Source organism: Prionailurus bengalensis, chromosome B1, assembly GCF_016509475.1.
Source record: "Prionailurus bengalensis isolate Pbe53 chromosome B1, Fcat_Pben_1.1_paternal_pri, whole genome shotgun sequence".
Taxonomy (NCBI): Eukaryota; Metazoa; Chordata; class Mammalia; order Carnivora; family Felidae; genus Prionailurus; species Prionailurus bengalensis.
Window position 1 is genome coordinate 100546434 of NC_057344.1, and position 144179 is coordinate 100690612.

The window sequence follows — 144179 nt, forward strand, 5'->3', positions numbered from 1 at the left end:
CAGGCACTTGGAAAGAACACAAACCAGAGAAAGACTTGAGCCTAGTCTGCTTTACTCTGACTCTGTATTCCCCACCAGATACATTTCCACCATGACAGTAACAACTGTACTCTTCATGTTGTCATGAAACGGAAAGATCTGAGGTTTAGCAACAGAGACTCGTGTTCATTAAGAGCCCATGTTATGATAGACATCGTTTTAGCTATTTAAACTGTAAGATGCTTTACCTACATTTCATTTAATCCTTAAAACTACCCAATCCATGAGATAGGAGACATGTATCTATATTTTGACAGATGAGGACACAGCCTAAAGTCCCAGTGCTTATAAAGTCAGATGTGGGTTCTTTCCATACTCCGGCTATTGTTGATAGTGCTGCTATAAACATGGGGGTGCATGTGTCCCTTCGAAACAGCACACCTGTATCCTGTGGATAAATGCCTAGTAGTGCATGGATAAAGAAGATGTGGTATATCTATACAATGGAGTATTACTCGGCAATCAGAAAGAATGAAATCTTGCCATTTGCAACTACGCGGATGAACTGGAGGGTATTATGCTAAGTGAAATTAGTCAGTCAGAGAAAAACAAAAATCATATGACTTCACCCATATGAGGACTTCAAGAGATAAAACAGATGAACATAAGGGAAGGGAAACAAAAATAATATAAAAACAGAGAGAGGGACAAAACAGAAGAGACTCATAAATGTGGAGAACAAACTGAGGGTTACTGGAGGGGTTGTGGGAGAGGGGATGGGCTAAATGGATAAGGGGCACTGAGGAATCTACTCCCGAAATCATTGTTTCATTGTATACTAATTCGGATGTAAATTTTAAAAAATAAAAAATAAATAAACAAACAAAACAACAACAAAAAAAATGAAAAATAAAGTCAGATGTGGTATAGGAAGACTACCTGCTGACCCTCAATCTTATGTTTATTTGTTTGTTTGTTTGTGTTTTTGTTTTTTCCCATTCCATTACAATGCTTTTCACATAATAAAGATACCTTGTCCCACCTGTAGTATCATAGAGACTATGAGCTAAAGGGAAAGTTCATTAGGATGCTATGGGGATTAAAACTATTATGCACCTGTCAGTCAGATATTATAGTTTGCTTGATGAAATGGCACACTTTCTTTATGGAACAATATGAACAATCTATTGTTATGCAATCATATAGATATATATGTTATTGAATAAAAAATAAGATTTTTATATTAGCCACATGTAAGTTATTTAACAATTATTAAAAAAATTTAAATGTTTATTTATTTTTGACAGAGAGAGAGAGACAGAGCATGAGTGGGGGGAGGGGAAGAGAGAGAGACACACACACAGAATCTGAAGCAGGCTCCGGGCTCCGAGCTGTCAACACAGAGTCCGACGCAGGGCTCGAACTCATGGAACGCGAGATCATGACCTGAGCCGAAGTCAGATGCTCAACTGACTGAGCCACCCAGGCACCCTAAATAATTATTTTTAAACTTACTACAATTTATTATCTTAAATGAGCCCACAGTTATTGTTTTTATAACTATACTGTACACTAAGTAAGTATATAAAGTGGTTTCCTCCATCACCAGATTCTAAGATGGACGAGAGACAAATCTCTAGATGATTCATCTCTATGTCTCTAAGACTTAGCCCTGAAATCCTGGTGATAAATATTTTGTTATTTTTAAAAAAAATTTAATGTTTATTTACTCTTGAGAGAGATAGAGTGAGTGGGGGAGGGGCAGAGGGAGAGGGAGACAGAATCCTAAGCAGGCTCTAGGATCTGAGCTGTCAGCACAGAACCCGACGCAGGGCTCAAACTCACGAACCGCGAGATCATGACCTGAGCTGAAGTTGGACACTCAACCAACCGAGCCACCCAGGCACCCCTAATATTTTGAGGATACATATATTTATATATCAATTTCTTTTAAATATATTTAAAACAATGTCCACTGAGAACAATATGCGTAGCGAATAGCATCTCACCTTAGGCAATCATCATAACAGTTTTAAGAGTGTAGGTTCTGGTCAGGCTAACTGGGTTTAAATCCCTGCTCTGTGATTTACCCGCTCCATGATCTTAGGCAGGCCTCAGTGTTCCTTACCCTGTGATAGTCGATAACTGAACCAACCTCTTTCTGTGAGGAAAAAATGACTGATGCAAAGCATTCAGTTAAGTGACTTAAGACATAGTAAGTATCAATAAATACATATTATTGAGTGAAAAAAATTAGCTGTAGATTCACTAATGTGCAAAGAAGTGTCTCATAGTGCACTATCATTAAAGATATGGAGAAGAAATATTTTTAGCTTGATCTAAAAGATCATATTTTGCCCTTATTTTCTGAACTCTACTTTTGAAAAAGAAACTATGGCCAGAAGAAAAAAGGGGATTAAAGCATACTTCGGGGAATCATATACTTTCTCATTATTATTCCATTCTCCCTGCTTTCTAATTCAGCCTCTAAGTTGAACTGAAACCCCAAGCCTCCTCCAATCTTTTGATCAACTCAGAGTTTAATCCTTTCCATTTTAGCTGGATTTGCACTAAGAAGAGACTGTTAAATTATAGAAGACAACTCAATCTTTGCTAAGCATTAATGTATTTGATTTTTGCTTTTCTTTTCTTTTTTTTTTTTAATTTCAGGGGATCCTAATGTCAAAATCTCTTTCTGGAATTTATGAGAAGATAAAAAGTAATATCTAAAATAAAAACTGTCTATCAAAAGTGATGTAGAGGTAAGTAAAAGCTTCATGAACAAAAACAAACTACCATGCTTTTGTGTTAGATATAAAATACTATCACTATTTTTTTTATAAGAACCTCACTTTTGACAATGAGGAAATGAAGTACCCAAGAAAACATTTTCCTGATTAGAGCCTTTTATATAAATAAATATATTGCCCCTTTCCTGTCCTTCTTGACCAGTGTTAAACAATGGCCACTTATAAAGGAAATGATGTCAACACCCTACTGATAAAAATCAAACTGCACTGGAGAAAACACAGTGAAACATAACAGAAAAAAAAAAAAACACAGCTTTCTAACTTATGTATGTCCTGGTAACTCCATGAAGAACAGTAAATTATTAAATTTAAAGCATATTTCCATTATGTTTGTACTGCTTTAATATATGTATCTTTCAGCAAAAACAACTACGAAATCCAAAGGAAAAGGTAAAAATAAATTGTCTTTGGCAAACAGAATTTACAGCCATTAATGTATGTAACTCCCTTTTGATTAAATCTTAAAATTTGACTGGCATTCCAATCCCTTTCATAGCTATCCATTCTGGAAAGGGCTATTTCAGCAGGGTTTACAGAATGATCGTGGGGAATCTTGAAGACCATTTATCAGTTTAATGATAATGAATCAATGCTTGGCAGAACATTCAGACTATGGATAAAAGATCGTATAAAATACATGAAGAATGATCCCATACCTGTAGCAAAGTTGCAGGGTTAGAATTTAAGGTGTTGCAAATCAACCTTATTCTCAAGGAAGTGATTTCTCCCATGGACGTTCTAACTCTTCCTGAATAAGCATATACCTGGATGACCTGTTTTGCCAGCTTAAAGAACCATGAAGATCAAATATCTTTTTAGTTTTTTAAATTCATGTCTTGTTTCCTCTCCTAATTAACAGCTTTTGTGCAAACTATGCAGAAGAATAAACTAATAGTAATTCGTTTTATATATTTTGCCATCAGCGTTTTTGAGTTGATTATTAACCAGATACGGTGATTATAGGAATCCCTCCATTGTATCTGAATTTAAATATTTAAAACACTTTATATAAGTGCTATAAAAAAACAGAGCTAATATTGGTATTCATTGTTATCTTGCATGTAAGACAATAAGATCATAAACTGTACCCTGTGCTATGAAGTAGGGAGAAGGATACGGTTTAAAATGGATGGTATCATCGGGGCACCGATGGATAGCTCAGTCGGTTAAGCGTTCAAGTTTGGCTCAGGTCATGATCGCGCGGTCTGTGAGTTTGAGCCCCTAGTCAGGTTCTGTGCTGAGGGTTCAGAGCCTGGAGCCTGCTTCGGATTCTGTGTCTCCCTCTCTCTCTGCCCCTCCCCCACTTGTGCACTCTCTCTCTCTCTCTCTCTCTCTCTCTCTCTCAAAAATAAATTAAACAGATATTAAAAAAAATTTTAAATGGATGGTGTCATCAAATCCCTAGAAGCAACATGGCACTCCAACTCCCAAATGTCCAAAGGAAATGTGAAATGCTTTCCATGCCAGAACTCTCAGTACTTCATTTCCTCTGGTATCAAAGGTCTTATTTTAATTAAAGCCCAGGCAGCGCGGAGGACTCAGTCACCACCACAACTTAAGAAGTCAAGGAAGCAGTAAAGCCAAAAAGATTACCCTCTAGGGAGCTCCAGGTGCTCCTGTCACAAAACCCTCTCTTTCCAGCAGTCTTAGGCTGTACAGCGTCGAAAGTCGCAAGTTCTCAAGGAAAGCAACAGCGTGGAATATCAGTCCTTGAAATGACCTTGGAGATTTCTCAGCTGGCTTAATGCTCTCTACAAAGAGACCAAGGTGCAAAATAATAATGACAGTAATAATAATACACAATAGTGACTTATTCTGTTGTCATTCTAAGTAGATTTAGTCTATTCAACGAACAAATAAGCAGATTAAAGAAAGAAAAAAAGAAAGCCTTAATCCATGTCTCAAAATGAGATTGAATTTAGTATGTTTTCTAGTATACTATCTTGTTTTTAGTCTCTGGAATAATTTGTTAAATCAACATTTAATTGTTTAATTATAACCTCATATTTAAAAAGAGAGACAAAAGAAAGACATCAATATTAAGTGTGTGCTTCAGTTAATGGCTGTTATGTTTCAAATCAGGGAAACAAAATGTGAAGTATATCTCAATATAATAACAGAAAAAATGGAAGGGATGGAGACAAGCTCAAAAGGACCGTAGGACAATTACTCAGGCAAATAAAAAGATTGACTGCATTGCACTATAGTCTTTATTTTCAGAGCATGTTCATTAACTTCATCAAGTTTTGTTATTCACAAGGAATCGGCTATCATGCTACTCTTGTGACAAGCCTACAACCCTGAAATTCTTAGGATGAATTTGCAGCAGATCAATTTCCAGTAGACTTTTTAATTTCTCTCTAGAAACTTCGAAATTAAGGAGTAGGGTATTAAAAATGACTTTTAGGGTTCCCGCCCCCCCCAAACTACTTAGAACCACTCCTTGGATCATTTTATAATTTTATTATTTAAAAGAGTTATTTTTATAATAATCCTGTAGCAACATGAAACACATATAAATGACATAACTTGATACTGACTGCTAAAGGAAGGAAGAAAGAAAGTAATTATAAAGCGATACAGCCAAATAATGGAGTCATACAGTCCCATGATTGGAGATTCTACTTGAATTTGGAGTCTGATAAACCTGTGCTGAATTGCATTCTGGTTACCGGCCAGCCCTAGAATCTTAAACCTCAATCTGCATCTGTGCCTGTGGATGAGAGGCAAAAATTTATATCTCTGTTGTGAGGATTAATGGATATAACAAATGAGATTGCCTGATATAGTGCTGTGTTGGATAAATTGTAGATATTCGAAAGATAATTTTTGTGCAAAAACGCAAATATCCTGTAACTTTACATGTGCAAGCATAGATGGCAAAGACTAAGATGTAGAGAATCACTCTGAGAACTTGTTTTGCAGATAGTATTTGAAGGATTTTAGGAATTTACTGGTAGTTACATGAACTAATGGAAACCGGCACTTCTTCCAAATCAAGCAAACATTCTAACCTTGAAACAAAACACCATGATCAATAGAGACAGACAGGGCAGGGTGGGGGGAGGGAATCCATATAAGAAACTGGTAAGGTTGTCTCTAGGAAGGAGAAATGGTGGACAAAAGTGGGAGAAGACATAATTTTCACTTTTTCCTCTGTTATGGATGGAATGTTTGTATCCCCCCAAAATTCACATGGTAGAATGCTATACCCTATTGTGGGACCTTTGGGAGGTAATTAGGATGAGATGAGGTCACAATAAAACCTTCATGAATGGGGTTAGTGCCCTTTACAAGAGTCATGAGGAAACTTGCTTCTCCCTTCTGCTCTCTGCCATGTGAGGATACAAAGAAAAGTCAGCAGTCTGCAGCCTTGAGAAGGTTCTCACCAGAATTGGACCATGCTGGCACCCTCATCTGAGAGTTCCAAACTCTAGATATGTAAGGAATAAATGTCACTCAGTCTATAGTACTTTGTTATAGAAGCCCGAACTGATGAAGAAACTCCTTTTTATATATTTGTATTTTGGTATTGTGTGTGTACATATTTTTGTTACAATTACTTTGTTATTTTGAAATAAATAGAAATTGAAGAGAAATAGCATTTAAGTACATTGCCACAGTTGCATTCCCAACAATCAGTTCTTCTATATTTGGACAGAAACTTCTAAAAAAAAAAAAAAAAAGAAAAGAAAGAAAAGAAACTTCTCTATAGGGAACCAAATGAAAGTAGAAAAGTTTGTTAAGCATATTTTCATTCTTTTATAGGAGTCAAAACATGCCTCACGTATTCAAGTAAACTAATTTTTTATTTATACATAGAAAACTACCATCACAAGCAGCTATGCAATACTTCAACTAAATAGCAAATATTTTAAAAAGTCTATATGCAAACCCCCTTGCTAGTCATTGGATGGGGAAGCAACGGGAAGAAGTCATAAAAGATTCTATAGATATGGCTGAGATACAGAGAGCTCTCTGTGCTCCAGATTATGATGTAGTGGAGAAGACAGAAACATACTTAAACAACATAAGGCATCATGTGATAGATTTTGTAAGTGCATATGACATTTATACATGCTATATGAAGTAGAAGAAGGAAAGATATTTTGCATGTAGGAATATTTGAGAAGGTGTCTTTGGGGAAGGTGTTATAAGAACAGATACCTGAAGGCTATCTATGGATTGAAAGGCCATTTAGACAATGAGATCAGCTTGAGTCACAAGGCAGTGTCTGGAGAGCTCAGGGTGTGTTAAGGCTGGGTGGGGTGCTGGGGCACCAAGAGAAGGACAGCACGTTTGGAGAAGAGACCTAGTCAAGAAAAAGCCAAACCAGATCAGGATTTGGACATCGTGCTAGGGATTTTGAACTTTTTTCTCTAAAAAAAATTTGAGAATATTTGAAGATCTTCTACCCATGTTTACATGTTCAGAAGATACTTCTATGGGTGTATAAAGGCTGGATTGGCATGAGAAGCCACTTAGGACGGTGAGACAGGGAGGGTACACGAACCTTGGCTCTAACTGCCAGAGTAGAAATATTAAACTGTGGGCTGGCCTGCAAAGACAGCTCCAAAGCAGATATATCCCATGCCTCTTTTCACATATTTTTGAATCTGGAATCTTTGTTAACATCCTGAAAAGAAACACATGTCTGGCATTATTCGTGATTACCTTAAGTGGCGAGGTAATTCAAAAGCAATTGCCTGGCTCCGTTAACCGGAATTATGCCAAGGTCATAGCTATTTTTTTTTATTTTTTTTTTGACTTTTATTTATTTTTAAGAGACAGAGAGAGACAGAGCATGAGCAGAGGAGGGGCAGAGAGAGAAGGAGACACAGAATCTCAAGCAGGCTCCAGGCTCCATGCTGTCAGCACAGAGCCCCATGCAGGGCTTAAACTCACAGACCTCAAGATCATGACCTGAGCCGAAGTCAGACACTTAACCGACGGAGCCACCCAGGCACCCCAGTCATATAACCGCCGGAGCCACCCAGGCACCCCAGTCATAGTTATTTGAGTCAATTAAAAAATAACCAGTTGAGATGCCGCCCTTTTAAGAGTTCAGGCTAGACCATTTTCACTATCCACACTAAGATTTTTTTTTTTTCAACTATGGATGCATTTGCTTTGAAACTGGGTTTTTGTATAACAAAACGTTGTGCAGTAAGCTTCCAGGGATAGTTTCCTAAGATAAGGTTTCATTTAAAGCTTTTGATTCTTTGTATAAATAAGAGATATTTTTCCAACCCAAGAAGCTAAGGGTTACTTCTGAAATTCTTTGGCTAAGTTACACCGGCTAGATAGCTGGCTCACAGTTGAAGAAATGCCTTTGTAGTTTAAGGAAGCTTAAACAGAAGCCTTCATTGCTGATTTGCCGACTGTGTCAAACATCAGAGGAATTTTCCAATGGGCCTTTACGAGTTTAGCATTTGCTTTAATTAGGAAGATACCTGGATGTTTAATGGGAACTTTTCAAGCTATTGGAGCAGAACTAGAGTAAATGACCGTATTTATTTGAAGACATAAAGTTAACAGTGTCACAGGTGCTTCATAAAACAACACATAATTGCAAATGGGAGGCGAGGAAAGTAACAGAAGAGAAATTTACATCAAAGAAAATTATATCCATATATGTAGCTTAGTTTTTCTTACCACTAACGTTCAAAACAATACATGCTTACCAGGAAAGACAAAACAAAACCTATTTTCATAACAGATATCTGTAAGAATATTCATTTTATTTTGCTTGAATGAGTTCCATTATCAGTAGAACTTAAACAGTTTGCAGCAATATGGTTTTTCTGGTTATCAAGAAAATCTTGATATTTGAGTTTTTGTTTAGACAACGGGCTCTTTAGTTAAGAGAGGGAACTTCTATAAACTATTCAAAACTTGAGTATGCTGTTCATTTTTTTAAATAAAAGCTATGATAAAAATCTAAGTTCTCTTTAAGAAGTAAGTTGGTGCTAGAAGCTTCTAGGAATAAATACTTATAAAAAGAAAAGGCTTGAATAGCTTATAAAAAAATTTTAATGTACATTAGCTTTTTATGCCAGTTGGTCATTTTAAAGGACAGAATCTCTTAGAAAAGTAGAGAAATTAGAAGAAACAGGAAATAAACACTTAACCAGGAAGAAAGTCTCTGAGAGGTTTGGGTAAATCTGGGCACTGATGCCTCCTGAAAATATTTATATACTGAGGTGGATATTTCTTTTCTACCTCGGGCCACATGGAGCAAAAAGCTGTAAAAATCTGGAAATACCAGCCAGGTGAGCTAATAGCTAATCAGAAGTCCTAAGGAGGCAACTTAATGTCTTGTCTCTGATCAGCTGTGAGCAGTGCTTAAAAACCTCTCAAGTAAGTTCAGAGTCAACTTTCTGTGAGGGCTATTTTTATCAAGGTTGTTCCAAAACACCAAAGTACTGGGAGTCCATAGTGTGTCTTCCAATGACTTTGCATTTAGGAAAATGCCTTGAATGAGCTAGAATAAGATTTGAATTTGCAATGGCTAGTAAGAATTCAAGTGTATTAAAATTTCTGACTTCTTCAACATTTGTTCTCAGTATTGTCATTTTATGATATATAAGTAATACGAGGAAATGTTTAAATGTTAACATCTGTGTTTTGTTATTTTAAAAAAAGGTACTGGGTAGGTAGGAAAGAAATAGAAGTGATGAAAAATTAAGGCTGTGGCCAGTGGTGCATGAAAACATATTCAGCACCCCTTTTATCTGGTGGCAGCCACCGTGTTATGCCTGTAGAACTTAGACAGAAAGTTGCTTAGCCTAATAAGCTCCAGTTTATGGAGAGAGGGCAGAATAATACGACATTATTCTGGACAAGTGTAAGAAATGGTAGTAGTTCCGTATCTCTGAAGTACAACAATGTCTGAATTCCAACTTTGGTCATTTCAAGTATTTCATCAGGCTGTAACTTAACCTCAGGGGTTTATCTCTTTGCTTTTAAAGGATTATTCATGAAACCAAGGGACTGCAGCCATTCTGGAATAATCCCATTTGCTCAGCACACATCATGTATAATACCACCTCACTCATAAGGGCCATTTTTCTTCCAGGACCTTTTATTGGTATTATATTACCAACCCTCTGAGTTTCCCTGTGAGGCATGTATCAATGGTACCACATTATTTCTGAAATTAAACCACAGAGAAGTTGGAAGTCTGTCCTAAGTTAAAATACACACTATATAATTATTGTGTACTATTTGTGATGAGTATCTGTCTCTTTTTTTCTCACTTAGCAAAACGTACAACCAAAGTGACCAGAGGAAAGGGAAAGTGGGCAATCTAATTCATAGTGTCACTTAATAGATGGCAAAACTGAGTCCTTGCAAATTTCTAAACCACTTTCTTTGATTTAATTTGTCAGGCCACAGAGCAATGTAACAGAATTGCCACACGAAGAAAAACTATCTAAATATGTCCTTCACCTTGGTAGAATCTAGTGAAAATAAAGAGGGAGAAATTTAAACAAATCTTTATTTTTTTAAAAAAAACTGTATTTAACTTGAAATAAACATTTAATCTTCTTATAAAAATAAGGTGAATTATTTTGGTTTCCCGGCCTACAGGGTTGAATCCAGGTTTTGTCAGTTTAGAAGTTTATACAATTGGGGACCCCTTAAAAATTCATAACAAATATATATATAAAACAAGAAAAGAATTGCAATAAATTCCAAATTTTTCTGAGGTTATAAATATAGTAAGCATCAAAATATCAGAAAAAGCATAATAGTTTTATTAATTTATTGTCTTCCTAATTTTTTTGTGTACGCTTTTATATTATAATAATTCTGTACTATTTTCTGTTGAGAGAATAATAGGAAGAGAATTTAGTCTTTGTTTTAGTATTGGTGAACACAACTTTTTCCCCCAATAGTTTAGAAAGTCTCCCTTACCTCTACCCATCATCATCAATAATGTTATACAGGACCATTAACATTATACAGCTGTCAAACACATTAGTCTCTCCTTTATCTGTGGTTTTCTTTCTGTGGCTTCAGTTACCCACGGACAACTGTGGCCTGGAAGCAGATGATCCTCCCTGTACATGTCATCAGAAGGTCAACAGTAGCCTAACACTACATCATAATGCCTATATCATTCACCTCACTTCATCTCATCACGTGGGCATTTTATCATCTCATATCATTCATTCTAAGAAGAAGAAGGGTGAATATAATACATTAAGTATTCTGAGAGAGAGAAAGAAAGACCACATTCACATAACTTGCATTAAAGTATATTGCTTTGTGCCCTATTTTATTATTACTTATTAGCATCAATCTCTTACTATGCCTAAGTTATAAACTAAACTTTAGGATAGGTAGGTATGTACAGGAAAAAAAAATAGTACAGTTGGTCCTTGAATAATGCAGGGATTAGGGGTGCCAAACCCCCACTGAGTTTAACTTTTTTGACTCCCCAAGAGCTTTACTAATAGCCCACTGTTGAACAGAAACCTTACGATAACACAAATAGTCGATAACACATATTCTGCATATGTGTTATATACTATCATTTTATAATGAAGTGAGCTAGAGAAAAAAATGTGAAGAAAATTATAAGGAAGAGAAAATACACTTTCATGATTTTTTTTTTTATAGTATAGTACTGTATAAGTGGGCCTATGCAGTGTAAACTCTTGTTAAGAGCCAACTGTATATGTGGAGCCCACTACTATCCACAGTTTCAGGCATCCACCAGAGCTTGGAACATATCCCCTGCAAATAAGGGGGACTACTAAATAGGAGAACATCTTTATCAAATGTCTTTCACAGAGAACCTTATGATTTTAGGGTATTTTAAGTTTTGTTATGCAATATAATCACATGGTCTTTGAATTGATGACAAAGGACCTCTACTCTGTCTTTTGAGTCAGGATTAAGATTCCTGGAATAGCCATCTCTGCATTCAGACAGTGGGCAATTACTCTACGTGTATAGGAAAGTTATTGTGAGCTACATAAATGTATCCCACTAAACCCAAACTCAAAGTATCCTCAGGATAAGTAACTACCTTTATCCAGATTCCCACACATGTTTGTGGCCACTCCAATATGGCTTGACATTGGGGAAGTGGGGATGGAAAGATAGCAGAATTTTTAAAAAATATTTACTTATTTATTTTGTGAGAGAGAGAATACATCTGCGTGCACACGAGCAGGGGAGAGGCAGAGAGAGAGGGAGAGAGAATCCCAACTGATTCAGCGCAGAGCCTGACTCAGGTTCCATCTCACAAAAAACCATGAGATCATGACCTGCACTGAAGTCAAGAGTAGGATGTTCAACCAACTGAGCCACTATGGCACTCGGAAAGACAGTGGTCTTAATCAACTTCAGTTAAAGTGTCTTATAATGATAAATTTCACAAAAATTATTGTGACCCTGTAAACATTTCTAGGGTCCTTCTGTCAAGGGGCCTGTATAAGTAAGGGGCTAAATCATAGTAAATTTGTCTCTGCTAAATTTAACAAATTAAAGAAACTAAAGATTTATATAAAATTTAGAGTACTAAAATTTATGTAAAATTTAGAAATTAAGGTATCTCTTGATAGGCATCCTTTTTCCATGTCATAAATAATTAACAATTAATGAGCTTGTTTTAGTAACATATGTACCACAACAATATGAAGGATGAATGGCAATCTTAACACTGAGAAAACACTTTTATGATGTTCAGTAGATTCTAATGTAAGACTAGGTCTGCCAAATCGAATTTTCAATAATGTAAAAGATTTAAAAGGTATTACCTACAGTTGAGGTTGTGGAACAAATGGCTGATTAACTAATACAATGCTTAAGTGTTTGACTAGTATAATGAGAAATCTGAGCACTTTTCGGAATATGATGGTATTCCCGTGATGGTAAAAAAAAAAAAATTACAAATAGTTATCAAAAGTCTGAATATCTAAGGGAATATTGTCTGGGGACGTCTGTCAATGGGATGACCTATCCTAAGATGAAATTGATATGTAGGTGAAATCTTTTTGGCTACAATTTATTAAGAAATACTTCCACAAGGTGAAAAATGCAGTTTATAATGATACAGTTGCCTGAAAATCACTACTCCAAAGTAAGATTTTGCTCCTTGTTTTGTGTGACATGAATATAAACATAAAAATAGATCGGATAATTATTTTTACTAAATATTCTTTCCATTTTTCATTAATCTATGTGCTAGATTCTGAAAGTTAATTTTTAGTCATCAGTCTCTAAGTTTTCTTCCTTCCACCCTTACTTCTTTTCTTTTCTTTCTTTCTTTCTTTCTTTCTTTCTTTCTTTCTTTCTTTCTTTCTCTCTCTCTCTCTCTCTCTCTCTCTCTTTCTTTCTTCTTTCTTTCTTTCTTTCTTTCTTTCTTTCTTTCTTTCTTTCTTTCTTTCTTTCTTTCTCCTTCCTTCCTTCCTTCCTTCCTTCCTTCCTTCCTTCCTTCCTTCCTTCTCCCATTGCTAATTAAAAGAATAGTGAACAAGATAGTTAAGTACTTAATTGCTCAGTTTTCTTACTGATAATTTCCTTATTTTGGCTTGTTCTCCTCAAATTCTCTATCGTATCTCTGCACTACCTAACACACCAAGCATCACAGTATGGAGAGAATGCATAGTGCGGGGACCATGCCAACTCTGAATCAAATAGAACAGGCCCTGAATCCACCATAATGTGACCAAAGGCAAGTTATCTCACCTTTTCAGTGTTCCATTTTCTGGTGGGTTCAACTCTACTTACAAGAGGATAAAGGAAGAATGGACACGTCCCACATAGTGCTTTCTATGCAGCAAGCACCAACTAAATGAATGAAAGGATTTATGTGACTTGGTTTTGCCTGTCTATATGATAGAAACAGTCACCCAAGATACACTGATCTCCCCAGCTGTGTCACTGTTTATGATATGACAACAAAGTTTATTCATTGCAACTCTGCGGATATTGTATGAACTTTATTGGACGTTTCTCAGGGCACCTGCATGGTTAACTCGGTTAAGTGTCCAACTTTTGATTTCAGCTCAGGTTATGATCTCATGGTTTTGTGAGTTCGAGCTCCACATCAGCCTCTGCACTGACAGCATGGAGCCTGAGATTCTTCCTCTCTCTCTGCCCCTCCCCTGCTCACACTCTGTCTTTTTAAAAAATAAATAATAAATAAAAAACTAAACAAAATATTTCACCTGCACAAACTCAATGCATCATAGTTTTCAGCAGATTAAAATACTGAACTAGAACTCCCTCTCCACATCCCCTCTTTCTGTCCCTCCATCTCTCTATGTGTATCTTGGAATCTATTTCTATTGCTTTTTCTCCTGTTTCGAGAGAGAAGGAAGGAGGAAAGTTAATGAAGAAAGGAACAGGGACATAAAAGCATTTGGCAATTAAGAAGACGGTTAGAAGGTTTTAATTTATTTTACTTGCCAAACTCTGAACTTATAATAAGGAAAAGAAGTGCTGTTCTCTTGGAGATTATTTCCCCCATTAGTTGCCAGGGGTAACATAATTTCAGAGACAAACAGGAAATTGGTGGGCCATAAGCTTGCTGTCATTGCCTGGGTCTTCTTTCCATGCCACATGTTTACATACATGCTGTGTTCCCCTTGACAAAGGCAGACACAGACACACAGGGACCTCAAGGATTTGCATTGTGTGTGTGAAATGGTTTCATTTAAGAGGTGCTGCTGTCACTTCTCAGACAATGCAGAGGACAGAGAGGGAGTGTCAGTGACTGACTAAAAGCTAGGTTGCACAGGAGGCTTAATTCTTTGGGCTCATATACATATACATATACATATACATATACATATACATATACATACACATATATGTATGAGGAGTAGACATATTCAAGATTAGAATTTGTAATGAAAATTTGGCTTATGTGGCTATAATCTGAGCCAGGAAATAGTGAATTTTAATGTTAGCATCTTTGTTTCTGGCAGGCTTCACAGTGGTGCAGGAGGGTGGACCCAGTCCCAACAGTCAGTATGGAAATAAAGGACTATTTTGTGAGTACTGGCCAGTCCTGTGACTATTTCCTACTATTTATACAGCAAGAGTAGAAGTTCTTATGATATGGGAGGATACAATCTGTGAGATTGCTTAATACTTTCTTCTCATTGGCTTCTCCAACTCAGAAGTAAAGAGCCAATGACAAAAAACCAAACATTTAAATCACTTATATCCCACATTTTCTGCCTCAGAGTTGCCCCTTTGCATATAGCTATTTTAATACTTAGAAGACCCTATATAGGTGATCCTAGGAGAAACACAGTGCCCCTTCTCCTTTATCAATCTAATGCACCCCACACAAATCTATTCTGTGCTGCTGAAGGACCTAATCTTCAGCAGTTGTAAGGTTTGGTGGGGTTGTGGAGCTCAGAGGATTAGCAATTCATTCTTTGCCAAGACTCACCTAAAATACTGCATGTCCAATATTCCCAGAAAGGCTTATCATGTCTGTGTTTAAATTCAGGATAGAGATGAAGATTTACACTCTTTAGTATGAGGAGGGAGAAGTGGGACGAGCAGCTGGCAAAGAAGGACACTCACGACATGTGTGGTCTTACATAAAATTAGAAGCAGCCTTGAAAGAAGTATTTCAGGGACAACAAAAGGAAATTTCCCTGATGCCTGCAGTTGCTCAGTTTGACTAAAGACTTTACCTGGCATGCATGTATTCATTCAACAAACATGTATTGAGCATATATTAAATGCTAGTCATTGCCCCAGGTACTGAAGATATAGCAGTGAGTAAAATGGACAGGATCTCTGTTCTAAAGTAGCACAATTCAAATCTAATGATTGAACAGTAAAGGAATTTGGATTTTTCAGTGATGTATCAGCTCTTTTCCTTAAGGAAGTTTCAGGAGTAGTATAGAAGAGAAATTGAAAAATTAATTTCTAAAATCATCTCTTGGTTTATGAGGGATGTGTACACGTGTGCACTTATGGCAAAGGAGATTTGAAGTCTAGAGATAATCCTCCCTTACTTGTCATTCTTACCCTGACAAAAGCCAAGCACAATAAAAGAGACTGACTTTGGACTTGAGTGAGAATGAATAAAGCAAAACATTGGAGGTGGCAAAACTAAACAGATGTTTAAAGTTTACGGATATTTTTAAAAGGAAATGTAAGACTTATTGAGAAACACAGCCAGAGACCAATTTGCTTACCTACTACCTCTCAAATCAATCTCTCAGCCATTTCCTAATATCAAAAATCAGGAGACTAAATTATGGGCATGCTAAGATGTGGTTAGGAACCAGATGATTTATATTTCAGACTTGTCCTCTTGTGAAAAATGAAAACCTGGCGAAAGCCTTAAAACTATAAATATCACAGATTCAAGATGAGTTAATTTAATCCTGCCTATGTTCTCCCCCTTCACTCTTGTAAATTGCACACATTTATGAAGTAGAGAAAAAATCCTTTTTGTTTCTCAATGGTCGGATAAAATGTTTTTTGTCTAATTACTCAACACTGAAAAATTTTCCCCAAAGAAGTTTCTAATTAAATATTTAGCTAAGGAAGCATTTTTTGGTAAAGATAACTAATGAATTATATAGACCATGTTTTACTTATTGTTTTAGAACATAAACAATGGACTTAAACCACTACAGTTTTTGATTAGAACTAAAGAACATAAACCTTCCTTTTATATTTATTTTCTGTACCATGTATTTTGGCATTTCATCATGGGGTTTGCTATTCGTGAGGGTATGAATTGTTTTTTATTCGTTTGTTTGTTTCAAGATGTTTCCCATGTTTTAACTGTTGAAAAAAAAAGTATCCATTGTAGAGATTTTAAGTTTCCTAAATTGACCTTCACTTCTATTTCCTTTACACTCCCCATAACTCCTGGTATACAGTAAGCACAAAGTCCACACCAGTTGAATGAATAAACGTGGGTCAAATGGAATAACTTTGGTGAAACTCATCTGAAGACAGGATAATCAACTAGTTCTATGGAACTGGAAGTTTCTCCTAAATTAAGACACCCTGGGTCACATTCCTTAATCTCTGACATTTTAGCCAAATATATTTAACTTAATCACATAAATACAGTCATATATATCACATGGCCCTTAAGAAATTCAATCAGTGTTTTGTTAATTCTTTAGAAACATAGAAAATGTGTGGTGTATAAATTTTCCAGTTGATTCCTTTTGGAACTGGAGATTTAGGTGAGTAGGTGTAAAGGGAAATAAAGTATCATTTTAGAACTTGAGACTTTGGCAACTAACAAATAATTTATGAGAACAACAACAACAACAAAAAAAAACCAGAATAGGAGCCATCCTTTTGTGTTCCAAAGAAAATGCCTTGGAGAGGTTATGAATAAAGAACACCCATTGAAGCAGAAAAATTCAAAAGAATGCAAGCTTCAAAATTTCAATAACAATGAACAAGTTTTTATGTTGGCTTGCAACTTCTCTGCAGATGTTACTTTGAAAGTTTGGATTCTGCTGGATCTTCACATAAAGCATGCATCTTTGGTCTAAACATTGAAATTTGGTTAGGGAAAGCCAGCTGGAAACAGCTTCTGGAGATAGATCTTTATGTTTTCCCAAAACGAACATAATTTTTGCGTTTTGGTATAGAAAAGATCTTTTGTAAGCCAACCCACTACAGTAAAATTATGGCATAAATCTGGTTGAGTGTTTTCTAGGGAAGCAATAAAACAAGCAGAATTTAGTTGACATGTTGTTTCTTCTACCTGCACTTGACATTTATTGATTTTAGCTCATATCTCATTGAGTTTACATTTGGATTCAAGTAAATCCAAAGTCATAGATAATTGGTCACTGCATAAAAATGAAATGGTTAGTGTGTGTGTGTGTGTGTGTGTGTGTGTGTGTGTTGTATAAAATCATTTCAATGGAACAAATTGTTATCACAGAATCATTTCTATTTCTTATAAGGTAATTGGATATAATTTAGAAAATGTACTAAAGAACAAAAAAATGACAGGAAACATTTTCAGAAAGGAAAGTGTGTGTGGTCTTATATTCTTATGGGGAGTTCTGCTCAAAGGGCAATTACAGTGAAGGTCTTGGTTACATCCTCTGTTGTTGCTATTATGGAACTTCACATCTAGTACACTAGTATTATGAAAAGAACAAACCAGCAACAACAAAAATAAAAATATACATATATGAGCAAACAAAAACAAAAACAAAACAGACAAGATTTTCATTCAAAATGATGGGCTTGAATGCCAGACTTTTTATTTGCTAACCATAGATTTGTGGGTAAGATATTTCATATCCTTTTTCCCATTCTTATAGAAAAGAGAAAGATGGGGTACTAATAGTTACTCTTTGTGGCATAAAGGGAATTTTTTTAATATCATTAACAAGGAAAACAATTGGTGTACTGTTAATCCTTGAACAATGAGAGGGTTAGGGCTGCTGATTCCCTCCACCCCATCCAGTAAAAAATCCATGTATAACTTTTGACTCTCCAACTTAACTACTAATAGCCTACTATTGACTGGAAGCCTTACTGATAAACATAGAGTCAATTAAAACATATTTTGTATGTTATACGTATTATATGCTGTATTCTTAAAGTAAAGTAAGCTAGAAGAAAGAAATTTAGTAAGAAAACCATAAGAAAGAGGGGCGCCTGGGTGGCGCAGTCGGTTAAGCGTCCGACTCCAGCCAGGTCACGATCTCGCGGTCCTGGAGTTCGAGCCCCGCGTCAGGCTCTGGGCTGATGGCTCAGAGCCTGGAGCCTGTTTCCGATTCTGTGTCTCCCTCTCTCTCTGCCCCTCCCCCGTTCATGCTCTGTCTCTCTCTGTCCCAAAAATAAATAAACGTTGAAAAAAAAATTAAAAAAAAAAGAAAGAGAAAATAACATTTATAGTACTGTACTGATAAAAAAAAATTGCATATGAGTGGACCCATGCAGTTCAAACCCATATGGTTCAAGAATAAGCTGTATACCTATAAAATATTTATTTATTATTTGTTACATGTAGGTAGTAGGATAAGATACAAACCTTACAATTTAAAACATTACAGTCTCATTAATATTTCTAGACCAACATTATCTCTCAAACTCATCTTCATCATCTTATTATGTATTTCCAAAAGAGACACCAACTAAACAGCTCATCCTGTCATTTCAGAAAAATTATTGCTGTCATGTCTTTCTAGTGTCATTTAAATTCTTTTGGGTTAGGTTTAAATATGTTTACATTTGGTGTTCCTTCTCAGTCCAAAAATTCCTCTTCATCTATCTGAAGGATTTAAACTTTTTTTTAATGTTTATTCGTTTTTGAAAGAGAGAGACAGAGCACAAGCAGGGGTGGGGTGGAGAAAGAGGGGGACACAGAATCTGAAGCATGCTCCAGGCTCTCAGCACAGAGCCCGACGCGGGGCTCAAACTCATGAACCACAAGATCATGACCTGAGCCCAAGTTGGATGCTCAACGGACTGAGCCACCACCCAGGTGCCCCATCTATCTGAAGGCTTTTATGGAAAAAAACTATATATAACACTTATGTTTTGTAGATGGAGTTCTCTCATCTTTGTCATCTCACATAATGCCCGTTGTGACCCTGGTAAAGTAGACAACGATGTACTGTTATGGGTTGAATTGTGTCCCCCTCAAAAAAAGATATACTGAAGCCCTAACTTCCTACGTGTTCAAGAAAATGACCTTATTTGGAATGAGGGTTGTTGCAGATATAATCAGTTGAAGTAAGGAATACTGAAGTAGAATGGGCATTGAATCCAGCATGATTGGTGTTCTTGTAAGAAGATGGACATGTGAAGACACAGACACACAGGGAGAATGCCATGTGACGGAGGTGTGTAGCTGCAAGCCAAGGAATGATGAAGATTGCTGGCAAACCACTAGAAGCTAGGAAGAGGCAAGGAAGGATTCCCTTACAGGTTTCAGATGGACAATGGTCTTCTTCACACCTTGATTTCAGACTTCTAGTCTCCAGGACTCTGAGACAATAAATTCCTTTTGGTTTAAGTCACCCAGATGGTGGTACTTTGCTACGGCAGCCCTCAGGGAAAAAACAGAGGAAGGAGTCCATGGCACTAGCTAACATTCACCCAGTGCTAAACGTGTATTATACACCAAGAAGTCTCACAGTCTATGAGTTATTTCCCAGCCTTATTTATATTTTACCGATTAAGGTATTTAGGTTCAGAGAGGTAAATTTGTTGGACCAAATTTATACAACTAGTATGTGGCAGAAATTGTTTTTGATTCATGAACTTGAGAACAGGAATCGTTAGTCAAACTTTCAAGATGAGTAAACTAATAGTCAGAGATTGACATACTCTTCATTTTGTCTTTTTAAGACTAACTGTATTCATTTCCTGTGGTCTTTTTCCTGTGCCTATAACCCAAACATTTTCTTTGCTACCTTTTTTTTTTTCCTGATGTAGACCACACGCCCTTCCTTTATGATACCCAAAACTGTGTCTAAAACTATGATCAATGGAACATTTAGAGAGAGGATGACCCTGCTCTTCATACATATTTTAATCAATTCAGCACTTTATGTGGCCAGTCTTGAATAGCAGATGAGTTTAATGCCTGTTTCTTAGTAATATAAAAAATTCTTACTAAATTCTATACCTGAAGCTAATATTATACTGTATATTAACTAACTGGAAGTTAAGTAAATACTTGAAAAACAATTCTTATAATTATGATAATAACTATCATTTATTAAGCACTGCTAAGCATTAGATAGTATATTAGGTTTCTAAATACATGACTTGATTTAAATGTTTCCAGTGTCCTACAAGATCATTATTGTATTATTTGTAGTGCTAAAGAAGAGTTCCATCAATTTTGTTTTATATTCCCAGGGAATATTTTCCCAGGGAAAAAATTCTAGATGTAAGTGATTTACATAAGACCACTCAATAAATCAATAATTATTATAGCACCAGAACTAGAAGTCAGACCTCTTAACTTCTAATACAGAATTCTTCATACTGGTAGTTTTTAATTGTTGATCACCTAAGGAATTACCCAGAAAGTTTGTTAAAAGTATAGAAGGTTGGAGGGGCACCTGGGTAGCTCAGTCAGTTAAGCATCTGACTCTTGGTTTCAGCTCAGGTCATGATCTCACAGTTTGTGGGTTTGAGCCCCACACAGGGCTCTGTGTGGACAGTGTGGAGCCTGCTTGAGATTCTCTCTCTCCCTCTCTCTCTGCCCTTCCCCTGATCCTGCTTGTTCTTTCTCTCTCTGTCTCAAAATAAATAAACTTTAAAAAGTACAGAACACTAGTATCTTTTAGGATAGAGCTCAAGCTAAATTTTATGTGTTTCCCAATAAATTCTTAAGCATTCTAAATCACTAAAACTGTGGTCTTGGGGAAAATGTGTTAGTCACTTAGCCGAAACCTGAGGAAATAGTCCTGGAGAAGAAACGTTTGAAAGGATGAAAAAGGAAGAAGGGGGGAAAAAGAGAGAGAGGCATTTGATGCTGTACTAACATTGAAGTATGAATTGAAATGCAAAGAATTTTACCTTTTCTAAATGTTAACAATTTTCTAACATTTGTTCACCCACTGATCTCAAATTTCCTTTAAAAAAATTATTTCATGGGGCGCCTGGGTGGCTCAGTTGGTTAACCAACCGACTTCAGCTCAGGTCATGATCTTGCAGTTTGTGAGTTCAAGCCCCGCGTCGGGCTCTGTGCTGACAACTCGGAGCCTGGAGCCTACTTCAGATTCTGTGTCTCTCCCTCCCTCCATCCCTCCCCTGCTCACATTCTGTGTCTCTCTGTCTCTCAATAATAAATAAATGTTAAAAATAAATAAAAATAAAAAAATAAAAAATTTATGTCAAAACACAGAAACATAAAAGCAACAAAGAGGTTAATCTGCGACCCGTACAAAGAGGTTAATCTGCGACCCGTTCATTCTCTAAACAGAGTTGCAACTCAGGCCAGCATGTGCCTGAACACAATGCAGATTGATTGTGGGTAATATGGAAGTTAATTTTGAACACTCTTCCAGCAATGGATTCAAGAGGGTGTGTAAGCTACAGTTCATGTTCCTCCTTGCTCTCTAAACTGTTCCTGTTGTGACAGTCTGTGAGTTTGCCAAACTGGACTGAAGCAGCAGATCCTGTCTCCCACTCAAATTCTGTGCTTCCAATACTCAGTTAGCCTTTAATCCTTCATCCCCATGACATTCCATCACTTTGAGAACTGGGCACACACATAAGATTGATGCTAGAATACAGCTGTTTTAGCAGGGCTTTTTTTTTTTTAACACAATGGGAGGATTTTCATAGATGTTCAGCTCTTAACTCTACTTCCTCCTGAAATCTCCCTGCTAATTCAACTGGGCATTGGTCTATTAATTTAAAGTCGCTTCAATTTTCTAACAAAGAGCACGCTTCAATGATCCTCCTCATCTTACTAACACTTAACAGCTTTCTCTTACTATCCAAGTACATGCTTAATGTAAAATACAAAGTAAGGATTCTAGCTTGGTTTAGTTACTAATTAGGTGATTAGATGGATGTTCTTACTCAAACTCTTTCAAATCAGTATGCCTGAATTTCTATAGCTGAAAAATAAGGTGCTTACAATAAAGGGGTTTTAAAGGTCTCTTCCAGTATTAAATATCCATAACTCAGATTGGGAACTAACAGTTATATTCTGGGATATACACTGGACTCTAAAATCATATGCTTCCATATTGTGTAAAAGTATCAAAAGTATATAGAAAATAAGATAAATTGATGCACAGATAGAAAGATGTGATAAAGCAAGTATAGTAAGATGTCAGTAGTAGGTGATAAATATACAGGTACTCACTGTAAAATTATTTCAATTTTTCTCTACTTGAAAAATGTTGTAATAAGTCATTGTAAAATGGTATCATTAGCATGTATGATATATATACATATGCATGAAATTATATCTTCTAGATACTATGGCTACTCATATTTGGAATTCTCTAAAATAACTATACACACATACTCTCTAAAATATGTCTTCCTTTATTTTGTCCACCACGGCAGACTACAATTTTTATTCCTTCGGCTTTACTCGGTTATCTCCAAAGGATTTGGAGCATTCCATGGTGATTCCAGAGCATGTCAAATTCATTGCAGCTGTAAAACAGCTGGTGCAGCCCGCTCACAGTGGTACTCTGAAATGTAGTCTGAATTTATTAAAAGCTTGTGACTTGACTATAAACTTTATTTTCATGTTTTATGATGTTAGAAATAAATATGGGAGATAGTAATATTATATTGCTTGGTAATTCCTAGCATTAAAAAAAAAATTCAACATCCAGTTTAAGCTTGATTAATTTATATGCTATCTCTTCCTTGATTTACTTTATGACATGTGCAAATCACTGAAGTTGAAGCGAACTGCATCAAACGCTATTTTGTGAATTGTAGTATTTTGTTCTTTGAATGAGAAGACAGACCTAGAGGCATCTCTGCTACTTTTACATAGAATGTGGTACAATTTTATCACATGGAGATTCTGGAAAAGTCTTGTCTTGCCATCTTGAAAACAACACTTTAGATGCAGTGGAAAAATTGCTACCTTGCTTATTTCAAGCCCTCCCAACAGGAACGTCAGTGGCAGGTTGGGGAGGCTAAACTGTGGACATGGTAATATCCACAAAGAGGGGCTATTCTGCACGACAGAGGTAGAAACACCAGGCATGATTACTGGGGACACCAGCACAGGTGGAAGCAGCTCCCTGAAGATACAGTGTGACACGGCCATATCTGGAGCAGGAAAGAACGTCTGGTGCTATGAATCAGCTGAATGATGTATTTCTATTCCAGTAAACATTCCTGGGGACATGTTGAATACCTGGCACTTGTAGGAATGACGTGTCTAGCAATATTAGATGGGGCTAAGAACCAGTGCTATACAGTATATACATATACACACACACATGACCCACACATACCTCTGCCTATGTTTCTAACATTTACCACAAATTCCCTTTTATTTGGAAGCTGATATAATACATGAGTCCCTTGTGGATAAGTCCCCAAGGCCAAAAGCTTTTCCTTCCTCACCTCAATCTTGTGTCTCTCCCACCACTTCCATAAGTTTCTATGTGTCCAATGAATCTACACTTTCACATATCCCTGATACACAATGGGAGGAGGAGGAGTCTCCACAGGAGACTATATTATTCCTTGTTTTGTGGTTGATATCTCTTGCAGTTAGTTCAACCCCTTCACATGTCCTCCAAATTCAGGTGGACAGATATCATGCAAACGTTTTTCCTACTCTTGCAGTTTGATTTCCATTTGCTACTTGCCTAGATGTATGCACTGCAGACATCCTTGAATACCATATTGCTCTGCTGTCCAGCGATGTTCATCTTATTAATGTTTTCTATGCAGTGGGAAAAGGTTACTAGTTGTCTTTGGCTTTACTATGTAAAAATAACTTATTTGGAGTTGTTCATTGTCTGATGTTACAAAACACCTTACATTCTTCCAATTCTATCATCTATAGTTGAAAAGAATCCACTTGCAACAAAATGGTTTCTTACTTTATGGCTTTGTTATTAAACAGAGGCATAGTTACTTTGCACATATATTATATTGCATACTTTATCTGAGTTTGTCCTTGCAATATTTCTGTAAGAAAGGCAGGTGATCATAATAAGTGTTATTGTTTCTACTTTACAGTAGGAGATCAGAGAATCTTGTGACTTTCCAAGATTACCTCAAATCAGTGACTTAGAGGTATTAAGTATTGGGCTCAAAGGATGTGAATAGTTGGTTTTGGCAATATCCTTCCTGTTGTCAGAGAATGTATGTTGAAGGCTTGAGAAGGGAATAACTATCATTTTTGACATTATTATTCATATGGTGAAAGGTGAAAGCCTGGGCTTACAGCAAAATATTTGGGATTGCTTTGAGAATTCTCCTACTGGTTGACCCAAGGCTTTTCATTAGAATTCACCAGAATGTTTATTTCTAGGTTCATAATGAAAACTCAGGAGGAGGTGGGTGGATATTAATGTCTAATAATCAGTTTTAATTCCAAAACAAAGACTGATCTTTCTCTAAAACAGTCTTCTCCCATGTTATCTCTTAGAATATGGCAACCCCATTCTTGTGATTGTTCAGGTCAGGATTCTTAAAGCTATTCTTGATTCTTTATGTTGCACTGCATGCCTAGTCTATCAGCAAACCTTGAAAACGTATTCAGAATCTGACCAAATTACTACTTCCATATCTCATACTTCATCCAAGCCAATAATTATTGGAATGGGCTCCTACCCTTTATCTTTGCCTCACCTTGATCTTCTTTAATCTGTTCCCAACACAATGGCCAAATGGGATTATGTTAAAACAAAGGTCAGATCATATTTTTCCTTTACACCAAAGCACGCAATGACCTCACATCTCACAAGGAAGTCAAAATTCTTATGATGGCTCGCATCCTATGGATCATCTGCCTCCCCCATTTACCTCTCCAAACTCATCTCCTGTTGTTCTCTCACTCGCTCTATCCAGCTACACTTGCCACCTCTCTTCTTCTAATGTGCAAATATATTCCTGTCTTGGAGCTTCTGTACTCACCGTTCCTTCTGCCTGTAACCCTGCTGCTCCAGGTAACTATGTAGGTTGTCTACACTTATTTCATCAGTCAGATCTTTACTCAACTATGACCTTGCTGGAGAGACCTTCCTGGTCATCTTATGTAAGACTGCATAAGATCCATAAGCACAAACTCAGGCCCTACTTTTACACCTTAACTTTTATCATCATCTCACATACAATGTTTTACTTATTTGTATTGTTTATTTTATATCTCATCCAGTAGAACATAAGGTAAATTAGCGCAAAAATTTGGTCTGTATTTTCTACTGTTGTGGACCCAAGGTGTAGAAAAGTTCTTGCAACATAGTTAGGAGTTAATGGCTATTTGTTGCATTAATGCATTTGTTGAATATGAAGTAGATGCTCTCTTTTGGGGAAAAGGGGTCTTTATTTTCTTTAGGCTATCAAAATGGCAACGAGCCAAATATAAAATAGACCAAGTCTAATACTGTAAGAGGTGCTAGGTAAGAAATGGAAAAGACAGGCATAGGAGAAAAATACAAATATGGTAGTTGGTAATCAAGATATAATAACACAGTAAATAATAATGTCTTTTGCTTAATTTGAATTTCACCACTCTCTGATTTGCAGAAAGTACATATAATTTCCTTTTTATAAAAAAGAAAACAAAAGTTCAGAGAATTAATGTGATTTGTCTAGAGTCAAACTACTAGTACATTAGAGAGCTAAAGTTTGAACACATATCTTAAGATTTTGAATCAATGTTCCTTTCACTTTTCACAAACTCGCTATGGAATAACTTACTTTCAAGTCAATGTTATAGTAACAGGAAAATAAAAGCTTATTAAATCAATATTGAAAATATGTTTAATTAGAAGGGTCTAGTAACTATACCAAAATAAAACAAACTCTCAGAAGAGCTAAAATGATTTTTAAACGATTTTACTATTGGCATTATTTTACATAGGGAAAGTGATGGAAAAATATGCAAATATTGCAAAGAAGCCTCATTGGAATTTCATTTAATTTATTTTTTTCACTTTGCTTTCAGGAATGTGTAGACAAGCATTCTAACTCTAACAAAGAAATGCAAAATATTTTAAAGAAACACCCGTGTCAGGAACATGATAGCTGAAAATGAAATAGCTATGGAATTATACCATACAGTAGTCAACCTGAAGAGGTTCAATATACCATTCCAGATATTCTCACTAGGAAGACAATGTTTATTTAAATTTAATATTTGAATAATTTTCATGAAGAAGTAACTTCCTTGAAAGATAGAATAATCAGAGGCTATTTTTACTCTTAAATTGTTCTGAACTTCTTAGTACCTCACGGGAGCAGAACTTCACAACATTTTTTCGCCTTTGCTCTTTTTCCCTGTCTCCCAAATGATTAGTTGGGATTTATCATTATAAATGCTTTGGTAAATCCTGTAGTTCCTTTTAAGGATGAAATGTAGAGCAAATTTGAATGACTGGTGGCAAAATTCTATATTTCTACAACTAGAAACATTAACATGTGGCAGACTATACTTTATTACTTGTCTTTCTTATTTTTTCTTTTCAAATCTTTATTTCAATTCTAGTTGGCTATCATACAATGCAATATTGGTTTTAGGAGTAGAATTCAGTGATTCATCACTTACAACACCCAAGGCTCATCATAACAAGTGCCCTCGTTAATGCCTATCACTCACCTGGCCCATGCCCCACCCACCTCCTTCCATCAGCCTTCAGTTTGTTCTCTATATTTAAGAGTTTCTCATGGTTTTTCTCCTTTTTTTTTTTCCCTCCCATATGTTCATCTGTTTTATTTCTTAAATTCCACATAAAAGTGAAATCATATGGTATCTGTCTTCCTGTAACTGGCTTATTTTGCTTAGCATAATACACTCTAGCTCCATCCATGTTGTTGCAAATGGTATAATTTCATTCTTTTTGATGGCTGAGTAATAGTCCATTGTATGTGTGCATGTGTATGTGTATAAGATTTGTTTTTTTTAATAATTTGTAAAAACATATATTTTTTTTCAACGTTTATTTATTTTTGGGACAGAGAGAGACAGAGCATGAACGGGGGAGGGGCAGAGAGAGAGGGAGATACAGAATCGGAAACAGGCTCCAGGCTCTGAGCCATCAGCCCAGAGCCCGATGCGGGGCTCGAACTCACGGACCGCGAGATCGTGACCTGGCTGAAGTCGGACGCTTAACCGACTGCGCCACCCAGGCGCCCCAGTAAAAACATATTTTTAATGTTGGTCTCATTTTATTTAAGAGTTTATTTTGTATCCTAAAATAGTAAACAGTAGCAAATGAGTTACAGAGCAAAGGAAAGGAACCAGTGTGGACTAAATGCTAACTAGTGACTAGATAGATACTTTATATGCATTATTTTACTTGCAATTCAGAATTATTTCATTAGTATGGGTATTCATAATCTGTATTTTATAGGCAGGGAAGATGAGATTCAAAAACTAAGTTTACACAGTTACTAAGGGAGAGACACAGAGTTTGAATTCCATTCCACCTCCAGAGTAAATGATCTTTCAAATACACCCTTCTGGATCCTCTGGTATCAGGGGAAAATGATCCAGGAAACCGCCCACAAACTTGCAATGCTTGAAATGGCCTAAAACTATCTTGGCAAATGATTTATTTTTTTTAAATATGGTCTTAATTTTTTTTTCCAGTTTCATTGAGATATAATTGACACACAGCACTGTATAATTTTAAGGTGAACGATTCTATGGCAAAGAATTTATTAATTTAAGGATCAGAATATAGTATTTAAGCTAAAACTGTTAACAAGTTCTTTCATATATTGAAATCCAACTCCATCTCTACCGGTCCCCATTTATTATAAGAAGCCACACACAGCAATGACTTGCAATTTATTGCTTTTCAGGTATTTAAAAAGAGCTATTTTCCCCCTGAGTTTTCTCTTCTTTAGGTTAAATACTACAATCCATTTTAGATGATTCCCTAGTAAATAAAGTACCAATCATTTATGATCTGTAACCTGACAGAAATTTAAAACTCAGAGAGGGGTGCCTGGGTGGCTCAGTGGGTTAAGCCTTCGACTTTGGCTCAGGTCATGATCTCGTGGTTCATGTGTTTGAATCCCTGCTTGGGATTCTCTTACTCTCTCTCAAAATAAACAGGTAAACTTAAAAAAAAAAAACAACTCAGAGAAAATTTTGACATTTAATATTTAATGTCCATTCTATTGATGAAATAACTGAGACCCACATTGGCTAAGTAACTTTTAAATAAAAATAGACTATATTTATCTAAGTGTACTACAATGAAGGTAAGTATGCACTCACATGTGCATATATGAAAGAGTAGTTTTGACCTTATTTAAACTCCAGAGAGAAACATACTTTCAAGGATTTTTAAAGGAACAGCCAGCATGCTTATGATTGATTTAAAAAAAAAATGCATAGAGTCTATTGCTTATTTATTTTGATATCCTAAATGGCAAAGTGTCTTACACATAGTGAAGATCAATGAATACTTGCTGCATAAATTCTTTCCTTAATAACCATGACAGACATTTTGAAATAGATTTTTATAACTTAGCATTTGGTTTTCCCACTCTAATAGTATCCTAGCGCTTCTATAAGAAATTTTCAAAACCTGAATGGCTTGAAACAACAAATTTACTCTCTCCTAGTTCTGGAGGCTGGAAGTCAGAAACTAAGGTATTACCAGGGCCAAGCTCCCTCCTAAACCTCTGGAAGAGGATCCTTCCTTATCTTCCAAATTCTGGTAGCCCCAGGCATTCCTTAGCTTGCAGCTATCTGCAGCTGATTGAAATCTCCGGCCCTGTAGTCATGTTATGTTCTCCCCTCTTATAGCTTCTGTAATTCTTATAAGTCATACAAGATTAAGGGCCCACTCCACTCAAGTGCACCTACATCTACATCAACCCTATTTCTATTTCCAGATAAGGTCACCTTCTGGGTACTAACTAGGGTTTGTGACTTTAATATATTTTGAGAGGGACACAATTCAACCCATAATACTCACAAACATTAAAATCCTTACAATAATAAAAGTAAGTCCCTAACATATCCTTGTATAAGTTTTTAAGATGATTACACTTCATTTGTGCCAGAGTCTAAGTGTTCCTTGGTCCAACATGTAAGTGTTATCTACAAGCATTTATTACACAATCTTGGCTTATTCATTTAGTGACAAGAGGCCTGCAGGAAAAAGCTGGCAGAATCTAGTAGAAGGATCATGCTTCCATTTAGTCAAAAGTTAAACTGAGAACTAATTTAAAATTTAGGATATGTGAGGAGGTAGTCTCAAGCTATTTTTCTAAGCCTTTTCTAGATTTAATAGATCATTCTACCTAATTGGTTATGTAGAAAATTCAAACTCCATGGAGGGCTGTGTATCTGAAGTCCACTGTACCTTTGATGGATAGACTTCAGAATATTCTGTGCACTTCTTAAAACTGTATGAAGCGTGTTTGTGTGTGTGTGTCTGTGTGTGTGCATAAATGTATTTTCCTCGGACAGAATTCCTAGCTTTCCTCAGAGTGAAGTGATTCATCATCCTTCCAAATAGGAGAACCACTGACTAGATTAGCTAAATCAAGATGGTTCAAGGAAAAATAATGAATGTTGGCAAGGACATCTCTCCATGACTTGCTCCTCAATATTCTGCCTTTAACTTTTTCTCTTAGAGGTGCCTATATTCTTTAAAACTTTTAATTTCAGTGCAAAACTAGAGCCTATTGTTTTTTTTTCATCTTAAGCTTTGTAAATTTTCAACCAGTTTTCCTGTTTTACATCATGTTTGTCCCATTACTCATTTCCTCATAGCCATAAGCTCTGCTTTGCAAAAAATGGTTAGATTTCTGATAACCAAATCTATAATAAAATTTAACGATTGACACTGAGCCAGTATTATGTGTCATTCATCAAATATTTGGCTGACCTTATTATATTCTATTTAGATACTATACTAGGAATTAGAGATATAAAAGATAAAAATAATTTTTTTTTAAAGAGTGGGCTTTTCATTCCAAAGAGGTCACAATTTATACAACAGTTTTAAAATTTGAACATACATATGAATCACATGGGGATCATGATTAAAATGGAGATTCCGAATTGGTGGAGAGGAAGAATTCTGAGACCCTATATTTCAAATAAGTTATCAGATGATGCTTATGCTGTTGGTCTGCAGATGATATCTCATGTAAGAAGTGTTCTGTGCAGTCTTTCTCAACCAGATCTGGAGGAGAAGTCTGTCCTAATGCCTTAATCATCCATTTATGTCCTAATGACCTAATTATACATTATGTATTCACTTCAATGTCTCTAGAATGTGCTAGTTATGCACCTTCCTTGAGAGAACTGAGAAAAATAGTCTTTAAATCACTTTTTGTCTTCTGTGTTCAAGTAGAAGCTTGTATTACTTAGGAATGAATTCAGATTTAAGCAACCAAAAGTCTATTCAGGGACTTAGACAAATAAGGGTTACTTATTTCAGACAGCCAGAAGTCAGGGCTTAGTAGTTCAGTGCTCCAAGGAACTTTCACTTTTTTTTTCCTTCAGTTATTCTCAGCATGTACAGGTAGGTGCTTACAGATGTTGTCTCTAAGTTGTGACAGCTGCCTCAGCAAGCTTGCATCTGCTTTCCAGGTGGAAGCAGGAAGAAATATGGGTAAGGAAAAGCCAAACGATAGCTCAGTTTATAAATGTCCCTTTTTAAAAGTTTCTTGGCAGGTAAGCACAGTGACTTCAAAATAATCTTTTTTTTTTAACTTAAAAAATTTTTTTTTAATATTTATTTATTTTTTGAAGAGAGAGAGAGAGAGAGAATGGGGGAGGGGAAGAGAAAGAGGGAGACACAGAATCTGAAGCAGGCTCCAGGCTCTGAGCTGTCAGCACAGAGCCCAACTCGAGGCTCAAACTTGGGAACTGTGAGATCATGACCTAAGCCTAAGTCAGAGGTTTAACCGGCTGAGCCACCCAGGCGCCCCTCAAACTCATCTTTTTGTGTAGAACTGGTTCACACAGTCATTCCTAACTGGAAGTGAGTATGGGAACAGGACTATTTGAACTCTAGCTTTGGAGCTTCCATAGTAACAGAATGTAAGAAAGAGGTTTCAAATGGCTTTGGAACAGTCAGGCCATAGTTCCTGCCACACTCATGGAACTGAAATATCATAAGTAAAAACACAATTATCCGTGCTCAAATTTAAAGCAATAGTGTGAGCAAAATTCTTCTAAAATATCCAAGTTGTCTAGAACTTCAAAGATACTGTATCGGACGCTGCCTGTTCTGATTACACTTAGATTTGGTTATTCCTGTACCATCTACCCAATGCAAGTAGAAGTGCATTTCTCCCTTTGGCTTTTCCTAAGTCTTTTCCTCAGTTTTACAAATTCCTTTGTAATAGAAATAATACCTTAATGCACACAAGAACATGTATGTTTCACTTTTTATCTGTAAAATACTAAACTTTTCCACAAAAACACGAAGTTGTGAACAGTCTTAGTATCCTATGTTATTCATAGGCAAACAAACCATTTGAAACAGATTATTTAAATATAGCTTCCTTTTTGATGTTAAAATCAAGTTCTAGTATTTACAGTCAGTTGTCTGTCTGACTTAAAAAGAAACAACGAAACTCCATGCAATGAAGAGTAGGGAATTAATAACAAAATATCATCGACTGTGTCTTAGGCACTTTATATATTTTAATACCATTAGCCCTCTCAGCCACCAACTGAGGTCTTCACATGGTCCATTTTCCTAACGAGGAAACTAAAGTTCAAAGCAGTAACTGCTGAACATCACATCATCCAGCTAAAAAATGTCAGAGCTGGATTTGAAGCCAAGTGTGTTTAAACTTTCCACTTCCTCTCTGTCTTAGAAGGCATGTGTGGAACGTACGATCTTACTCTGCTTATCAATTACCTTAATGACATTCATAATGGATGTGTATGTAAAAACAGTAAAGATTCATTATTTGCCTCTATTCTCTTTTTTACTTAGAACTGAATTTAATAATTAAATATGCATCAAGTGATACTTGCTGGAAAGAAGAAATGCCTATCTTTTATTTCAATGCTGTGATATTAGTAATAAAAATTAAAGGGAGAAGAAAGAAAAGAGCAGAGGCATTGGGGAAGTGTAGAAAGAAATGTAAAGAAGAAAATTTAAATCATAAATTAATTGCCACCTCTCTGACATAATAAATAAATTGGCATTTTACTTACAAAGTAACCAAGATAGTAAAACTTAGTAAAAGTGAGCCATCGGCATTTCCCACATTTTAGATAGTAAATGAAAGAAAATATTTAAACTCATGTTTAAAAATATATTTATGGCTGGGGCGCCTGGGTGGCCCAGTCGGTTGAGCGTCCGACTTCGGCTCAGGTCACGAGCTCGCGGTCCGTGAGTTCGAGCCCCGCGTCGGGCTCTGTGCTGACCGCTCAGAGCCTGGAGCCTGTTTCAGATTCTGTGTCTCCCTCTCTCTCTGACCTTCCCCCGTTCATGCTCTGTCTCTCTCTGTCTCAAGAATAAATAAACGTTAAAAAAAATTAAAAAAATATATATATATTTATGGCTTCAGATATCATATCTGGAAGAAATACCAGTTTTGATTATGCAGATTTAAATTTTCTATATTTTTAGAATTTCTCTATAATATGAATTGCTCTAAAAATTAAGAAAACAATTTTAACTAGGTAATTTTTTTCATTCCTAACACAAGGAATTATCAAGAATTGACTATGCTATAGCCCCTGGGCCAGGCACTAAGCATGTACTAAGTAAGGTACACAGATCCTGGTCCTGTCCTAAGAACCTACTCTAGTGGGATGACAGGTGAGAAAACGGCAATTCACACACAGTGTGACAAATACATGGGATTCTAGGGGAGCAAACAGAAAAAACATAGTTGTTTGAATCACTTTCAGCCTAATAGATTAGTAACTCCTCATTTTGTAAAAGTCCATTCCAAATGAATAAAATGTAAGGTTCAAATCTATATGAAGGTAAAACCCGGGCTTCCTGAAAACTTTCCACTCTGAAATCAATCATGTTGGAGGAATACAGATACCAAGGCTAGCTCTAGATGAATTAAAAGATGTTGCATTAAAAAAAAAAAAAGAGAGAGAGAGAGAGAGAGAGAGAAGAATGAGGTGGCTTCTGTAATTAAGAGAAAGGATAATCGTTTCATGGTTTCAAAGCTTCTCAATGTTAGAAGAGACAGCCTATGTAGTTACACAGAAATTGCATATAATATACAGAGAAAAAGATATAGAGATATAGAGATCTCTGTCTCTCTCTCTATGCACACATATAAACAGTTAAATGCTGAGCAGGAAGTATGGCGTTCAGAGCCAAAGAAGTGAGGAGTGTCCTGGCTACCTCTGGGAGTTGGCAGGAAGCACAGAGGCTGCGGATAGGAATTAGAAGTATTTGATAGCTCAGAGGAAAACATAGCACGGAGGGGGAAATAGTGTAAACAGAAAGGTCACGAAATAAAGGCAGGGCACTGGGTTCCCTGGTGGATGCAGACAGGAACAGAGGCTGTAATCCAATAACCAACAGGGTACAAAGCGCCTCCATCGCAGAAGTGGCGACCTTGGCAGGAAGCACAGATCATACCATTATGTCCTCATTTTTCTCCTCTGTTGGGAGCAGATTTTATGACTCTACTTCAGACAGAAGACACTGTAGAAAGAAAAATTATGGGGCACGGAGTTTTAGAAAAAGAAGAAAGATTGCCTTGAGTCTGTTTCACCTAATAGCCTTTTCCTGCAGATCAGGTTTTGAGGTTAATGATGTTTATTCTGTTTGGGGGGGACTGGAATCTAGTATGTGAATTTTGATATCAATATCTAAAGAACTAGATTGACAGTTTTTTTTTTTTCATTCAAAACTTATCCGAGTTAGACATACCCTGAAGCTAATATGAACAGCTGAAACTTTAGTTTGCCTCACTATGGCCCTTACAAGACCCTGTACCTGATTTGGCATTTGTAGTTTTGATTCCTTTGCAAATTGCATAAAGAATATGAATGATAATTTTTTAATAAAGATGGCAGATGACTACTTGGGTCACTGCAGCATTACTGACAGATTTTGTAGGTGGAACACTTTCTTGCCAGCTCTACGGAGGCCAAATTTCTACATTCAATGTGAAGAGGGCATATGACATATCAACTAAATGTCTAGAAAACTGAAAAGGATATTTTAATGCATTTCATAAGGAAAACTGGTCAATCAATCTTGAAATGCTGCAAACTGAAATTCAACACAGTTTCTGAATATTTACTTCAGTTGCTCAGATCGTTAAAGAAAACCATAATTGCAATCTGTCAGCCTCTGATGGTTGGATATTGGATAGATTTAACTTAGTGTACAAGCAAACACAATGTGAAATAGATGTTTCTGTAAATCAGGTTTATAAGCTTTACTTTTGTTGTTATGCTACCTTTTATCTTTATCTAACTAAATTTTATGCACTAGATAACCAAATATGATGTTTTGGGCTACCGGTACGAGGACCCCCAAGTGAAAAATGATACGTATCATAATAAGCATTTGTGACCTCACATTAGCAGAGTTCCAGATAGGGCTGGACAGCATAGTGATGTAGGTCTGGCACACTGATGCCATTATCATTTTTTCATCTGAATTCCCTGCCATTGTCAGCATGTTCGCATCATCCCCCATCATGATTTCAATATAGCGGTGATAGTTCCATGAGTCACATGACCTCTCTAGTGAAGGACAAAGAGATGATCCCTTCCAGGGTCTCTGTTTTTGTTACTAAGAAATAAAGATCTCACTCCATCAAACCAAGATTTAGAAAATAGATAACTAATTTTCCTTTCTCATAAAGGCTAATTGTGTGGTCAGCATTGGTCACATGGCATACCATTGCTGTAAGCTTTCCCGGGGTCTGTGCCTGGCATTTTAGCCTCTAAACTGGGAGTTGGGTTCTGCCAGGAGAGATGGAGGGGAGTCATGGGGATAGGTCTATTGTGAGCAACCAAGTTCCATCACAATTAGCCTTTATGAGAAAGGAAAATTAGTGATCTATTTTCTAAATCTTGGTTTGATGGAGTGAGAGCTTTATTTATTTATTTTTTTATTCTTTGGGTGTATACTTACTCATATGAGCACATCTGTGTTTTCACCATCTGTGTGTTGCATTTTTTCTCACTCTCCAGCAATTTCACTTGCCACAAATCTTCCTCCAGAGTCTGAAAAACTTCAGACATTTTTATGTTGATGTAAGCTCCTTTGAGCTGCAGACTTTGGCCAAGTTATAACAAATCCACTAAACTGTGGAGATTTTACATCTCACGAAGGCCAAGAGGGTGGGCCTCTGAGCTACACAGCACAGAATGCCAACCATCCTGCATCCAATTACTTGGGCACAGGCCAGAACAATTGGTGTTTCCTGTCTCTAGTCCAAACTTTGAGCTGCTTCCTAGCAGAGGTCACAGGAGGGTAAAGGATGTTCCCTAAGGACTCTACTGACCCCTAAGAACTTATTGGAAAATAGCAGACTAGCTCAGGCTCCAGAGAGTATCTCCAACTAGTATCTTCAAAGACTCGCATTTATTCAAAATGTCTGGGCACTGTTCTTGCATGACAGGTGAAGGTCTAGCTCCATTCCTTACTTCCTCCAGGAAATTTTCCACCCATACAGCAGCCCTCAATCAGCTGACCTGAGATTATATAACACTTTGTCAATAATTCTCATTCAGCATTTAATCGTATGCTAGTCTGCAACATTTTTTTTTTCTTCAGGTGTCTTATATTCAAAGACTTTTTGTGTTTTTCCCAAACTACAAAATAAAACCTTTCAGATCAAGGACCACATTTTTCTGTTTCTCACCACACTCTTACTATCCATGTGCCATATAAATACATTAAATAAGCAACCACATATAAGATGAAAAAAACTTAAGATGGTGATAAGTGCTGGTAGAGGAAGGATCATGAGCCATGTGATGTATGGGGGGAATGTAACCTAATCTCCAGTTGAGAAATGATTTCTCTGAGAAAGTAATATATGACCTGACTGACACCTGCAGGATGAGCAGGAGAAAATTAGGGTCAGATAATGTGCTCATGTGCAAATACGAAGTTGTGTCTGGAGTAGAGAGTGCAACGTGGATGATGGTAGAGAATGAAGCTGGGGGAAAGGTGGGCCAGAGGGTGCCGCAATCTGTTCTCCTTCCCAGACTAAGAGCATGGAGCTGCCCAACCAGAAACTGCACTTGTCATTATCCTTTCCATTAACGGTAGCCACAAGATACATCTCTCTCTGATGGCATGCAAGTAGAAGTGATGTCCCTATATCTCAGACAGGATTTTAAGTCAATGGGTGCACTTCCTCCACATGCTCACCTCCCATCCTCTGGGCTCCAATGGTAACAGCAGGGTGACTTTGGAAGCTCTGTGATTGAGGCCGTTGTACTACTCTCGGTCTAGGACCCTAAATGATTGCTTGCGGAAGATCCTTTACCAACCCGGAGCCCCTATCCTCAATTGTCACATTGAAGAAGGACAAACTTCAGCTTTAAGTCATTGAAAGTTGGAGGGATCTTTGCTAAGATTGCTTAACCTAACCAACGTTAGGGAATTTGGTTCTGATATCACAAGTAATGGGAAGTTATTTAAAGATTTTTACATGGAGAGATATATGATCAAATCAACATTTTGAAAAGATTTTTGTGTGCAAAGTGGAGAATATATTGGGCTGAGTGAGAAAGGATTAGGTGAAAAAAAAAAGACAAACAGAAAAGCTATTGCAGAAGTCTTAGTGAGAAAAAAGTCTCTTGAGGCTGTGGAAACAGAAGTGGGTGGATTCAGATCTAAAGTGATGTTGATCAGATTTGGTAATGTATCGAATGTAAAAATTTGAGAGGGAGGGTATCTACAAAGACTGCTACTTCTCTGGCTTTGGGCACTGGGTAATTGGGTCATGGCCTTCCTTTTAGATTAAAAAAAAAATAGAGAAAAGTCTTGAGTTCACATTCATTTGCGCACATGCACAAGTAGATACCCTTATGAATGTACAAAGATCAGTCTCTTATTCCACAAAAATGAAAGGAGAGCTGTGCTGTCTTCGAGAGGTAGCCCTTTAAAGTCATTGTGCTGGTGGTAACTGAAGCCTGGAATCAGATCAGCTCTTTAGCTAAATAGCTAGGATGTTTAACTTGGTTATTCAATTTTTATCTGCAAAATGGGGAAATAATAGCGCCTGAGACATAGGTTTGTAACCGGGAGAAAATGCAAGAATACATATAAAGCATGTAGAAGGATACTGACCCTTGGTAAGAACTCATTCACTATTGCTTCAAAGGCAGCACAGTCGCACACTCTTACACGTTATCCAGGTTTGGAAGTGTCATCAGCATATCACGTACTCTTTAGGTGGCAAAATATATTCAGCTAAAGCACTTTTAATTTTACAGTGTATGCTTCATACAAATAAGTTAATTTTATAGGCCTGGTTTACTCACTGAATTCCACAGGCAAAGCTTAATGCTAATGGTCTGTTTTTCTGCTCTCATTTTGGCAAGTTTGTTTTCGGGCCTGATTTATAGATAAATTCCAAGTCTTGGCCCTTTCTTCCAGGGCTCCACATTTACCCCCATTATAACATAATATTTTTCCACAGTCACCTAAATCTGCACTTATTTCCTTCAATTCTAAACTCAGTACCCCCTCTGTGAATAGTCTCTTTAAACAATTTCTGCACTCTTTTAACTTCGTTAACTTTCATACATCTTGAATTCTTTTAGTTACTTTCTTCTTAAAGGAATCCACAGCTGCTCTAATCTTCCTCTTGAAAGCAGCTTTATATTCAGTATCAATCTTATGCCCTATCATTCCTGACAATATTCTCCCCATTATCTTCCTCTCTGGTGCTTATAGAATCAGTCTTATCTTACATTCCTTTCAATAGGAATGAGAAAGGCATATGTGTGTGTGTGTGTGTGTGTGTGTGTGTGCGCACGTGCGTGTGTGTGCGTGCGTGTGCCTGGAGTTGGGGGAACCACTAAGGTTAAAAAAGAGATAATATATAACAGCAAAACATACAATATAAACGTAAGCTCTCCACTAAAGTTATACACCTTAATCCAAATATTTCAATGCTTCTTGGGAAATACTGTAAAATTATGTTTTAGGACTATTTATAGAAGAGCCTTTCCAGGTATCAGCTATGTTCCCTACAAGCAATTTTCCACTTTTTCCTTGAGTGTGTGTGTGGGGGGACTTTTGTCAGATTCAATGTCCTAATACAGATTATGTTCTTTTTTATATATATGCCACTTTATTTATTTATATATTTTTTATTTTTATTTTTATTTTACAGAAAGAACACTGCTAGTGGGGGAGAGGAGCAGAAGAAGAAAGAGAGAGAGAGAATCTCAAGCAGGCTCTGTGCTCAACATGACCCTAATGCAGGGCTCGATCCCACAACCCTGGGATTATGCTCTGAGCCAAAATCAAGAGCCAGATGCTCAACTGACTGAGCCACCCAGGCACCCCAATATATGCCACTTTAGAATGTTGCCTAATTTTGTCCCAAAATGTCACCTTTCATTTTCATTCACTGCCTTCTCATTTTAAATCCATATAAAGTTTTAAAGAAAAATATTCTTCTAATTTCTATGTATATTCAAGTCAAGTATAGTAAAATTTCAGGGAGATCCAAAAGAGAACAGACAGGGCAGGGCAGGATCTGTGTGGTTCTGATCATTTGGCCAAATGTTTTCATAGTATCAGAATAATATCACACCGCCACAGCACAGAAAAATGTAATGCCCCCAAAATAAATTTTTGATTTTACTATACAGAAATACTCGAAGGGCAGCTTTCCTTTTTTGAAGGAGATAACTGGAAGAATTCAAGCACTGCCAAATTCACTCCATCCTTCATGCCTTCTATTCCTTTATGCACTCATTTATTCTTATACCAAATACTTTTTGACAATTTTGTTATGTATAGTGAGGTTAGAAAGATGTGAGATATTTCCCTATTTTGAGGATTCTAAAAATCTGCTAGGTAGTTAGTAAGCTAATTAAATATATATTCACATATTATATATAATATAACTATATATAACTATAACCCAATTAATATATCAACAATTAATAATATAATTAATTTATATATTTTGAGAACCAAAATCATGTCAAAGCATGTACAAAGCAATGCACTAGGACAAGTATTATTCTCCAATTTTTATGATGGAAGAAACAGAGACAGAGAAATTAATCAATTTATATAACCTCACCCAACTACTACTTAAGTAACAGAGCCAAGATTTAAGTGAAGCCATCTCCCTCTGATTCTAGAATAGTGCTCTGAACAGTTAGACATTGGTTTCTACTTAACAATTGTTTTATCAAAATAAAAGAAAACCTAGTAATGTTCACACCAGGTACAATAATACAGAGGTTTTATAAAATTCATAAATCAATTTTTTAATTGTGTTTTACCTAACTTTTTCTCAACATAGCTATGTTTAAAGGCATATTTTCTAATAGGTGATTCTAATTCATATAATAACGTGTTTCATAAGGGGACTCAGAATACTTTTCTTTTGTGTTTATTTATTTATTTATTTTTGTGTGTGTGTGTGTGTGAGAGAGAGAGAGAGAAAAAGAGAGAGAGAAGAGAGAGAGAGAGAGAGAGAGAGAGAGAGAGAGAGAGAGAGAGAATGCACTATCAGGGGAGGGGCAGAGAGAAAGGGAGACACAGAATCCAAAGCAAGCTCCAGGCTCCAAAATGTCAGCACAGAGCTGATGTGGGTCTTGAACTCATGAACCACAAGATCATGACCTGAGCGCAAGTCAGATGCTTAACCGACTGAGCCACCCAGGCACCCCTGTGCTTTTAAAACTCCTATTCTTCCTCCTAGCCTAACTCAAAATCCATCCCCCCCCCCCCCCCCCCCCCCCCCCGCTAAAAATCTTTCCCTGAACCAACGCCCAGATAGCACAAATCCTTTCCTTCATGACTGAACCTTCCTGGCGTGGAGTACACTTAAGAGTCACAGGGCTACATCACATGAGGTTGTATTGTGTCTGTCTATGTGCCTGTCTTGCTTGACTGAATATGAGCATGACAAGGCAAGTCATAGTACAGTTCCTTCTCTCATAATACCTCATGCATCGTTTTCCACATAGTTAGTCTTAAGTGAATGTTGGACACTGCTGGTATTTAACTAAAACAGTATTCTGAGCCCAAATGTACTCAGGTATGTGATTCCCTGGCTACACTAACGAGGCAAAACTGAAATGTTAGACACAGAAAAGACTTTTTTTTTTTTTGGTATTATCTGCCTATACTTTTCTTGATGTAAAAATATGTGCACTGGGTAAAGATTATCTAATGGTTACATTTACTCCTGAATATAGGTATTAAGCTAGTTGATGTGTGTCCAAAATAATGCTTTACAAATGATTTAATAAAGGAATGTAAGCATAAACAAAGGCCTCTAAATAAACCAGGAAAAGTTGACTATAGGTATGGAAAACCTGCCGGTCTATGCAAGGTATTGTTAGAAAATTTGTTACTTAGCACGAGACCAATGTCCTTATTTTTAACATCTTAAGGTACCATATTATAATGGTTCATGTGGTACTTCTCTGTAATCAAACTGCTTGAGCTGGAATCATGTTCTTCACCACTTACTGGCTTAGACATTTACTTTAGTTTTCCATATTATATCCATTTGTAAAATTGTTGTGGGAATTAAATTAAGATAACTCCCCTAAAGCACTTGCTGGGTGCCTGGCATGCAGCAAACTCTGTACATGTTAGCGATTCTTATTTGAATTAGAATTCAAAGTTTCAGGTTTTGTTTCAGGTTACTCAATACGCTTATTGATGGACTATGTGAACATAGGACCTAGCAACGTCTCATGTAGCTAATGGAAAAACCTAAACCATAGAAGATGGTCAAAATGGTAAAAATCTTGGCAAATAACATTTCCCCTTTACTTTAAGCTGCTGTGGCTCCATGTTCTTTTTAAGTTTTGTTTTAAATTTGCAATACATGAGGTTTAAAAGTTTCCACACTGGGTGGGGTCCAAATATGGTGCCTCTTTAGGTTAGAAAATGACAAGATAAATACTGAAAGATTAGGAGAAATACAATAGAGAACCGTATCTGTGAAGAATATATCAAACTGCCATCCTCAAGGGACCATTGTTCATTTATTCATTCAGAGAAGCATTTTGCAACAAGAAGACTATTAGTGAGGCAGGATAAAGGAGTGATTGTACATGAGAACAATTTCCAAAGTTTCTAAAAGGAAGTAAACACTAAATCTCTCCAAGAAGGACTTGTAGCATTCTTGGCTTTACTATATGCCATGCATCCATCTATCTGCTTACATTGAGAAATCTTTACTCCACATTGCCAAGTAAAGTTAATGAGGAAGTATTCTGAGACAAAAGCTCTATATCCAAGCTTTCTACTGGACTAGTTCTTTGCCAGTCAATAGGTGTTCCTGTAAAAAAATCCCTAAATGTCACAGTCAGAATACTAGAAACATTGATAATGGGACTTATAAGCAAACATGTCAAAAAAAACATATATAACAAGAAGCAAAGAAAAACAACAACGATGAGAGACATAGGAAATAGGAGAAAACAAGAGGAAATTCTTCATGAAATAGATTAAATTTTTGACTGTACATTCTCTGTGAAATGAGAGGAACTGTTTCCTCTTTGAAATAAAAGCTCAAAGAGAAGATGTAAAGATTCAAAGACCAGCTGATATACAGTAAAAGAAAATAAATATTGGATGGCAGATCTTGTTCGAAAAAATAATGATGCCCAGTAGAGATGGCAAAAGTAGCAACATTTCGGTGGTGACAACTTCTCCCAGGGAAAAGTGATCTGGACAAAAGAAAGAGGAAAGAAACAGTAGAAGCCATATGGCAGCTGACCAGACGTGTCGGTGAGAATATAGGAGCCACCCCTGACACTTCTCAGAATTAACTGTTAAGATTCTGAATTGGGTTGGTGTTCTGTGTTAGTTCCCGGTAGTAAGAAGTAGTTAAATTATGTTTCCACGAAGTAATTCCTGACTAATCTGTTTTGTTTGAAAGAGACATTCTAGAACTAAAAACACAAAACTGAAACAAAAAGAATGTTGTACATTCATATTATTAACACTTTATCATTTTAGTTTTTGCCTTCCAAACACAGTCCGACAGTGCCAGGATCTAAAATGTCCAAACCCAAAATACCATCTCTGATTCAGGTAGGAAGTAGACATCTGTATTAGATTCTTGATGAGATTTTGGTTACAACCTTGTCTGGATAAAAATGACTCTGGATACACAGTCAGGAAAGGGCTGCTTCCTATATGTCAGAGTAAAGCTTTAATTAGAAGTATTTACTGCTGACTCCTTGTTCCCTATCCTCCATACAGAGGAAACACAACCATCGTGCAATATTCGTATTTCTTGGAGAAAAACGAAGATTACAAGTTTCTCTCAGTTCAATAGAAAAGATGAGGAGCCAAAGACAGTGACTGGCAGAAATTCAAAAGAGTGGGAACATTATGCTAAGAGATACAGTAAAAGGATGTTAAATTATGGAGAAGTGTTTGTTATGTTTATTTTTTAACAACTGAGATAGCGTTTTAAGAGAATGAAACATTTCCAGTTATTTAAATGTCTTTGCTCCTCAATCTCCTTCACCATAGGGGTTGTAAACTCTAACTCCTTTCAAGTTCAAATACTTTGGATCTCTTGACTTCACTTTTTGTTTAGTTGTGTCTTTGAGAAAAGACCAGAGAGTTTTGAAATTTCACAGTGATGGCTAGGTGACATGGCTAGATGGATATCTACTCATGTAGCAAGTTGGTTGCTGAAATTCGGGAAACCAGGTACCGAGTATCTGGTATTTGCTATTGAATAGTTTCATACTGAAAGTTTTAATGCTTGTAACCTTAAATTGTGAAATGAAAACAAATGCATCCAAAAATCTGAATTTCAAAGTTCTGACCTTGGGTTAATAACATTGAATGTAGGCGAGGATGGTATTTTAAAAATGCATGCAGTTTTACAGTCCCAAGCAGTCTTCAACATTTTGAGTAGTTGAGGGTTGCAGAATATATCCCATATGAAAAGGGGGCCATGACTTTGAATTCCGTCTCCAAGCCAAATTTTACAAAGGTCCCTCATTAGCCCATTGTTCTCTGTAGTACCCATCACCTCTCCTTGGAAGTTTGTTCCATTTCAGAAGAAAAACGAGGTCCACAGAGTCCGTTCAGTACATTTAAAAGAAAAAAACATAACTGGAACAGGATTGCTATGTCACGTCCATAAGATTTTTATTTAATCCTGCAAAGTCTCTTTTCTCCCAAGTAGTTTATTTTGTCTCTATTTATCTAACTGTATCTTCTTCTTTATTTAAGAAAAATATCTTGAAATTATCAGGTCAAAGAATATGCATTTTACCTTATGATGCACATTGTCAAACCTTATTCCAAAAAGAGGAAAAAGTTATACCCCAATCAATTTTGCATGAATGTGCTTATTTCCACACATTCTATCTCTAAATATTCCCAATAGTATTCCTTTTTTTATGTTTTTGTCCTTGCCTGTTTTTCTGTAAGGGGAGCCCATATTTTTCTTACTTATGTTTTAGAAATACTTGATATTTATATATTATAAAATTATTTTTCTGTCATAAAAGTTGCAAGCATTTTCCTAGTTTGTTGCTTATGTTTCTACCTTTTTATAATTATTCTATGTAAAAGGAATCAATGTTTATATAATCACATCTCTTATTTTTTTTCTTAATCACTTACCTTTATGACTTTGTTATAAGTTTAGAAAGTCTTTTTTTACACTCAAGAAGTTAAAAAAAACTTTCACTATATTTCCTTCTACTTATTTTATTATTTTTTAAACGAGACATATTAGAGTTGTTAAGGACACCGATTTGCACAAATTTGGATTTCAGTTCTGCTCTTTAATTTTAAACCATGTGAATTTAAGCACATTACTTTATGTCTAAAATGAGGAAGAGAATTTCTACCTTTTGTTATGAGAGTATTAAAGCAAAGAAATTTATGAAATACTTGGCATGGAGTAATGTGATGTGCCCAGCATATTACGAGTGCTCTCTAGATAGGTATTTTACTATTATTATCCCTTACATTTAAATATTGGATTCACCTAGAATAGTTCCCTGAGAAGTCAGAAACACCTTTTTATTTTTTAATTTGTTTATTTTTTATTTGAGAGAGAGAGAGAGATAGGGACAGAGAGAGAAAGAGAGAGAACACGAGTGAGGGAGAGGGGCAAAGGACAGAGAGAATCTTGAGCAGGTTCCACGTTCAGTGCAAAGCTTGATGCAGGGCTCGATCCCACAACCCTGGGATCAGGACCTGAGCTGAAATCAAGAGTCAGATGCTCAATTAACTGACTTATCTTTTAAAAGTAAAGATTTTTCTTGTTACAAATCTTTCTGATACCACCTTGGGTTCTTCAGAATAAATCTTAATTCCTGAACTTGTCGCTATCAATCCTCACAATTTTGCTTTGACCTGGATGCCCAGCCAAAGCCTCCTGCTGCTGACTCTCATGTTATTATCTCATTATACCAATTTATTTATTATTTCTGAATGGGACTTGCACTTTGATACTCTTGTACTTTCTCCAAATTATTACCATTTTTTTTTCTCCCTGGAACCTACCCCTTTTTCTGTCCTGAACATATTAAAATAATTCTTTGAGGCCCAGGTCAAGAATTGCCTTCTTGACGAAACTTCCCATTGTTGCTCCTTCCCAACAGAATTAATTGTTTTCTCTTCTGACTTCCATGGGATGTTTGCCCCTCTCTTAGCACTACAGTACACATGGGCATTGCTGTGTTCACGAATATCCACCAGTTCACGAGTATCTTGTGGGAAATGTTCTGTCATGCTTTTCAAACTTACCTGCCCACTGTTTGACATACCGAGTGGGAATGGAAAATATGTGATGACTATAAAAGACAATATATAACTTCTGTCCTATTTATGTACACCAATCACAACACTTACTTGGATATAGTTGCCCATATAAAACATATTATGTGTGTATACATATATATGTATAATTGCATATGCATATAAATTTTCTATGTAAATACTTATTACATATAAAACCTTCAGGTTACATTTATAAATTATATCAACCATGAAAAGTACTTTTTGGCAATGTCATCGCATCTTTCAGGCTTCAAAATATTAAAAGGCTGAACACTTTCAGATACCGATATATTCTGTGTAAAATTTAAGTCGGCAAAAGTCTTAAGATACAGAGAGTCTATGCTGACCTATAGTCACGGGACTTTAGAACGGCTGGCCATGTGTTCATATTCCTGCGTCATTTCCGTTACTGTACGATGAGATCAAAGATGAACTATAACTGGTCTGCATAAAATCTAGTTAAATTAACATTCAGGGATCACCACTCTGTGCCCAGATACTATCATAAGGGTGACCATTTTTCAGACTATACTCTCTGAAATATTTGACCTAGAAGATGCTAAAAGGTTCTCCTCAAATAAAGGAATTCTATAGAACACTTAGTTTGGGGTGTAGCACATACCGATTTCTCCCCTAGGAGAGTCATTATCTCTTGAACTTATAATTTAACTCCTTGTTCTCCAAAATTACTTACTTGAAAATTGAACTTTTTTTCCTAGTACATCCATAAAAGCCACACTGGGAAACCCTGATGGGTATTATCTCCTTTACTCTTTACAACAATTCTGTCAACAAGTGCTGTGCAGAAACTCCTGGTTTACACATAAGGAAATGGAAGGTTTGCCAAATGCCATTGGCTGTGAGAGGATAGAACCCAGGTCTCTTCATTCAGGTTCCAAGACTCTTTATACCTCAGCTTCCTCTTGTGAATGCTTTAAACAGTGTGGCAATTATCCTTATCTAGGAAGACAGGATATTGCTCTGGGAATTATGAAAAATATTTTTCTAGGAAAAGAGATTATTTTTCTAAGCAATGAAATATCCCACTACCACCCTAGCATCACCACTATCTTTTAATATTCTCATTCTCCCAAGATCATCCTGCAGTCCTATATTCTCCATGAGGTCTATTGTGACAGTTCCATCACATCCTTCTCATCCCAAATCTTGAGGAATTCTCTGAATTCTGCATTCTGTCAGCTACTGGATATTACCTCTTGTTGTTACATAACTGTTTCATGTGTGCCCGCCATATTTCTCTAACACCACATAATTTGTCTTAACTTCTTTATCTGTTATCAGTATTGAATACTTTATATAGCACTTGTTGAAGGAATGAATGAATGAATGAATGAATGAGTGCATAAGTAAATGCATCCAAGTGGATGATGGAGCTAAGGACACATAGTATGGACACATACCAGTTTAATATCCCAATTTTTAAAATTCTCATGTAGTGGGGATAGAGTGGCAAACTGGGAGGGAACTCTGACTTTTTACTAGTTCAGTGGATCTCAAACTTCAGTATTTATCCGAATCACTTAGAGAGCTTGTTAAACCACAGGCTGCTGAGCCCCACTCTCAGGGTTTCTGATTCAGTAGGTCTGGCATAAGGCCTGAGAATTTTATTTTATTTCTTTTGTTTTTTGGGTTTTTTGGGGGGCCTGAGATTTTTCATTTCCAATAAGTTTCCAGGTGATGCTAATGTTGCTGGTCCAAAGTCCATACTTTGAGACACACTAAGCAATGATAAATTTGACAAGTCTGATCACTGGGTTTGTTCTGTTCAGCTGTGTGACTGAGCAAGGTTCTTAAATACTTAGCTTAGTGTCATTTTAAAAATGAGCTTAATATACTTAAGTTGCTGAGTGATGGTGATATAATATATTAAAAAGAGCCAGCCACATAAAAAGACATTAATACATATTAGATTGCTTCCTTTCCTCCCTTCCGAGGAAGTCGCTGAGAGTGCTTTATACTGCAGTCCTTCCTTTTCCTTGTCTCCATCAGTTCTAGAAATTTATACTATGCTGTTCTTTTATAAATGTGCCCAAATCCAATAGCATATACCTTGGAAGCAAGATATTGGATAACAGAAGTAATAACACAGACCTCAGGCACAGAATTCATTACTCACAGCCAACAGCAGTTCTTAGTTCAGACTACAGCCGGTTCTAGTTACAACTATCCCTTGCTCAAGTACAGGGCTTCTGCTTCAAAACAACTCAGAGACACTGACTGCTTTCTGTTTTATCTCCTCATGTAGCAGTGATAGTGCTTAAAGTTATCCCCAATCTGATGCCATTCTGTCTCACTCCATCAAAAGGCACAAAGAAGCCCTATCTTTGCTCTATTACGGCATCCTTTCAACAGACCCTTTGCTTGGGAAAGAATAGAGCTGAACTTGGATGATATTGCCTCACTTAGGAACTTGACCATTAGCAAAATTAATTGTGAAAAGAGAGACTACAGTAGTTTAAAAATTCTCTGGTGAGAGATTTCTCCTAATTTTCAGTGGATGGATTACAATGAATATGTGCCTCCCTTCAGGCCTGTATTATCAAAATGGCCTCCTTTAAAGTTAAAAACAAAAACAAAAACAAAACTATTTTCCTGGGCTATTTTACTGTTTTTATTATTATGTGCATTACATATTTTTGACTCATTCACTTGTGATGATCAGAAACTATATTTACCCTGTTCCCAGTTGGATTCTGAGGTTGAGCTTAAGATGTGAGTCACAATTATGCATATTAAAGCTCAACATCTTTATATTATATAAATTTTCAGAATGCTGGAGGTGGAAATGTCCATAAGGATCAGCTACATTGACTGGCAACAAGTCTTCCAGGCTCCCACAGGAGGAGTTAGAAATGCGACAGAAAGTACTTGGGGTTCCTGCTATGCAATACAGAGAGTTTCTGAAGGTGGAGTGTGATCTCCTACTGCTACTGGAGAGACATTTCACTCCATGTTTGAGAAAATGAATTACTCCCACTTGGTTTAACTTTCTGAGAACTTTTCTCCTCAGGTTTCTGGCAATTCTATCCCAACTCATCAGCACGACAACTGGGCTAAATAAGTCTGAAACACTGTCAGTGATAGATGAGTGGGCTTATGTTTTGGTGACTTTGCTTTCTTCACTTTGGCATACAGCGTCTTTTCATCAAAGAAGTAAAACAAACCATGGAGAACATGAAGAGAAAAACCCTTTGTATCTCATCTGACACCAGATGGATCACCCTAGTCCCTGCCAGTAGCAAGATTGGTAGAATATGAGAAAGGGGAATTAGGATCACCCAGACCTTTTTTTCTGCCACCAGGCAGCCAATGCTTACTGAAAGAAATCATAAAACCATATACATTGGTCCATTCCACACAAACACTCTCTAATTTCAACTGATCCTCTTGGCTAGGGAGTAATCCTTTGATCCATCATTCATTGAGTCATAATTTCATTTGCTACTGTAGTTATTTCAAACTGTGTCTATTTTTCATGTTTAGATGCTTAATCCAACACCCTCCAAATCACTCTCTCTCTCTCTCTCGAAGCTATCAAGAATATCAGGACTATTTGACAGCAGTTTCCTCAGAGTTCCCTCTCAGTGCACCCGTACTTTAGACTTACCATCTCTGCATGCCTGACACACTTCTGAGGAAGAGGTTCCCGTCTTCCTTGCCAAGGCTCTGTGTGCGTACTCAATCTCACTTTCTCACACTTCCTTCTTCACTGGTACCTGTTTCCTCATGTTGCTTTCTCCTTCTTTGTGGCTCTAAAAATTCCTATTCCTTTATTTGTGACCATGCATGACCAATAGTCATAAAACAACTTTCTCATAATTTACTCCTCTCTTAAGTTCTTATCCAGTCTCTGCTTCCTTTCACACAGAAGACTGACTTACCATCTGGCCTCTGCCCTGACTACTATATTGTAATTGCCATGTTGGACAGTCTATATTCTCACACTCCCTGTTCAACTGAACAGTGTGAGCTCCTTGTTTTTGTTTGTTTGTTCATTTCTTCTTTGATATTTGTGGCATGCGCTGCCGCTACCAAAATTTCCATCCCTCTTTTTTGTCTCTTTAATTGACTCTTATTCAAGTGGTCAGTGTCCTAAGTATTGGTATTTCCCAAGTTTCTACGCTAAACACTATTTTTGCTTTCTGTGATTTGCTTTGATGAGTCCTTTTATCCTTAAGTTTTGAACTATTTCCACTGAACAAATCAATAACCATCTATCTCTCCGGCGCTCCCCTTTTTCTAAACTCAAACCTCATCAGCTCTTCCAACTCAAAATACTATAAATGAAATTTCCTTGCAAATCAACCTCTCCTTCTAGTCTCCAGTTTTGATCATTCAACACTGTTTCTCTGTTCATGTTATCATCCCCCTACTAAACAGTTAAGTTCCATGAGGACTAGTTTGTTCATCCCTCTCTCCGAACAACTAAAAAAATGCTGGCACATGGTCCTTGGTATATAAATATGTGCCAAATTAATGAATGAGAAAATGAATGGATGAATCCTGCTTATCTAAGCTTGAGAAATTCAGTCATTTTTAACTCTTCTTCCCACTACCTCACTAATCAAAATGGTGGCCAAGTCTCTTGAGTACTTTTACAGCATTCCTTCTCTATGCACTCTCTATTCTGACTGCAATTATTTGGTGGTTTAAAATTTTAAATTCCTCTTGCTTGGCCTCTTGTTTTAGCCTCCTTATTGATCTTTCCAATGGCCAGAAGCAGTTTGTCCCTCCTCTCAATTTCTTCCATACATTTAAGATATTTATTACTGGTGTTAGGTAGCACAGCTCCAATGTACATTTTATAATGGTTCTCTAAATTGTATGCTTGTTGAAGTACAAGGCTTATCATGCTATCCTTTTTATTTCTCATGGCATTTAATGTATATTTCATTATTATTAAAATAATTGGGGGGCGCCTGGGTGGCGCAGTCGGTTAAGCATCCGACTTCAGCCAGGTCACGATCTCGCGGTCCGTGAGTTCGAGCCCCGCGTCAGGCTCTGGGCTGATGGCTCGGAGCCTGGAGCCTGTTTCCGATTCTGTGTCCCCCTCTCTCTCTGCCCCTCCCCCGTTCATGCTCTGTCTCTCTCTGTCCCAAAAATAAATAAAAAACGTTGAAAAAAAAAAAGAAAATAATTGGCTAGTAAATATATGTGAGCGAACACCAATACCACAGTACACTTATTATTTAAAAAAAATTTTTTTAAGTTTATTTATTTTGAGAGAGAGAGAGAGAGAGAGAAAATGAGTGGGTGAAGAGCAGAGAGAGAGGAAGAGAGAATCCCAAGCAGGCTCTGCACTGTCAGTACAGAGCCTGATGTGGGGTTTGATCCCACAAATGGTGAGATCATGACCTGAGCTGAAATCAAGACTCCAATTGCCCCCAGGTCCCCCCAGAGTAAACTTCTTAAATCACAACTCTTTTCTAGTCACTTCCCTACAATTAAAACCTTTAATGATTTCTCACTGCATACTGAATTACGCTTAAACTCTTCAACTGAGAATTTAATCTATCACTTACTTCCTACCCATAACATAGCCCACAACCTTTTACCAAGGTTATACCGCTTTCCCTTCTTGCTTACATATTCTGTACTCCGACCATTCTAAGGGAGGGAAAACTTTACCCATCTTAGGTTTTTAGCTGGGCTCTTTAACAAAAAGTAAAATTGACAAGAGAAAAACAGTTTATTAATATATGCTATGCAAATCACAGGAGAAATTTTGACAAAAGTAACTCAGAGTGGTGGTCAGAACTCCAGCTTATATAGCATCTTAAAACAACAACAACAACAACAACAACAACAACAACAACAACATACTTGTAGAAAATGACAGCAGAAAAGAAGAAAAGAAAGCAGAAAAGAAAGTTTCATGCTTCCAAGAGCAGCAAATTGTGGGAGGGGAGTAATGGAGTAAAGTTTGTTTGCATATTCCTCTGGTACCTCTGTGCTGCTGAGAGTTTGTCTCCAGTAAAAAGAAAAACTATATTCTGTTTTTAGGCAGGAAAGGGGAGGGTAGAGAGAGCTTTCCCTGCATCTTTTCCTTCTTATTGTCTTCAGCTCAAAATGATTTTTGTGTCAGAGGCATATTTTCCTTCACTGAGTCTACTTCACCAATCATAATCCTCATTTTATTCAGGCTGTTCCCTCAAAAACATTCCAGCTTTGTTTCTGCCTGTTAAAATCCTATCTACTGTTCACGACCTATCTTCAAGAGTTCAGCATGTTGGAAATAATGTTGAAGCAAGTAAGAATCAGAAGAAAAATGAAGATAAAGAGACTGGGGACTGTTTCCTGTGGATTTCTCTGTTACCAAATCCCTGCATGAACTATGTGTCCTATCCAAAATTCCTGTCACTGTTCTGCTCCCTGCTGTGGACCCACGACTAGTATTAGGCATAGGTTATGTTTAAAATAGTCTACTCTAGTCAAAATGCCCTAGTCATTATGGTAGCATTTGGATCTAGTTTCCTCCAACGTAGAGTTGTTTCCAGTTTTGCAGGGGAGATTGGCAAGTACATAACAGAAATAGTATGTGGCACTGAACAAATAAATCAGGGTTGGAAGAATAGGATAAGCAAGTGGAAAATCTTTTTCTCATAATATTTTGGTCCACTTCCATCCCCAAATAATTTCTTGGTTTTCTTTTTTTTTTTAATGTTTATTTATTTTTGAGACAGAGGGAGACAGAGCACAAGTGGGGGAGGGGCAGACAGAGAGGGAGACACAGAATCTGAAGCAGGCTGCAGGCTCTAAGCTGTCAGCTCAGAGCCTGATGTGGGGCTCGAACCCACGAACCGTGAGATCATGACCTGAGCCAAAGTCAGACACTTAACCGACTGAACCACCCAGGCACCCCTCTTGGTTTTCTTTATTACCATTAATATTTTTAGTCACTGGGATGTGGGCAACAGCTTGAATCATTCTTATTAATGTTAATCTCATAAGTAAAAATTTTTAAATTTATTTTTTATTTATTAAGTATATTGAAGGTTATAAGTAAATTTTTAATTTTTTTTCAACGTTTTTTATTTATTTTTGGGACAGAGGGAGACAGAGCATGAACGGGGGAGGGGCAGAGAGAGAGGGAGACACAGAATCGGAAACAGGCTCCAGGCTCTGAGCCATCAGCCCAGAGCCCGACGCGGGGCTCGAACTCACAGACCGTGAGATCGTGACCTGGCCGAAGTCGGACGCTCAACCAACTGAGCCACCCAGGCGCCCCACAAATTTTTACATAAATATAAACAGCATCACCTGCTCCCAGGTTGAAAGAGAGAAACCTAGCACATTGTCTAATCATCACAGATATTGGTCTCATTGGATACAGTCTTAGAGTCTACCAGAAGCCCTTCACTGCATTACCAAGGCTGTACAAAGCCAGTTGCACAGACGTAGCTCTTGTTGTTCAGATGCTTACAAACTGAAACTTTAATTCACAGTGCCACTCTTAGGATCTGCCAAGATCAAAAGTTTTGCGTGCCTCTCCTCTACTCAGGAAACCATTAATTAACACCTCTTCACAAACAAAGTTCACTCTGACTTTCCTTCTGCTCATTCTTTTGTCTTAAGATCCTCCTGACATAAACAGGTAGGATCAAAAGCCGCACCAGTTACTTATCTTCCATAACCACCCTTAAGTCTGCCCTGGTATTTATGTCTCTGCCTACCAGACAAGAGTTTCCTTTCCACTTCATCCCAGAGTATATTCTATTGTGTATTAGAGCTATGAGGATGCAAGCTGACACTCTGGATAGGATGCTAAACAATGCCAGGGAAATACTAAAAAGCATCCTATTGAGAAAATCATCCACTTACTGAAGATTAGAGCCACATAGGCAAGCCAAACGTGCCCAAGTAGGAAGGAGATACATAAAAAAAGGGAGGTCAGAGGGTGGAGGGGTAAGTGATTAAAGGAAATAAGTAAATAGAAATCAAGTGACTCAGAGCCAGTGAATTACCTAAAGGCAATGAAAATAAAACAGCACACATGGAATCTGGTGATTACGTAAAACTTGGAAAGTTATGTGTAAGTCTAGAACTTCTTCAATTCAAATCCTATTCAATTCTTCTGAAAATAATCTCATTTATTTTCAAATCTTTGACTTTGAGCATAGCTGGCTCCTCTTCATTCATTTATAGAACAGACATTCATATGAACACTGCACTTTCCTATGATGACTAATCTAAGAAAAGTAAAAGGGGCCACCGGCTTAGCAATGGCTGCCAGATGGCAGCTGGGACACAAACACCCCCAGGCATCACAAGGAAGTAAAAAGAATAGTTTACTGCAGGTGATAACACCACTTAAAGCAATGCAAATCATGACTAACAGATTTGAGGAAAGTGTGGATGTTTGTTTAGCACTAACTGAGACCTAAATAAAATCAACTCTGAGTCATCAGGGGAAATTAATGACATTTAAATCCATTCTTCTAAAACAGGAGTAAGACATTCCCAGATTGCAGCTAGGGCTTTTGTGCCCCAGAAAAATTAGCTTGTAATCCTCTGACAAGGCTGTGAATAACTCAAATGAATATAGTCTTAGTTCAATTTGGAATTAAATTACCATATACAGTTCTGCTGGCATCTGTGCTATCCTGGCCTTTAGACAAGTGCCTTATTTAATTTACTCTGTCTATCTATCTATCTATCTATCTATCTATCTATCTAGTGTTTATTTAATGGATATAGCATGTTTCCATGTTTCTGGATATGGTTTAGATCCTACCAATAATATGGTCTTGTATGTAACTTGAAAGATAAAACATAGAGCCCAATTTTTCTTTGCCAGAGGTGAAAGCCACAAAGGCTCTGACAGATAGGAGTTCTTACAAGGGCAGTCTGAATCCATTTCAATCACCCACTTTGGGGGTGTGGGGGCAGTTGAGACACTAATAGTCATTTTTTGCATTTTCCTGACCTCTAGTGGCAGTAACTTCACTATTTTCTGGATCACAGTTGCATCTGTGACTGAAAGCCAGTAATAGATGCCTCACCCTTGCTTCCCTAGTCCTTGTAACCATTATATATGCACCTAACTCCCTGCATTAAGTCCATTTCATTTAAAATACTTGGAAAGTTAGTTCTAAATGAACCAGCCTCCTACCCCACCTCAATGCTTAAAATCTTAGAGCATTTTTTCACAATGCGTATAAATAACACACATTTTACTTATCAGTTCATCAGTTGATGAGTATCTGAATTGTTTTCTTTTTTGAGCTGTTATGAATAACGGTTCTATAAACATCCATGTGCAATTATAGTTCTATAAATATACATGGCTTGTTTTCAGTTTTCTTGGATACATACCTCAGAGTGGAATTACTAAGTCATATGGTAACTGTATGTTTAATCATTTAAGCAATATCCAGACTATTTTCCAAGGCACCTGCAACATTTTATAGTCCCACTACCAGTGAGCAAAGGGTCCAATTTTTCCACATTCTTGCCAACACTTCTTATTCTCTGTATTTTTTACTATAGCCACTTTAATGGATCGGAAAGTATATCATAGTGATATTCTGATTTGCATTCTTTATAGCTAATAATATTGAACTTCATTTTATGAACATTTTAATCATAGTATGCCTTCTTGCTCCTTTTTTATTTATCTTTCTTATTAGATTACTTACCTTTATTACCTTGTGAAAGTGCTTTATTTATAGATACAAGTCCCTTATCAGATAGATACTTTCCAAAAATTTTCTTCCATTCTGGGCATTGTCTTTTCACTTTCTTGATGTTGTCTTCTGAAGAACAAAGCCTTTTAAAAATTATCTTGATTATTTCTGCCCATTTCTTCACTGGATTATTTGTTTTTTGGGTGTGGAGTTTGGTGAGCTCTTTATAAATTTTGGATACTAGCCCTTTGTCCAATATTTCATTTGCAAATATCTTTTCCCATTCCGTTGGTTGCCTTTTAGTTTTGTTGATTGTTTCCTTTGCAGTGCAGAAGCTTTTTATCTTCATGAGGTCCCAATAGCTCATTTTTTGCTTTTAATTCCCTTGCCTTTGGGGATGTGTCAAGTAAGAAATTACTGCAGCTGAGGTCAGAGAGGTTTTTTCTTGCTTTCTCCTGTAGACACTTCTCTAAAGGAGACATCCAGATGGCCAACAGGCACATGAAAAGATGCTCAATGTCACTCTTCATCAGGGAAATACAAATCAAAACCACACTCAGATACCACCTCATGCCAGTCAGAGTGGCCAAAATGAACAAATCAGGAGACTATAGATGCTGGAGAGGATGTGGAGAAACGGGAACCCTCTTGCACTGTTGGTGGGAATGCAAATTGGTGCAGCCACTCTGGAAAACAGTGTGGAGGTTCCTCAAAAAATTAAAAAAACATCTACCCTATGACCCAGCAATAGCACTGCTAGGAATTTACCCAAGGGATACAGGAGTGCTGATGCATAGGGGCACTTGTACCCCAATGTTTATAGCAGCACTTTCAACAGTAGCCAAATTATGGAAAGAGTCTAAATGTCCATCAACTGATGAATGGATAAACACATTGTGGTTTATATACACAATGGAATACTACTTGGCAATGAGAAAGAATGAAATATGGCCTTTTGTAGCAACGTGGATGGAACTGGAAAGTGTTATGCTAAGTGAAATAAGACATACAGAGAAAGACAGATACCATATGTTTTCACTCCTATGTGGATCCTGAGAAACTTAACAGAAGACCATGGGGGAGGGGAAGGAAAAAAAAAAGGTTAGAGAGGGAGGGAGCCAAAACATAAGAGACTCCTAAAAACTGAGAACAAACTGAGGGTTGATGGGGGTGGGGGGGGTGGGAGGGAAGGGAGAATGGGTGATGGGTACTGAGGAGGGCACCTGTTGGGATGAGCACTGGGTGTTGTATGGAAACCAACTTGACAATAAATTTCATATTTAAAAATAAATAAACAAACAAATAAATAAAATATTAAAAATAAAATTAAAAGATTATTTTGATGATATCTTTTTTATTGTTTGTTGTGTTGCTTGTTCTTTTATTGTCTTATCTAAGAAACTGTCTAATCTAGGACTACGGAAATTTATGCCTACATTTTCTACTAAGGGTTTTATACATTTAGGCTTTTGATCCATTTTGAAGCCATTTTTGTTGTTTTGTTTTGTAGATGGTGTGAGGTAGAGGTTCAAGCATCATTCCTTCAATAGTGGATATCTATTTTCCAATACCATTTGTTGAAAAAGCATTCTTTTTCCATTTATTTGTCTGGATACTCCTATAGAAATTCAACGGATTATTAAGTGTGTGGGTTTCCTTCTGGATCTCAATTCTTTCCTGTTTTTGTTGACTATATATTCTAGTGACCTTTCTAACCTCATTATATCTAATAATTTTTAAATATATTCCTTCGGACTTTTTAAAATGCAAGATCATATTACTTGCAAATAAGGAAAGTTTTTTTTTCCTAATCTGGATGCCTTTTATTTCATTTTTATGCTGAACTGCCCTGACTAGAACTACTAATACATTGTGGTATAGATGTTGTGAGAGACACTTAGAGAAAAAACAGTCAGTCTTTCATCATTTCGTTTGAAATTAACTCCTGTGGGTCTTTGTGAATTCAGTTTATCAGGTGAGAAAGTTCCCTTATGGCATAATAGCCTGTTTATTTTTTTCATGAAGGATGCTGAATTTTTCAAGTGTTTTTTTGTGTTTCCTGATATAGTCATGTGATTTTTGTCTTTTATTCTATTGATGTGGTGTATCACATTAATTGATGTTCAAGATGTTAAACCAATCTATCAGAGCAAAACTCATTTGGTCATGGTGTACCATACTATCTACCTGTATTAATATTTCTGGATTTTGTTGAGGATTTTTATATCAATATTTGTAAGAGATAGTGGTCTTCAATTTTCTTGTGATGGCATTATGTGGCTTTGGTATCAAGGTAATACTGACCAACTAATGCAATTATTTGGGAACTAACTATTCCCTCTTCCTCTATTTTTGGAAGAGTTTGTAAAGAATTGGTTAGCTTATTTTATAATTGAACTACCTTCTAATAATTAACTTCTCTAACCAATTCAGAAGTTATTTGTTTGTATAGAATGAGGTAGCAAAATAAACTGATTTTTTTTTAAATTAACATTTTACCAAGATTTTGTTTACACTAACATGGAACCAACTGGACCAGTATTTATGGAATCATGTTCTTAAATCACTGAATTGGAAAGTTATTCTTTAATAATATTAAATTCATAGATTCATCAATTAAAAATTGCTGTTATTCCTACTTTATTATTTGTCTAGATTATCTACATTTTGGAGTCATTCCATGAAGAATGAAGTCCATAGACTTCCTGGATGCCATAGTAATACTGCTTTAGTGGTAAAGTCTGTAATATTGTGATTCTCAATCTTCTTTAGCTCTGTAATTAAGAGAATTCTATCTTGTATCCTACTGCATAACTGCTCAAGGAGTTTTTCAGTCTTGTACTCCTGCATCTTTATCTTTGTGGATAGCACATTTGACTTCTATTCTATTCTATTCTATTCTATTCTATTCTATGGGGCAAATAATGAACAATACATTTGTCAAAACCCATAGAACTATGCAACACAAAGAGTGAATTCTAATGTAAACTATGGATGCCAGTTAATAACAATGTGTCAACATTGGTTCACAAATTGCAACCAATGTACTACATTAGTTGACCAGGATGTCAGTAATACTTTGAAATGGAGGAAGGGGGTATTTGGGACCTTTCTATTCTTTCTATTCAATTTTTCTCTCAACCTAAAGATTCTCTTTAAAGAATATATATTGACTTAAAATAAATGAATGATATGTGAAGACATTCTAAAGAGCTATATGAATGATAGTTGTTTTTAAAATTAGGTATAGGAATGCTTTGCAGATTATGGAGTTTCACACTATGGTTCATTATTAGTGAATTCTTTACTGTTTCGCCAAAGACGCTCTGCAGATACACCAGTCCCTTGTGACCTATTTTTCTAAATTATCACGTCTCTGCTCTATAATGTGTAAATGGTAACAACTGTGACAATGTCATGTCTATTCCCCTGTGACTTAGTTGGTTATTTCCTTTTACAGAGCCTGAGTGCTGATAAACCCTTGAAGATTCTACATCCAAGACAGCAACATCACTCCTCTCTGTAAATTGTTGCTTCCCAATAAATCATAACAAAGAAAAACAAACTTCATCTAATTCCCAGGACAAGCACAAACTGAAATAATATGAATATACATCAAAGTTAACAGAATTAAATAATCATAATCTAATGAACAGTGGAATGTTCTTCTGCTATCAAGATGGTATGAACATTTGATGACATGGAAAACACTTTCAGTATGCTCAATAGAAAGATAAAAATCGATAGACATAAATATAGATATGAAAGGAGATACATCCAAAATAACTATTCTGAGGGCGTCTGGCTGGCCCAGTCAGTTAGGTATCTGAGGCATCTTACTTTGGCTCAGGTCATGATCTTGTGGTTCATGGATTCAAGCCCTGTGTCAGGCTCTGTGCTGACAGCTCAGAGCCTGGAGCTTGCTTGGGATTCTGTGTCTCCCTCTCTCTCTGGCCCCCACGCCATTTGTGCTCTCTCTCTCTCTCTCTCTCTCTCTCTCTGTCTCTCAAAAGTAAGTAAAACATTAAAAAAAGTTATTCTGTCCAGAATTGCCTTAAAGAATCAAGAAACATTTTAAATTTAAAAATTCCTACAGTTTGTCACCCTGGCATAAACTTCACTAAGTAGTCAATTAGAAAAAACAGCTCAACTGAAAATGTACACTCACAAGTCTGAGGTCCTATTTTTGTACACGGAAGTGGAAAACATGTAATTTTTTAAACTTTTTATTTTGATATAATTTTAGATGAGATACAAATAATTCTTATATACCCTACACCTAGATCCCCCTAATATGGACATCTTATGTAATGATGGCATGCTTATCAAAAGGAAGAAATTATTGGTAAAACACTATTTAAATAAACTACATATTTTATTTGGATTTCATTAGGTCCCCACCCACCCCCCCACCCACCCATGTCCTTTTTCTGGTCCAGGATACCATATTGCACTTAGTTGCAATTTTTTTTTTAATTTATTTCTTCCGTCTACTCTGGTCTTGACAGTACTATGTTTTCCTGGTTTCCATGACCTTGACACTTTTGAAGAACACTGTCCTGGCATTTTGTAATGTTTCTAAATTTAGGTTTGTGTGGTATTTCCTTATAATTAGACTGAGGGTATTTACTTTTTTGTTTCGTTTGTTTTTGAGGTTTGTTGTTTGTTGCAAGACTTCTACAGAGGAGAAGTGCCCTGCTCACTACATGATATCAAGGAGTACATGGAGTCAACATGACTTACTATTGGCAATGGTTAAGGTGATGTATTCAGGTTTCTCTACTATAAAGTATTTATTTTTCCTTTTCTGCACTCTACTCATTAGAAATTAGCAACTAAGTCCAGCCCATATTCAAAGGCAGGTGAATTAAATGCAGAATATATTTTAAAGCAATGTTTTAAAAACATCTATTTTATTGGGGTGACTGTGTGGCTCAGTCAGTTGAGTGTCGGACTCTTGATTTTGGTTCAGATAATGATCCTGGGCCGTGGATTGAGCTCCACACTGGGGTCTGTGCTGAGAGTGAAGCCTACTTAAGATTCTCTCTCTCTCTCTCTCTCTCTCTCTCTCTCTCTCTCTCTTTTCCTCCTTCCCTGCTCATTCTTTCTCTACAATAAAATTAAAAAAAATAAAATATTTATTTTCTCTATGGCTTCTTTTTTAAATTTTTTTAACGTTTATTCATTTTTTGATAGAGACAGAACGTGAGTGAGGGAAGGGCAGAGAGAGAGGGAGACACAGAATCCGAAGCAGGCTCCAGGCTCTGAGCTGTCAGCACAGAGCCCGATGCGGGGCTCGAACTCATGGACCATGAGATCATGACCTCGGCTGAAGTCGGCCACTTAACCAACTGAGCCACCCAGGCGCCCCTCTCTATGGCTTCTGAATGGTGTCTCTCTTGGTTGACAATGTGTAGCATCCTCATTGTATATGAGTTTTTGCCTCTGAAGGGTGAGGCCTAGCCATGAGGGGCTCACAATATATTTCATACATGGCCTAATAGTTAAAGTTTGGTACCATTTCTACAGCCATTTTTGCATGGTGTGATAATAGAGATAACAGACAGAGAATGACTACCTTCTTACTTTTTTTAAAAAATTTATTTATTTATTTTGAAAGAAAGAGAGAAAGTGTGAGCAGGGAGGGACAGAGAGAGAAGGAAAGAGAGAATTTCAAGCTGAACTGACAGTGCAGAGTCTGAAGTGGGGTTCAGATTCATGAACCATTAGGTCATGACCTGAACCAAAATCAAAAGTCACTTAACCAACTGAGCCACTCAAATACCCCTCCTTTTAACTTTTATAAATAAAAATATTGGTTCATTCTGGGGACTGTAATATTAATGCTTCTATTTCTTTTTAACCTTTTGGTATTCATGAAATTTTCTTCAATATAAACGAGGGGCTTTCATAACAGCAAAAAGTGATGCTATGTAAAAACAAATGAAACAATGGGTTTATGCAAGGAATATATACTAATGGATGTGTAGCCTGAAGGTAGACTAGAGAAGAAACATCAATCTTAAACATTTTTTCTATGACTAAACATATGGACTGGTTTTGGTGGTGCTGGTTGTCTGATACTCTTTTCTAAACTTTTTACATTCCGTCCAGTTGTCCAGGTTTGCTCTCATTGCTGCCATTCATAGCAGGGTGAAGGATTAGTGGGTGCCAATTATAAAATAAAAACATTTCCAAAGGAAATAAAACTTGTGAAGTGGATGGATCCTCAAATTATGCTGCTTTTTACTTAATAAATGTGTCTTGAGGTCAATCTCTTTTCTTCATCTTGTTTTATGTCACAGAATTATTTCAGAGCATCACTGCCTACCACTTTGCAATAGTCTGGTGGCCTCTGTCATTACTTACCGCCCAGATAGGACAACTACCCATTGTGGTCAGGTTGAACTGCCTATTATATGTCCTATGGTGTGTTGAACGGTAGGTCCTCCAAGAGATATGACTACATCCCAGAACCCATGAATGTAACATTATTTAGGAAAAAAGATTCTTGGCAAATGTAATTAAGGATCTTGAAATGACATAATCTTGGATTATCCAGGTAGTCCCTAAATCCAATGACAAAAATCTTTATAAGAGAAACACAGAAACAAACAGAGAAGAGAAAAAGGCCATGCAAAGATGGAAGCAGAGACTGGAATTATGCAACCATGAGTAAACAATGCTTGGAACTACCAGAAGCTAGAAGAAGCAAGGAAGGATTTTCTCTGAGACTTCAGAGGGAGTGTGCCCCTGCCAGCACCTTGATTTCAGATTTCTGGCCTGTAGAATTGTGAAAAAAATAAATCCCTGCTATTTATTTATTTATTTATTTATTTATTTATTTATTTATTTATTTTTAAGTTTACTTATTTATTTTGAGAGAGAGAGAGTGTGTGTGACAGTTAGCAGGGGAGGGGCAGAGAGAGGATGAGATAGAATCCCAAGCAGGCTCTGTGCTATCAGCATAAAGCTTAATGCAGGTCTTGAACTCACAAACTGTGAGATCATGACCTAAGCCAACACCAAGAGGCAGACCCTTAACTGACTTAGCCACGCAGGCGCCAAAAATTCTTGTTGTTGTTAAGCCACAAGTTCATGAAAACTTGTTATAACAGTCCTAGAAAATTAATATACTTTCGAATTATAAGCTCTTGTTAGATCCCTATGATCTAAGACTGCTTTTCAAACTTGGGAACTCACAAACCCTAGGAATATTTCTATAGGCTCCTGAAGTCTAAGGATCCTATTTTGAGAAATGTATCAAATTCATGTCATCATTTGATTTTGAATTCATTGGGTATTTCCTATGTACCAGACATTGTGGTAGTCTTAGACAGTATATCAGAAACAAGACTGGTATAATCTCTACTCTTCTCAAATTCATATATTCATGGGCAGAATGAGTAATATAATTCTAGATGGTCATAGAGACTATAAATAAAGCATAGGCTGATGGGATAGAATTTAAACAGAGTGCCAGACACTTCTAATTTCAAATGAGTGATCAAAATCTCTTTGAGGAGATGACTCTCAAACAAGAAATGGATAACATGAAGCAGCCACCCAAGGAAAGTGAGAGAATAGCATTCTAGATGGAGAGTGGTGTGAGATTACAAGAGAAACATAATTGGGGCTCTCCTGGGATTCTGGAGAGCCTTGTAGGCACCGAGGAAGAGTACAGACGTTAGTCTGGTACAAGGGGCCATCATCAGTGGGTTTTAAATGGAGAGTTATATGAGGTAATGTCCTTATAAAAAATAAAATAACTCTGACTGCTCTGTGGAAAATTGATGTAAACTCCTCAATGAAAGCATAAAGAAGGAAGTAGGAAAATTAATTGGTTTCTCAGAGATGAGAAAAAGAGTGGAAGTATAAAGAACTGGAAAAATCTTGGAGGTACAACTAATAGAACCTTTTGATGGGCTGGATGTAAAAACTTGGAAACGGGAAAAAACAGGCCTCACAAATCTGGATGAGCGATGTAGAAAAAGGGTATGGAAGAATAGATTTGAGAGGAAGGAAATTTAGAGTTCTGTTTTAGACATGTTAAGTTTGAAATACTATTAGACATTTAAGTAAAAATGACATGTTGACATTTGGACGAAAGTTCATTGAAGATGTAAGGACTACTGAGAGTCATTAGCATAGGGATGATGGTTAAAGACATGTGGCTGGAGTAACTGAACTTCAGAGAAGACAGACAAGAATAAGGAAGGAGAAGGGAAGAGAGGAAAGTAAAGAAGAGAAGAGGAGAAGGTGAGCCCTAGGGAATACTCACATTTAAATTCTTGCAGATGAGGAGACCCTTATTGTAAGAGAAAGTCTGGAGAATACAGTCTCCAAAGAGAAGAAAGCATTTCACTATGGGGTGACTTTTCAACTCTACTGTCTGCTGTTGGAAGTCTGTATGAGGTGAAGAACAGAGTGTTAATTTGGTAATGTAAAGGTAATTGGTGATTTTCACAAAACAGTCATAGTAGAATTATGAGTATGGAATTATGAGTATAGAAGTATGGAAGACCAATTAGAATATATTTACAATAGAATGAGAAGTGATAAAATGGAGACAGGAACTAGGTATTATCATTGGAGATTTTTTTTTCTAGAATGTAAACAGAGGGAGTACAATATGTAGAGGGGTATAAAAGGCCATGGGTGGGATTTTATAAGAGACAAAACATCATATTTGTGTACAGATGGAAATAAGTAAAATGAAAGGAAGAAATCAGTGAATGTAGAATCTGGGGAAAAAAGTTACTTGCAGTAGGGGAGTCCTTGGGGGAGCAAGACAGGGTGATATTCCAGGCACACAGAAAGGATTTAGCCCATGAGAGAAGGGAAGGGAAGGGAAGGGAAGGGAAGGGAAGGGAAGGGAAGGGAAGGGAAGGGAAGGGAAGGAAAAAGTCGTAGGACAGAAACAGGTAGGCTGCTAGCAATTGTGTTAGCATTTTAAGTGGTGATTAAATGAGTCAAAATATCTTTTTGTTAATTTTAGGTAATTACATAAATGTAAAAAGTTATTTTTTTTCCTTTGGATGCTGGTGATTTCTCTCTCTCTCCCTTTTTTCCCCTCAGTTTACACACAGTGTAGTCTTGGCTTCAGGAGTAGAATCCAGTGATTCATCACTTACATATAACACCCAGTGCTCATCCCAACAAATGCCCTCCTTAATACCCATCACCAATTTAACCTACTCCATCAACCCTCAGTTTGTTCTCTATATTTACGAGTCTCATGTTTTGCCTCCCTCTCTGTTTTTATCTTATTTTTCCTTCCCTTCCCCTCTGTTAATCTGTTAAATTTCTCAAATCCCATATATGAGTGAAATCATATGTCTTTCTCTGGACTGACTTATTTTACTTAGCATAGTACCCTCCAGTTCCATGCACGTTGTTGCATGCAAATGGCAAGATATCATTCTCTTTCATTGCCAAATAGTATTCTACTGTATGTATTTACCATATCTTCTTAATCCATCCATCAGTAGATGGACACTTCAGCTCTTGCCATAATTTGGCTATTGTTGCTATAGCACCAGAATTCTTCACAGAGTTAGAACAAACAATCCTAAAATTTGTATGGAACCACAAAAGACCCCAAATAACCAAAGTAATGTTGAAAAAGAAAACCAAAGCTGGAGGCATCACAATCCTGGACTTTAACCTGTATTACAAAACTGTAATTATCAAGACTGTAGGGTATTGGCACAAAAACAAACACAGAACAATAGAATAGAATAGAGAACCCAGAAATGGACTCACAAATTTATGGCCAACTAATCTTTGACATAGCAGGAAAGAGTATCCAATTAATAAAACAAACAAACAAACAAACAGTCTCTTCAGCAAATGGTGCTGGGAGAACTGAATAGCCACATTCAGAAGAATGAACCTGGACCACTTTTTTACACCATACACAAAAATAAATTCAAAGTGGATGAAAGACCTAAATGTGAACCGGGAAACCCATCAAAATCCTACAGGAGCAAACAGGCAGCAGCAACTTTGACCTTGACCTTGGTCACAGCAACTTCTTACTTGACATGTCTCCAGAGATAAGGGAAATAAAAGCAAAAATGAACTACTGGGACCTCATCAAGACAAAAAGCTTCTACAGAGCAAAACAAACAAAACTAAAAGGCAAACTATGGAATAGGAAAAGATCTTTGCAAACAACACATCAAATAAAGGGTTAGTGTCCAAAATCTATTAAGAACTTACCAAACTCAACCCCTCCCCCAAAAAAATAATCTGGTAAAGAAACGAGAAGACATGAATAGACACTTTTCCAATGTAAAAAGTTAATTTTTAAAAACCTCTTTACAATCCGAACACCTGAGAATGTATCAGCAGACTCAGTTTGATATATACTAGCCTACAAAATGAAGCCCAAATTTTAATCTTAACTCCTTTGAACACATGAGGATAATTTGCTAAATATGTGTATACATCATCGTTTTTTTGGCTTTAGAAGGAAAGTCTGCCTCATTAAAAAGCTTTTGTCAACACTGTAATATTCTTCAGCTAAAGTCTAAACTGTAAGAGGTTTTACTTGGAGTATGCACCTCTTTAACCTTGTTTTGTTTTGTTTTGTTTTGTTTTGTTTTGTTTTCATAAAACTTTTGTTTAGGGTCTCAAATTCTGCGCCAGATTTTTGGTCAAGTTGTTTCCATTAAAAGATACTGATTTTAAAAACTAGTAACTTAAAACTGCCACACAGACCGTATACAAATGGTCCACTAAACATTCTCTTTCCCTTCTGATGACTTTCGGATGGCACTGTTATCATTAACCAGTCTTATACTATTCAACTTAAATGGCTAAATTGACACAAACAGTTCTGAGACCATTTTCCCACTACTAAGACTGGGGTGGCAGGCATTGGGGACAATATTCATTTAGCCGTCTGAGCTTTCTGGGCAGACTTGGTGACCTTGCCAGCTCCAGCTGCCTTCTTATCTTCTGCTTTGATGACAGCCATGGCAACAGTCTGTCTCATGTCACAAACAGCAAAACAGCCCAGAAGAGGAGAGTCCAAAGGGACAATGGGAGTTAACAGTTTCACATTACAGATTTTTTTCTCCGTTTATACCAACTCTAGCAGGTTGTTAGTAATTTGGCCTATTGTTTCATCATTCATAATTCGGAACTATCCTATATTGGTCTAAACAAGATTTAGTCTCCCCACACCTGGCTGAAGAACCGTTTGTCTACATGGAATGCTATGTTAGGGTCACCATTCTCTTCTCATTCTCAGCACAGTGACTCAGTTCATCAAATGCCAAAAGGTTGCTGGGAAATTGAAGACATATAAATATATACTATCATAGAAATCATATTTTCTACTTTCTACACATAATGTGATAATAATGTAATTCAGAAGAAAGAGAGCATATTTTTAGCTTACAAAGGGTCTGAACCAAAGTTCATTGAAGAGGTGAAATCCTATGTGAGCAGAACGATAAAGGATGTTAGCCATCCTTGGTAAAGAGTGAGATAAAGAACCAGCCAAAGAGAAAAACTTGCATGATTAAAAGAATATATACCATCCCTGAGTTTGACAGCAGCATAGGGTTAATGAAAGCAGGGGAAGAGTATAAAATTAATTTGTAAATGTAAATTCTGACCTGGTTAGGAGATGACCTGGCTTTGAAAGATTGTCAAAACTTGACAATATAAATCTGAAATTAATAGATAACCACTTACATTTTTTAAGACAGGAGGTGGGAGGTGTAACATGATAAGACCTGTGCTTTTGAAAGATAGATGAGGGAGCTGCGTGTCTGGAGACAAAGCTGAAAGGCTGCGAGTAGTAATTGCTGTCAACCTTGCTCTGGAAGCGCAGGTTAAACTAGACATGTGTCCATGGCCAATGTCTCTTCTGTTTCCATCAGGAATTGTTTCTAAAATTAAACAATTTAAACAAATTTAAAAAGTCACAAATAAAACAAGTTCAGAAATTTTATTGACTCCTTAAAATTCCACAAATAGGGAGAGCGATGACCTTACTTTTTGCAGAGACTTTCCCCAAACCTTGCCAAAGTGGAAAGCTTCAAAATATTCTAATTACTTGATAAAAGCAAAAAATTTGCTACTCAGAAAAGGGTCAGTATTTTACAGCTAGGATAGATTCTAATAACATCAGCTAAATAGCTTCCAGTGGCCAAAACACTGTTTTGAATGCTTTTAACCTATCTGACTTATTTTAATAGAAAAGATGACCATTTTATTTCTTTAATTATTAATTCATTAGGATACTTATCCATTTAAGTTTTTATTGTGTTGCTTGTCTTTTCTTCTAAATGACCTTAGTTATATCTCCATGTCTATATTTATCTGCCTAAAATGAACATGGCAATATAGGACAGCATAAGGCTTACTTAAGGGACATTATAAAGATGGGGACAGACTTATCAGAATGTAGAATGTAACATGGTACACAACTCTACCTAACTTCCCCTATTCAAGAGATTCTTCATTCTCGTAAGAATCTAAATATGAAGATTTAAAGTAAATACGGGCATTTTTCTTACTTTTTTTTTTTAAGAGAGGGTATTGTTTGATTTCACACATGCAATTAAAAATTGATTAGAGGGGGCATGTGGGTAGGCTCAGTAGGTTAAGCATCCGACTTCGGCTCAGGTCATGATCTTGCCGTTCCCGAGTTCAAGCCTCACGTCAGGCTCTGTGCTCTCAGCTCAGAGCCTGAAGCCCATTTCAGTGTCTCCCTCTCTCTCTGCCCCTCCCCCACTCACCCTCTGTCTCTCTCTCTCTCTCTCTCAAAAATAAATAAAAATTTTAAAAAATGTTAAAAAGTTGATTAGAGGAAATAAAATGGGACTTATGCTGTATTATATATGATTTTAAATGATTACATCAACATTTTCAATGCATCATGATTACAAATAAATATTTAAAAATAATAAAGTATAATGTAAAGTTAAGTTTAATTTAAAATTTTTACTAAATTTGGTTCATCTTTAATCATAAGTGATAATCCCAGTATAGTCCAAGGTACTCACTGTTTATTGTTTTCTACACTTAGAAGGAATGAAAGAAAATTTTCTACATTCATAGTAACTAGCTCAGTTTTTTAGGAAACCAGGAGAGAAAATAAATTAGGATTTCAGAAAAAAATAGACATTAAGGCAAAATACATTTTTAGGGTCACTATATAAAAGATCAGTGTGTAAATGCACCCAAAGATATGACAATTATGATTGCATTTGTCTCTAATAAGCTAGCCTTGAATTATATAAATCAAAAAATGTATAGAATTTTGACAAGTTTAGGTAAATCTAATATAGAGGGAGAGTTCAATATCTTTCTATTAATCACTAAAGAGGCAAATAGAAACTCCCTCCAAAATTAAAGGTATTATTTGAATAGTAAAAATGATACGTTTATTCGGATGGTGATACACAGGTTTCTGTGCTCTCAAATTAGAGTAACCACATTTTTTTGAGTGCATAGAGGCACATTTACAAAATTTATCATTTCACTCAGCTACGGATAAGGTAACGATAAATATCAAAGTGTAGATATCATATAGATCATGTTCTTTCAGGATAATACACTTCAGTTAAAAATGTAAAAGAAACAACAGTAACACAAGATGAATAAATATTTTCATATATTTGAAAATTTAAAAAAACCCATCTAAACAATTACAGCGAAAGAAGTTGACATGATGCAAATTTAAAATAACTTAGAACTAACTAAAAAATAATCACACTGTACATCAAAATGCAGAAACAATGTTTAGAAAGAAATACATAGCCTTAAATCTTAAACTAGAAAAGAAAAACAGTTGGAAAAGAATGAACTTACTTATAAAAGGAACGCCAAATAAATCCCAAATTAGAAAGAACGATGGGAGCAGATCAGAGAACTAGAAACACTTGCACACATTTACCATGCGTTTCAAGGCAAGACTGTTCACAGCACTGTCTATAATAACAACAGCTGCGAAGAGCACAAATGCTAATCAGGAGAAGAATATACACATATAGAAGTGCCTGGGTGGCTCAGTCAGTTAAGCATCTGAATGCTGATTTCAGCTCAGGTCACAATATCATGGTTCATAAGATAAAGGCCCATGTAGGGCTCTGTGCTGACGTGCAGAGCCTGCTTGGGATTCTCTCTCTCTCTCTCTCTCTCTCTCTCTCTCTCTCTCTGCCCCTTCCCTGCTTGCTTGCTCGCTCTCTCTCTCTCTCAAGATAAATAGATAAACTTAAAAAAAAACAAAGAGAAAACACACGTTATAGTCATATTGGAATATTAAACAACAGTAAAAATGAATGAAAAAAATCTACATGCAAGAAACTGTATATCTCCTGGTAGTTAACCTGTCACATAGGATGAGCTGGAGTAACCAAAAGAAAAGAAAAAAAGAAGTCCCGGAAGACGATTTGTAGTGTACTCTACGATAAAGCTCTAAAACAAGCATTGTACTTTTAAATTAAACTTTCTATTTTGAGATAATTGTAGATTCACATACAATTGCAAGAAACAATACAGAGAAATCTTGTGCACCCTTTATGCAGTTACTCCCAACGGTAATATCTTGCAAAATTATATCATATTACCACAACCAGGATTTTAACATTGACTCAAACCACCAAACTTATTCAGATTTCCCAAGTTTACCTTGTATTTATTTTTGTGGGCATATTTAGTTCTATGCAACTCTATCATATGTGTAGGTCTGTGAATCGATTGCTCAGTTATATAGAGTAATTTTATCTTTTTTTAAATTGTTTTTTAATGTTTATTTAATTTTGAGACACACACACACACAGAGAGAGAGAGAGAGAGAGAGAGAGAGAGAGAGCACACGAGCACAGGAGCGGGGGAGGGGCAGAGAGAGACAGAGACACAGAATCCAAAGCAGGCTCCAGGCTGCAAGCTGTCAGCACAGAGCCCAATGCAGGGCTCGAACCCATGAACTGCGAGATCATGACCTGAGTGGAAGTTGGCCGCTTAACCAACTGAGCCACCCAGGGGCCCCTAGAGTCATTCTATCCTAAGGATCCCTTAGGGTGCCCTTGTATAACCAAGTTTCCCCAACATAATCCCTAACCTCTGGTAACTACTGACCTGTTCCACATTTCCATAGTTTTGTTATTTCAAGAATCTTATATAAATGAGATTTTACAGTATGTAACATTTGGGGACTGGCTTTTTTCTCTCATTACAACTCTGCTGATGCACTCAGGCCACCACCTGGATCAGTCATTTTTCCATTTTATTGCTGAGTAGTATTGCGTGGTATGGATGTACCACAGCTTGTTCCACTGCCCACCCACTGAAAGCCATCTGGGTGGTTTTTAGTTTTCAGCTATTATGAATAAAGCGGCCATTCTTCATGTACAGGGGTTTGTTTGTTTGTTTGAATGAATGTAAGTTTCCATTTCTCTGGGATAAATGCCAAAGTGTTCAATAACTGTGTTACATGTAATTACATGTTTAATATTATGAGAAGATGTCGAACCGTTTTCCAAAGCCAGTGTACAATTCCACACTCGCACCACCAGTGTACGAGTGATCAGTTTCTCTGCATCCTTGTCAGTATTTGTCATTGTCACTATTTCTTGTTTTAGCCATTCTGATAGATGTGTAAAGAGATCTTACTGTGGTTTTAATTTGCATTTTCCTAATGGCTAATGATGTTGAAAACCTCTTCATATGCCAGATATTCTGTCCTATTTTTTTCTAAAAGTTTCATGATTGTATATTTTACACTTAATTTCTTTTACCCATTTTGAGGTCATTTTGTATAAGGTGTGAGGTTTAAGTCGTAGTTTATTTTTATTTGTTTGCTTATGGATGTACAAGTGCTTCTGCATCATTTGTTGAAAAAAGCCCAGGGATAATGTCAAAGATTGGGTTCTCTGGAAAACAGAATCTGAGAAGATTTCTGTATAGAAAGTGAAGGAAGAGGAGAGATTGGACTGAGTAAAATACACTCTTATAAAAAGGCCTAAGCAGGCCTCACACTTGGACCAATGATGACAGTGTGTCATATATGAAAAATCAATACAAAAAGTCAAATATAACTTAGATAACGAACTTGTGATCGTTCCTATGGACAAATGTTAGCTTCAGAAGCTGAAATATCCCATCGCCAGATGAATTGCTCCTCCAATATACCCGGTCTGGGAGTCTGTTTCCTATGCCTCATGTTTCCTCTCACCTTAATATCAAATGAAAGGGTTTTCACCCATTCCAAAGATCTATTCACATCTTTGTTATTTATTAACTTGCTGTTCTTATCCTCTGAGAAACAATGAAGAAACATACAATATAATCAGATATGTGGCTCTCAGAAATTAATCAAACAAAGCAATGTATGATTTCAAAGTTTTAAACTTTAGTATTATTTTCTTGCTTTTTAAAAAGAGAAATCATGGGGCGCCTGGGTGGCTCAGTTGGTTAAGGGTACAACTTCAGCTCAGGTCATTATCTCACGGTCCGTGAGTTCAAGCCCAGCGTCGGGCTCTGTGCTGACAGCTTGGAGCCTGGAGTCTGCTTGGGATTCTGTGTCTCCCTGTCTCTCTGCTCCTCCCCAGCTTGCTCTCTCTCTCTCTCTCTCTCTTAAATTTAAATAAAAACATTTAGAAAAAATTAAAAAGAGGAATCATTATAACATTCTTATTTTTTAAACATGAATTCAGGAAAAATGTACGTGAGGCAATCATTGAAAATTTAAGTAACTGAGCCTCCCGCAGGCAATTTCCATTCCCAGTCTGATTCAGTGATTTCCATTTCCAGTCAACTTCACTAGAGCGGAAGCCTGTGAACTGTCATGTATTTGCTAACAGCAGTTCTCTCTCGGAAAAAAAATCATTTGTTCTCTCTGAAGCGTGACTCTTTAGGCAGAGGATGCTGTGAGTGTTTACTTTGTGGTGTTTGAAGTTTCTTCTTAGCTTGAATTTCCCTTTACTCAAACACAAGTATGTAGGACATCGGGTGAAGGGCAGGGAATGGTGAAGGAATAAAGGTCAGGTTTCTGTGCAGGCACAATTTTGATACAGAGCTCATATTCACTCGTTTCCAATTCTATACCTAGACTTGTCCAGAAACCCATGTACTCTGCTCGAATTTCTGACTTTTCATTCTTTAAAGTCCTTTTATGATTTGCAGACATGCTGAGAGTGATTTGAATGTAAAAGAGGGTTCAGGGTTATTGTTTCTGCAGTTGCTTTGTTAGTCTGTAAAGCGTGTCTCCCTGAACTTTGATTGTAGCACCAGTCAGGTTCTCCCCAAGCACACGCATGATGCTGTTTGCCATTCCACTACATGACATAGGATGGTAACAGCCAGAATTGTTCACAGCCTCCATCTTTGAAGTTACCCCAGTGCAAAAAAATATTGCAGTTGAGAGATTTACATAAATACTACATTTATAATAATGCATGTTTGATCATTTCCCTTTAGAGGAAATATTTATTTCTAAATGCTGCTACGTATTTTTTTATATACAAAATGGCTCATCACAATTTTCTCCTCTGGTTTAGAGCTTAGAAGAGAAAATGAGGTTTTTGAATAGGGAATCTGGCATTTCTCATTAAATTCTCATTACACTAAGTAATAGGTGTGATTATTGCCATTGTACAAATGAAGATAGGCTGTGAGATGCTAGGTTATTTGAGGGATAAAAGAGACTGATACGGTTGCTAGTTTGGAACTAATTTTCTGTCCCATTACACCTAAATTTTGCCAATTTTTTCTGAGTGACTCAGATTTTAACAGGTGTTCAAACAAACAAACATAACCATCACAGTTTGGTTGCATGATAAAATGTTTAGAAAATCTAGGGTAATCTATGTTGCTCAAATTTATTTATGGCAATACTTCTCAAAATTTTTAATTGTATCATACAATATGATATGAACCACCCACCCCCATAAGATGTAGGATTTCCTTCTGTAACTTAAAACATTTCAAGGAAATGTCATTCAAAGGTACAAAATTTTAGAAGGGTGTTGCCTCTAAAGTATATATGCCTCTCAATGAAGTGGTCTTTGAAAAAAAAAAATCTAGCTCACTTTCAAAAGTAGGGAGTCCCAAAATTGCTTTTTCCACAAGGTATAAAGAAACATTTACTTTGGAGTGACTGCAAATATGTGCTGAGGGTTGCATGTGTTTTGTTCTCAATATTTTCTTAAAACCACAGGAAGGGATTAGGTTTTATATATTCCTCATATCCTCACATCTTTGAAGGAAGACAAAGGTATCAGGGTATGCTATGACTTATTCTCAAGGGAATTTCTATTTGCATTTTATAAGTATTTTTGTTTTGGTATATAGGATTCTCTAGAGTATATATACCAAGAAGACTAGAAAAGACTTCAGAATACGGCAAGGTCTTTGATAAAAGAAAGACAAATTATCGCCCATAGTGCTTTCCATACTACTGGCCCAAATACATATTAATTGGACTTTGCCAATAATACCTTGTTTCTTTTCACCCTCCACACTTTCCACCCTCTACCACATACCTACACACAAACACCCAACATGCATATACTCACAGACAATCCTAATATGCAGAACAGAAGTAAAATGTGGATAATGACAGTATGGATAGAGTGTTTTGAAATCTCTAGTCTTGAGCATTTTAAAGGAAGCTGCTACACATTTTAAAAAATCATTTTTATATACTTCATTCTACTTGATAAAATAATATTTATCAAATTTCTACTATGTTTCAGGATTTATAGCACAAATAAGGAGGCCAAGCATGGAGAAGATAGATAATATCCCAGTAGATATGGGGCTTAGAGTCAAGTGTGGACACTGACCTGGAAAGTGAAGTGTGGAGTACATTAAGAAGGAAGAAGTTCTGCTTCAGATTCTGTGTCTCCCTGTCTCTCTGCCCCTCCCCTGCTCATGCTCTGTCTCTGTGAAAAAGAAATAAACGTTAAAAAATTAAAAAAAAAAAAAAAGAAGGAAGAGGTTCGGCATACAAAGTCATTAGATTAAATCAAGAGGAATTAAACTTGTCTAGTGATGAGAGGCTTCCATAAAGAACTGAGTCTTACATGAGAGGATAAATAAGAATAGGGTAAGGATGAAGGAGTGATAGGATCCCATACAAATATATCCCCCTGCAAAAACAAAACAAAACAAAACAAAAAAACCCAATGAATTCTGTAAATAATGCTTGAAATCTGAAATAAAGTTAGAGGATATATAGCATAAAGATCAAAGATAAAATGACATGAGGTAAGTTTGGAGGTATAAGAAATATAGTGTGGATAGTTGTGTAGGGATTTTGTATATTTTAAGACAAAATGAAGCTACCTCATGATTTTAAGAATGGCAATGACAAGGTTAGATTTGTATTTTCACAAAGATTCTTCTGGTTTCTGGGCCAAGAATGAACGAATCAGAGAGGACAAGTATAGACACGGAGTGAATGATCAAAAACCTTCACAGCGGTAAGCAAGCCTTTGAACTTCATTAATGACGGTGTAAGAAGGAATATTATTAACATCCCAAACATATTTCTGAGATATGAAGAACAACTTGATGAATGATTAGATATGGACTATGAGGAAAAATGAAAAATCAAGGATTACTTCCAGATATCAAGTTTGACTAGCTTGGAGGTGGTCCTTTTTGCAGTGAAAAGGAACACTGGAACAGAAATATGCCTCTTTGAGATGATGAGTTTGTTTGGTTAATATGTTGACCTAAACATTAACCTATGGTTTTTTTTTTTTTCCTTTTTTTTTTTTTAAATTTTTTTTCCTTTTTCAATGTTTTTATTTATTTTTGGGACAGAGAGAGACAGAGCATGAACGGAGGAGGGGCAGAGAGAGAGGGAGACACAGAATCGGAAACAGGCTCCAGGCTCTGAGCCATCAGCCCAGAGCCTGACGCGGGGCTCGAACTCACGGACCGCAAGATCGTGGCCTGGCTGAAGTCGGATGCTTAACCGACTGCGCCACCCAGGCGCCCCAACATTAACCTATGTTTAACCACAGCTTATTGAACTAATGAGAAAGTGTAGTGGTGACTGGGGCTCCCTCACCTCTTCCCAGTGGCACTATTCCCCAGCCCCTCATTTTACAGAGAGTGTTCAATTTAGGACTGTTGTGGCCATTCCGATCATCTTTGAAGCACTGTTCATTCTGAATTGGATTCTAATATTGAGTGTGATACACAAGCACACAACTGCTTGTCATTCATGAGTGCTGACATTCCCCCCAAAAGTATCAGGTAAAACCTGGTGTGTCTAAGCAAATATTTAAGAAAACTCATCACTCCTTGGGGTGCTGGGTGGCTAAGTTGGTTAAGCTTACGACTTCAGCTCAGGTCATGATCTCACAGTTCGCGGGTTTGAGCCCCACGTTGGGCTCTGTTCTGACAGCTCAAAGCCTGGAGCCTGCTTTGGATTCTGTGTCTCCCTCTCTCTGCCCCTTCCTGCTCATGGCTCATTCTCTCTCTCTCTCTCTCTCTCTCTCTCTCTCTCTCTCTCAAAAATAAATAAATGTTAAAAAGAATTTAAAACAAGAAAACTCATCACTCCATTCCTCTCAACACAATATTACTTGATATACTGGTAAACTTGATATCCTAAGTCTAAAACAATCAAACTGAGAATTTTTTTTTCTGTTTTGCATTTTGGTTTTCTTCTTTTCTTAAAAATTGAATTTAGTATTATTTTCTTTCTGAAAACACCAGATAACTTAGCAGCCATAGGTACAGATTTAATTTCAATTGAAGTTCCAAGGTCACCAATCATGATAATGATAAATATCTATAAACTGTTTCAAATAACTTGGGGTCCCTTGTTTTCATTTATAAATTCAAACTGAAGTATAGTGAATACAAACAGATTTGCTAAATTTGTCTATTTGGACTCTAATCTCATAATACGCCTCAAGATTAGATTTTAGTTCTTAGTAGTTTCACCAACTTTTCCCTTTGGAAGTTAGGAAAGCAGTTACCTCTAAGACAAGACTGGAATTAGTGTGTAATTCTTGGAATAAGAAATGGCAATCACATCTCTGTAGGAGATCTAGTTCCTTATGTCAACTTCAGAGCTTTCTGCCTTATATCTAAAGCTTCTGTGGTTAACGAACAGTAGTTCTTTATACAAGGTCAACGAAACTCTGATTTGAAAGTTGCAGAGACCCATAGTGAAAAACTTAAAAGGAGAGTAAACAAAATGAATGGAAAGAATTTTTAGAGATTGATTAGCACTTATTTTTGGTCTTTTCTCTCCAAAGTTTAAGATATATTTACTTTATCAAATAAAAGATAGCAGTAGAAACACTAAGGGAAATCTAACATTAGAGGAAAGGCTTTGGAATAAAAGAAGACAAAAAGAAAAAAAAAAGCTTTTAAATAAATTCTATGGTTTTACTACCATACTATTATATTCCAGTCCATAAAGTATATGTCATGTTTGAAAAAAGTGTCAACCATTGGAGCATTTAATACACAATGTAAACTTGGCTTCACTCTGTCCTGGAACAGACTGCACTCATATGGAGCCAAATTTCAGATCCAAGTACAACTGGAAAATTAGGACTTTAGTCTTGCAGCAAAGGCACACCATGAAGTCAGTTTAACTGCCTGCCATAGTTGCTGTTTCTGTAACCATGTCAACAAAACATAAACAATAGTAGATATAACTCTTTAGGGTGTTTAGCCCATCAAGCTACCAAAATTGTATGGAAAATTGTATGGAAAGGAAGTACTCTAGCAAAGGAACCCAGGGTGGAAGAAGAATCTCAGAGAAAGCAGCTATTTTCCAGCAGAGACTAACCGTTTGCTTAGATTTCTCATTCAGAAGGACCTTTGGAGTTCTACCATCCACTGACTTCATCTGTATGGAGTATTTAACCTTGGATGGTAGAGTGCTTTCTAAATTTCTTGCCCATTGCAAATTAAGTTTCTTAAGAAAATCATTCCCTTGTATGTGTGTCGTGTAAATTCTCAAGGATAGACACTACTTGTTTACCAAACAGATCAATCAACATTAGTGAGATTTTGCAGAATAAAATAGAAACTTGAAAATTTATTCGGGGCGCCTGGGTGGCGCAGTCGGTTAAGCGTCGGACTTCAGCCAGGTCACGATCTCGCGGTCCGGGAGTTCGAGCCCCGCGTCGGGCTCTGGGCTGATGGCTCAGAGCCTGGAGCCTGCTTCCGATTCTGTGCCTCCCTCTCTCTCTGCCCCTTCCCCGTTCATGCTCTGTCTCTCTCTGTCCCAAAAATAAATAAATGTTGAAAAAAAATTAAAAAAAAAAGAAAATTTATAATTGGGGCAATTTTCATTCATTGTTTTAGCTATTTTTTTTTTTTAAGTATCAAAAGTTGGTACGCAAAGTTGTTTTCTAATGTATCAAAGGCTTATATTAAAGAGTGCAGTCACTAACCATATGTCGTCTCATCACTCAGACAACTTCTCCAGAGGCAAAAATTTTGTTTCTTGGTAATTATTTCCACATTTCTAACTAAAATATGCTTACATTGTTATTAGTGATTAGCAATTTAGCATTTTTATCTATGGACTTCTGTGAAGCGAGATGGAGACAGATCTCTTTCTTCAACCTGTCTCTTCCCACCCTCTCAACATAAGTATGTAACTACTGATTTATTGAATTAAACAGTGTTTACATCATCATAACTGTATGCTACTGTTCACTATAGCACCAAGAACTGTACTTTTAATTGTACAAACTTGTTTTCCTTAAGTCAATAGTTCCTTCTTTTTCTCTTGTCTCTCTCCCCCTTTCTTCTCTCTTCTGCCATCCTTTCTCTTTTTTCTAATGTCTCTGTATGGAATCACCACCAAATCACCAACGATAATCATCAACAAATCACTTCTCAAATTATCTGTTTACTAAGTCTCTTATTTTCCTGGAGCTTGTTCTTCGTCCCTAAGCTAAAAACTACCCTGGATATTTTAGAAATCTACCTGATTGCTGGTCACCCTAAAGCTTCTTTCTCTTCACCATTCTCCTGGGTTATCTTTCTCTATCTTAGTTTACATTACTACTTCTTTTAATCACTCATTAAAAAGGAGTGCATGGGGACAATATTTTGGGGTCCTTACATATCTGAAATATGTCTCTGTGTATTGTATACACTTAAGTCAAAATATCTAGCTATTTTTTTTCGGAATTGTTAAGGCAGTTTTTTGATATATGTCATTTACCTACTTTAAAAAATATTTTTATCAAATGTGCATGCATCTGTAAATAATATATTGTTAAGTTTTGTCATTTTTGAATTTTAAAAAGAATAATAGGAATTATTTTGCAGCTAACTCTTTTCTCTCAGTCCTATTTTTGAGATTTATCCATATTGGTCCATATAACTTAGAGTTTTACATTTTTTTCATTGAGGTATGATAATTCTAGTATATGGGTATTCCAAAATGTATTTATCCCTACTAGTATTCAAAGGTTAAATGGATTGGTTTTTGTCATCATAAACCATGCTACTATGTCTATAATGTTACAATAATGCTGTAAAGATCTATTGTTAGTGTTTCAAGAATATGTAAAGGAATGGAAACCTGGGACCATATGATAAGTACATATTCAACTTTACTAGGTAATGTGATACTATTTCCAAAGTGGTGGTAAAATGTAGATCCCCATGGGTAGTTCATGTTAATCCATGTCCTTGCTGATACTTGGTTTTGTCCAACTTTAAAATTTGTCCCAATCAGTTCTACATGAAGTGATACCTTATTTTGGTTTTACTTTGTAGTTACCCAATATCTAATGTGGTTTGGCATCTCTTCATGTTCCTACACATTTTGCATATCCTGTTCTGAGGAAGACATTGATGTCTTCTGTGAATTTCATTATTAATTTTTCTATTTCTTATTTATAGTGAGTTCTTTATTTTGAATATAAAACATTTTGTCAACTGAATGTATTGCAGATTTATTCTCCCAGGTGTAACTTGTCTTTTCACTCTCTTTATGCTGTTGTTTGATAAAAAAATATATATAAATATATTTAATGTATCTTAATTATACTGCATGTAGTTAATAATTTAAAAGTTTCTTTATTGTTCACATTTATAATTTCTTTCCAAGAAATCTTTTCTTATCCAAAGGTTAAGAGTAGGATAAATTATTTTCCAAAGGGCTTAATTTTTTTCTGTTACAATTATATTTGTGATCCATTTAGAACTGACTTTCTTAATAATATGATATCATTTGAGTTACCTTAATAGAAAGAATAATATGAAATAATAATATTTCTTTTTCCTTTTTTTAATTTTCAAAATTTTTAAATTCTTTTTTAACGTTTTATTTATTTTTGAGACAGAGAGACAGAGCATGAACGGGGGAGGGGCAGAGAGAGAGGGAGACACAGAATCGGAAGCAGGCTTCAGGCTCGGAGCCATCAGCCCAGAGCCGGACGCGGGGCTCGAACTCACGGACCGCGAGATCCTGACCTGAGCTGAAGTCCGACGCTTAACCGACTGAGCCACCCAGGCGCCCCCAAAATTTTTTAAATGTTTATTCTTGAGAGAGAGACAGAGAGAGAGAGAGAGAGGCACGAGCAGGGGTCGGGTGGGGGGGTGTCAGAGTGAGAGGGAGACACGGTATCCAAAGCAGGATCCAGGCTCTGAGCTGTCAGCACAGCCCGACATGGGGCTCAAACCCACAAACCATGAGATCATGATCTGAACTAGGAGATCATGACCTGACCTGAAGTCAGATTAATTAACCTGCTGAACCACCCAGGCATCCCCTATTTCTTTTTCAACCAACATAGTCTGTTACATGCATTTTTATTATTATAGCATTGTTGAACATTCATTTTCTTTACTTTATAGCATGTTATTGTGTGAATAAACCAAAATTTATTTATCCATTCTACTCTTGGTGGATACTTTGGTAGTTTTTTGCTATTAGGTACAGATCCTAATAGAAGGATCCTAACACATGTCTATTTCTGAGTATTCTCATCCCTCAGGGTATATACAGTAGAGTAGAATTGTTGGATTATCGGGAAATATACATATTATACTTGTAACAGCCAATTTTCCCATAGAGATTATACAAAATCACCTTCTTACTAACAATGTAGAGTTTTGGTTCCTTACATGCTCACAAATACTTGGTATTTTCAGATCTTGTTATTGTAGCAATTTTGATAGGTAGTATTATCTCAGTGTGATTTAAATTCGCATGTCTTGGTAAAAAATGATGAACATCTTTTCATGTTTACCAACATTTGGGCATCCTCTTGTGAAATGTCTTTGGCCCATATTTCTATTTTAGAGTCTATCTTTTTCACATTCTTTTAAGAGTTTATTCAGTATTCTAAATCCAAATTCTTTGTTAGATACATGTATTGCATTTTACCCTCTGTTGTGGCCTTCCTTTTCACTTTCTTACGGGTGTCTTTTGGTTAATAGAATTTCTAAAATTAATAAAATTCAATCTACAATTTCTTTTTGATAAGCACATATTATGTTCTTTTTAAGAAATCTTTACCATTCCCATATGATGATTTACCTATTATTTTAAAAAAAAGTCTTCAAATCAACTAGTGTTGATTTTTTTTTCATAAATGATGTGAGGTAGAGATGTAAATACCTTTATTATATGAATAGTTAACTGAGCACCACTTATTAAAAAGATCAAGCTATCATTTTTCTCATAGTATTTCAGTGTTGCTTTTGTATATTCTATTTCTTAACTGTTCTACTCCATTGCTAAGTTTTTCTACCTTGGCCGAATACCATACCACCATCACCTCTGGTATTGGTAAATCTTCCACATTTATTCTTCAAAATTGGCTTTGTTATTCTTTGTTCTTTGGGTTTCTGTATAAATTTTAGAACTATTTTCTCATTGTCTGCCACAGAAAAAGCTGAAATTGTCACTAGAATTTAGAAAAATATATACATTGATTTGATGGAGAATTGCCATATTTTCTTCCAATCAGTGAATATGATATATCTTTCCATTTATATACATTTAAAACATGCCCTTTAATAATGTTTCATAGATTTGAGTGTAGCAGTCTTGTGCATCTAGAGATATATTTATTCCCAGGTTATTTGATATTTTTATTCTATGTAAATTATGTTTTTTGTTTTCTTTTTTATTTTTGATGGTACATAAAAAACAATTAGATATTATATTTTGACTTGTACATAAGACAAAAAGTTAAATTTTCTTATTAATTCTATTAGTTAATTCTACTAGGCTCCCCTAGATTTTCTAGGTTCATAATAAGATTGCCTTCAGATAATGACAATTTCTTTCTTTCTAATCTATATTGTTCATTTCTTATACTTGTCTTATGGTTATAGCCAGCATCTCCAAAATAATGATGAATGGAAATCGTGATAGTAGTCAATTGTGAATTGTCTTTTTATTTTTCCAAACTCAGGGTGAACATTTTCAATATTTCTCATTGAGTAGAATGCTTGCTATAAGTTTTTGGTAGATATTAAGGAAGTTCCTTTCTAATCGACAGAGACTGATCTGTCATTCCTTTCTTTTAAGATTCTTCACAAGTTTTCGAATTGAGCTAAACTAGTCCCTTAAAATAGTTAGGGAGGGTTGTCTCTTTTTCTTATATAGAGGAGATTTTTCAAAATTTGTCTATATTCACCCATAAAATTGTGGAAGATTTCACAGGCAAAAACCATACAAAACCATGGGTTTTTCATTGTGGGAAGGTATAAAAATGGTTTGAATTACTTTAGCAGAAAGAATAATATTCATATTTTCTATTTATCGTTCAACCAACATTGGTAAATTGTATTTTTTGAAAAAAAGTGTCAATTTTATCTAAATTCAATTTAATCACATAAAGTTGTTCATAATATTTTTCTTGTTATATTTTAGTTATCTGTAGAATCTGCATTCTTGATATTGGTAACCTTTGGTTCTCGGCTTATACTTTGATCAGTCTTATTTACAACTTAATCAATTTTATTGTTCTTTCCAGGATCATCTTTTGGCTCTATTCATTTTCTTTTTTGAATATTTATTTTCTATTTTACTGATTTCTGTCATCATCTTTATAATTTCTTTGCTTTCCCATCTTTGAATTTTATTTTTAATTGGCATATAATATTGTGTTAGTTTGAGTTACACGACATGATTCAATATTTCTATATATTGCAAAATGATCACCAGTGTCTAGTTGACATATGTCACCAAACATAATAACATTTTTGTGTATGATGAAGAAATTTAAGATCTAGTTTTCTAGAAACTTTTAAATATGCAACAGCCATATATTACATCCTCATGAGTTATTTAATAACTGGAAGTTTGTTCATTTTGTTCTCCTTCACTCATTTTGCCCGCTCCCACTTCCACTACCTCTGGCAACCACCAATCTGTTCTCTGTATCCATAAACTTCTTTTTTTTAATTGCACGTATAAGTGAAATTGTATGGTATTTGTTTTTTTTTCTGATGACTTATTTCACATAGCATAATGCCCTTAAGTTCCATCCATGTTCTTGCAAATTGTTTTTTTTTTACTAGTTTATTGAAATAGAATTTTGAATTACTGATTTTTAACATTTACTCCTTTTAACATATTTATTTAAAGCATATATATGTGACCGTAGAGGTCACAAATTTTCCAAATTTCAGTAAGTTAGTGTTTTTCTATTATCTTATTTTTTTATTATTTTCTAATTAATTCCATTGTTATCATTCATTGATTAAGATTTTCTCTATTGCCCCAAACATGGTGCATCCTATTATATATTTACTTGCAAATATGGTAACTTGCACGTGCACCTGAAAAAACATATGTGAATTGTGTTGCTGTTGTATGTAATATTCTTCATAAATCCATTAGACCAAGTTTTCAAAATTTTTTGTTTAGATCTTGTATATTCTTGTGAATATTTTTTTTCTATTTGTTCCATTAACTATTGAGGGGAGTTTACTAAAGTCTTTCTCTATGTTTGCTGACTTGTCTATTTCTCTTTTAGTTTTGTCAATTTTCTATGCTTTAGTTCTATTTTGTGTGATTTAGGCCTAAATTATGTTATCATCCAGTTGTACTAATCCTTTTTCATTATAACTCTCTTTATTTTGCCCAAAGTCTATTTTGTCTAATATTTCTACAGCTTCATCCCCTTTATTTTTGTTAGTATTTGTGTTGTACGTTTTTATTCCTTTTATATTCAACCTCTTTAGGTCCTTATATTATAAAAGTGACTTTTGATGAATCATAGAGTCAGGCTTTGTTTTGTTTATTCTAATCTGACAATCATAGACTAATACTAAGAATAGTCAATTTATCTTAAATGTAAATAGTGACATACATGTATTTATATTTATCTTCTTACTATTGTTTCTAATTTAGTTTATCTGTTTTATGTTACTCTTTCTCCTGTTTTTGCTTTATTTTTGATTAATTAAGTAATTTATTACTTACTTTCTATTCCATTAATATTTAATTTTTGTTCTTTTAGTGATTACCCTAAAAATGATAACATGCATTCTTGTTCTGAGGGCTTATAGTATTAGAGGTTCCTAGTATCTGTTTTTCAATAAGAATATAATAACAAAAGTAGTTTCACATAAACTTGTTTTTTATCTTGTGTTAGGAATATTTCATTAACATTTGGATTTATTAGATGCAAACTTCACATCTAAATTTCCTTTGAGTCAGTTCTTGCCATAGTACCCAAATATCACATTTACGATTTCATATAATTGTTTTTCTTACACTTAGAGACCATTATTAAACAATAGATAGACTTCTATTTTGCAATAGTGATTTCTTACCATAATTTAAATAACATCGTGTAGAACAGCAATTATTGGATGAAGTCGACACTCTTTCTTATTTGTGTAAGAAAATTAAAGTTTTCCACTCTAATCCTGCCTGATATAGTGAAATAAAATGCTGAGTCAGCCTTTAGGATTTATATTAATTTAAATAGAACTGATATTTCTTTCATAATTTTATTTAATTCTCTAAATTCACACACTTCATACAAAATAAATATTTCTCACCATAAAGTAGTCCTAATGACATAACATGTTCCACATTCTTAGAAAAATAGCCTAAAAATACAGCAAGAGTAAACAGCCATAAATAAATAAAATAAAAATGATATAAATTGTTTCTTTAACCTATCCAGCATAATAAAAGTTAAAATCCCTGGTTAGGCTCAGTCAGAACACTTAAATATCTTTAAATATTTGAAAAGTACATTCTATATCTTTTTTTCAACGTTTATTTATTTTTGGGACAGAGAGAGACAGCATGAACGGGGGAGAGGCAGAGAGAGAGGGAGACACAGAATCGGAAACAGGCTCCAGGCTCTGAGCCATCAGCCCAGAGCCTGACGTCGGGCTCGAACTCCCGGACCGAGAGATCGTGACCTGGCTGAAGTCGGACGCTTAACCGACTGCGCCACCCAGGCACCCCAGTACATTCTATATCTTAATGATCATTCAAATGTTCTGTAGCTGCCTTCAAATACAACAATGTAGATGCCTAATTTAAGAAATATGATAAGCTCAGTTTATATAATATTTAATATTTATTTTAATTATTTACATCTCATGAAATCATGTTTCTGAAATGTCATGTAACTATACCAAGACTAAGTATATTGATGAGTTATATAAATGAAAATATATGGAAATGTTTGCTTATCATTTCCATTTTTAAGAAAAATAACCTTGACCAGATATTTTCAGACAAAATAAAAATTTTCAAACAAAAAAAGTAATCTCAATATTTTGTCTGAAAATTGAGAAAGGTATCATTGCAGTCTTTGTTTCTTGCTCCTTCCTCAAAGAGATATATTTAAATAGTGATATATGAGCCTCCTGTATTTGGTAGCTTTGCCTAAGGCTCAGGTAGAAATGAACATAATATGACAAGATGGCATGACTTAAACTATGAAGCTGTGTCCCTAGCAAATGCAATGGTAAATAAATAAGTTCTATTAGTCTTATGTTATTGCTTTTTATTTTTTATCCCCTCCTTCCAAAACCCCACATCAAACAAATAACTCCTTCAGGTAGAAGCATTAGGATATATTGGACATTTTTTTTCCTATGACTACTTTCTGGATGCTATAGAGCTGTATAGCTTTATTTATTTATTTATTTGTTTGTTTGTTTGTTTGTTTATTTTAAGGACAATATTACAATTTAAATCAGCTTAGAAATTGTTAGTGTTGGGGCACCTGGGTGGCTCAATAAATTAAGCATCTGACTTCAGCTCAGGTCATGATCTCACAGTTTGTGAGTTCAAGCCCCACATCAGGCTCTGTGCTGACAGCTCAGAGCCTGGAGCCTGCTTCGGATTCTCTGTCTCTCTCTCTCTCTGTCACTCCTTGCTTGTGCTCTCTCTCTCTCTCTCTTAAAAGTAAATAAGTAAACTTAAAAAAAAGAAAACTGTTAGTGTTGATAAATTATCTTAGAATTCAGAAATCAAATATGGACTCACATGGCATTTCAAAAAAGTAACCAAATTTTTCTTTTTTCCTTTTTATGAAGGCCTGACTACAGTTAAAGTTTGAAAAAGCACAAAAATTTTAACATTGTGACTGTTAGCAGGCAATTTGTGAACAAATAAAAAATATACCTTAATGAGACATATGTAATTATGATATCCAGATGTGTAATGCATAATATTGTCAGTATCCATAAAGTTATAATGTATAATTTATTGAAAATGCTAAAATAAGAAATGTCTGGATGTAGTGCCTCTAGTCACCACTGACGTTTGCTTTTATCCTTAGATTTAGGTTTCTACTCTCATAATTCAAAAGAAATTCACCATTTTATTGCCAAACTGATTAGTGTTTCTGGAGTCCCGTTTCTTCATTTCTCTGTAGGATCTCACTTTATTGAACACTTATTTTATCTCCTCTGCTTTTAAGATTTAATAATTGATCTTAATTTTCTCGTCTTTATATAGTGCCTCTCTCTTCACCTCCTTTTCAAGTTCTTTTCTTTACCTGGATTCCAAAATGCGAATAAGACACTAAAATTGTGTCTTTGCTCATATTCCCTTATTTCTTTTTTCTTGAGAAATAGCTTACTCTTGAGAACCACCTAAGATCCTCAGGATCAATTCTTCTCTGTTCTATGTGTTCTCTCTCAGCTCTTGCCAAGAATCTCTATATGGATATTCTCTTAAGAATCTTATAAACCTAATTCATCTGCCACTCTTAAAATTGTAAAATTCTTGTTCTTCCCTCTCCTACTAACTAATGCCATCTGAACAAATATGAACCCTGGAAATTCAAACTCACCATGGTCCTTCCCCAGTGGTTCAAGTTTAGTAAGCCCCAATTTCTGTTAATTTTTTTATTGCAAATTTCACTCACCAGTGATTCCTTTTCATTCACATTTCTCCATATTTGTTTAAATACTTGAGACAATTTGTTTGAACCTCTGCAATTGTCTGTTGTTTGCTCTTAAATGTTCCAATCTCTACACTTCAATAGTTGCTCCATATGATGGCATTTCTAATCATGTCATTTCTTCTTCAAAAACACTTTAGAAGCTTCCAGGTACATATTGAGTAAGTAAATAAGATCTTTTACTCGTTGTACTCCTTGAAGTTCTGTCAGTCAGAATCAATATTATGAAAACTTGTATCAACATACAGTAAATTGCATTTTTAAAAATTTAATAACATCTAATTGAGGGTAACCCGGCTAACAATAGGCTTTTAAGGAACTTTTACAGTAAAATAAATTGTGAATCATCCATTTTTAAAGGATGAAATTTGTCTTTTGAACATAATTTGCCTTTGAACATAAAGGAATTACAATGTCTTCTTACCACTGAATGTGATATGATTTCTATGAGCTATATTGCATACAAATACTTCCCAGTGACTAATGAATTTCATGTGTTGTCTTAATTTCTTTTTCTTTCTTTTTAAGTTTATTTATTTAGGAGTGAGAGCGACAGCATGAACGGGGAGGGGCAGAAAGAGAGGGAGAGAGAGAATCCCAAGCAGGCTCCACACTCAGCACAGAGCCGGACATGAGGTTCGATTCCACAAACCATGAGACCATGACCTGAGCTAAAACCAAGAGTCAGATGTTTAACTGACTGAGCTACCCAGGCACCTGTCTTAATTCCTAAGGATGAGTACTGCATTTATTTATTTCTCATATTCACAACATAAAAAAAAGCATGAGCATTTATTAACTTCTTATAATATTTTTTCCAGAAATTTAATACATGTTATCTTAGTATTTATAATAACCTGTGTGATAAGGAAACTAAAATGATAATCACAACTGAATTGCTTGCATTTTAAAAAAGTTCTTTAATAGATCATTAAATGCATGTACCATGTTTAAGAGCTTGAAAGATCAGAGGGCTGTCACTCTGTGTCACAGGACCACAGACGCCAGCCAGAGATCAGGGATTGAATAGCAGGGAACTGCTGTCAACTTAATGGCCACCACTGCCCAGAAAGCTGGTGACTAGGGAATTCAATGTAGAATACAACCTCCCCAAAAACCACTGACAAAGGAAAGGGGTGGCTCCTACCTTCCTCCTGCCTTCCAAAAATTCATGCAGTTGCTGTCTCATTGGCAGAAGCTCAATCACACTCTGATGGAGAAGGAGACTGGCAAATTTGCTTTCCAATCTTTTAATCTATGGAATATAAAAGAAATAGTAAAGACACTGGATATAGATTCTGGCAGCCAACAGGCAATAACTATCACACGGGGTAGACTTGATGAGTTTTGTGTCCTGTGTCTAACATTCCTTCCTTAAGAGCAGCCGATAGCATTTGTGCCAGCTGCGCCCTGCACGTTCATACACTACAGCCTGAGCTTCACCCAGTTCTTTTACATAACAAATGGAATTAGTATGGAGAAGGTCAAGTAACAATATCAACAAAGTGTGTACCATGATGGTCTTATGTCAGCTTTGTCCAGTAGAACTAAAACGCAAGGTGCATATGTGCTTAGTGCCACACTAGAAAAAGGAAAAGGGGGGGACACCTGCGTGGCCAGGAGGTTGAGCATCCAATTCCTGGTTTCAGCTCAGGTCATGATCTCGCGGTTCCTGAGTTTAAGCCCTGCATCAGACTCCGTGCTGACAGTGCAGAGCCTGCTTGGGATTCTTTCTCAGTCCCTCTCTCTGCCCCTCTCCTGCTTTCTCTCTCTTTATCTCTCTCTCTCTCCCTTTCTCTCAAAATAAATGAATAAACTTTAAAAATTTTCAAAAGAAAAAAGTAAATAAAACAAATAAAATAAATTTCAATAATATATTTTATTTAGCCCCAAATTTGCCCAATAATTTCAAAATATAATTAATACAACATTATAATGAAATATTTTACTTTTTTCATACAAAATCTTTCTAATAAAGTATATATTTTATGCTTACACCACATCTCTTTTGGGTGCTAAATTTTCAGTAGAAATATTGAGTTGTATTTAGATTTCATAAAATACATATTTGCAGTAACAAATTCACATACTCAAGTCATTCCAAAAATACTTGCATGTTTTCAAATACTGATCCTAGCCTCCTCTCACAACCAAATTATTTACATGCATATTGATAAAGCTGGATGATATTCTTGCATGGATTGATTTGCCTTTAATTTTTTTAATGTTTTATTTGTTTTTGAGAGAGAGACAGATAGAATGAGAGTGGGGAAGGGACAGAGAGAAAGGGAGACACAGATTCTGAAGCAGGCTCCAGGCTGTGAGCTGTCAGCACAGAGCCCAATGCAGGGCTCGAACTCACACTGTGAGATCAGGACCTGAGCCGAAATTGAATGCTTAACCAACTGAGCCACCCAGGTGCCCCTGTCATTTTATTTACTTATTTATTTATTTTTAATTTACTTTTAAAACAAGAGCATTTCAAGGTGTAGACAGAAGGATGTCCCCCATCCCAAGATGCCTGTATCTTAAACTTTGAAACCTGTGAATATGTTTGCAACATTCACAGAACAGGGGTCCAGGCTCACTAAAAGACTGACATAATCATAGTACTGTACAACACTCCCACTTACTTCACATTTTAGCAGCACACCATTAAAAGTCTATTTACTAGAGTTCCATTTACCTACTACTACATTATGTACAGCTTTCAACAAAAAATTACAAAGCATACTAAAAGACAAAAAATACAATTTAAGGAGACTGAGAAAGCATCAGAATCAGACTCAGAGCAGGGGTGAAGGAGAAATAAATGACTTCTCATGTAGAAAGACTTTCTTTCCTTGTAACAACATCAAAAGAAGTTCTTCAGAAAGAAGGAAAATGATATAGGTTAGCAATATAGGAAAATGATATAGATATAGCAATCCTATAGCAAAAAGGAAGAGCACTGGAGGAGTAAGCTTTGACCTTAAGAAACTAGAAAAATAAAGCAAATTAAGTCCAAAGTAATTAGAAGAAAAGAAATAATAAACATTAGAGCAGAAACCAATGGAATTTAAAAAAGAAAGCAATAAAGAAAATCAATAAAGCCGAAAGCTAACCATTTAAAAAGATTCAAACACTGAGTATTTGGACAAGCTAACTAAGAAAAAGAGAGAAGATACAAATTACTATTACCAAAAATGAAATAGAGGACATCATTAAACTTTGCATAGACATTAAAATGGTAATAAAGGAATATTATGAGAAACTTTATGCCCATAAATTTTATAACCTAAACAAAAGGGATTTCTTAAAAGAAACAATCTGTCAAAATTCCCCTGAGAAGAAATATATAATCTGAATAAGACTATACCTATTAAATTTAACTGATAGTTAATAATCTTCCAAAAAAGAAAGCACCAGGCCCAGACAGGTTCACTGGTGAATTTTGTCAAATATTTGAGGAAGAAATTATATGAATTCTCTACAATCTCTTCCAGATTACTGAAATAGAATACTTCCTAACTATTTTCTGAGGCCAGCATTCCTCTAATACCAACATCAAAGTCATCACAAGAAAAGTAAAAACCAGTATCTCTCATGAACATAAATCCTCACAAAAAATATTAGAAAGTCAAATCCAAAATCATATAAAAATAATTATACACCATAATCAAATGGGATTTATGCTGGATATGCAAGGCTGGTTCAATATTTGGAAATCAATTAATATAATCTATTATAGCAACAGGCTGAGGAAGAAAAATCACATGGAGATAACAATAAATGCAGAAAAAGCATCTGACAAAAGCCAATACCCATTTATGATAAAAACATGTAGGAACCTAGAAATAGAGGGAAATTTTCTCAACTTGATGAAGAATACCTTCCACATAATTACAGTTAACATCATACTTAATGGTAAGAAACAAAACTTTCCCACTAAGATTAGGAACAAGGCAAGGATGGCCTCTCTCACACTCATTTTCAACATCATACTGGAAGTCCTGGCCAATCAGTAAGACAAGAGAAGGAAATGAAAAATACACTGATTAGGAAGGAAGACATAAAATTGTCTTTGCTCAGAGATGACATGATCACTTGGGTAGAAAATCCAAAAGAACCAGCAAAAACTTCAGGAACGAATAAGTAATCACAGCAAGGTTGCAAAAATACAAGGTTAATATGGAAAAGTCAACCACTTTCCTATATACACAATGAACAAGTGGAATTTGATATGAAAATCACAATCCCATTTACATTAGCACACACACAGAGTGAAATACTTAAGTATAAATCTAACAAAGTATGTACAAAATCTACATGAAAATAACTACAAAACACTGATGAAAAAAATCAAAGAATAATTAAATAAATGAAGATGAAGATATAGTCCATGTTCATGGATAAGAAGACTCAATATTGTCAAATGTCAGTCAGTTCTTTCCAACTTGATCTATAAATTCAATGCAATCCAGATCCAAAGTTTTTAATCCAGCAAGTTATTCTGTGGATATCAACAAACTAATTCTAAAATTTACATGGAGAGGCAAAAGACTCAGAATAGTCACTACAGTATTGAAGGAGAAGAACAAAGTCAGAGAACTGGCACTATCTGATTTCAAGACTTACTATAAACCTAAAGTAGGGGCAGCCTGGCTCAGTCAGTTAAGCATCCAACTGTTGATTTTGGCTCAGGTCATGATCTCATGGTTCATGTGACTGAGCCCCGCACGGGGCTCTGCGCTGACAGTACAGAGCCTGTTTGGGATTCTCTCTCTCCTTTTCTATCTGCCCCACCCTCACTCATGCTGTCTCTCTCTCTCTCAAAATAAATAACTAAACATTAAAAAAATAAAGCAATCAAGATAGTATGATATTGGTAAAAATAAAAAGACAAATAAATCAATGAAACTGAACAGAGCACCCAGAAATAAACACACATAAATATATTCAACTTATCTTTGAAAAGGAACAAAAGGTAGTGCAATGGATAAAAAGATTCTTTTAAACACATGGTGTTGGAAACACTGGATATACAAAAAAAAAATCAATCTAGACCCAGATTTTACATCCTTCACAAAAATTAACTCAAAAATGGATCATAGAGCTAAATGTAAAATGCAAAATTGTCATGATAAAAACCAATTTTTCCATATCATGCTAAAATTCTTCTTTGACAGTAATAGAAAATCTAAAAATCTATACTCTACATCTGATCTTTTGGGCTGTGGACTGACTTTCTTTATAAGTCTTCTGACACAAAATGCACCCAAAGTATCCGCTGGGCAGTACCTTTTATACCACATGGCTAATTTAAGGCTAAAAAAGAAAATCTTGCAAATTTTTGAACTTTGAATCAAATGATATTTAATATTTTTAGAAAGATTTATTTTGGTAAGACAGTTGTTAATAATATACCTCATAATTCCATTGCAAAACACCCTTAACTGAAATTATGGCTTTTTTTAAACATCTTTCTATCTAAAAAATCTTATCTTCTTTGAGTCTACAAGAATCTAGGCCATTTTAAATCTGTCCAAAGTTACACTCTCAGGTTTTGTTAAATGTTGTTGAAATTTTTTTTATTTGACATGAATTTTAATTTAATGTGACTAATTTTGTTGTTTCTTTTTCAACTATTGAGGGAAAACTTGAAATAAAAGTCACTATGTATTTACTGATTTAACAATCGTACATTTTATTCTCTTCAATTATTTTTAACATCACAATAAGATAGTTTTGTTTTTGTCTTTGTTTTTGTTTTTTTGCTTTGTTTTGCTCTACTGCAGCAAAATGCAATGAATGTTCAAATCATCATGAAATTTGTGACACACCTTTTATTGACTTCTTTTTTCTCTACCATTCTGAAGATAGTATTATCATCTTTATTTCCACTCAATTCTGCATTAATGGTATCTTTAGGTGAAGTTAAAATTTGTCCACACTTTTTTTAAATAGAAAAGCAATTTAATTATATTGTAATTAAGATATTGATAAACATTTCAATGTATTGATAATTTGTAATTCCTTTACAAGAAATGGCCCACATTCTATCAAATTTATTTTCAGTTTTTATTTCTGACATGCTTTCAAATAATTTTCATTATATAGAAATGTATTTACTTAAATAAATATGATTATTAAAATTTGTCCCTAAGATTCTCTTGAATAAAATTATTGTATTAATGTCTTTTATTAAGACTTCAAAATGACAGTTTGGTTTCATGGAACAAATACAGGAACTCAAGTCAGAGAGACCACTGCCCCTTTACTGGCCAGATGCATGACCTGAGCTTCAGTTTCCACAACTATAATAAGAACCGTAATACACAACTTCAAGGATTATTGTGAAGGCTAGTTCATAGTGCACACACCAGATGCCAGTTCCTGGAGATCTAAGAATAAGTATTATATGATTCTTCACCTTGTGCTCAGAGTTTGGCAGAGAAACCAGAAATGTGGGCCAAAATTATTCCGTGACATGTTATTTCAGGAACATATAAAACATAAAAAGTAAAAATGTTCAGGGAGGGATAAGAGAAAATTTAAATTTTAACTAATCTTTGCAGAATATGTAGGAGTTGTAGTTTTGCTAGAGTAGAAACCGGTATATAGGAAGAAAGATGGAGTTATATAAAGAAAAAAAGATGAGAATTCCAGAAAGGGAAGAAAGTAATCACAGAAACCTGTGAACTTTCAAGGATCATGTGAATATATTCGAAAAAGAAAACTGAGGCCAATTTGTGAAGATTATTATTTGTCATGTCTTACTAAAGCCCAAACACCAGGCAAGTACAGTGACTAAGTGAAGGACAACCTGTCAGGGGGAGTAAAGAGGATGATGGAGAACAGCGAATGCATGCCCCCATCTAAAGGAGGAGAGTGACTAACTCAGCATGAGACAATTGGTGATCTGTAAGAACTGAAGCACAGCATTGTCAGACCTTCTGATTTTGTTCATAAAAGCTGGCAATTCAGATTTTCATGAGAGGTCTTACAGTTTGTTAAGAGTTATCCACAAATCCTAAGGTTCAATTCTAAGTGCCAAACATGTTTGTTGACCAAATCCAGTTTGGGGTCAATAGTTTGCAAAGTCTACTGTAGACAATAAAGACACTGGAGCCTATAGACAGGTGTTGACATGATATCATGTTTGCACAGGCTATATGAATGGTAGAAAAATGACCAATACTGTATAAAAGATAGAAAGAATTGATACTCAAAGCAAGAGGATTAGATCATAATTGAGATAAGAGCAGCATAGCATTGTAGGTGCCAGCAGAACCATGCAGATGATAAGATACAAGGTATGGTTTAGAAGTGGAAACCATAGGACACCCAGAATAGAAAGAGAAGAGAAGAAATAGGTGAGAAGAAGACATATGGCTCAACATTCTGAGCTGTGACTAATTGAAGTTATGGCGATGCGATCAACCAAAGAGTGAAGCCAGGAAGAGAAGAAAAGTTGAGAATTTGGAAAAAAAAAAACTTGGTTCTACTATTTAATACATTGCATTTGAAATAGAACTTTGCAGGTGCAGACATTCAATCAATAGTAATAAAGGTTTGGATTTCGAGAGCAAATGAGGGATGAAAATATTGATATTTTAATTAATTTTATTTGAGGTATAATTAAATAGAGTAAAATACATAGCTCTAAGAATAGAGTTCAAGAGTGTTGACAATTTATACAACTGTCTTACCAATATCCCAATCAAGCAAGATGCAGAACACTGTTACCACCTTGAAAGGTCCAATTACCTCTTCAAGAAGATTGCCTTCCTCCTAGGTCAATAGCTATTTTAATTTCTATCTCCATTAATTAGTTTGTCTGATTTTGAACTTCATATAAATGGGATCATGTAAACTTTTGGGGTCTGGATTTTTTCACTCAATGTGTAAATTTTTGACATTTAACCATGTGCATTAGAAGTTCATTCTTTAAATTAATGTATTGCTGAGTAATATTTCATTGCATGAATATGCTACAATCTATTTGTCAGTTCTCCGGATGGATATTCAGGTTTTTTCCAATATTTTGCTATTATAAGTAAAACTTCAGTGAATATTCTTACACAAGTTTTTTAGGGGGAGAGACAAATTTTGTCATTCTTTATGTGTAGATGCCTAAGATGGAATTGCTGCATAATAATGTAGGAACATGTTCAACTTTGTAAGTGGCTGCCAACATATTTTCCAAACAGGGTTGCACCCTATTACCCTCAGAAAAACCATGGATGAGAGGTTCTGTTGCTTTACATACTCTTCAACATAATAGTGCTTACTGTTCACCTTTGAAATTTTAGCCATTCTACCGAGTGTGTAGAAATAGCTCATTGTGATTTTACTTTGCATTTCTGATGACTAATGGTGTTGAGCACTTTTTCAGGTGCTTATTGGCCATTCATATACTTACTTTTTGAAATAATCTGTCATTTAGCCATTTTTAATTTTTTTTTTAGCTACTGTTTTATAGGAATCCTTTGTTGAATATATGTATTGAGAAATTTGCTCACAGTCTGTAGACTTTCCCATTTTCTTAGTTATATATTCTGATGAGCAGATGTTTTTAACTGTTATGAAATCCAGTTAATTTCTTTTTCTTTTATGTTTAGGAACTTTGAAGGTTTGCATAAATAATCATTTGCCTTTTCCATTTAGATTTAAAATGTATCTCAAGTTAATAGCTTGTCTGTTCTAATGAAGAAGTTAGAGCTAATGCTTTTTTTTTCATGTAATTATCCAGTTGATACAGCATTATTTCTTAAAAGGATTGCCCACTCTATTGCATTGGTTCCTTTGTCAAAAGTTATTCAGCCTTGTATAGGTGAATCTATTTGTGTACTCTCTGTTCTGTTCCATTGAGCTGTCTATCCTTATAACAATTTCACACTATCTTTATTAATATAATTTTTAAAAATGTAGACTTGTCCATTGATGTATAGATAAGTTAATACACATATATTCTTCATATGTGCCAAGAGAAAACCACTCTGGGAAGAAATAAAACTGAGAAAAGAAAGGACACTGGAGCTCATCAAACTTTATGGAGCAAATTACCAAAGAAAATAAAGGGTATTCTAAAGGACAAGAAGAAAATGAAAAGAAAGTTATGAACATGGAAATCAAGAAATGAAAGGGCTATGAGAAGAAAAAATTTCCAGGAGGGCTTCATGCTACAGAAAGTCTTACAGGTGGTAATCAATCAATCAATCAATCAATCAATCAATCATCATTTTGACAATTGCAAGAAGTCACTAAGTGGAGACAGTTTAGGAGTGGTGATGGCTTGTATTTATTCACTGAATATTTATTGATTGCCTAGACATATTGCAAAGTGCTATGAACAAGATATACTGTTAGCGTTCTGAAGTTTATGGTCCTACAAACATACAGAAGTTATATTCCCATTAAGGAAGGAAAAAATGGGTAATATGGAAAATAAAAACCCAAAGTACAAAAACTCTTTATAGGGTAAGGGTAGCAATAAAAGAAAGAAGTAACGTTTGGTGGTTTTATGAGAAGATGTTGAGAAAAGGATCTTGTTTGTTTTAGTTTCAAAGCAGGAAATGTTTCCATCCGATTTCAAGCAAAGTGGAGGCTAAGAATAGAAAGAGAGTGTGAAAAACAGTCTGGGGAAATTGGAGTAACGATGGATTGAGCCACATAAAGAAAATAAAATGAGATTCCCTCAAAAAAGCAAAGGTAAAGGTTAAGTTTTAGAAAAAAAGAGGGATGTGGAAGTAGTGAGGGATGAGCAGAAACAAAGGTCAAGGTGGGAGGAGTATATATAACATCATTCGTGAGCTCTCTGTTCTTGCAGGCGGATTTTGCTAAAATAATAGAACTAAAGCAAGACCTAAAATGAGTGATGAAGGGTTGTAAGAGCTATTATGAGGCGTAATTGGAGGAACTGATTGAAATAATTAAAAGGCATAATAAAGGCACAAAAGACTCCCCAGAATTTATAGATTTGCATTAAAACACAATCCTAACACACAGATACACAATCTTCTCTCAGCCCTTTCACTTTCAGGAAAAAGAAGTGGGAGAAATGGATAAAAAAGAAAAAGGAAAAGACTTTGGTTGATCCTGGCTTAGTTTTGATGGGTGTGTCTAGTGCAATGGGAAGGCTTGGAAAATGCGATTCTTTGGGGAGTTTTTTTTTTTTTTAATATATGAAATTCATTGTCAAATTGGTTTCCATACAACACCCAGTGCTCATCCCAAAAGATGCCCTCTTCAATACCCATCACCCACCCTCCCCTCCCTCCCACCCCCCCATCAACTCTCAGTTTGTTCTCAGTTTTTAAGAGTCTCTTATGCTTTGGCTCTCTCCCACTCTAACCTCTTTCTTTTTTTTTTCCTTCCCCTTCGGGAGTTGTGTTTGAAGGGATTGCCAATAAGCTTTAACACGGAAGAAAAGAAAGTTAGGATGATCGACTGAGTGAGGACAGCAATAGCTAAGACACTCGAAATTAGAAAAATAGGGGGAAAAGGCATGAAGAATGTAGAAATAAGAATCTATGATCCAGTGGTGTGCGGCAGCCAGTTCCAGCTACAGAGAGCTGATTGTAAGCATTTCTTCCCAACTGTGTGTTCAAGGGAATCACAGTGGTAACTCGAAATCAGCCACAGTGGAAGTGTTTACACCATGATAATCAGCAACAAGTACAAATCAGGCCCTCTCTTTTCTGTTTGTTTTTTTTTCCCCAGAGAGCTGATTGTTAAACATTTACCAGCACACGCCACTGCTAAGATCAGATAGTAAAGACTTCCTATTTTCTTTTTTCCAGAAGTGATAACAAGGATTAGGATGTGGTTTGGGGAATGCAGTTCAGTTTACTATCAAGTTGATGTGTACTTATAATGATAAGTATCTTATTAATAGTGGCACAAAAGTCATTTAAGATGAGGTCAGGAGAAGATGGTGGTGAGTTAGGAATAAACAGAATTATGAATATGGAGCAAAGACCATGATGTCATCGAATAACACTGAAGACACTGGAGAGAAGATAGTGGGCTTGGAAAATGTGAAGTTAATAAAAAGGAAAGAATGGTAACAGCAGTCAGTGAAACAATAATTTGAAAGCCATAATAAAGATTTCGAAGTAGGAATTGAGCTAGTATAATTGACAGTGCCTAGCAAATAGTACGCTTTTCATACAACACTTGGATGTTTTTATTTCAATCCTACATTAAGTTATTTCGCCAGTTATGTAAATAGCTGAGAAAAGAGATTGTAACCTAGAATCCAAAAATATTCACTGCATGCAGACAGGGTTTCTTTCTATCTTTAGTTGTAAACTCTTTTATTGTTAGTTAAAAAACATTCCTAGCACTTAAAATAAGTTCCTAAGATAGCATACCCCACCCCCAAAAAAAGCTCAATTCGCATGCTTATTTCTGTTTTCAAAAATTACTTGATGCTTAGTAATTGACATATTCAGTTTAATATTGAAAATATTCTCATAATATTTAGGAATTATCATGTCTTCCCACAGGCCTAGTAGTTAAAAATACAAAAGTAGTTATTATATGATAAACTAATAAGAAATTAAAAATCTTGGGGTGCCTGGGTGGCTCAGTCAATTGAGTGTCCAACTTCGGCTCAGGTCATGATCTCACAGTTCATGAGTTTGAGCCCCATGTCAGGCTCTGTGCTGACAGCATGGAGCCTGGAGCCTGCTTCGGATTCTGTGGCTCCCTCTCTCTCTGCTCCTCCTCTGCTTGAGCTCTGCCTCTCTCTGTCTCCAAAATAAATAAAAACATTAAAAATTTTTTAATAAAAATATTAAAAATCTAAGCTTTAGAGCCTCAAGATTCTCTTTCTTTCCATTATATTATTTTTTGGAAAGAAGTCTCCTCCAATGTTGTGTCTCACGTTAAAACAGAATTTATTGAATAATATGAGAAAATGACTTGGAAATTACTCACAAACCGGATTTGCTTGTAGAAAGAAAAATAGACACACTATTTTCCCAAATACACTATTAGAAAATTAATAAAAACAATGGGAAATAATAAATAAATAAGCCCTAGCATATATTAAACATAAAATAGCTAAGGAAGAGTTCACACACATCCCCACATGAATTATACTTCCTGGAAAACAGCTGAAACACCTGGAAAGTTAACTTGAAAAGGGACATTAATATAGGAAATGCTGTTTGGAATTTGATCTCAAGAAATCTTGAGAAAATGCACTTGGGAAAGCTTTGTGTACTTTCAACTATCTTATGAAACTTGTGTAAATAAAGACTCATTCAACAAAGCACCTACTGTAATTATCCAATGTCCATTTGGACTTCTTGCTGTCTTCCTGAGGACCTTAGTCCCTTGAACCAAACGTTCTAAATAATATTTTCAATATACCAAGTACAAACATATGTGTATCATTAGAATAAAACTGTACTTATTCAGGGCCCACTTCAAAACACTGAAACAAACCCCACACATTATATCCCCTAACTCTAACTTATATTTAATAAAAGAATGTGCTGTAACCTCATATATTACTCTTTTCTCTCTTCACATCAGGGAATATGAATTCTCAAGCATGGAGGGAAGAGAGCCTCCCATCTTCTCTTCCTGAGCCAAGCTTATGCTCAGGACAAAAAGCAATGAATTGTTGTGCCAGAAAGTATTCAATGGCTCCCAGTTCTGAACTTTTATTTGTAAATTTAGAGTACCCAGAAATCTCCCAGCAAGATTTAATGACTGCTTAAACAGCTTTAAAACTTATTAACAGTGGGGCAGTTTGGAGTAGGGACTAGGGAAGGAAAAAAATGCAAAAGGTCTTGAATTTTTGCCAATCCCTATACCCAACTGTTTTGACTTTCCATCCTACTGTTCACTGACCAAGAACCCTAATTCCTGAACTTTTTATGCTTACTTTGGAGCTGAGAACTCTTTCTCTCCTTCAGCACTAGAGAGGTTGGATCTCAATACAGAGGTATAGAAAAATTCACCAGATTGCAACTTGAAATACAGTTGAGTGCTTTCCACCTTGAATATACAAGGACGGTATACACAGTGAGTTCCTCAGGAACCTGGGGAATACAGATTGTATTAAAAATAATGTAGAACTCAAAATCTAAAAGTAAAATATCTCTGCCACTCGCTAAATACATAACCATGGAGAAATCATTTAGACCCTGTGCTTCACCCAAGTGGTATGAGTTTGTACCGTTGAAAATAAGTATTGCCTATTAGACTCTATGTCTTGAAACATAAATCTGGATGTATTTGTGTGCAGAAAAGTGAGCATACATGTGTGTTCAGTTGCCCTGGATGCTCTTTACTCTAGTTTTCTTTTTACAAACCAATCTTCTAGATTATATAATCTAAAACTCACTGCTTATAATACCTCAACTTGACCCTTAACACTATTTATATTAACCTAATAATTATTTTATGGCAGTAATTAACACAAGGAATGTTTTGATCAATAGGACCTTACAAATGTTTTTCTTCTTAGAGATTCCAAATCAAATATGGAAAACAACATCAATATTATTAGGCATAACTATGATCATTATTTTTTTATAACATAGATCCATAATCTGGAATCAGGCAAGAAAAGCTGGTTGTGTCATAGGTGGGCTAGAGAATTATCCAGGTATCTCAATCTGAAGACATATCTTTGCCTCAAATATCTATATAATTAACTTAAATACATTTTAACCTAAATTTTTCAGAGATTTATATTTATAAAGAAATTTATGTTTTAATGTGCCAATCATCCCACTTTCTCTCTTACTCTTGAATGGATTATTCTTTTATTTAACAAAGATTATAAGATAAACATTATTCTATTTACTGGGGATTCGGTGATGAAGAAGATAGGAAAATTTTTGCCCTCATGATCTAAAAATCTTACTTACTCTGGAGAGTTATCTCAAGTACAGCTTGAGAGTTCCTCAAGTACAGCTACTGACTATTTATTTAGAACACTTCCAGCATTTTGTATCTGTCTCTATTAGTTTCGTATCTGTCTCTATTAGTTTCGTATCTGTCTCTATTAGTGCATTCATAATGCACAACCCATGAATGCCAATATTAAACAGACCTCTTGGGGTGCCTAGGTGTCTCAGTCGGTTGAGTGTCCGACTCTTCATTTCAGCTCAGGTCATGATCTCACGGTTTTGAGACTGAGCTCCATGTTGGGCCCTGTGCTGAGTGTGGAATCTGCTTAAGATTCTTCCTCTCTCTCTCTTTCTCTCTCTGCCCTTTCTCCACCCACAAGTGCATGTGTGCACTCTCTAAGAAAATAAAAATTAGAAAACACACACTTCTTGTTACATGACAGGACACAATACATATTTATATGAAGAATGAATGATTGAGTGAATCAAAACCACTGGACTTCAGAATTATTGAGTCCCTATTTAGAATTTATTCCAAATTTTACAAAGCACAATATATTTAAACAAAATCTAAGTATGTGTTATTACTTGGTTAATGGGTGGAAACATAGCAGTGAATAAGATTAGCACAATCTCTATCTTCATAGAACAAGCAGCTCAACATGGGAAAGAGACAAGTGATAAGACAATAGAAATACATAAATTCATTTATGAAAGATGAAGAGGAGCACTTCAGAAGGGCAATGAATCCAGAATTTGGTAATCAGGGAAGACTTCCTGGAGGAAGCACTGTCTCAGCTGAGATCTGAAAGATTACTAGAATTTGCCAGACAGGAGTGAGGGGAACAGAGGATTGGAGGTATGCCTATCCTGACCAAAGATTTCAAAATTATTCAGTATAGCTAGAGGTAATCAGTAGTAGACAGTAATAAAGGGTGGAGATATGAGGTTTTGTAAGAAAGGGACAAACGAACACATAAGGAGAGCAGATTTAGAGAGACAGAAGGAATGTAAATATGGAATAAGCACAGCCGTTCTAGTACGTCTACCTCTGGATTATTTCTGCTACTATTTGTAGGATTTCCTGTTACTTGCAAGAAGACAAGAAATTCCAAATTCATAAAAAAAATAGTATTTACACATGGAAAAAGTGTTTAATTAGAAGTATGGAATAACTGAGGGGCACCTGGGTGGCTCAGTCGGTTGGGCATTGGCTGTTGATTTCAGCTCAGGTCATGATCCCAGGGTCGTGCGATCAAGCCCTAAGTTGGGCTCCATGCTGAGGGTGAAGCCTGCTTGGGATTCATTCTCTCTCTCTCTCTCCCCCCCAACACCCCATCTGCTCTCTCTTTCTCTCTAAAATAAATAAATTTTAAAACTAGCTTTATCTCCCACTTAAAAAAATATGAAATAACTGAATAAAAACTCCATATATGTCTGTCTTGCCTGAATTTATTTTACTTAGAATTTTCCAGACATAGTGCTCTAAATTGTTAGAATCCAAGGATTTGACAGGACATTAATGATCATTTAACACTACTGTAGCCCTAATCTAGGATATGAGGATATATTTGGAAACAAATGATGTAATTCTTGGGTAAATTAAATATTTTGAAAGAGTAAAAGATTTTTTGTTTTTGTATTTGTTTTCTATTTTTTTGGTCTTCCTTCACTTATTTCAATTACTTAAAACGTAAAATTTTCTTTCAAGTTATAAACAAAAGCCAAATTTCTAGTCATTCATAGTACTATGTTTAGGTATAAGAGAAACATATATGTTATTAATTGTTGTACTGACTAAAATAAGCCCTCCAATCTCTCAAAGAAAGAGAACACAAAAAACTTTTTCAATATATCCAATAACACAATTTCCTTCTTAACAACAAAAAAAACCCCAAAATTTTGGAAGTTCCATGAGTGTGTATAATTTCTGTAAACATCTTGAGAAGTAAAATAATTCAAAATATACCATGTCATTCATAGCACTTCAACTGTTTTTACTAAATCTTTCTATATTCCAACCAGATCAGTGAGTCGATAATGTAGGGGGAGGGGGAACAAAAGTAATCATCTAATAGTCAATAAGAAAAAAATATATATTGCAAATGTGTGCAGTTTTTAAAAATTCTCATAAATTCCTCAGTTAATAATTGTTTCAGTTACGCAGAAACAAAGAAATGGTGTCATAGGTGAAACAACTTTCCATTATTTTTTAAAAACCAGACAACGATCTATTGAAATTATAGTCTATCTTATGTTGAAATGAGCTATTTGTAGTTTGTATTCAACATGTAAGTTTTGATTGAGTGCACTTTAAATTCGCTATGAATTTCGAAGCTCTCAAGTTCCCCCAGGCTATTGTGTCTCCTTATAACAGCCTTTATTTAGGCAAAAAAGTAACTTTCTAAAAAAAATCAGTAATTGACAGTAGAAATGAACGTCATTTTCTTTCTCATTTGGTTGGGAGAGATCATTAAGAAGATGTGACCACCAGTTGACCCCATGAGCTGGAGCCAGGCAATCGAAGTTCTTCACCAACCCCCTCCCCCTATCTTGGAATGTGCATTCTCCTTGCCTCCCCTACTCCCAAAAGTTGTCCCAAGGTCATAGCCTTGAGACGGTAATATGGTATGAGACCATCTAGACGGTATATGTGACTAAACACCATTAAGGCCTCTGTATAAACTTTTAAGATTCTGGCAGGCGAATCTGCCACCTACCAATCTAGAATGCCCTGCCTCTTTCTTTGGTTTCTCCTTGCCCTCCACATACAGGGTCTGATTTTATTTTTTTTTTAATTTTTTTTTAATGTTTATTTATTTTTGAGACAGAGAGAGACAGAGCATGAACGGGGGAGGGTCAGAGAGAGAGGGAGACACAGAATCGGAAGCAGGCTCCAGGCTCTGAGCCATCAGCCCAGAGCCTGATGTGGGGCTCGAACTCACGGACCACGAGATCGTGACCTGAGCTGAAGTCGGACGCTCAGCCGACTGAGCCACCCAGGCGCCCCTACAGGGTCTGATTTTAGATGATACCCGGGAAGCTCCTGAGGTTTCAAACTCACGCATTTTACTCAAAATATAAAAATAATGATTAGTTTTTTCAGTTAAAGAATACTAAAAACAAATTAGACTATGAAGAGAAACTCCAGCAGGATAATTTTGAATATACTTTTGACATTTCTTCATTTAATTTGCTGTCTGGTATAAATAACAATATAGCATTTGGCCCTTTACGTTCTTATTAAAGAAGTGAGAGATCAATTGAATTATTCAATCACTCCTGCATTTATTTAATTTGTTAATTTAATTCACTCAACAATCACACTGAGTACACCCTATGTGCAAGCACAACACAAAGCACTGAGGAAACAAAATAGTCATCTGGCTTCTGCTGTCAATAAAAGAAAGATAAATAGTGAAAACAGAATGTCACATGGTAAATGTCAGTGTTATTTGTGTAGGAGAATGAGGCAAACAGAGAGCAATTTTAGAACTTCTCTTCAAATTAATCTTAAATAACAAAGCATGCTTAATTACATGTACTTTATATATTTTTGCTAGCTGACACACTGAAGAAAATTTTCCAGTGCCCCTCTTAAGACATCATAAACCCCACCATCTCCTCGGTTTGAAGTCACTCTACTCCACAGATAACAACATCTCCACAGATAATAACACGGGAAAAAGGCTGATCGGGAGAGCACAGGGTGTGGGACGTTGGTTTTTATTAGTTTGTAATGTGATATATATAATGGTGGCTGAACCAAGGAGTTCTGCCTAACCCTCTCCGCAGCTGCTGATGGGGGTAGAAACTGGTGGAAAGGAGAACAGAGCCAAAAACAATTTCCACAGTCTTAGTCCTACGGTTTGGTGCAGCTCCTTATTATTACCCAGTCCCCACAAAACAACAACAAAAACCAAAACACAACTAGTAGTGTTATACTATCATACTGCTCTTTATGCCATACATTTTTTTTTCATTTAAAATATGATGACAATGGGGCGCCTGGGTGGCTCAGTCGGTTAAGCGGCCGACTTCGGCTCAGGTCATGATCTCATGGTCTGTGAGTTCGAGCCCCGCGTCGGGCTCTGGGCTGATGGCTCAGAGCCTGGAGCCTGTTTCAGATTCTGTGTCTCCCTCTCTCTGACCCTCCCCTGTTCATGCTCTGTCCCTCTCTGTCTCAAAAATAAATAAACGTTAAAAAAAATTTAAAAAAATATGCTGACAGTGTTTACATGTAAATTCCTTACATATTTTGAACTCTCATTTATACGTGTTAAAGGCTTTTATTTAAATGCTAAAATGCACTGTTTTTTATCATTAAACATCAAAGTCCTGCATATTATATTCTAGTAACTAAGTCTAATTTATGGAGAAAGATCAAAAATAGTTCAGTCTAGAACCCACTTTACCAGAAAAAAATTATTCAGACAGGCAAAACACGAATGCTCAAGAATTCTAGGACCTAGAGGAAGGGCACCTAAAGTCGTTTCAGAGCTTCGGGGAGAGCTTTTTTTATGAAGAGTACTGCCTGAAATAAATCCTGTAAGACCTGTAGTGATCAGCTAGGCATTGTGGTGACAGGGTGACCACGGCGGAAGTGTGACGGATGAGAGGAGGGCATGGCGGGCAGATTGACAGAATGAGAAAAGGCACATAATGTGAGGAAAACCATAGAGAGTGGGCAGCTTTGGCTTCTGGTAGATGTAAGAGCAGCCCACGTGAAGCTGGAAAGGGAGTCTGGGAGCTATGACAGAGATGAAACTGTATCCTACAGTGGCAATGCAAAGCCACTGGCAGGCTTTTGTTTTGGAGAGCTCTTTCTAGCAGCTGGGAGGCAGATGGATCCATGGGTCGGGTCAGCTGGCAGAGAGCCCAGTTAGGTGGCTGGGGACCCTGACCATTTGAGGAGTGATGAGAAACTCTTTGAGGATAGTGCTAATCTGAAAAAGAGGGCTCAAAGTTAAAAAATATTTAGAAATCAGATGGGCAGGGTTTAGAATGGGTGATTGTATATGAGGTGGGGACACAGTGAGGAAAGCTACAAGGAAAATGCCGGGATCTTCAGCTTGAGAAACTAGGTGAGTGATGATCCTTCCTGTAAAAGAATATAGACTGTAGGCAGAGTGAGTTTTAGAGAGAACAATGTGCACTTAGGAACTTGAACTCAACTTCTCACAACGTTCTGGAGGTAATGAATTCCATCTAAGAGAAATCTATTTTCTAGAGGTGAAGAACTATGCATAAACTCTCTCTCTGAATATTGAAAGGTGATGTTTATTTTTGCGGAGACTTCAGCCCTGCATCATCACTTCACATAGGTGTTCAAACATAAGAATAGAAGTCTAAAAAATTATGGGGGAGGATATTTAATATTGAATGCAAAAGTAGCCAAGGAAGTATTTCGTATAATGATCAATTTCCCAAACGTCTGATCTGTATAAGATGCTTTGCATATACAGGGTGAGTGCATTTTTCTCACCAATAATAACAAACCTTACACAGTTTTTGCTATGGGCTGAATTCTAAGTGCTTCCTCATTTCATCCTCACACAAGAGTGCTGTAGGCACCGTTATTACTCATTTTCAGAAGAGGAAACTGAGGCTGGGAGTCACACACTAGAAGCAACAGGACTGGGATTCAGTCCTCAATACTCTGGCTATCCAGTTTGTGTTCTTTAACCCCACACTAGGCTGCCTTTATCACGATACAGAATGCTCTTAATTTGGTGGTTCACCTTATTCTGACATAATCATAAAATTGACTTCATCTGCAGTTGCAAAAATAATGTAGTAATATTGGGTTATTTTATATTTGAAACACTGTAGGGCTTGGGATGCTGACGGCCCAGGAGCTTCAGTCAGGGAGTCAGTCTGAGGTCCCAGCCTTCCCTCTCATCCAGAATTAACCTTTTGTGGCCACAGACACGTAGTCCCGCCTCACCATGAGGTTTCCTGGCTACAAAAACTGCTTATAATTCCTGTCTGTTCCTGGGCCAGGAGACTTTTCATTTGTTTTGGATATTTTTATTCATGTATTTAATTATTAGTATTTAAACAAATATCTAGCAATCCAATAGTTCGAAACTAAAAAGAATTAGTATGCATGGCTTTATTCTGCCTTTGAAAAAAAGTATCTAACATCTTTCCAACCAAAGTAATACATTGTGACACATTAAAATAGCTCCTAAATTAAACATATTTAAATGATGCTAATTTTAATATACATAACCTTCATATTTTAGAGATTAGCAAACACTATGCTTAATAAACTCATCACAGTGGATCAGGAAACACATTTGATACAAAAATCATTAAACCAATCACAGAACTTAGAGAAACTAAGAAAACGTTCTAGTCATTGGGAATCTAGGAGATGTATAAAAGATCTAACTGTATTTGTTTTTTTTTTTAATATTTACTTATTTATTTTGAAAGAGAGCTGAGAGAGAGGGAGAGTGTGTGTACAAGAGAGGAGGGGCAGACAGAGAGGAAAACACTGAATCTGAAGCTGGCCCTAGGCTCTGAGCTATCAGCACAGAGCCCGATGCACGGCTTGAACTCACAAATTGAAAGCATGACCTGAGCCGAAGTTGGATGCTTAACCAACTGAGTCACCCAGGTGCCCCAATATCTAATTGTATTTGAAGGGCAGTACAGGAATGGTCTTTATAGGTGTCCACAAAGAAGAAAGCAAGGGAGGGTTTCTAAATATGTTTCTTTGTATACATTTTTGTTCTTTATAATACAAGTTGATGTACCACTAGCATATATATTTGGAGACCTTAAAAATAACATAAACTAATACTTGTTGAGTACTCACTGTATGATTAGTACTTTTTCTAAGTACTTTATATGTTTTAACTTTCTTAATACTCAAAAATGCATACAAAAATATCATTCCTATTTTACAGATGACAAAATAGACAACTCAGTAGTTTATATAAGATCACAGAACTGGTAAGTAAGGAAATATTTTCAAAATATTTAACTGATACCTTCTTTCTTACAATGTACTTTCATTAATTTAAGAACACAAAGCTATTTTCCCAATAAAGTGCACCTTAAACGGTGCACTTTTTGAATAACGACCAGGACATGCCCCAAGTGTGCCAGGGTCTCTTGTTACTGGAAAGTTAATATGCTGGAGAAGTTTCATGAGAAAGTTTTCTGCTGGAAATACAGTGATTGAATTTTCTGCAATAAAGAATAGGAACACATGGCCTGGGTTTAAGATAAGACATCGAAACAGAAACTGCTCTCTTATTTTAAGAGGTATATTCATCATAAACCTAAAGTGACAGAATTATGAGACTCTGCACACAGCTTACAATTCTAGGGTGTTTCATCACATTTGTATTTTGGTGAAATAAAAATCCTATTTGTTCCTTTATTTTTCCCATAAATTGTCCAATGGTGTTTAAATTATTCATTGTAGTCAAGTAAAGGTAGTGGTGATGGATTTATTTCTGTTCCTGCACAGTACAGAGACAGATTCAATATTGTGGTACAGGACAGTGTAGTATTAAACAGAAAAGCAAAATGTCTTTTGTCTCTTAATTTAAATTAAGTAACTCATGATATTCATTGCTTTTATTGATATCCATAAAATGGATATTTGTGCTTAATTATATATGAAAGAAGAAGAAATGTGACAGCCATTTTGGAAAAGAGTTCAACTGTTTCGTAAAAAGCTAAGCAGATACTATGTTTGCCCATGCCAAGAGAAAAGGGAATGTGTGTCTGTACAAAATTGGTGCACGAATGATCATAGAAACTTTATTTCTAATAACTCTAAACTGTGGGGGGGAAAAAACCCAAAGCCCAAATGTCCATCAACAGATGAATGGATAAACACATTCCACACATTGTGGAATATCCAAACCTGGGAATATTACTTAGCAATAAAAATAAATGAATACAACACATGCAACAATGTGGATGAATCTCAAAATAATTATTCTAAGTGAAAGAAGCCAGACTACCAACCCCCCAAAAAAGTGTTCATGGTGTATAAATCCATACTGAAAATATAAACTGACCTATAATGATGGAAAATAGATTAGTGGTGACCTGGGTGGGGAGGGGGAGAACAAGGAGAGGAGAGAGGAAGGGATGACAAAAAAACACAAAAAAAAACTTTCAAGGGAGATGAATATGTTCACAATCTTTGTGGTGGTGATTTTGTGTGTATGTGTGTGTATGTGAAAATCTATCGAGGTATATAATTTAAAAAAATGTGGGGCACCTGGGTGGCTCAGTCAGTTAAGCATCCGACTTCGGCTCAGGTCATGATCTCACGGTTCGTGAGTTTGAGCCCAGCATTGGGCTCTGTGCAGCTCAGAGCCTGGAGCCTGCTTCAGATTCTGTGTGTGTGTCTCTCTCTGCCCCACCCCCACTTGTACTCTGTCTCTCAAAAATGAATAAATATTAAAAAAAAATTTAAATAAAAATAAATATACATATAGCCTATTTAAGTCAATTATACTTCAATAAAACTTTTAATTTTTTTTAAATAAATTCAAAAAGAATGACTGTTAAGTCAGTAATTTAAAATCCCTTTTAATAGGCTTAAGCATGTATCAACAGTATGGAAAGCTGTTCACTTGCTATCTTAGAACAGTTACTAGAGTATAGCTGTATTGCATTTACATTTTTCCCAGAGTGTACTTAACACATTGTAATTGCTTAATGAAAGCAATCTAAATAATGTGTCCCAATGGTTTTTTTAATTTGTCATATGACCAACTAATACACTGTACAGTGTGTTTCTATTATACTTTTCATGTAGTAAACTGTTTAAAGTGGACCCTGGATGCCCACTTATAAGAAAAGAACCTGCATTTTAATAAATCCATTCCATAGCTGACTTTCTTTGCTATTAGGTCATCAAATTATTGACAATTCTTTTCTGGGTGGTCAGTGTAAATTACTGTTAACTTCCAGAAATAGGTAGATTATATTTAAATTCTTTTATGTACTTGTACAGAAAGAACAATGGACTACCCTGTTCTCAAATTCCTCTATTTCCTAATTGTGGTAGCCAAAGGATTGTACAATATACCAGCCTGCTGACTATCCCTAACAATGCTGTGGTTCAACAGCTCGAAAACACTTATCCCAAGAATGCAGGAGACTGACCTTAAATCTTAGAAACCATGGGCTCCATCTAGTGGCATCTCCCCCAGATGGTATTATGGTTTTAAAGCTAGCATTTAGCTTTCTGTTCATGGCATTATTTTTTTTAATTTAAATAGTTTGAATAAAATTATACAATAATAACTATGTTCTGTTCTAAGTAGTAATATTCAACAGTTACTGTTTCCATCATTTTTCCAATTATTTGACCTTAATGCTATAGTGTTTAATATCATATTTTTATTTGATTTATGCTAAATGGAAAGAAAGTGGGATCATTTTTTTTAATGGCAAGAAGTGGAGAGGTGTATGTGATAGCATTTTCTAAAAAGGGAGTCCATTAACCACTGTGTATAATTTCTAATATGTCAAAGGAAATGAATCTAATGATTCTATAATATATATAAATTATAAAAAGCAACGATCATGGTTATAAGCTTTCTATAGTTTTTTTATTTGCAAATGGTTGCTCTTTGAGACACCTAATTTCAGCAGAATATCTTATGTTTTATTTGAAAAGCTGTAATTACACTGGGTCATATTTAGATTAAAAAAAAGCACTTCTTAAATGTTAATTAGGATTTCTGAAATGATCATATATTTTGCTCACCAGATAAAAGATACTTAGGGATTCACGTTGAGCAGATTATGAAAATGCACATTCCATTTCCACTAGGTCAGACCAGTGGGAAAATGTGGGTTACCCGATATGTCAGGGAAGGCTTCTAAATACTACAAAACTTCTGAGAACCATATCTTGAGCCAGAGGCCAGAAACTCATGCTCAGTTCCTTTTATCTGTACTTGAAATTGCTTCACTTCCCTATCCGATATCCCCTCCACTCACTCACCAACCCACATGCATGCATAGGGACATGCACACACACATATACACATACACACTGTTTTCCTAGGTTTTGTGATTACAAGTAGAATATACTCAGCCTTTTAACTCACACCAGAGATGGATGGATGGAAAGAACATTCTAGGGAACCAAGGGTGGAGGCTAGTGATAGGTGGAGGATGTTACACCTTGTGAGAGCATTCCTTATCCATTTCCAGAACTGGGTTGAGGTCCTCACCCAACAAAGGCTTCCAGGTGCCAGGAGTTATCAGGCTGTTGCCATTAAGGCTCTGGGAAGGCAGAGGATGCAGACAGTCTACTCTCCCAGTGCCCTGTGATCTTGCTGGTGTGCAAGTCGCAGGGCACCTGCTGTGACCCACAGAGTACAGCAATGATAATGCAACATCAGAGAAAGCCCGGACAGTGACAGATGAGGGTAGGGTGGGGACAAACTGTTTCTCTGAAAATCCTGTATTGACAGGTGTAATCCTTGATATATCTCAGATAATCAGTGAAGACCGCAGTAAAAGAAAAAAGAAAAAAAAAGACAAAGCCCTTAGGCTCTGCTTTACTATTCATTGAGTTGCCACTTTCATTGTGCCATTTTCATTTTAACACATAAAATTAACATTTATATATATCTAATATATATGATATATTTACATCATATATATGTAAATATTATATTATATTATATTATATTATATTATATTATATTATATTATATTATATACAGTTTTTTCCTTGAAGTATCCTGTGTGTGTTAAAAAATATTTAAAAGTGTTGAGGACCAATAGCTTAGCAGGGCATGCCTTTCTCAGAATCAACTCAGGACTATGTTGACTGTCTTTATGGAGGTGAGGGCCTCCATATCTTTTAGAAAAAACTCTAGGGTTTCAAGGTACCTGGCTAGCTCAGTCAGTTAAGCATCCCAATCTTGATTTCAGCTCAGGTCATGATATCATGGTTCGTGGGTTGGAGCCTGCTTGGAATTCTCTCTCTCGCTCTTTCCCTGCCCCTCCCCTCCCCTGCTCATGCTCTCTCTTTCAAAAATAAACAAATAAACTCAAAAAAATAGATAAATAAGCAAGCAAAGAAAGAAACAAACAAACAAAAACATCTAAGGTTTCAAACTGGTCCACCACAAATCTTTTGAATATATTCATGATCACGAAAGGGGAGAATAGTACCTACTTCTCTTCCTCTTTTGTTCAGGATTACAGCCAGTAAATCAAACATAAACAATTCATATATAAACTAAAACCAGAGTTCACAATATAGAACATTTATATGATGAAGATGTTAGGAGTCATATATAAAGTGTAATCATATGCACATGTTTGGTGGGACACACAGGAGCCATGTGGTTCTTATGGTTAGTGGAGATTTCAAATGAGAGTCTAGAAGCACATGGCTTAGAATATGGTTGCCGTAGAGACAAACAAGCAACTTACAGAATCACAAACCTAGAGGATTAATTTTAATAACTTCCATCAACAAGCAATATAGCATCGTAGTTGATAGCACAGGCTGTGGTGCCAGGTTGCCGGGATGCAAATCCTCTTTCCATAACAGATGATGTGTATGTCTCTGGGCAAGCTAATTAATTTCCCTCTACCTTAATGTTATTATACATAACTCTATAAAACAAATACAGTAATAGTACAAACATGGTTGGTTAGCATGTGACTTAAGTGAATCTGCATATATAACATATACACAGATGTACACACATACATGTACAAAACAGCATCCTGCACAACTGAGTGCACAACTGAGCCCGCACAGTTATTAAGTCACCAGCTCTGCAGAAGGCATTTGTTGTCTGAAAGAGATGTCTTATCAGAGACTGTGTTCGTCTGATTCCTTTTAAAGGAAGACTGCTTCTTTGTCCCCTTCCCCATCTTCTTGGCTCAATTACTCTGTTAATTTTTCCCTTCCATGTAGACTGTGAGTTCAGGGAACAAGATGATTGAAGCCATTTTGGTTGTGAGATACCTCACATGATGAAAGATTATTGTAAGAATACATGTAGAAGTGAGAAACACAAACCTCATCCCTTCACCAAGAGGAATTTTAGCAGCCTGCCGTTGACAGGATTCTAATAACTTTCGGTCTCTGCTTCTATTTAAGTGTCTTCTCTACCTCTTTCTGCTAACAGCTGGTTAATTTCTTCCAGTTTTCTCTTTCTGATTCAAGAAGGTATTATTTCGCTCATTAGAATTACTTCTGGGACAAGTTTGGTAATCCTGCCTTCCTCCGGCCAGTCTCTAGATTGACTCTGTTTGGTCAGAGGGCACCTGCCAGGGCAGGGGTTCTCAAACTTTACTGTGCATCAGGGTCACCTGGGGGGCTTATAAAAGCACAGATTACCAGGCCCCATCCACACAGTTTCCGGTCAGTAGACCTCGGCCAGGGATGGCGGAACTGAGTATTTGTGTTTATAAAAGGTCCCCAGGTGATGCTGATGCTGTTGTTCCAGGGACTGTATTTCTAAAAACCTGCCCCAAAGTGGGGTGTCTAGGTGGCTCAGTTGCTTAAGCATCTGATTTTTTATTTTGGCTCAGGTCATGATCTCACCATTCCTGAGATCTTTGTGAGATCCAGCCCTAAGCCCTACGTTGGGCTCTGTGCTGACAGTGTGGAGCCTGCTTGGGATTCTCTCTCTCTCTCTCTCTCTCTCTCTGCCCCTTCCCCACTCATTCTCTCTCTCTCTTTCTCTCTCAAAATAAATAAGTAAACAATAAAAAAAATTGCCCCAAAGCAAATAGTGATCATCTTTTACTAAAGAAATAATTTAGGTTGTGTCCCTCTTCAGTGGATATAAAACAAGCAGTTTTTTTTTTCTTTTTTTGGACATAGAAGTCAGAATAACAAAGCATCAAGCAAATTATACCTCAATAAAGCTGATTGAAAATTAAATGTTAGAATAAAGCCAATAATTCCTTTCCAGGCCTAGGCTTCCACTGAGAGTTGCTCTTTTTTTTTTTTTAACGTTTTTATTTTTGAGACAGGGAGAGACAGAGCATGAATAGGGGAGGGTCAGAGAGAGGGAGACACAGAATCTGAAACAGCACAGAATCTGAATTCTGTCAGCACAGAGCCCGACGCAGGGCTCGAACTCACGAACCGTGAGATCATGACCTGAGCCGAAGTCGGCCCCTTAACCGACTGAGCCACCCAGGCGCCCCTGAGAGTTGCCCTTAATCAGAATCATGATCTCTTTCAATGCATTCCTTGAACCAAGGTTACAACCTACAATTGTCTAATCTTTTGCTGGAAAAGGGCTCCATGTTTTCTATACTCCATAGTAGTCTTTACCATTAGCTCTCTTAGGCATACCTAGAAACCTCTCTTTCAGTATTCCAGAATCCTGTGTATTCATCCTAAAAACACAGACAGAAAAGTAATACCTGACTGGTCATTTCTCAGGAAACATTAGAGAAAAAGGCACAAAACAATTTTAAATAGAATTAGTGGCATGTGGAGTTTACTATACCACACATTTGATGTTATTTTTACTATAACTCCCTAGTTTTATCACTGATTAGCTTCATCAGAGTTAATTTTATGGTGTAATAGTTCATTAATAAGTTTTAAGTAGTAGAAGCCACTTTCCTAAGTAATAATTTTAAGTGAACCCAATAAGTAAGACAACTAAAAGAACCGCTCTGCTTCAAATGAGCACAGGGAACCATGCTCTAGTCAGACAGCCTTCTTCCCCCTACACTCTCGCCACGAGGTGGCTCCCACAGTGCCTCTCATGGCCCTGGACTCAATGGAACTCAATTTAGAAACCTCTGGCAGAGTGGAAATTGCATGAATGTTGGGCAAAAACATCAGCCTTTTGTTTCCATCCTTTACTTAGCAGGGTGAATCACCCAAATATCCCTTCTGAGAGTCAGTTTCCTTATCAAAAAATGGGATGAGAAATCCCCCACTCAGTGTATTACTATAATAAACTCAAGTATACAAAAGTCTTTGGAACACAGTGAGTTTCATAAATATTAGTTCCCTCCTATCTTAAGTGTGAGTTTGAATTGGAACAATTGTGACATACAGAAGCATTCCAGTTCACATTTTATTCTTCCACAGACACACCAAGTCCAAGATAAAGCACTATAAACATAGTATCTACAACTAGAATTCTCAGCATTAGGTTTTTGGCCAAGAGAATTTTTTTTTATACCTTCAAAGTATCAAAGTGTGAAGACCATTAAATAAATGGGAACGAAGTTCCCTCTTGTATGCCTGGTCACATAAAAGATAATCTGAACATATGCTTTCCAGGCGAGTTAAATTGCTGTATCAACCACACTGTTTCACATTTGTGAAGATCCATTATAGTTTTAAAGTAACTTAAATTGGCAAAATATCATTTAAAAAAAACTCAGAAGGAAAACTAAAACTTGAATACTCTTTTTTTGATCAGGTTGGTAATGCACAGTTTCTAAGGAAATCCTTCTTTCTAAGCTACCCTCTCACATTTTCTTCAGGCCGATGTTTTTCTCAGCATGGAGAATAAATACATTGATTTCCTTACTTTGGATAGTCAAACCAAAAATACAGAAGACATCTGGAAATGGGAAAATATTTCAATAAATTCAAAAATACATAAATTTTGTACTGGCACTTCTATGTGGTTATTTGCATAGCTAAATAGCTACCTTGAAGTTCATATGATGGATAAGAGACATGTTCTTTTCTATAAACAGGCTGCCTATTATGATGATAAGGAACCATTTCTAGTCCTGTTAGGGAAGCTAATGTGTAACCATTGGAGACAGACCATGGCTTACAAAGGGCAAGGTTATGTATTTTTCCTGTCAATGCGAGAGGAAACACTCTTGTGTAAAACTTCTAGCCTCAGCATGGGTGAAGTTTCTGAATTACGTTTGGAGACACAGCCTGGGGAAAAGTCAATGTGTGAAGTAAGTGAGCGTTTTCTCTGGTCTAGATCAGCTACTTCAGCATGTGTACTCTTTTGCATTTGAAAGCCATTTCTGAAGAGAGGAAAGCATGTGTCCAGGCTCAACACTCTGCTCTCCATTTGAAAAAGCAACAAACAACAGGGCTTTGCCAGCAGGAGAACAGGCCAATTTCATCATAAGTGTTCTAATCACGTGCCTCCAACTTCCTACTGTACGTGTCCCCTTGGGAAGCCCCTCGGGCATCCAACACTCCACGTGCCCTCAACTTCTCCTCTTCCCGTTAAGCCATCCCTACCTCCACTTCCAGGAAATGGTGCAGCCTACCTGGAGGTCGGCACTGGCAACTCTCTCTTTCTCACATTTTCATCCAATCGACACCACTTCCATGTCTTACATACCTCAGAGTCAATCATCTCTCCTCATCTTCATGGCTACCACCTTTGAAAAGCTGTCTACTTACTCTCCTGAATTTGCTCTGAGACCAGAGCAACTGCTTACAACACGAATTATGAGTTGTTTTCAATACCTTCCCATTGACTTGATGATAGAGTCTAATTTTTTTAGACCCTCCGTATTATGAATTCTGGCAGTATCTTACCCTATTCCTATTCATTATTTTCCTATCTTTTTTCTCCCTGTCAATATTAAAATCTTTCATGTATTTGAAAGCACGCAGTTCTCTCTTTTCTCTGGCTTTTTTTACTTGGCTGAACCCTCTAACTAGGAGAAACTAAATCAAATCATTTGGGTAGTCCCAATGAAGCTTCAAATTCCAGCAAGATATTATTTATTTCCTTTAAGGTGCCTGAGTGCATGCCCTCCACCAACCACTATTATACATCTAGTTGCCAGCCACCCTCCTGGAATGGGGACCTAGCCATGGGCTTCCAAAGGAACCCCATAAGGATTCATACTGGAGATCTTCCAGGAAAATGACTGCCTCAAAGTGTGTGGGCAATTGAAAGTCCTAGAGAGTATGTTCTTCAAGGGGAGAAAGGGAGACCAGGACCAGGTGCCCCTCCTAAACTGTACTGCAGGTTCCTGCCGGTCCCAAACAATGGAAGCAGATCTAAAATGTTTGAAGAAGAACTAAAAAGATCAGGTTTCTTAGGCCATGCTCAGATGAAAGTCCCTATTTCCTGGAGTTGAAGGGACAGATGGAAGCCCAACTTTTCAAATTTCCTCTTTCTGGCTCAAATGGCTGAATTTGGACAGTGGGGGTGCAAAATCACCATATGGTTAAGAATCTTTGTGCAAATAACAGCTATTTAGGCTTTCTTAAGCAAAATGGGTATGTATTATTAGAATGGAGAGGTATCTAACTGAAACCCAAGAGCAGAAATATAGCTGGCTGTAGAAAGAGATGAAAACAAAGAATTTAAAAACTTTTCAGATATTTCTTTCAATATTTCTCATCTCTGCTTCTCACTTTGCATTCAGTTCCCTTTGTCTCTCTGTACACTAGATTTTTCTGCTCCTTTTTCCACAAGCAAACCATGGATGGAGCACAATTTTCCTGTTTCTATGTGGAAGGTCTAGCTTCTTGCAGCCTCAGGTCCAAGTTGGAAGTGGTCCCAACTCTAAGTTTCTGAAAGAAAGAATCTGATGGGTTCAATATTGCTTAGCTCCACATCTGACCCAGTGAGCTGTATCCAAAAAATACAGAAATACAACACTCAGGGCCACATTACTGTCACACAATGTAAGGTTGTCACAGAGAAGTTTCTGGGTTTCCTCTATACTCACCCCTCTCAGTGAAGTCTCAGTAGCTTCAGTAGCTACTCAGTAGCTCAGTAGCTGGAAGTCTCCTATCCTGCCCAGTATATCTAGGCCCCCACCACTATCTACAGAATGCACCATACTCTGGATGGGTCTCAAATCCCTGTGCTACTGTAAGTTCTTCCATCCTGTCAGCTCCATGCTCCATGAGTTTTCCCCCCTTCAAAAGGCTATAAATTGGAGAAGGAGATGTGAGGGCTATCTTTTTCCTGCCAGTAGGACACCATTCCAATAGATCTCAGAAAATGTTCTCTCCATTTCATAAAGCAATGCTAGTAGTCCCAATTTTATTGCCTTCCTATTCATCATCCCCTTGTCTAAGACTTTCACACTATTCCAAATGAATTGGGTCAGAACCCAACCTGTCCTTGGCACTGGCCAGAGCCAGGGACAGGAATATTGTCCCCAACTAAGGTCACAGGAGAGCTTCCTTTGTATCTGATACACTGCAAACCATTCTAATGCACTGAGAATCATTAGTACGATGGATTTGGCCATCGCAAGTTTTAAAATATCCAACTGCCTGTTTTTCCTTCTCTCTTCATTATTCGTGATAGTACAGCCCCGTCAGGTCCATCCAAAGCTTCCCAAGTTGCAGGCCTTGCAACGACTGGGCTGGCAGAGGGTATGGGTTTACACTCGGAGAATGACTCTCCACGTCGTGTGATTTGACAGTCTTCTTTTCTATGATAGTGCTTCATTTTAACGAGGTAATACAAAGAGTTAGCGTCCGGCTTATTGAAAGGTCTCCTTTAACGATACTCTTCTCTCCCAGTTTCTCTCCCACTACAACCCAGGAACTTTTAGGTGAAGTAAAGGAAAACTGCCACCAAGCAAGCACCGTTCTCACCGGCTGCAAGGCTGCAGAATTCCTGACAAGCTGCACTTTCTTTCCGCAGCTGCTCTTCATCTGCCCGTTTCTTCCCAGACACTGGAACTTCTTCCAAAAGACATTTTCCCTCTCCGCCAAACTTTCCAAATGTTAGACTAAAGAATTATTCCTTGAACCCTGGGGACTCCAGTTTTAGGCTTTCAACATTTGCTAAACAATGCTTCTTTTTTATTCATTCCCCCTTTTAAACAATTCAATAAAAATACATTTTCTCTCTCCTTCCTTTCTTTCACTCTCTCATGTTCTCGCTTTGTAATATGCCACACGTGAAAACATTTATCCAGCACTGTAGCCTTTTAAGCTTCTAACCTGGAATCCCCAAATCCCATTTTTTCTAAACTACTTTCTAAAAATGATCTTATCCCATCCATGCAGAAATCCTTACAATATCTGCCAAAAGCAATAAAAAGAGCAGGTGCTACTTTGCTCAGTAAAAAAAAAAAAAAAAAAAAAAAATCAGCATTTTGGTGAAATGTAATACAACTCTATTTGAAATAATAAAAAAACAAAACAAAACTTTTCCATTTCTCATTGTGTCCACTAGATGGCAGAGCAGTCCTCCATTTTTACTTCTATGAAAAAGGCCCCTAATGGCTGTTCCTTTCATGTACAGCATATTGTGTTGCTCCATTTCTTTTCAAATTCTAGACTTCTGATGCTCTATTAAGTTATTTAAAGAACAAGAACAGCAAAAGTTATCATCTACTGAATACCTGCCATGTACCTTGTTACGATTTGTTTTATGACTGTAAGCACATAAACACAAATAAATTATGATAAAATGAATATTTTATGATATAATCATGGTGATAAGGTCAATGAGAAAAAAAACACTACTCATATAGGTATTCCTATTTTATATAACTGAAAATGAAACTTTAATAAACTTAAATAATTTTAACTGTGACTGAAGGCTCAAAAATGGATACAAACACCTTCGTTTCTGTTTCTACTCTAAGGTGAAAGCATGTGCCAAACCAATATGTGAAGGGGATGATGCTATTTCTGGGTCATATTACCATTCAGCGAACTTTCTGTTTCCCTCATTGACTAAAGGAATTACTTGGGTTTTTAGAAATACAGCCTTTTAAAAGGTTAAGCACTATAAAAGAAATATCTTGATTATATCCATAAGCAGTGGTAAGGTGAGTAATGGTTTGGATTTTCTGGTAAATGGTACTTAAAAAAATTTTTAATTTCCCAAAGCTGAAGAAAGCTCTGCCAATTTTTTAAAAACTGTAAAACACCAGACACTGAACCAAAGAAATATATGCAACTCTCCAATAGAAATTTCACTTATATGAATTAATTCTCAACTCCAATAGATTTAAAACTGTCCCCTACAAAGTACTGGGGATTCTATGAAGACCCGTGTGAGGCCTTTGCCCAGACAGCAGTAAAAAGGTCTGACTCTATTCACTCTCTTATTTCAACCAGAATGTATAGACATTCATCCCTCCTCATGCTGGGCAATCCCTTTCATTTTAACAAAGATTTATTGCTAAAAAAAGACATTGGATGTCTGTTATCAAATATAGGCTGAACAAAAATAATATGGTATATGTGAAAATAATAATTCTATTTTCACCAATGGCAAAAAAGTGACTTAATCTGATTAATTTGGCAAACATAAAATCACAAGTTTATGTCAAAAATTAAAAGTGGATTGCAGCTATCCTATAACAAAGTAAACTTGTTTAATTAAATTTGTTATTTCAGCAATTCTGTTGTCATAGCCTGTGACTTGATGAGATTTAAGAAGCAGTCGAACAATGTGCTCATAGGCCTGACACTGGGCCTGGCTGTTTCAGAAGGTTCAGGGGAGGACTGACTTACATAAATACCTATGCATGTAGAGACATGTTGGCGAGAACCTGTCCTATGTAATGGGAACGACAACACATGAGTAGTGGGGGTTGGAGGGATACAGGACATTGTCTTAATGTGGACAATTCCTTAGGCCATACTTCAGGGGCTTGAAGTGCTTATGCTCTGCTTCTCTTGTGCAGATCTCATATGAATCTTAAATTAATCCAGAGACATAAGATGTTACTTGAAGGGAATAGTATCTGGCCTGTTAATGAAGTAATGCATGTTATATCTCAGAGGATAGTCAATTGTTGGGAAAACTTGAAGAAAATATTGTGTAAAGTAACATTATTCATTAATGTAGCTTAGCCTCTGAAACAAGCCTCCACGTTTCACAGGATGAGCTTAATAGTGACTTATTCCTCAGGCACGTAACCACCTAGTGGAAGTATCTTGGTTAGGCTCTTTCCACCTTGTGGCTTTGCCATCCCTCTAGGGTCTTGGGATCCACTGAACTCTGGTGGCAGAAGGAAAAAGACAGAGTGGAGATAGTATACCAACTTCTTATAAATGCTTTCTCTGGACGTGGCATTTAGTGGCAACACCTTGTCACACAGTCACATAAACAGCAAAGTGTCCTGGATGGCCCTGCAGGGGTCAAGGGCAGCCCACCCCAAGATGAACCACTTTGGCATAAACATTATTTTGAGTCAGAAGCAACTATGAACAAAAATATAAACTAAAAGGGGCGTCTGGGTGGCTAAGTTGGTTAAGTGTCTGACTTCAGCTTAGGTCATGATCTCATGGTTTGTGGGTTTGAGTCCTGTGTCTGGCTCTGTGCTGACAGCTTAGAGCCTGGAGTCTTCTTGGGGTTCTGTCTCTCCCTCTCTCTCTGCTCCTCCCCTCCTCTCTCTCTCTCTCTCTCTCTCTCTCTCAAAATAAATCTAAAAACTTTTAAAAAAGTAAACTAAAAAAAAGCAACCAAAACCTAGCAGATCAGGAAAATCTCTTTACCTCTCCCTCAACTTCTCTTACGAGTATCAGGAAAAGAGCTATCTATTATCAGAGATTCCTCTTTACCTACTTGTCCACATAATAGGACCTCTGTTTTCCAAACATCTCCTCTCACCTTCCTGCTAATAGTCTTTCTACCCTTTGTATCCTCAGACCCTACTCACTCAGCCCATATAAGCTTCATATTGCCTCACTGTCTTTGGAATTTCAGGTCCGTGTGAATTCCCCATACAGACAATATGAAATTTGATTTTCTCCTGTTGATCTGTCTCATGTCAGTTTGATTCTTATTCCAGAGAGAAGGACCTTGAATATCAGAGGAAGTTCTTCCTCCCCAATAGCCCCTTGCCAACAACTCTATACTTGAGAGCTGAAGCGAGCATTGTAATGGATAGCTGTCTATAGCTGCCAGAGTAATAAAAATGTTAAAACATAAAATAATTTATTTGATTAAGAATACAAAATGCCAGAAAAAGTGATTGCATGAACTCTGTAAAAATGTTAGACACATATTGGGTCCAAAATACATAAGGGCCTTATTATAGCTCTCCTTAAGTAAAGTTGCAAGATTTTATTTTGATTTACTTTCAGTTTAACTTTATTCAACAAATAGTTATTGCTTTTCTTCTGGAGAAAGACATTAAAAAGGACACACATATAAGTAGATAGATTGCAAATATCAACAGCTTAAAATCAACCCAAGGGATAAGACAAATAAAAACACTATTATTGCACTAAATAGAGTGGGGTAGCAAGAAATGTGCAGATAACATACAGTGCAGTAGGGGCTGGCATAACTTTTGGGTAAAGGAACAGACAGCAAATATTTTAGGATTTGTGCAACTGTTGGACATTGCTGCAGTACTGTGAAAACAGCCATACACAATATATAAACAAATGGGTGTGGCTGTGTTCCCATATAACTTTATTTATAAAAACACACTGGAATTAGCCCTCAGGCTGTATTTGCTGAACTGGGCTCTAGAGAGGCAATTAACAAAATGTCAAACCTAGTTGCAAGAGACAGTGTTAATAAGCCAGACAAGGCTGGAGCACAAGTAGAATACACGATGCCGTGTTGCAGTGTAGTCCTCTACTCACTTACACAGACAACTAACATTATCATAGCATCAAGAAGAGTAGACGAGTACTAACAGAAGCTCACTTCTCTAGAATCTTCTAATCTTGACTTGCTATAGATTTCAAGTTTGCCTTTTTTTTTTTTTTGCATTTAGATTAAGCATTGTTAAGTCTTGTGTTCTATGTTCCTATTCTGGGGCTTAAGTTATAATCATTCTTTAAATTTTTATTTTAATTCCAGTTAGATAACTTACAGTGTTATATTAGTTTCAGGTGTACAATGTAGTGATTCAACATTCCATACCTCACTCCATGCTCATCATGACAGGTGCACTTCTTAATTCCCATCACCCATTTAATGCATCACCCCACCCCACCTCTCTTCTGGTAACCATCAGGATGTTTTCTATAGTTCAAGAGTATGTTTCTTGGTTTGCCTCTCTCTTTTTTCCCCCTTTGCTCATTTGTTTTGTTTCTTAAATTTCCACATATGAGTGTTCCACATATGAGTGAGACCATATGGTATTTGCCCTTCTCTGTCTTATGTCACACAGCAGTTTACTTTCTAGCTCCATCCATGCCACTGAAAATGGAAAAATTTCATTCTTTTTATGGCTGAATAAAATTCCATTATATATATACATATATATATATATATTCGTTATGAATTTATCAATTGATGGACATTTGGGCTGCTTCCATATGTTGGCTATTGTAAATAATGCTGATATAAACATCAGAGTTCATTTATCCCTTTGAATTAGTATTTTTGTACTCTTTGGGCATATATCCAGTAGTGTAATTGTTGGATCATAGGGTAGTTCTATTTTTAACTCTGTGAAGAACCTCCATACTGTTTTCCAGAGTGGCTGCACCATTTTTAATTTCCACCAACAGTGCAAGAGTGTTTCTCTCTTTCCACATCCTCCCCAATACCTTTTATTTCTTATGTTTTAATTTTAGCCATTATGACAGGTGTGAGGAGACATCTCATTGCAGTTTTGATATGCATTTCTCTGATGCTGAGTGATGATGAGCATCTTTTCATGTGTCTGTTGGCCATCCAAATTTCTTCTTTGGGGAAATGCCTATTCGTGTCTTCTGCCCATTTTTAATTGGATTATTTGTTTTTTGGGTGTTGAGCTTTATAGGTTCCTTATGTATTTTGGATACTAACCCTTTAATGGATATGTCATTTGCAAATATCTCTCCCATTCAGTAGGCTGCCTTTTAGTTTTGTTGATTGTTTCCTTCAATATGCAGAAGCTTTTTATTTTGATGTAATTCCAATAGTTTTTGCTTTTGTTTTCTTCGTGTCAGGGAACCTATCTAGAAAAAAGTTGCTACTGTTGATGTCAGATAAATTACCATCCATGCTCTTTTCCAGGATTTTTATAGTTTCAGGTCTCACATTTAGGTACTTAATCCATTTTTTTTCCCCTAATTTTAGAGACAGAGAGCATGAGTGGGAGAGAGGGGCAAGAGGGAAAGAGAGAATCCCAAGCAGGCTCCAAACTAAACATGAAGCCTGACGCAGGGCTCACTCCCACGATCCTGAGATCATTACCAGAGCCAAAATCAAGAGTCAGAAGCTAAACTGACGGAGGCATCAGACGCCCCAAGTACTTAATCCATTTTGAATTTTTTGGGGTGTATGATGTAAGAAAGTGGCCCAGCTTCATTCTTTTGCATGTTGCTGTGCAGTTTTCCTAACACTATTTGTTGAAGAGACTTTTTCCCATTGTATATTCTTTCCTACTTTGTCCAACACTAATTGACCATACAGTTGTGGGTTTATTTCGGGATTTTCTATTCTGTTTTATTGATACATATGTCTACTTTTGTGCCAGTACCATACTCTTTGATCACTATGGCTCTGTAATATAACTTGAGGTCTGGAATTGTGGTGCCTCCAGCTTTGCTTTTATTTTTCAAGATTGCTTGGCTATTCAGGATCTTTTGTAGTTGCAGACAAATTTTGGGTCGTTAGTTCTAGTTCTGTGAAAAATGCTGTTGGTATTTTGATAGGGATTGCATTGAATGTGTAGATTGCTTTGGGTAGTATAGACATTTTAACAATAGTGTTCTTCCAATCCATGAGCATGGAAGGTTTTCCAATTTATTTGCATCATCTTCAATTTCTTTCATCAGTGTTTTATAGTTTTCAGAGTACATGTCTTTCACCTCTTTGGTTATGTTTATTCCTAAGTATCTTATTTTTGGTGCAGCTGTAAATGGAACTGATTCCTTAATTTCTCTTTCTGCTATTTCATTATGGGTGTATAGAAATGCAACAGATTTCTGTATGTTGATTTTGTATCCTGCAACTTACTGAATTCACATATCAGTTCTAGGAGTTTTTTGGCCAAGTCTTTCAGGTTTTCTATATATAGTATTGTGTCATCTGCAAATAGTGAAAATTTTGCTTCTTCCTTACCAATTTGGATGCCTTTTATTTCTTTCTGTTGTCTGATTGCTTTGGCTAGAATATCCAATACTATGTTGTATAAAAGTGATAAGAGTGGACATCCTTGTCTTATTCCTGACCTTTGGGGAAAAGTTGTGTTTTTCCTCATTAAGGATGATGTTAGCTGTTAGTTTTTCATATATAGCCTTTATTATGCTGAAGTATGTTCCCTCTATCCCTACTTTGTTGAGGGTTTTTATCATGAATGGATGTTGTACTTTATCAAATGCTTCTTCTGCATCTATTGAAAAGATCATATGGTCCTTACCCTTTCTTTTATTATTGTGGTGTATCACATTGATTTGCAAATATTGACTATCCTCGTAAACCCAGGAATTAATCTCACTTGATTGTGGTGAATGATTTTTTAAAATGGTTGGATTCTGTTTGCTAATATTCTGTTAAGAATTTTTGCACATATGTTCATTAGAGATATTGGCCTGTGGTTCTCTTTTTTGTGGTGTCTTTATCTGGTTTTGGTGTCAGAGTAATGTTGGCCTCATAAAATCAACATGGAAGTTTTCCTTCCTTTCCTATTTTTTGGAAATAATTTGAGAAGAATAGGTATGAACTGCTTTTTTAAATGTTTGGTAGAAGTCATCTGTGAAGCCATCTGGTCTTGGACTTCTGTTTGTTGGGAGTTTTTATTTATTTATTTATTTTTTGAGTTGATTTCTTTGCTGGTGATCATTCTGTTCTAATTATCTATTTCTTCCTGTTTCAGTTTCAATAGATTATATGTTTCTAAGAATTTATCCATTTTTTCCAGGTTGTCCAATTTGTTGCCATATAGTTTTCATAATATTCATTTAAAATTATTTGTATTTCTGTGGTGATAGTTGTTATTTCTCTTCTCTCATTTGTGATTTTATTTGAGCCATTTCTCTTTGTTTCTGGATAAATATGGCTAGAGGTTTATCAATTTTATTGATTTTTTTTTTTTTTTCAAAGAACCAGCTCCTGGTTTCGTTGATCTGCTCTACTGGGTGTTTTTTGTTTATTTTGCTTTTTAGTTTTTATATCATTTATTTTTGCTTTAATCTTTATTATTTCCTTCCTTCTGTGGGTTTTAGGTTTTGTTTGTTTGGTTTTGTTTTTGTTTTTTTTTTTTTCTGGCTCCTTTGGGTGTAAGGTTTGGCTGTTTATTTGAGATTTTTCTTGCTTCTTGTTTCAGGCCTGTATTGCTAGAAACTTCCCTCTTAGAATGCTTTTGCTATGTCCAAAATGTTTTGAATTGTTGTATTTTCATTTTTATTTCTTTCGATGTGTTTTTTAAATTTCTTCTTTGATTTCCTGGTTTATAATTTCATTATTTAGTAACATGTCATTTAATCTCTGTATATTTGTGATCTTTCCAGACTTTTTCTTATGGTTGACTTCTCGTTTCATAGCATTATGATCAGAAAAGATGCATAGTATGATTTTGATCATTTTGAATTGTTGATGCCTGTTTTGTGACCTAATATATGATCTGTTCTGGACAGTGTTCCATATGCACTTGAAAAGAATGTGAACTCTGCTGTTTTAGGATGGAATGTTCTGAATATATCTTTTAAATCAATCTGGTCTAGGGTGTTACTCAAAGCCACTGTTTCCTTGTTGATTTTCTGTTTAGATAATCTGTCCATTGACATAAGTGGGGCGTTTAAAGTCCCCTACTATCATGGTATTATCAATTAAATACTTCATGTTTGTTATGAACTGTTTTATGTATTTGAGTGCTTCTACATTGGGTTCATAAATATTTACAATTGTTATATCTTCTTGTTGCCCTTGTCTCTTGTAACATTCTTTGTTTTAAATTCTGTTTTGTCTAAGTATTGCTACATCAGCTTTCTTTTGAAATCCATTTGCATGATATAGATGTTTTTCCATCCCCTTACTTTCAATACGCAGGGTCTTTAGGTCTGAAATGAGTCTCTTTTAGGCAGCATATAGTTGTATCTTTTTTTTTTTTATTCTGTCCCCTAGGTCTTTTGATTGGAGCATTTAGTCCATTTATATTCAAATAGATAAGTATTTTGGCCATATTATTACTTGTTTTGTGGTTGTTTCTGAAGATTTTCTCTGGTCTTTTTTTGTCTTTTTCTCCTTCATGTTTTGCTGGTTTTCTTTAGTGATATATTTGGATTTATTTCTCTTTATAATTTGCATATTTATTAGTGGTTTGGATTTGTGGTTACCATTAGGTTTGCATATCACATCTTCTGCATATAGCAGTCTCTATTAAGTCAAAGGTCATTTACGTTTGAACCCATCTTTACTCCTCTCCTCCCCACATTAGGTATACAGTGTCATATTTTACATCCTTTCATTTTGTGAGTTCCCTGACTGATTTTTTACAGAAATATTTATTTTTACTGAAAGTTTTGTGTTTCCTACCTTCATACTGTCATTTTTGGTCTTTCCTTTCTACTCAAAGAGCTCCCTTTAATATTTCTTGTAGGGCTGGTTAGTGGTCATGAACTCCTTCAATTTTTGTTTGTCTGGGAAATTCCTATTCTCCTTCTATTCTGAATGATACCTTGAGTATTCTTGGCTGTAGATTTTTCCCATTCAGCACATTGAATATATCATGCCACTCCCTTCTGGCTTGGAAAGTTTCTGCTGAAATATCCACTATAGCCTAATGGATTTTCCCTTGGATGTAACTGTATTCTTTTGATGCTTTTAATATTTTTTTTCTTTATCATTATATTTTGCCATTTTAGTTACAATATGTTTTGGCGTGCATCTGCTTTTGTTGATTTTGTTGTGGGGTTCTCTGTGCCTCCTGGATCTGGATATCTGTTCCCACCACCCCAGATTATTGAAGTTTTTAGTTATTATTTCTTCATATACATTCTCTGCCAACTATTCTCTCCTTTTCTTCTGGGACTCCTATAATACGTATGTTGTTACATTTGATGGAGTCACTGAATTCCCTGTTTATTCTCATTTTGCAGAATTCTTTTTCTCTCGTGTTCAGCTTGATTACTTTCCATTACTCGTCTTTTAGGTCATTAATTAATTCCTCTGCTTTTTCCAGCCTGCTATTCATTCTGTCAAGCATGTTTCTGATTTTAATGAGCCCTTTATCTCTACTACACTATTCCTTATCTCTGTGTAAATGGTCTCACTGATGTCCTCCACTCTTTTCTTAAGTCCAGTCAGTATCTTCATGAATGATCATTACTTTTTATCTCTATCAGACATGTTACTTATATCTGTTTCATTTAGATCTCTGGCTGAGGACTTGTCCTATTCTTTTATTTGGGAAAAATTCCTCTGTTTTCTCATTTTCTTTGCTTCTGTGTATGTCAGGAAAGTCAACTACATCTCCTACACTTGAAGGTAGTGACCTTATGAAGAAGAGGTCTTATAATGTCCTGCAATATAGTGGCCCCTGTTCCCCAAGGACTGGTATTTAAGGGAGTGTCTCTAATGTGTGCTGCATGTAGTCTGCTTTATCCTTTAGACCAGTCATCTGCAGAGGTTCTCTTTGTCTGTTGTGGGTAGTGTTGGGCCCCTTGCCTGAATTAGGTAAATTCTCACTAAGTGTGCTCTGCTCTGCTTCTGAAATAAGACCTGTAGCCACTGATGCCAAAACCAAGGCCCTGAAAAACTCTAGGGATGGGAAATGTAGTGTTGGCAGGTGTCAGGGCCTGTCTTTGGGGCAAGGGGGACTGAAGCAAGTGTGATTGTGAAGGGCAGTTTCACTTGGTATATGCAACTTAAGCAGCAAGTATCCATACTGCCCTGGTGGCCCTGTGCTTATGCTGAAGGAAATCATGCCTGCCAGTTCTTTTGTTCCTAGAGGGGTATCTCCATGAGGGCTGCCTCTCTGGGACATGCTCCAAGGTGAGCAAATAACTTCCCTACTGTGTGCCTCAGGCACTCTTCAGATCAGTGTTTCCACCCTGTATGTCCTTGGGCATTTTGCACTGCCTTCTCTCCAAGAGCAGCCCCAATGCCTCCAAGCTATCCTTGAGCAAAACCTGCTGACCTTTAGAACTCTAATCTTTAAGCCCTACTGGTTATGAGAACTCATGAAATTCTGCCCCTCTTGCTTTCCAAGCCAATTGCTATGGGAATTCGTTTTCCTCATGTGCTCCCCTGTGTGCTAGTTTGTCTCTTACCCTTCTCTGTGACCATAGCTCCCTCCCCTCCGCAGTGGCCATGATCTGTTTCTCTCCCAAATGGTGTCTCCACACTTCCTACTTTCTTCAATTTTAAGATGACGTGATAGTTATCTAGTTGTATTTGTGAGATGAGGGGAGCCTAGGATCCTCCTACTCCACCATCACTTCCCCCTCCTTTATTTATTTATTTATTTATTTATTTATTTATTTATTTATAGGAGAGAGAGAGAGAGAGAGCATGAGCAGGGGAGTAGGGCAGAGGGAGAGAGAATCTTAAGCTGGCTCTATGCTCAGTGCAGAGGCTAAAGTGGGCCTCAATTCCATGACCCTGGGATCATGACCTGAGCTGAAATCAAGAATCAGTTGTCCAACTAATTGAACCACCCAAGAGCCCCTCCCCTCTTTTTCTTAAATTGTAATTTTTGATGAGAGTAAATCAATGATCTTATTACTTAATAAATTATGTTTTTCTCTTTCTTTAAGGATGGTCTCTATATATGGCCTGAAGGCTGATTTGTCTAAGAAAGACTGCACTTCACCAAATAAAGGGTCCTCTAGGCAAATCTGACTGTTTTCTAATGATGGATTTCCATTTCTGTTACATATGAGCATAAAAAGGGAAACCATAGTTGTGAAGCGACAGATGTAGACTTATCTAAGCCAAAGTATCTAAGAACTATGAAATAACTACAATATTCTTAGCCTAGGAACTCAAAATATTTAGAAATGCCATTTTATTGTTCTATAATATTTCTCTATTTTATAAGCACATTTTTATCTTACTTAATGTTGGGCCTTGGGACCTATAAAATTTGATGTGCCATAATGCAAGTTATGTTTTGAAGGCTTGACACTTCCTCCAGGTTACATGGAACAGACGCATTACTCTGAATAATAATCCCACAAAACCAGGCTAGTAACACAATAAAAACATGTTGTTTCTGTCTCACATCACAATCCTATGTACATTGAGGGCCTCTATTCCACACAGTCATTCAAGCATATGGATTCCTTCCATCCAGTGGAGGTCTCTTTTGGAAACTTTGTAATTAAGTTTCTAAGAGGTGAAGGAAGAGGTGAGCAGGAAGGACCCTGGGTGTCAGTCAGTCAGGGAGAAGGCCTGAAGATGATACACACCACTTCTACTCACACTCCATTGGTGAGAACTAATCAATAATCCCCACTGACATAAAAGGGAGTTAGAAACTAGAAATGTGCCCTGGAAGAAGAAGAAACTAGTCTGATGACCATGTATCATTTGTCTCTGTCAAAACAGATCCATTTCACTTTCAAATTCCCCCAATCAAGAAAATTTGACCTGTTGACCTTACCACTGGGGTCTTTGCTGGGAGACAAGTAAATACCAGAGCCCACAATTATATATTCATATTTCCTCTCTAAGTCCTACCAGCCAAAACTAGGGAATCTTACTTCGCAGTCATCTGTCAAGAAAACTGGCTCTGACTCTGTCATCTTAGCATCTCAAGTCTTCTCATTGTACCTATAAAAGTGCATCTGACTTCTTCCCCAGAAATTCATTATTCATTCACCAGATATTGAATGAGCAGTCTGTTCTCTGTTTTAGACTCAGGATGTGGGAAGGGAAATGGGAACGAGTATCCCTGCACTTGTGGAACTTCTGATATAAACAACAGAAATAATAGTCTATTATTTTGCATGTTAGAGGGTGATACACACCATGGAAAATGTAAGGTATGGGGTATTGGGGTGCTAGGAGAACAGACAAAGTTTTTTGAAGGTGTCCTGGCAAGACTTATTGAGAATAAACAATTCTCAATTAAAGGCAATTAAACGGAGCCTTGGAAGAGGTAGGAGAGTTAGACATGCAAATATGGAAGGGGAAAGCATTCTATCCAAAAGTTCGGAGGAAGAAACACTCCTGACATGTCTGAGGAAGAATAAGGAAGTCACCATGCTGGAGTACAGTGAGCAAGAAAGAGAGAGAGAGAGAGAGAGAGAGATGGTTCCTGAAGTCAAGAGAGATAAGAAGTTCTCAAGCATGTGGGGCCTGGCAGGTTCTAATTCTCCTCTCTGGGCTGTGAGAAAATAGACATTTCCTGTCCTCTTCATTTCTGACCATAGATTCTACTGTGACCTCCTGCTGGTTGTTTTGTTTGTTTTGTTTTTTTTTTCCTTTTCTTTCTTTTCTTTTCTTTCTTTTCTTTTCCTTTTATTTTCTCCTTTCTTTTTCTTTCCCTTTCTCTTTCCCTTCCTACCTTCCTTCCTTCCTTTCTTCTTTTCTTTTCTTTTCTTTTCTTTTCTTTTCTTTTCTTTTCTTTTCCTTCTCCTTGTTTTCTAGGAATTACCCTTTGACAAGCCAGTAGTTTACAACCCTCCACAACACCCTGGCACCTCATCTCTCCAAGCTCGGGGTTTCCACCTTCTTTTTGCAACTTAACAATATTATATGTGAAGGATTTTAATACCCATATGAAGAAACATCACTCTTTGACGTTGAGTTTCTCATTAATTTCTATCACAATGAGAAATCTTATTTGCAAGGCGTATCCTGATAACCATAGGTTATCAAAGTATCTTGCCTAAGATGTTCTGTCTCTCTCTGTCTATTGTGCTCTCTCTCCAAACATACACAACCTTCTGCCTTTTTTTTCCCTCTATCCTTTTCCTATTTCTATTTGCTTACATATACTGGTTTTACATGGGAGCTGAAAAATAATCTCTTGGGAAAAGAACTAGGACCACATCCCAAGTTGAGCTGAGACACAGGTAGACTGTATCTGAAGTCTGAAGACTTGAAGGTGCAAAGTTAACAAAAACTGCAAAGGGCATGTGAGACCTCTGAGAGGATCCACCAAGGAGAAAGGGCTATGGAGTCCTGAGGTGGGTCTAGAGAGAGGATCCAAGGTTGAGAGGATAGCATGTTTTTGTTAACAACAAGCAGTGGTCAGCTGATGATAAAGAGCTTTATGTGGGAAGAAAACATAATAATCTAATAATCCACGAATACCTAGGAGAACAAATAATACAGAAGTGAGGAAATTATCCTTTCAGAGAAGACAGTTGTCCTGGGGCCAGAATATCTCCATGTAACTGTTGTCAGGGAGAATGTCTCTCAGGGGAAATAGTTAAAAGGATCACCTTGAGCCTTGGGCATTCTTGGGTTGCTTAAGAACAGATGCAAAGTGACCTTGAAGTTTCCTAAGTCACTCTCAGTGAGATCTCACATTCACAGTGAAATAAGGGAATCCCAGAAGTACATACAAAGCAAGTAGATGGCTGCAAGGTAAACATCCTTTAATACTGACAGTGGCTATCTCTGGTCACCTCACACATATTTGTAGGGCACTTACCTAAAGTCATTAGGAATCTAATGGAGTAATTTTCCTACAATGAGATGTATTCTCACTTCAAATATCAAAAACAGAAAACTGTTAGATACTTAAGGATGTACGCACCTGTGCTTACATGTGAAACAACGTGATTATCATAAGCACATTATGCTGAAAGAAGTTCAAGTGGCCATGCCTATGTCTTGAAGAATCTTATACACTAGTTATCACAGTAACTTTACCACCTTATCATGACTAATTTGTTTACTTTTTTTTCCTCTCTCTAACCAAAACCTAAGTTACATGAAGACAAGAACCACATCTTTTTCACCAAGGAATCCCAAGCATTTAATAAGGCATATAGCTCTGTCTATTAAGTCCTTATCAAGTGAATGAATGAATGAATGAATGAATGAATTGCTAGAGCAGCTATATAATATTCTATGATACCTAGTAAGATTTTCAACCATAGGTATTATATAAATCAAACCAGCCACAGTCTCAGCCATAGGTATCAGTATACCACACACACACACACTCAAGACTGCTTTTTCCTTTTTCTATTTGCTGTTTTCTTCACTCTGAGTAATTAAAAACTTAGCTCTGTCATATACTAGCTATGTGACTTTAACCAAGGTTTTTTTTGGTTTCTCTGAGATTCAGTTTCCTCTGTGCAAAACTATTTATAATAATGGTTTCATGCAGCATAACTATGAGGACTAAGCAATAGAATCCATGCCAAGTACCTAGTTACCTGCTCATCACCATAAATGACAAGGCAGGGGTAAAAAATAAAGGAGAGTTTCAGGATTGTTTTTTCTCTCCTATTCACCAACTATTAAGCAAGGTTTATAGGAGTATATATTGGCCCCAGCCATATGGCTTTCCTCTGGACGTAGAAGGGGCTTTTTTTTTTTTTAAGTAAAGTTGGTAGTAATACAACAAAATATTTAATTCTGTTTTCTAGCAGGTTAGTAGTTTATGAGAGCAAGAGGTTCCCTGGAGGAGAATTTCTTGATTAATTTTGAGCACAGATTGCCTGAAGGGAGCAGCTGACTACAAAGCATAGAATTATAGACTTGCCACTTTACAGGTGACTTTCGTGTCAAACATAAACCTGTCACAATTTCTTTAAGACACATAATGTGATGATAATATTGATATTCTAGACCTAGAAAAAGGTATTTTCACCAGAATTGCTGATCAAGTTTTTAAGGTAAGAATTCAGGATTTGACTGACTTCATGGGCTCAAAACTACTCTGAATTGTCATTTGATCTGAGTATCTCTTATGATACATCATTTGCAAACATTTGTAAATTGTGTTTTCTCAAGCTGTTCCAGGTTGTGTATAAATTAGCTATTTGTAAACAGATAAAAAATATAATTTTTCCATGAAGATTTGACTTAGGAATTAACTGATCCATACATGGTGGGTATGTGTGTGTGTGTACATGTTGTTTATCCTCTGCATCCAGATATTAATGAGTTAGTTGACATTTACCTGACTTTGGATTATGCAGTTTAAAGGTTGCCTAACTGTGTTGTTAATCTGGTCTCCTTGGAAACCCTAAAGATGGGCCATGATGCCAATGGATAGGGAGAAAGGAGCTAAGTGGGAAGGGATATGAGCTGCCCAGTGCTTCCTCAACACTTACTGCATTATACACCAGCTTTCATTTGTAAAGAGAAATCAGCTGCCAGAAATTTTTGAAAATATTTAGATAACCACTACTTCAATTTACAGATGAAAACCTAACTACAGTTTATTCCGGTTTGCCTTGCCCAAGGGCAGAAAGCTATCCTTTTCAGTCATTCTTGAACTACAAAAAACATTTTAGTTATCTTTGAAAAAAAAAAGAACACTTTAATAATAAGTAGTCTCAAAAGGCTGATTTTAACTTCATGGCAGAGTAACTGAATGTATTCATCTTGGTATCACAGATTAGAAAATTTTGAAGTGCTCTCACCAGCAGTGCCCTTTAAGTCCAGATTTCTACTAACAGTTTGTAGGAGGATATTTAAGCTTTCTCTATCATGGTTCTCAAAAATTCTTTCAGCATCCACCTATTGTCTGGTTCCAAACAACTCCCACATTTTTTTTTTATTTCAGCTGATCCCAGCAGCATCACACTTCCAGTTCCTAAAATTTGTATGAGTTACTTATTGCTACATGACAATATCCTCAAATTTAGCAGCTTAAGATCATACACATCTATTATCTCAGTGTCCATGTATCAGAAATCTGGACATGGCTTAGCTGGTTCTAAACTATAATGCAACGCGTTGATGGAAATGCTTTAGCTGCAATCAACATGTTGGCAGGGCTGGGATCTACCTGAGGTTCTACTGGGAAAGAATTTGATTCCAAGTTCACTCAGGTTGTTGGAAGAATTCATTTCTTTTTGGTGGTAAGACTGAAGAAACCCATTTCTTGATGGTTGTTGGCTGGAGACCCTTCTCAGCTCCTAGAGGCCACCTGCAGTTCCTTGCCACATGAAATGTTCCTCCCTTAAAGCCAGCAAGAGAAAGACAGAGAGAGAGAGACTCCATTCTGACAGGAACTACAATCTTACATAACAAAATCATATTATCATGTGCTTGTAATCACACATATTCCATCACCTTTGCTTTACTTTGTTGGTCAGAAGCAAGCTATGAGTCCATCTATACTCAAGGGGAAGGGATCACACATGGACATGAATATATCTGTACCTATATTTATATGTATATCCATATATATCTATATTCACAAACATAAACTTGTATATGTGCATGCATATATATTCATATGTACAGTATTTATATATATTAATGAAGATATGTTTGTAATGATATTCTGACAAAATGCTTTTTTATAAGTTTATTTATATATCATGAGAGAGAAAGCATGAGTAGGAAAGGAACAGAGAGAGAGAGAGAGAGAGCGCCCTATAGAGAGAGCCCTACATGGGGCTCAATCACCAACTGTGAGGTTATGACCTAAGCCGAAATCAATAGTTGGACACTCAACTGACTGAACCACCCAGGTGCCTGATGACAAATGCTTTATACTTTTAGTTTTGAACTACCAAATGACACATTGGGGGTTTAGCTGGTTGGCTGGTTTATTGAGTTAAGGGGTGCCTGGGTGGCTCATTGATTAAATATCCAACTTCGGCTCAAGTCATGATCTCACAGTCCGTGAGTTCAAGCCCCGTGTCGGCTCTGTGTTGACAGCTCAGAGCCTGGAGCCTGCTTTGGATTCTGTGTCTTCCTCTCTCTGCCCCTTCCCTGCTCATGCTTTCTCTCTCAAAAAATAAACATTAAAAGAATTTTAAATATGAGTTAACCTAACATATATAACTACAAAAAATGATAATGGACTCAGAGTATGACATAATTCATTACTTTATAACTTTGACTATGGGGAAATAATTGGAGGTAAGTGACCCAATTTAGAAAAAAAAATTTGGCCGGTAGAAGATATTTAATATCCTAATTAGATAGTCTATAGTAAAGAAATAGCATAATTGAACTTATTGAAATTAGCGCCAAGAAAATCAGTCTCTTCATTTTGAAAGTATGAGAAGAGGTTGAGCCAGGGACTCAAAAAGAATGTTTACTAATTGGATGAGGAAATAATTGGCACTTGTTTTTTCCTCTATATTTTCCCTTCCACCTTGGTCAAAAAATTCAAACATGGAATGTGCGACTGTTGTGCTGCCAGTAACTATCCTGGAAATATTTATCTCCCTAATAAACTGGCAGCTAATTAAGTGTGGTTTATCTGTTTATGTGATGCATTCAAGGCACCCATAACCACTTAGCCTGTGAATTCACTTTTAATATTTAATAGACGGAGAAGGTATGCAGAGAACCTTTTGTCCTATGACCTATCATGTATAATTAGACCAGGACATTTTAAGTGTGTTAGATCATAAATGCAACCATGTTTTCAATCTGAGTTAAGTCTAATCATACTCACATACACAAAAGAACTACAATTAAGAAGGGCCAAGATAAGTGTATTTGAGAAATTTTTATATGAACACAATTTCTAAAGTGATTTGTATATAGTGTGTGCTATAGTCTGAATTTTGCATCCTACCAAAATTTATATGTTGAAAATCTAATCCCCACTATGATGCTATTTGGGTGTAGACTTTTGGGATATGACTAGGTTATGTGGAGCCCTCATGAATGGGACTAGTACTCTTATAAAAGAGCCACCACAGAGCTCCCTAGCCCCTTTCTACTATGTGAGGATACAATGAAAAGTCTGCAACATGGAAAAGGGCCCTCACCAAACCAAGCTAACACCCTGATCTTGGACTTCAGCATCTAGAACTGTAAGAAATAAACTTCTGTTATATATAAGCCACACGGTCTATGGTATTTTGTTATCACAGCCTGAGTGGATTAAGTGCATAACAAAAAATATTAGTTAAATATAAAGTGTGTTAATACAGAAATGTCCTTTTATTTGTCTTAATAAATAATACTAATATTTTAGTAAATATTAATTGAAGTTATGGCACTATAACCAAGACTTCCCAAGCACACATACAATATTAAAAACAAACAAATGAACCAACAAAAAAACTTATAAAAATGTATGGATCACTCACTTGGTCATTTTCCCAGCCAATTATATAAAAAAAAATAAATTCAGAAATTTTCTTCCTCCATAATTAATAAGGTGTATATCAGGAGTCAAACAGTGTGATTATGCTAAACATTTGATAAAGTACATAAACACAGAGTTGTGACTTCACAAAAATTGTGGTTAATCATACATTTTTTATTGATTTTGCAGTTTACTTTTTACAGTTTTACTGTGGTATAATTTACATATAAATTCTTTCATTATAAGTGAAATTCATTGAATTACTGAAAATTCAATTAATTTTTAGTAAAGGTTTAGAATTGTGTAACCATCACAAAATAACAATGTTAGAACTTTTCCTTGTGCTAAAAAATTTACCCCTCATCTTTGAAGTCAATCTCACTTTCCACTCCCAGCCCCAAGCAATCAGTCTGCTTTCTGTCTTTATAGGTTCACTTTGTCTAAGTATTTCATGTAAATGAAATCATACAACATGTAATCTTCTTCATCTGTCTTCTTCCCCTTACCATATTTTTTTTTTCAATTTTCTAAATGTTTATTTATTTTTGAGAGAGAGAGACACAGAGAGAGAGAGAGAGCAGGGGAGGGGCAAAGAGAGAGGGACACACAGAATCCAAAGCAGGTTCCAGGCTCTGAGCTGTCAGAACAGAGCTCAATGCAGGGCTTAAACCCACCAACAGTGAGATTATGACCTGACCCGAACGAAGTTGGATGCCTAACTGACTGAGACCCAGGTGCCACTTATCATAACATTTTTGAAGATTGTGTTGCATCACATTTTAGTATTACCCAACTTTTTTGCAGAACAATATGGCAGCAGAGAAATATACAATTTTTAGTCATTCATCAGTTGATTAGCAAGCGTGTGGATAATTTTCAAGTTAGGTCTATTACAAGTAATGCTGTTATGAACATTCACCTGCAAGTCTGCACGGACATATGATTTCATTTCTTTTGGGTAGATTCCTAGGAGTGGAATTGCTGGATAAAATGATAAGTTTATGTTTAACTATTTAAGAAATTGTCAAACTGTTTTCTAAAGTGTTTGTGTCATTTTACATTTTCACCTACAGTGTATGAGAGTGCCAGTTTTTCTTTATCTTTGCTAACACTTGATATTGTCTGTCTTTTCGATTAGGACCATTCTAATATGTATGTAGGAGTCTGATGGTGACTTTATTTTGTATTTCCTTAGTGACTAATGAATTGACTACTTTTCATATGCTTATTAACTTTCAACCTATCTTCACTGGTGAATATTTATTAAAGTTTTGCCCATTATTAAATTATTATTTGTCTTCTTGTCACTGAGTTGTAAGAATTCTTTATATATTCTGAATGTAAGTTGCTTTTTCACATATATTATTTGCAAATATTTTATCCCAATTGATTCCATATTTTCTATTTTATTTGTGTTTTTTCAAAGCACAAATATTCTTAGTTTTAATAAAATCCAATTTATTACAATTTTTTGGGACCTTTGTGGCTCTTGGTTTTGTTGTATCTAAGAACTGTTTACCTAACACAAATTCTTGACAAGTTTCTTCAATGTTTTCATCTAGGAGTGTTATAATTTAACTTTTAGATTTAGCTCATGATTCATGTTGATTTAATTTTTTCTATATGGTGTGAAGAAAAAGTCAGTTCATCTTTTTCAGATAAAGATATATAATTGACTTCCCTTGGGATATATTTTTACACTGTCATTTGTATAGACTCTAGGCTAATGCACCTGTAATTCACTTAAACTGGGATGAACTGAGAATTATAGAATTATAGTCAGGATGAATTAAGAAACAGTTCTTCTCTTGGCCCTATACCATATCTTAATCCTTCTGACTAATCCACAGAAGGGAAGGGATCTTCTGTCAGCTTGCTACCAGGCAAAACCAAAACAGAACTGCCAATTTCCATACCCTTTTAAAGAAGTATTTTATTGTTTTATTTCACTGGAGCTCCCCGTTAAAGATAAAAAAAAAATTCTGAGTATCTGAGTATCTTCTAATTATAAGAAGGAAATAAAACAGGAAAAAGGATCTAGAGTAACCCATGTAGTTGTTAATTAAAATATGTGAAAAATACATGCAGTGCTTACAATCTAATGTAAAACTGTTCTAGATATTGTATGACATATAGTGAGTTTTTTTTCCCCTTTGCTAGTAAGTGGAGGAGTACTGGGAAATTTCATATGTATTTTTTCTTCAACTAAGACCTGCTTATTGCTTCTCTTTATAAATAGCTCTTTTTCTCTTTATATACAAAAAACAATGTTGTCAGAATCAATCTGAAGAGTCAATTGTCCCACCATACATAGCAGGAAAGAGTGATTAGTTGATGATTTCATTTCATTGTGGTTGTGTTTATACTATGAAAGCTAATCACTCTGGACCTAATATTAATAAAGTCGTTATTGTTCATGAATAAAAGTAAGCTATCTGAATGCTAATGACATCTTAGATTCACAGTAGTAAGAAAGTGGTAATAAAGCCTCAGCCAACATTTTCATTGTTAACATTCATAAAATATAATTCCTTTAAACCTAAGAAAGCTCTGAATATGTAATTATAATCACAGTTTTAACTCGTGAATTTGTAGTCTTATTCCCAAATGTTAGCTACAGTTCAATTTTTATTTAAGAAGGACATGTAACAATTAGTCCTATTACCTCTTGAAATTATGAATTCAAAGATGTATTTCCTAAAAGCCATGAACTCTTATTCAATATAGCTTTTGGCTGACAATTTGTCCATTCATACCATCTATAGCCATTGAAAAACAATATGTATCTTTGAGCTCTCCACTACTAAATCCAAGAGACAATAAAGACAAGCTTTGAGGATGTAGTTCAGTCTATGTTAAAGCAATGGTTCTCAAAATGTGGTCCCCAAACAAGCAGGAACAGTCCCACCACTAAATAAGATCAGAAACAATGGGGATAGCACCCAGCAATTTGTGTTTTAACAAGTCATCCAGGGATTGTGATGCATGCTGAAGTTCTGATAACCACTAAGTTAGTAATTGCTGATAAATTCTTATCAGGCACACTCTTGTTCTATGAGCTGATCTATGTTCTCTCTTTTAAATGATCCTATCTCCAATTCCCTCAGAAGTGACTGCATGTGAATCTGCATCCTCCCCAAGGAATGATGTGGAAAAGCTCCGGATAGGAAAGAGTACCAAGACTCAGCTGAGGTAAAATGCTATAATGCAAAAAGAATAGTCAGTTCTAAAAGGATGACCCCAGTGGACATGTTCCCATTGAAAAGCCTAACTGTAAGGGCACAAGGTAGTACATTTCAGAAACAGGAACCAGATGGAAAGAAAGTGGTGCTACAGTAAGGTGAAGTGTCTAAGTGAATTAGGTCAGTGTGTACTTTTCCCAAGGCCAGACAGGATGCTTCCCAAAATGGTGGCCTAAATGTAAATCACCATTGTTAAGGCTTGCTTTCACACAGTATATCCCATGCTTATTAAGGGAAATATGTGAGACCTTTAACTTCCAATCCCTCTCTTCTAGATTAGTTCCAAACCTTTCTTTTCCAATCTACCAAGCATAGCCTTTATGTTCTAAATACTTTTAAAGAGTTTAAGTTATGTCATGTCACTGTCTGAAAGTTTGCAGGGCTCCTATTTTCTCCACATCTATGTACATTCTTGCCAAGTTGACACTTAGGCTCTCTAACATGGATTTAAAATACTCTTGCATTGTCACCTATAACTGTTTCTCAATATGCATACTATTTCTACCAAATTAGACTGTTTATGCTTCCTTCCCAAAGTTCTCTGCAATGCTAGCCTGCCTCATCCTGTTCCTCCACCTCTCTAGCAATACCTGCAACATAATGCCTTTGGTAGGATGTGATCTCACTCTCTCACTTGGACCTTTAGAACTCCCTGTTCTTTTCCTACAACATTCTGCTATAAAGTTTACTAATTTGTGCATGATATGGTAAATATAGTAGGGTGAGAATTCAACCTCAGCTTCCTTAACATGGAAAATCAGAATTATAATACAGACTTTATGAATCTTTTTAAGTAAGTTATCAATGGGTATCTTTTAGTTATATTTATTAACTTTGAATAGTATTCACTTAAACATAAGGATAGTGATGTAGAACATTATTAAAATATTAATTCCAAAAATACTTATCAACTACTTACTATGTGCTAAGACCTAGTCCAAGTACTAAAATGTCACTGCCATCATGAGTGGTAAATTTTAAATTCTAACTGGGAGAAACATATAAAGGAACAAATTTACACAATAATTTTAGAGAATGAGAATGCAATGAAGAAAGCAAAACAAAAGGATAGAATGGAATGTGATTTTAGAGGCAAAATGCTTAAAGCTCATTTTCCAATCAAGGTCTCTCTTTAGTAATTTATTCTTTTTTTATTACTCACCTTCTACATGTTAATTTTTCATTAGTGTGCAGGACAGAATAAGTTGCTACTTTTATAGAATATTTACTAAAGAGGAAGAAACAGTAATAAGTAAACAAAAAAAGGAAAAATAATAAAATGTTTATAGTAATGGCATAGTAATAAGTATTACATAAAAATAAACTAGGGCAAGAAATAAAGAGTGACTGGTGGGGGTGGGCATTCTTATTTTAGATAAAGCGATTAAGGAACATCATTCAGGACTAATCAAGTATTTTATTTTATTTTATTTTATTTTAAAAGTTACTTTAATGTTTATTTATTTTTGAGAGAGGAAGAGTGTGAGCACGTGAGGGGCAGAGAGAGAGGGAGATATAGAACACAAAGCAGGTTCCAGGCTCTGAGCTGCCAGCACAGAATGCAACAAGGGGCTCGAACTCAGGAACCACGAGACCATGACCTGAAGTATCAACTGACTGAGCCACCTAGGCGCCCCTAAGGAAGTCAATCATTTTAGAAAATACCTACATGACAAGCAAGAGTCAACTCTCTAGTTATCTGGTAAAAGATACTGCAGTGAGCAGACATTAAAAAAGTAAATTCCCACAAAGATCAGGAAATCTTCTAAGGAAGTCTGCTTAACAAATGTTCCTGCCCAGCTGGGCAAGCTTTTAGATATTTTGGCTCAGTTTCCAAATTATTGAAGGCTTAAGCTAACCAACCCTCCCAGATTTGGGGTTTTGCTTGCCACATGTTGAAGGTCAGAGGATGTGAGTGTGGGAAAGTTTCTCTCCTAAGTAAGAACATTCTCAGTGGTGTCCAATGAATTCCTCTTCTGATGTGAGCAAATGCTTCCTTTATTTTGTGTGCTTTAAAGTGGTGCCAGAGTCATCAAACTACGTGTGTTTCTTTCCATTTTTTCTCCATTTTCCTTGTCTGAAAATATTGAGCATATTCACATATATCACTTAACTAAACAAACAGGCAATACAGTAGCCTGTTCTCACTCTTCGCTGTTCCTGTGGCTAGACAATTTTCTTATTTGAGTTTCCTGACATATTTCCCAATAAGACATTATGTATTCTATGCATGTGTTCCTTATAAAGGGGTTTTAGTTTTTAACTCCCATAAATTTAATTAAAGGAAGAATCAATCCTTCACTCTGTTTTACACTCTGTTTACAAGTAAGATGAATAAATTGACATTTTACTAATAAATGTTAACTAATTAAAATTTGACTGACTCATGTAACTCTTGCCATTTTATGTATTTTTTTATGTTTTATTTATTATTTTTGAGAAAGAGAGAGACAGAGTGCAAGTGGGAGAGGAGCAGAGACAGAGAGAGACACAGAATCCAAAGCAGGCTCAAGGCTCTGAGCTGTCAGTACAGAGCCCAACGTGGGCCTCGAACTCATGAACAGTGAGATCATGACCTGGGCCGTAGTCGGATGCTTAACCGACTGAGCCAACCAGGCACCCCACTCTTGCCATTTTAAAGTATAAATATATTGGCTGGACATCAACTGTTAATATGTTAAAAGAAAAAAAGAGAAAAAAAAATAACCCTTAATCCTAGTTGACCTGTAAATGTACTTCATAAACAAAGCATATCTCAAAATGTTTATGTATAAATGTTTGTACCCCAAAATGTTGACACATCTCTCCTTTCCTCTTAATTTATTTGTATATCAATGAAATTGCTAAATAAATTGCTGCTGTCAATCCTGGTTCTCCACTTGGCTCTGTTGGCAAAACCTTGTGTTACACTTTAAAAATCAATCAAGTAGCAGCTAAAAGGAACAACTTGTAAAGTACTCAATAAATACTTGCCCAAAGTATCATCACCTGACCAAAGCATTTACACTGGACACTGGATCTATTTGCCTTTCCTCTAAAGCTGTGACAATGCACAAATCTCTGAGTAAAACTTTAGTTCTGGCACGAACCTAGATAAACCTCATGATATAAGTCTAGGAAAGGGTGTTCTCAACCTAGCTCTGCTCCTACAATTTGTGTGGTCTTACCTCACTCAACTTTTTTTGAACTCCACTTTTATGGTTTGTAACATGATGGTTTCGTCTACATGACATCCGGGGTTCTTTGTGGGTTTAAATTTCTGGCACTAAGGTTTCCGCTGGTCTGTTTGTTTCCAGTCAGCACGCAGCTAAGTCCTCTCCCCTGTGGAGGCTGATTTATGAACTAGATTCACTGCTTCTTTATTTCTGAGATTTGTAAATACAGCAGAATGAGCCTGGAGGTTGGAACAAGAGACCAGAGAAGGAGGGAAGAAGGACGGCAGGGGGAGGGAGATAGCATACCTATCACCACCATACTTAAGAGCAAACTACTTGCATTTCCATTCACGTAGAACTCTCAGGCAGAAAGTGTCTTGGTGTAAGTATTTAAACAGGAACTGGTGAGTCTCTCCCCTCTTGTAAGGTTTCTTCAGGCTTGCCAGGCTGATCAGAAATATGTGTTGAAAGATGTACCCAAGAACAATGAAGGCATCTCTTTTTGTGAGAGAACGATATTGAGTTTGGGAGGCCCAGTACAGATATCTATTCCAGAGTGTAAATGTCCTTCTTTGGTAATATAGAAGCACAGTGCAGCCTAGTATTTTAAAGATTTCACATGTATAGCTGGAATACTAGAGACGAGCTCATAGGTCCATGATATGTGAATATAAATCACTGGCTGCATGACTGATTGATATGCAGTATTTTTTTCAGTAAATGAAACTAGATGCTCTCCCATCATCTGGGGCCTGGTAGGCATTAACTTTAATTAAGATCAGAATAGATACTTATAATTTGAAGTCATACTGTATTTAATAAAGTACATTAGATTCAATTGAGACATGGGAGAATTTGAGGATTCAAGAAAGTTTGGGCATATATTCTTTGTACATATTAAACATGTTCTCCACTTGAAAAATATATTTGCATATGTTTTTAGAACATTTGGTACTTATAATAAAATTAATATCTGTTATATACTGTATTTGTGTCACCCCACAATTTATATGTTGAAACTCTAAACCCCAGTACGATGGTATGTGGAGATGGGGTCTTTGGGATCCAACTATGTCATGAAGGTGGAGCACCATGATGGGATTACTTTCCTTATAAGAAGAGAAAGAGACTAGTGCTCTGTCAGCCCTGGAAAATTACCATCAGAAGATGGTCGTCTGCAAACAGAAAAAGACATCTCCTTAAAAACCTAATCTGCCTGCACCTTGATCTTGGACTTCCCAGACTCCAAAACTGTGAAAAATAAATGTTTGTTGTTTGTTACCTATTGTATGGTAATTTGTTATAGAAATCCAAGACAACACTGTGTTTGACATATTTGATCTTTTTCATGGTAACCTTTGTTTACTTCTGAGAGAAGATAATGGTTTGAGAAAAGCAGTTCTTTGATCACGTGCACAATCTGCTATCAAGTGTCTCTGTCTTCTTAGGAAATCACCATTTCGCTAGTGGACATTTTGATATTTTAAATAACAAGGTTTCCTATTTGAAAAGTCAAACTGGAAGATAAAACACCTGCTTCTGAAAAAGACTGAAGTGTCTGTATCA